Below are 144,179 nucleotides of genomic sequence, written 5' to 3' on the forward strand. Positions count from 1 at the left end.
GGAGAGGAAGGGGGGAGGAGCAGAAGTGCTCTCTCCCTTTGGGGGGTGGGGGGTATCAGCACAACACAGCTTTATATGGCTGTGATCCAGAGCGGTCAGTTAGCTCCTGTCCCATCCTGAATCGAAGCAGATTGTATAGCTTACAGACCGGCCAGGACTTGGCACTGTCACTGCCATCAACGTTAAAAGAACCAAAGTTTTGTTCTTACAAATGGTACATCTTCACAGTTGAAACTAATATTTGCTCTTGTGTTGGGGGGGGGGGGTTGAGACATGGAAATCATTGCATTCTGTGTCTTATAAGAATTGACTATGGTCCAAAACTTTGTTGGATTTATGCTTGGCTTTAGGGTTGTATTAATTAGAAACAGGCCACTAACCACCCAAAATGAAGGCCCAACAAAGAGTAGTATAAAACACCCAATTCCTTAGCAAAAATAGCAGCATCATTGCCTGGTCTCATGAGAAACTTTATCCCTTCTCTGCTTCAATGTTGTATATGTGATACTTTTCGCCTTCCTTACAAGCTGCTCACTTGGCTTCCATTCATGACAAGAAACTGTGGAAAACAAATTAATTTTTGAAGATAAAATTGCAACCAACGTGTTTCGGATTCCAGTAAAATCCGAGTACACACTGGTGGATGAACAAGCCTCCTTGGTGTCTTTTCCAAGCTGATTTCGTAATTTTGTTTGTACTTTTTGCACCATGTTGAACATAGTTTCACAGTAGGCATTGCTATGTGGAATGAGCAGGATGCATTTTGAAAGCTTGCAGAGAAGGGGGTATTTTTTAAATCCTGATGAAGTCCAAGTCAGTGTATCAATATTCTGCCAGAAAGAATCGATTCCATCAACAGCTGTGTCTTCATCAATTCCGATTTCTGCGTTTTGAGCTATTTGGTACAATTCATATTCGAATTGCAATGTATCGATGTCTTCAGAAGAAATTATGCCTGGAAACTTCTCAAGCAGAACAGCTAGTTCTCCAAATCCAACAACTGATCTTTTTTTTTTTGATGAAGATATCTGGCAACTTTTAGAACTTGGTTATCCAGAGGGAATTTCAGATGCATATATTTGAGTGCAGCACAGTACAAAGATCTCACATCTGAAAAAAATGTGTTAATGTGAATTTGGCTCAGGTCATCCTAATGTGCTCGTAGAGCTTGTCTGGTAGAAAAACCAATGAAAAGGCTTCTATTATCTCTTTGGATTGATTCATTGGAGAAGTCGATCTCCAGCAACTCACCTTCACTCTTGTTTGCCAAAATGTCCAATCTTACAAGTTTAACAAGAAAGTGCTTGTACAACTTTATAATTTCTTCATGCAAAACATGAATTTTCGGTTCCTTGGATTGCAGAAGTATGTTAAAGCTATCAACGTCATTTAACATGGATAAAATAGAGGTAGATCATTGTGATTCTGTCTTCAAACTTTGCAACCAAACGTTTTTCTCTTTCATTTCCTTTCTTCCTACCTTGCCCGTTATCTTGAAAATATGTTAGAAAGTAGCCTTTTAATGCATTCCCAGTTTGAAAGAATTCTTTCCACACATTTCATTTGGCTAAGCCAACGGGTTGAGCTGTGCTTTAGAACTTAACTGACGTCAGTACCACAGAAGACCATACAGTCTTGCAAATCCTGTTTTCAGCCACAAGCTTTCTCAAAATAATAAGTGTCGATTACAAGTTCTTCCACATTCACTGACAAAACCTTGACAGACCGTTGACTTAGTAAATGTGCAAGATGACATGGACAACCCACATCAAATACTAAAGGTTGTTGTGATTTTACTCCGTCAAGCACGCTGTTATGCCTTCCTATCATGACACTTGCATTGTCACTGCTGTACGCTACACATTTTTTCCAATTAAGGCCTTTCTCATTAACCACTTCATTGATGACGTTGAATATGTTTCCACCTGTTGCCTTGTTACAGGGAAACATATCCAGCAATGATGTAACAACATTCATGGAGTTCTTTTCATGATGTGCGACAAAAATTGGGAGCATTTTATCCTCTGTCACTACTTCCGTCAGTAGCAATAGCAAAGCAGCCATCTTCTGTATTCAACAATGCATCAACAATTTTATTTGCTTCTGGTGCTAAAACACCATTACACAGATGTGTGGTCTTGGTTTTGACCGCATGCAAATCTAGCCGTGACCTCTCCTGGGAACATTTTTTTGAAGAGCTTAGTTCCATGGTCACTTGTTAGAAAGGAAATGTGCTCAATTAAGAAGGTAGTCCACAGCAATTCAGCTCGTTTGACTTGATCATCTAGTGTGGCGTTTCCTGATGTACTGGCCCATGTGGTTATTCTTCCATTAACCGTCAATGAGTCCTCTAGTGCAGCCTTTTCTGTATGGATCCGAGACTTGCTATGGATTTTGATGTCATGTGCTCCACCATGGCCAATATTAATATCCTTGCAACAAAGAGTGCAAAAGGCATACTCCACGCCAAGATAACTCTTTCTTATAAAGGCATATTTTGTCAGCCATTCAGCATTAAAGCTGCATGACCTTTTTTTTTTTGGTTGCTTTTAATTGTACTAAAGTCTGAGAACCTTTGCGATATCCTCCTCAGCAGGTGCACTCTCAATGAGCTCCTCCTCTGATTTCCTGTTCAAGTAATATGAATTCTTGTTCAGGCAATCCGATTTCTTGTTCAGACAATATCTGAATGTCAAGAGACAGTTCAGAAGAAGCTAAAGACCCCTTTCACACTGTGCCGCCCTAGGCATCAGCTGTAAAGCGGCGCTATTTTAAGTGAATTGAGCTGCTTTTTCAGGGCGCTCTGCAGGCGCTATTTTTAACACTATAGCGCCTGCAAAGTGCCTCAATGTGAAAGGGGTCCAAGTCACTGTTCTTTTCACTCTCCTGTATGGCTACATGTAGAATGCCACACAGATGCAATATCCAAACATTCAAAGAACTTGCTGAGTGCAGTATAGAATATCTAACAATTTCCCTAAAAATTTTACAGACTAAAGAACCTTAAGCTATCATAGTGGTTGACCACTACACATTGAGTGTTATAACATTTGATAAATGTTTTAATTTTAGGACAACAAAAAGTTTAAAAACAACAAACACTTTGGTCCACTAATGGTCAAACATGAAAAACTACAACCCAATATCCTGAAAACTTGGTATGTTATGTGCACATAAAGCAGAATGCAATGATTTCCAAATCTAAAACTTTTCAGCTGAGAAAAATCTTAGACCCCTTTCACACTGGGGCGCTTTGCAGGCACTATAACACTAAAAATAGCGCCTGCAAAGCGCCCTGAAAGAGCGCCTGTCTCTCCAATGTGAAAGCCCCGAGGGCTTTCACACTGGAGCGGGGTGCTGACAGGATGCAAAAAATAAATAAATAAATAAAAATAGCTGGTTTGCTATTGCTTCCGATGGAGGTAGTGACACAGAATAAACTCTTCCCAATTCTTTTCACGCATCATGAATATTGTTACATCATTGCAGGTTATGTTCCCCTGTAACAAGGCAACTGCCAAAAATATATTCAACGCTATCAATAAATCGATTGAGAAAGGCCTTAATTGGGAAAAAAAAGTGTAGCGGACAGCAATGACAGTTCAGGTGCCATAATAGGAAGGCATAATAGTATCATTAGCAGTGAAATTGCAACAACCTTTAGTATTTGTCTGTGTCATCTTGCACATTCACTTTGTTAAGCTTGTAAGATTGGACATTTTAGCAAACAAAAAAGTGAAAGTGAGCTGCTGGAGATTGCTTCATTGGAGAAGTCAATCTAAAGAGATAATAGAAGTCTTTTCATTGGTTTTCCTGCATATAAAATTGTTGCTGATGCATTGTCGGATACAGAAGATGGCTGGTTTGCTATTGCTACTGACGGAAGTAGCGACACCGGATTAACTCTTCCCAATTTTTGTCATGCATCATGAAAAAGAACTCCAGTAATAGTTACATGATTGCTGGATACATTCCCTTGTAACAAGGCAACTTTGAAAAATATATTCAATGCGATCAATGAAGTGATTGAGAACGTGACAGTGCAGGTGTCATGATAGGAAGGCATAATAGTTTGCTTAGCAGAGTGAAATTGCAACAACCTTTAGTATTTGATGTGGGTTGTCATCTTGTACATTGCCAAAATGTCCAATCTTGCAAGCTTGAACAGAAAGTCAAACAAGAGTGAAAGTGAGCTCCTGGAGATTGAATTATCCAATGAAGTAATCTAAAGCGATAATTGAAGTATTTTCAATGGTTTTACAGCCAGGGCACATGAGGCTGACCTGAGCCAGATCACCAAAAGCCTTCACAGATCATTGACTAAAACTGGCCATACATTATACAATTTTCTGTTTCTATTTCATTTAGATTTACCTTCAATTATGTAGTGCAAAGGCCTGGCTGTTGGCATACAAATTGAAAGTGTTTAGCTTTGACCTCATATTATATGGTTTTGGTAAAACTAAAGATGAATTGTATAAGAAAATTGTATAATGTATAACCAGTTTTAGTGCAAAATGACACAGGTAACCAAATACTAAAGGTTGTTGAGGTAAGAAAAATTGCAAAAATTTTTTTATAAACATCTACCATACATATCACAAGATTAAGAATCTGGATACATCTCAGTTTGCGAGGGACAAGGCCAAAACCCAGTTTTAGAAGCCTGAGGTCTTTGTGCCATCCTACAGAGGCGGCTCTACAGAGGATTTGTGCTGGCATGTGGGTAGAAGGGGATTAAATAGATGCATTCCAAGGGGACTGGAGAAGGATGGGGAATAACCATAGTATAATTTGAGCAAATGGGGAGCAAGGAGAGAGAGAGAGAGAGAGAGAGAGAGAGAGAGAGAGAGAGAGAGAGAGAAAGAAAGGAGGGAGAGGAAAAGAAGAACGGTATGATTCATCTTACCTCTCCTGCACACATTTCCTCTTAGGCCGAACACTGTCAGGGAATGCGTGCGTAGCAGACACACTAGAGGAAGGGGGAGGAGCAGAAGCGCTCTCTCCCTTTGGGGGGTGGGGGTGGGGTATCAGCACAACACAGCTTTATCTGGCTGTGATCCAGAGCGGTCAGTTAGCTCCTGTCCCATCCCGAATCGAAGCAGATTGTATAGCTTATAGACCGGACAGGACTTGGCACTGTCGCTGCCATCAACGTTAAAAGAACCAAAGTTTTGTTCTTACAAATGGTACATTTTCACAGTTGAAACTAATATTTGCTCTTGTGTTGGGGGGAGGGGGAGGTTGAGATATGGAAATCATTGCATTCTGTGTCTTATAAGAATTGACTATGGTCCAAAACTTTGTTGGATTTATGCTTGGCTTTAGGGTTGTATTAATTAGAAACAGGCCACTAACCACCCAAAATGAAGGCCCAACAAAGAGTAGTATAAAACACCCAATTCCTTAGCAAAAATAGCAGCATCATTGCCTGGTCTCATGAGAAACTTTATCCCTTCTCTGCTTCAATGTTGTATATGTGATACTTTTCGCCTTCCTTACAAGCTGCTCACTTGGCTTCCATTCATGACAAGAAACTGTGGAAAACAAATTAATTTTTGAAGATAAAATTGCAACCAACGTGTTTCGGATTCCAGTAAAATCCGAGTACACACTGGTGGATGAAAAAGCCTCCTTGGTGTCTTTTCCAAGCTGATTTCGTAATTCTGTTTGTACTTTTTGCACCATGTTGAACATAGTTTCACAATAGGCATTGCTATGTGGAATGAGCAGGATGCATTTTGAAAGCTTACAGAGAAGGGGGTATTTTTTAAATCCTGATGAAGTCCAAGTCAGTGTATCAATATCCTGCCAGAAAGAATCGATTCTATCAACAGCTGTGTCTTCATCAATTCCGATTTCTGCGTTTTGAGCTATTTGGTACAATTCATATTCAAATTGCAATGTATCGATTTCTTCAGAAGAAATTATGCCTGGAAACTTCTCAAGCAGATCAGCTAGTTCTCCAAATCCAACAACTGATCTGTTTTTTTGATGAAGATATCTGGCAACTTTTAGAACTTGGTTATCCAGAGGGAATTTCAGATGCATATATTTGAGTGCAGCACAGTACAAAGATCTCACATCTGAAAAAAATGTGTTAATGTGAATTTGGCTCAGGTCATCCTAATGTGCTCGTAGAGCTTGTCTGGTAGAAAAACCAATGAAAAGGCTTCTATTATCTCTTTGGATTGATTCCCTGGAGAAGTCGATCTCCAGCAGCTCACCTTCACTCTTGTTTGCCAAAATGTCCAATCTTACAAGTTTAACAAGAAAGTGCTTGTACAACTTTATAGTTTCTTCATGCAAAACATGAATTTTCGGTTCCTTGGATTGCAGAAGTATATTAAAGCTGTCAACACCATTTAATACCGCATGGCTAAAATAGAGGTAGATCATTGTGATTCGGTTTTCAAGCTTTGCAACCAAACGTTTTTCTCTTTCATTTCCTTTCTTCCTTCCTTGCCCATTATCATCTTGAAACGATGTTAGAAAGTAGCCTTTTAATGCATCTCATTTAGAAAGAATTCTTTCCACACATTTCATTTGGCTAAGCCAACGGGTTGAGCTGTGCTTTAGAACTTTCCTGACGTCAGTACCACAGAAGACCATAAAGTCTCGCAAATCTTGTTTTTGGCCACAAGCTTTCTCAAAGTGATAATAAGTGTCAATAATAAGTTCTTCCACATTCACAGACAAAACCTTGACAGATCATTGACTTAGTAAATGTGCAAGATGACATGGACAACCCACATCAAATACTAAAGGTTGTTGTGATTTTACTCTGCTAAGAATCGCTGTTATGCCTTCCTATTATGACACTTGCATTGTCACTGCTGTACACTACACATTTTTTACAATTAAGGCCTTTCTCATTTACTACTTCATTGATAGCGTTGAATATGTTTCCACCTGTTGCCTTGTTACAGGGAAACATATCCAGCATTGATGTAACAACATTCATGGAGTTCTTTTCATGATGCGTGACAAGAATTGGGAGCATTTTATCCTCTGTCACTACTTCCGTCAGTAGCAATAGCAAAGCAGCCATCTTCTGTATTCGACAATGCATCAGCAACAATTTTATTTGCTTCTGGTGCTAAAACACCATTACACAGATGTGTGGTCTTAGTTCAACCGCATGCAAATCTAACCGTGACCTCTCCTGGGAACATTTTTTTGAACAGCTTAGTTCCATGGTCACTTGTTAGAAAGGAAATGTTGTGCTCAATTAAGAAGGCAGTCCACAGCAATTCAGCTCATTTAACTTGATCATATAGTGTGGCGTTTCCTGATGTACTGGCCCATGTGGTTATTCTGCCATTAACCGTCAATGAGTCCTCTAGTGCAGCCTTTTCTGTATGGATCCGAGACTTGCTATGGATTTTGATGTCATGTTCTCCACCATGGCCAATATTAATATCCTTGCAACAAAGAGTAAAAAAGGCATACTCCACGCCAAGATAACTCTTTCTTATAAAGGCATATTTTGTCAGCCATTCAGCATTAAAGCTGCATGACCTTTTTTTTTGGTTGCTTTTAATTGTGCTAAAGTCTGAGAACCTTTGTGTTATCTTCCGCAGCCGGTGCACTCTCAATGAGCTCCTCCTCTATGATTTCCTGTTCAAGTAATACGATTTCCTGTTCAGGCAATACAATTACTTGTTCAGGCAATACAATTTCTTGTTCAGGCAATACAATTTCTTGTTCAGGCAATACAATTTCTTGTTCAGGCAATACAATTTCTTGTTCAGGCAATACAATTTCTTGTTCAGGCAATACAATTTCTTGTTCAGGCAATACCTGAATGTCAAGAGACAGTTCAGAAGTAGATTCTTGCAAATTAGGACGACTCTCCTTTGTTGTCACCATTTGTGGAGCTAGTTGATCCCGTTGTTACAAAACACTTCCATTGTCACCCTCACTATTTTCTGAACTTATTGTTATGTGCACATCGACTAAGTTACTGACACAAAATGATCCATCACAGGATTGTGCTTCGTCATGGCAATCAGAATCATTGCTTTCAGAATCCATACAATACACTGCAATGGATTGTATAGGTTCTGGTTCTACTGCAGTGTGACCGGTATTTATTTTTTCAAAAAAAAAGATGCATTACTGTGCTATTTTGAGCAATAGAAGTAGATTTTTTTTAAAAACTGACATGTTTTACATTGAAATGAGTCCTTCATCCTGTTCAGATACATCAGCATACAGGTTTTTTTTTGAAGAAATTGTATAGGTTTTTTTTGGTCCAACTAATTTTCAGATTCTCAGTATCGTACTGTATTTAAAGGACGATATAAAGCTATTAGATTTACCACAGTGGACTGTGGTAGAGAAAAAAAAATAAGTTCTTAAAAAAAAAAAAAGATATATTGTTATAGCCTTGTGCCATTTTAATATATATTAGTGCCCTTATGATGGTCTTCACAATATACACTCACTGGCCACACTATTAGTACACAAATTGCTAAATCAGCCAATCACATTACGGCAACTCAATGCAGTTAGGCATCTAGATGTGGTGAAGACAACTTGAAGTTCAAACTGAGCATCAAAATGGGGAAGAAAGGGGATTTAAGTGACTTAACAGATGGCATGGTTTTTGGTGCCACATGGGCTGGTCTGATTATGGCATAAACTGCTGATCTGAGATTCACGCACAACCATCTCTCGGGTTTACAGAGAATGCTGGGAAAAGAAAATATCCAGTGAGCGTCAGTTGTGTGGAGGAAAATGCCTTGTTGATGTCAGAGGAGAATGGGCAGACTGGTTACAGATGATAGAAAGGCAACAGTAACTCAAATACTTGTTACATCCAAGGTATGCACACAAACACCACATCGAACCTTGAAGCATATGGGCTACAGCAGAAGACCACACCAGGTACCACTCCCGACAGCTAAGTACAGCAAAGGCTACAATTCCCAAAGGCTCAACAAAATGTGACAACAGATTAAAATAACTGCCTGTTATGACGAGTCTCAATTTCATCAGAATTTGGCATAAATATGAAAGCATGGATACTAGTGGCGGCTGTGCTCCAAATTTTTGGGGGGAGTGCAAACTGAAAAAAAAAAAAAAAAAAATCAATTGCAGCCACTGTGCCCATCAAACGCAGCCACTGTGCTCATCCACCGCAGCCACTGTGCATTCACCGCCCGGCACTTACCTCTTCTCAGTGGGGCATCGGGTCACGGCGGCTGTGTCCTCCATGCAACTCGATCTCTTCTCCCGCCCTCTGCTATGATTGGACGCCTGATAGGCGGCGTCCAATCACAGCGCCTGTTGTTTCAGCCAATCAGGTGACAGGTAACACAGACCCAAGCACCCGGCTGAGAGGCGGTTTCCTAACACACAGCTGAGTGAACAGCGAATGCTGTTCATTGTTTTGGACGCCTATGGCTCTAATCAAGTGCTTCCAAAAAACACCCCCGCCGCTATAATTCAGGTGCCCAGCAAGGGGCCGGACACCTGAGGGATGGCAGTGACAACCATAGATAGATTAATGCGATGCATGAATCTATCTATCTATGGTGAGAGAGGGACGGCAGGAGAGGGGGCGGCGCCCGTGCGCCCTTTATGGACGCACCACCACTGATGGATACATCCCGCTTTGCTTCAATGTTTCAGGCTGGTGGTGTAATGGTGTGGGGGATATTTTCTTGGCACACTTTGGGCACCTTGGTACTAATTAAGCATTGTTTAAATGCCACAGCTTTCCTGAGTATTGTTGCTGACCATGTCCATCCCTTTATGACTACAGTGTACCCATCTTCTGATGGCTCCTTCCAGCAGGATAAAATCTGTATGAAATGTTTCCATCACCATGTTGAAATTATGGCAGCAAGAATTAAGGCAGTTCTGAAGGCAAAATGGGGTCCAACCCGATACTACCAAGGTGTACCTAATAAAGTGACCAGTGAGGGTATATGTGATCAACCTGTCACGGTAAGGCAATGGTAGACAAGACTTGCAAAGTAAAGAGATACCTAAACATGAAAGCCATCAAAGAAATACGGGGTGCACGTGAAGTGCCCTATTTTTGTCTAAAATAACTAGCAAGTCCCCATACAAAAGGATTTTTACAGGAATTTAAAGGGGTTGTTAAGTCTCAAGGTTTTTCACCATAATATATTCTATGCATTATGTTGAAGTTTTTTTGTTGTGCAGCAGCGCCCAGAGACCCCCGAGACCTTGAGGACGAGCACAGCAGCTAGGGTCCTCATTGCATAGATAGCAGCAGGAGCCATTGGCTCCCACTGCTGTCAAGCAAATCCAGTGACACAGGATGCAGGGCCCAGTCCTGCTGTCTGTCAATGGACACAGGACCCGGAAGCGCGCCCACACAAGTTCCCCCAGGGAACGCAGGGCTCAATAGGGCATTCAATGCAAAGGAGGAGCTAGGAGCGCCGCCAGAGAACCCCAGGAGTGGAGGTTCAGGGCCGCTCTCTGCAAAACCCTTGCGCAGAGGTGACAACTAGAGACTTTTTTAAAAAATAAAATACAGAACCACCTTTACTATCACTTTAAAGCAGAGTTCCAGGCTTTTTGTTTATTAAAAGTCAGCAGCTACAAAAAGTTTAGCTGCTGACTTTTAATAAACAGACACTTACCTGCCCCGCGGTCCAACGATGCGACCGCCCGGAACTTCGCTCTCTCCCCCTCCTCTCCGCCGGCACCGTCATAGCTACTGTGGGCAGCTGAGCGTGACAGTTTTCGGCTTCACGGCCGGGCACGCACTGCGCATTCGCAAGTCGCGCTGCGCGTTCCCAGTTGACAGGCAATCTTCTGAGATCTGTCACGTGTCCCAGATTGCCCAAAGGGAGGGGTCGCCTAGGGGGAAGAGGATGAGTTGCCTAGGCGGCCTGTGGGCAGGAGGAAGTGGGACAGGAAGTCCTACTCAAAAGTACCCCCCCCCCCAAAAAAAAAATATGACATGCCAAATGTGGCATGTAAGGGGGCGATGACAGCTAAGAGACAGCATGTAAATGACAGCTAAGAGGTCCAGTTTTAAACATCCTTCAGTTGAAAGTCGGGTGGTCCAAGACAACCTTCTTCAGGTCCTAACACACTGTATGAATATACACTAGTAGTGAACTTAACCTTAGATACTATAATTTAGGGTGATGTAACCATTGGCCTGGACCCCTGCTATTTTGACAACCAGACCTCTTGGCTGTGTCGTGTCAATTACATTACACAAGTAAAGTTGACTGTGGAAGCCCGTGTTGCCCTGCCTGCTATATAGCTTTGAGAAACTTCACAGGAGCATGCCTGATGTGTGCCCAAGGGGCCACACATAAGGCACCTTCTGGGAGGACGTCTATAGACACCCTCCCAGAACAAGAGAACCATGATCTAGCTGGCTTTCGGCTACATTGTGGTAATAAAGTTGTTGCACTACATCAGAGCAACTACGACTCAACCAGGATGACATCTAGACCCCTTTCACACTGAGGCGTTTTTCCAGGCACTTTTGGGCTAAAAATAGCGCCTGTAAAACAGCTCCCCTGCAGTCTCAGTGTGAAAACCGAGGCGGTGCGCTGGCAGGACATTAAAAAAACTCCTGCAAGCAGCATTTTTGGAGCGGTGTGTACCCCGCTCCTGCCCACTGAAATGAATCGGCAGTGGCGTGTTGTGGGCGGTTTTAACCCTTTTGGCTGCTAGCAGGGGTTAAAAGCACCATGCTAGCGGCCGAATACCTCTGCAAAAACGACGGTAAAGTGTTGAAAATAGCGGCGCTTAAATGCCGACACCTCGGTGTGAAAGCAGCCTTAATGCATGTTGAAAAACAAGGGCATAACAAGTAGTTGACCACATATCTGCTTAAATGTTTTAATCGGCTCTCAAGTGCCAACGGCGCGCCATTGCCAGTAAGGGAAACCAGCAGTGAAGCCTTTCAGCTTCACAGCCGGTTCTGCTTTAACAATTTCAAAGTAAAAAAATACACACAGCAGAGTTATAAAATGAGGGTCAGAGACTGCATTGTACATAAAAGGATCTAGAACCACATACCTTCTTTTGGGCAAACAGAAGCTCACAGCACAGTAGTTCTCTACGCAGGGCACCGTCAAATCTTTTGGATCGTACGAGGCTTGGAACCTGAGGGTAAAGCAAGGATAAAAATGAGGCATTAAACATCCACAAGATTGATAGAACAATGTGAGAGAGGGAGACTGCTAGCACTGCACATGGGGGGGTATTTCCTACAACCACATACTAGGGTTGCACCGATACTCATTTTTTAAGGCTGAGTACAAGTACCGATTCCAATTTTTAATTTTTTTTTAACACTGTACCTTTAACGTTTGAGGTGGGAAGGGGAGGCAGGTTATTGTTTAGGATGGAGAAGCGGGGAGGTGGGTTATTGTTCAGAGTGAAGAGCAGGGCCGTAACTAGAAATAGCAGGGCCCCATATCAAAATGTTGTATGGGGCCCCCCTGCGTACAGCCCCCCCCCACAGCTGCCCTAGTGTCAATGCAGCGTGACCTGTGCCACATACAGCGTGACCTGTGCCCAATGCAGCATGACCTGTGCCCCATACAGCGTGACCTGTGCCCAATACAGTGTGATCTGTGCCCCATACAGCGTGACCTGTGCCCCATACAGCCCCTCCTATGCAGAGGAAGAGGCAAGCCACCCGGATCAGCAGAGAGTGGGATTGCCCGCTGTAATAGCTTTCATTTGAATTTCCCGTCTTCCCGGGGCTCATTGTCAAATAGCCCCACCTCTTGGCCCGACGCCTTTGATGAAGTCACATGTCCCGCATTGGATCGGTGTTCTGTCTATCAAAGGCACCAGGCCAAAAGGTGGAGCTATGTGATGTGAGCCCCGGGAACACTGGAAGTTCTAATGAAAGCTCTTACATCGGGCAATTCAGCTCTCTGCTGATACGGATAGCTCGCCTCTTCCTTTCCGCTCTCTTCCCCTGGCTGGGAGACTGTGCCGGCGGGGCTCTTATCCTCACTGGGCCCCACTCGGCTGCGGGCCCCATAGCACCCGCATGGGTGGCTATGGTGGTAGTTACGCCAATGGTGAAGAGGTGTTATTGTTGGTATATACAGGAAGGGAGGGGAATGGGGGTATTTGGGAACCCTAGAGCTGCCAATCACTGGACTACAACATCCAGCAGAGCTGCCCTCCCCCCCTCAGTGGCAGCTGGTTACATTTTAGAATGGGGGGCCTCCAGACCCTGCCCTTTTGATCCCTCCCACTTCTCATAAGCCCAACCCCTTATAGAATCCACCCACTCTGTCTTCTGTTTTCCACCCATAGTGTCAGGAGTATACAGCTCAGCATCACAGGACAGAGTATACAGCTCAGCCTCACAGATCAGGGCATATACAGCTCATCCTCACATTTCAGGGCATATAGCATCAGTGAATATAGCATCAGCTCAGCCTCACAGATTGGCACTGACCGCTCACGGCACCCATCGCTTGCGGCACTTACCACCGGGCTGTGGTGTCCTGACTGTCTCCTGCAAAGCAGCAGCAGCGGTGTCCTTCCTCAAGTCCAGCGCGCGTCTCCTCTGCTCGTGCCTCCACTTCCTAAGACCCCTTTCACACTGGGGCTGTGGGGATGTCGGCGATAAAGCGCCGCTATTTTTAACGGCGATTTACCGTCATGTTAGCGGAGCTATTCGCTGCTACTGCTTTTAACCCCTGTTAGCGACCGAAAAAGGGTTAATTGATTTCAATGGACAGGGGCGCTTTAGGAGCAGTGTATTCACCGCTCCTACAGTGCCTCAAAGATGCAGCTAGCAGGACTTTTACCGTTCTGCTAGCGCACCGCTTCAGTGTGAAAGCAGCAGCTTTTTCAGAGCGCTTTGCAGGCGCTTTTTTTAGCACTATAGCGCCTGCAAAGCGCCTCAGTGTGAAAGGGGTCCAAGCGCTCGGCATACAATATGATCGCCTGGCGCTTTGGTCAATCAGGAAACAGGTCTAACATTCCTCCCCGTTCTGATTGGTGGGGAGGAATGTTAGTGTGAAAATAGCTAAAATTCATTTGCCATCATGACACAATTGGGTGGGATCGGGGAACACTCTCTGCCCCCCAAGCCCACCCTATTTAGAGCCTCTGGCTCCATTTAGGTGCTAAAAGAAAAAAAAAAGAACACCCCCGCCATAGGAATCCATGCGTCTGGCATCCTGAAAGGGTAAATCCCCACTGACAGCTAAAATGTAATCGTTTTAATGATGTTCCAGACCCGCTCCTTAACCGATAATTGCCTGCAATCTTTTGTATACATTTCATCTAACAGCGGGGGAATCCTGCTGACGGATGAAAGAACCAAACCTGAAGGTATCAGCACATTTGCATGAGTACTGTTACTGGTACAAATGCTTAAAGTGGTTGTAAACCCTTTACAAACACTTTATGCTACAGGTAAGCCTATAATAAGGCTTACCCGTAGCTACCCAGGATATCTCCTAAACCTGATTGGTTTAGGAGATATCCCCTGTATCTGCATGTGCTGATGTCATCGGCACATGTGCACTGGGGCAAACAAGCATGCGTGGGAGTGACTAGGACGGCTGCGGGGGCTTCGATCTGAGGTATGCTACGCATACTAGCTCATTATGCCCTTGTCTTGCAGGGTTTTTTTTCTCGTTTTTTATTAGGGTTTATAACCACTTTAATATTGGCACCGATACCAGTATCGGTGCATCCATACCACATACCATAATTTGGCCAAAAAATAAATAAATAATCCCCCCCCCCCCAAAAAAAAAATTTAAATAAAAAAGAAACAGGCCCCACCTCAGCCATGTGTCCCCATACTGTCCACCTACTGCTGCTTCCCGTCAACCACCCCCCCAAATAGGGGAAAAAAAAACAAACAAAAAAAAGGAGAGGGTCCACCTTCAGCCATCCAACCCCATAAAGGCCACCCACTGCTGCTTCCTATTACCGCCCCCCACCCCCTAATTTTTAATTTATTTTTTTAAATACACAAAAATCTAGGGGGTGTGGGGCGGTAATAGGAAGCGGCAGTGGGTGGCCTTTATGGGGTAGGATGGATGAAGGTGGACCCTCTCTTTTTTTTCACATTTTGGGGGGTGGGTGTGATAGGAAGCGACAGTGAGCACGGCCTTGATGGGGGGGGGGGGTAGATGGGAAGTGGTGATGGGTGACCCTGTTAACTTTTTATTTTTTAAAGCGATGGGCCAGCTGAGAAAATGTAAAAAAAAAATAAAAAATGAGGGGGTGGGGGGCGGTAATAGGAAGCAGCAGTGGGGATGGATGGCTGAAGGTGGACCCCCTTCTTTTCTCCCCCCCCCATTTTGGGGGGTGGGTGTGATAGGAAGCGACAGTGAGCACGGCCTTGATTTTTTTTGGGGGGGGGGGGATAGGAAGTGGTGGTGGGTGACCCCCTTATGGGGACATATAGCTGATGGTGGCCCGGTTCGATTTTTGTGTATTTAAAAAATTAACCGGGCCACCATCAGCTATTTGTCCTCAAGGCCGTGCTCACTGTCGCTTCCTATCACACCCACCCAAAATGGAAAAAAAAAAAGGAAAAAGAAAAAGGAGGGGGTCCCCCTTCAGCCATCCATCCCCATAAAGGCCACCCACTGCTGCTTCCTATTACCGCGCCCCACCCCCCTAATTTTTATTTTGTTTTTTTAAATACACAACAATCTAGGGGGTGGGGGGCAGTAATAGGAAGCGGCAGTGGGTGGCCTTTATGGGGATGGATGGCTGAAGGGGGGACCCCCTCCTTTTCTCCCCCCCCATTTTGGGGGCGGGTGTGATAGGAAGCGACAGTGAGCACGGCCTTGATGGGGGGGTAGATTGGAAGTGGCGGTGGGTGACCCTGTTAATTTTTTAAATACACAAAAATCTAACCGGGCCACCATCAGCTATTTGTCCTCATAAGGGGGTCACCCATCGCCACTTCCTATCCCCCCCCCAAAAAAAAAACCCCATCAAGGCCGTGCTCACTGTCGCTTCCTATCACACCCACCCAAAATGTGAAAAAAAAGAAGAAAAAGGAGGGGGTCCACCTTCAGCCATCCAACCCCATAAAGGCCACCCACTGCAGCTTCCTATTACCGCCCCCCACCCCCTAAATTTTTGTGTATATAAAAAAATAAAAATTAGGGGGTGGGGGGCGGTAATAGGAAGCGGCAGTAGGTGGCCTTTAAGGGGTTGGATGGCTGAGGGTGGACCCTTCCTTTTCTTTTTCCATTTTGGGGGGGTGTGATAGAAAGCGACAGTGAGCACAGCGTTGATGGGGGGGGGGGGATGGGAAGTGGCGGTGGGTGACCCTGTTAATTTTTTAAATACACAAAAATCTAACTGCCCCCCCCCCAATCCAATAGAAGACAAGGAGGACAAAATGAGGCAAGGGGGGATGCTCCGCAGTGTTGTAGGGGGAGGATACGAGGCTGCTGTGATATATTAATTAACGCTTTATTGCCTAAAAATTTGCGATGCTCGGGACAAGCGGAAAAATTCGGGACAAATAGCGGGAAACAATAGGATCAGGACAAGGCTCCAAAATTTGTGAATGTCCCGGGAAATTCGGGACCATTGGCAACTATGTAAATATACATTTTCACTCACTCATCTGGTCCTGATTCCTTTAAGTGCAACCAACTAATCTGATCACCCCTGCAGGATGCCTGCATGTGGTATCCGTGACAAAAGGTTAGTGTTAGGATTACAGGGAGAGTTATGCCGCGTACACACGGTCGGACTTTCCGGCATACTTGGTCCGGCGGACCAGAGTGTGCCGGACAATCCGCCCGTGTGTGGGCGGCGGCGGACTTTTCCGGCGGACTTCTTCCCAAAAGCCCGCCGGACCTAGATTTGAAACAAGTTTTAAATCTTTCCGTCGGACACAGTTTCGGGCGGAAAGTCCGCTCGTGTGTGTGCTGGTCCGACGGAAAGCCCGCTCGTGTGTATGCTGGTCCGACGGACCAGATAGGACGCGAGGGCAGGGTATTGCATCTCGCGCTCGCTGCAATAGGAAAAACAAATCTTCCTATTGCGGCGAGCGCGGTGCATACCAGGCCCTTAGGTCTGGTATGGATTATAAAGGGAACCCCGCTACGCCGAAAAAACGGCGTGGGGTCCCCCTAAAATCTATACCAGACCCCGATCCGAGCACGCAGCCTGGCCGGTCAGGAAAGGGGGTGGGGACGAGCGAGCGCCCCCCCCCCCTCCTGAACCGTACCAGACCGCATGCCCTCAACATGGGGGGTGAGTGCTTTGGGGGAGGGGGGCGCCCTGCGGGCCCCCCCACCCCAAAGCACCTTGTCCCCATGTTGATGAGGACAAGGGCCTCTTCCCGACAACCCTGGCCGTTGGTTGTCGGGGTCTGCGGGCGGGGGGGCTTATCGGAATCTGGGAGCCCCTTTTAATAAGGGGGCCCCCAGATCCCGGCCCCCCACCCTATGTGAATGAGTAAGGGGTACATGGTACCCCTACCCATTCACCTAGGGAAAAAGTGTAAGTAATAAAACACACTACACAGGTTTTTAAAATATTTTATTACACAGCTCCGGGGGTGGGGATCTTCCTCCGGCTTCGGGGGTCATCTTCCGGCTTCAGGGGTCCCTCCGCTTCATCTTCTCCCGGCGTCCGGTTGGTTCTTCTCCGCTCTCTTCTCCCGGTGTTCCAGTTCTTCGGCCGGCTCCTCTGCTGCCTTCAGGTAGCTCTCTTGCCAGCAGAGGTCCGGACTTCTTGTCTTCTAGGCTTCTGGGCTTCTTGTCTTCTTGTCTTCTTGTCTTCTTGTCTTCTCTTCCCCAGATGTTGACACGAAGCTCTCTCCTGCTGGACTGCTCTCCGAGGGCTGCGTTGTGACTTATATAGGCGGAGACCCCGCCCCCTTTTGATGTCACAGTCCCTGGGCATGCTGGGACTGTGACGTTTTAGGGGGCGTGGTCACTGGGTGATGTTGGCCACGCCCCCTAAAACGTCACAGTCCCAGCATGCCCAGGGACTGTGACATCAAAAGGGGGCGGGGTCTCCGCCTATATAAGTCACAACGCAGCCCTCGGAGAGCAGTCCAGCAGGAGAGAGCGTCGTGTCAACATCTGGGGAAGAGAAGACAAGAAGACAAGAAGCCCAGAAGTCCGGACCTCTGCTGGCAAGAGAGCTACCTGAAGGCAGCAGAGGAGCCGGCCGAAGAACTGGAACACCGGGAGAAGAGAGCGGAGAAGAACCAACCGGATGCCGGGAGAAGATGAAGCGGAGGGACCCCCGAAGCCGGAAGAAGACCCCCGAAGCCGGAGGAAGATCCCCACCCCCGGAGCTGTGTAATAAAATATTTTAAAAACCTGTGTAGTGTGTTTTATTACTTACACTTTTTCCCTAGGTGAATGGGTAGGGGTACCATGTACCCCTTACTCATTCACATAGGGTGGGGGGCCGGGATCTGGGGGCCCCCTTATTAAAAGGGGCTCCCAGATTCCGATAAGCCCCCCGCCCGCAGACCCCGACAACCAACGGCCAGGGTTGTCGGGAAGAGGCCCTTGTCCTCATCAACATGGGGACAAGGTGCTTTGGGGTGGGGGGGCCCGCAGGGCGCCCCCCTCCCCCAAAGCACCCACCCCCCATGTTGAGGGCATGCGGTCTGGTACGGTTCAGGAGGGGGGGGGGCGCTCGCTCGTCCCCACCCCCTTTCCTGACCGGCCAGGCTGCGTGCTCGGATCGGGGTCTGGTATGGATTTTAGGGGGACCCCACGCCGTTTTTTCGGCGTAGCGGGGTTCCCTTTATAATCCGTACCAGACCTAAGGGCCTGGTATGCCCCGCAACGGGGCTCGCAAGGTGTCAATCTCGCCGATAAAAGCGGCAAGATTGACATCCTTTGCTAGTCCCGTCGCACCTGAGTCACGTTCAAAATGAACGGACTTGTCCGTGTGTGGGCAAGTCCGTTCATTCTGAAAGTCCGCCGGAACTCCGGCGAAAGTCCGTCGGAAAGACGGGCGGACTTAGCCCGCCGGAAAGTCCCGGCGTGTGTGGGCAAGTCCGTCCGTTTTAAAGTCCGGCGCACCTGGCGGACAAAGTCCGTCGGAAAGTGTGCCGGACCAAGTAGGATAGAAAGTCCGACCGTGTGTACGCGGCATTAGTGTTAGGATTACAGGGAGAGTTAGTGTTAGGATTACAGGGAGAGTTAGTGTTGGGATTACAGGGGGGGGTTAGTGTTAGTGCTATAGGGATAGTAATGCCCCGTACACACGATAGGATTTTCCGACAACAAATGTTGGATGTGAGCTTGTTGTTGGAAATTCCGACCGTGTGTAGGCTCCATAGAACATTTGTTGTCGGAGTTTGAGAGCAGGTTCTCAAATTTTCCGACAACAAAACTTGTTGTCAGAAATTCTGAGCGTGTGTACACAATTCCGACGCACAAAGTTCCACGCATGCTCGGAATCAAGCAGAAGAGCCGCACTGGCTATTGAACTTCATTTTTCCCGGCTCGTCGTACATGTTGTACATCACCGCATTCTCGACGTTCGGAATTTCCAACAACATTTGTGCCACCGTGTGTATGCAAGACAAGTTTGAGCCAACATCCGTCGGAAATAAATCCAGGATTTTGTTGTCGGAAAATCCTATCGTGTGTACAGGGCAAAACAGTTACAGGGAGGGTTAGTGTTGGGATTACAGGGAAAGTTATTGTAGGGATTACAGAGGGGTTAGTGCTACAGGGACAGTTAGTGTTGGGGTTACAGGAAGGGTTAAGTGTTGGGGTTACAGAAGGGTCAGTGTTTTCCTAATTTGTTAAATGTCAAAGTTATTAGAAGGTTTATTGTGAGGGTTATAGGGATAACTAGTGTTATGGTACAGGGAGAGTTATGCCGCGTACACACGATTGGACATTCCGACAACAAAACCGTGGATTTATTTCCGACGGATGTTGGCTCAAACTTGTCCTGCATACACACGGTGGCACAAATGTTGTCGGAAATTCCGATCGCCAAGAAAGCGGTGACATACAACATGTATGACGAGCCGAGAAAAATGAAGTTCAATAGCCAGTGCGACTCTTCTGCTTGATTCAGAGCATGCGTGGAATTTTGTGCGTCGGAATTGTGTACACACGATCGGATTTTCCGACAACGGATTTTGTTGTCGAAAAATTCAAGATCCAGCTCTCAAATTTTTGTTGTCGGAAATTCCGACAGCAAATCTCCGATGGAGCCTACACACGGTCGGAATTTCCGACAACAAGCTCACATCAAACATTTGTTGTCGGAAATTCATCTCGTGTGTACGCGGCTTTAGGGTAAAGATTGCATGGAAAGTTAGTGTTAGGGCTATAGAGAGGATTAGTGTAAAGGTTGTGTGGAAGGTTAGTGTTGGGGTCATAGGGAGGGCTAGTGTGAGGGTTAGTGTAGTATTAGGGCTAGTTCACATCATGCCCGCACAGGAATATGCTGTATGTTCCTGTGTGATTCACACCGCATGCAAAACGCACTTTGTTTGCGATCTGCAGTGGGTATCAATAAAAAGTTAACGACACCCCAAAAGCAGGTCGCAAACACAGTACGTTTGCCCACACCGGATCGCATGGTACTTTGGTACCATGCACGACTTTTGGTGCAGTGTGGTGTGATTTTAACCTATTCAAAATGAATGGGCTGAAATCGCACTGCACAGAACTGCATGTGAATTGCACAGGAATGCACAGCATGTTCTTGTGTGATTCATGTGCAGGCCTGGTGTGAACTGACCCTTAAGGTTACAGGAAGGGTTATTGTGAGGGTTATAAGAAAGACTAGTGTTATGCCCCGTACACACGGTCGGACATTGATCGGACATTTCGACAACAAAATCCATGGATTTTTTCCGATGGATGTTGGCTCAAACTTGTCTTGCATACACACGGTCACACAAAGTTGTTGGAAAATCCGATCATTCTGAACGCGGTGACGTAAAACACGTACGTCGGGACTATAAACGGGGCAGTAGCCAATAGCTTTCATTTCTTAATTTATTCTGAGCATGCGTGGCACTTTGTACGTCGGATTTGTGTACACACGATGGAAATTTCCGACAACGGATTTTGTTGTCTGAAAATTTTATAGCCTGCTCTCAAACTTTGTGTGTCGGAAATTTCTATGGAAAATGTGTGATGGATCCCACACACGGTCGGAATTTCTGACAACAAGGTCCTATCACACATTTTCCATTGGAAAATCCTATTGTGTGTACAGGGCATTAGTGTTACATGGAGGGTTAGTGTTAGGGTTGTATGTGCAGTTAGGTTTGCAGAAAGGGTTAGTGTTGGGTTACAGAGAGGGTTAGAGTGTGAAGATTACAGTACTTGGCATTAGAGTTACAGGGAAGCTTAATTTTAGGGTTAAAGGGAGGGTTGGTGTAAGGCTTACAGGTATGATTAGTGATAGTGTTATGGGGAGAGTAGGTTAGTGTTACAGTGAGGGGTGACATGCATGTTACAGGAAAGGTTAGTCCAAAGGATACGCAGCATTAAAGGGTTATCGTAAGGTTACAGGGAAGGTTAGTGTTGGAGTTGGTATTAGGGTTACAGGGAAGATTAGTGTGAGGGTTACTTAGTGTTAGGGTTGTAGGGAGGATTAGTGTGACATTGAGTTTTGGAGTGACAAATAGGTTTAGTGGGAGGGCTACAGGGAAGGCAAGTGCTGTTTTTTTTTTGCTGTATGTGACCAATTGGGAAGTGAGAGGAAATTCCTCCATAGTGAGGAAATCCCGGGTAGTCACCAGAACCCCTGTCCCCATTGGAAGATTTACCTTCTACTTCTGTTCTGGTACTGACACAAAATGTGGGATTTTATTTCACTTTCACTCTCGGAGATAACGGTAAACAATAGAGAGAATGAATCTCCCTAAATGGGACACCGGCAGCAATAAAAACAGGTGTTCCAATCCATCTCCCCTTTTGGCCTTTATTAAACCTAAAGTCACCAGAGTTTGCACCTTGGGGCCTTTTTTATAGTTAGTACAGAGATGTGGGTGGCACAGTGGTGTAGTGGATAGCACTTTTGCCTAGCAGTAAGAAGGGTCTCTGGTTCGAATCCCAACCACGACACTACCTGCCTGGAGTTTGCATGTTCTCCCTGTGCCTGTGTGGGTTTCCTCCCACACTCCAAATACATGCTGGTAGGTTAATTGGATCCTGTCTAAATTGTCCCTAGTATGTATGAATGTGAGTTAGGGACCCTAGATTGTAAGCTCCTTAAAGGTAGGGGATGATGTGAATGTACAATGAATATGTACAGCGCTGCGTAAATTGATGGCGCTATATAAGTACCTGAAATAAATAAATAGATGTGGCTAGTGAGGCCCCAGTAAGGAATGTAGTTGAAAATAATATATTTGGCGTGTATAAGGCATAATCTATTTGTGAAACTTTTTAGGCTGTTTGCCTGCCAGTTAAGATCACAACATAGAGTAGGAGTGCAGCCTGTTTTTGTAGGAGATATCAGGCCCTGACAGTTCTGTTTAGACATCGCTAGAGGCAGAGGTGGCTCTAGACTTTGTGAGGCCTTAGGCAAAACTTAGATATGAGGCCCCACTCACGCCACAAAGATGCAGGAGACGGTCAGAGACTTTGCGGACAATGATACAGGAGACGCACAGAGACTATGCAGACAATGATACAGGAGACGGTCAGAGACTGTGTGCAGACAATGATACAGGAGACGGTCAGAGACTGTGTGCAGACAATGATACAGGAGACGGTCAGAGACTGTACAGAATATGATACAGGAGACGGTCAGAGACTGTACAGAATATGATACAGGAGACGGTCAGAGACTGTGCAGAAAATGATACAGGAGACAGTCAGAGACTGTGCAGAAAATGATACAGGAGACGGTCAGAGACTGTGCAGACAGTGATACAGGAGACGGTCAGAGACTGTGCAGACAATGATACAGGAGACGGTCAGAGACTGTGCAGACAGTGATACAGGAGACGGTCAGAGACTGTGCAGACAATGATACAGGAGACACACAGAGACTGTGCAGACAATGATACAGGAGACGGTCAGAGACTGTGCAGACAGTGATACAGGAGACGGTCAGAGACTGTGCAGACAATGATACAGGAGACACACAGAGACTGTGCAGACAGTGATACAGGAAACGGTCAGAGACTGTGTGCAGACAGTGATACAGGAGACGGTCAGAGACTGTGCAGACAGTGATACAGGAGAAGGTCAGAGACTGTGCAGACAATGATACAGGAGACGGTCAGAGACTGTGCAGAGAGTGATACAGGAGACGGTCAGAGACTGTACAGAAAATGATACAGGAACCGGTCAGAGACTGTGCAGACAGTGAAACAGGAGACGGTCAGAGACTGTGCAGACAATGATATAGGAGAAGGTCAGAGACTGTGCAGACAGTGATACAGGAGACAGTCAGAGACTGTGCAGACAGTGATACAGGAGACGGTCAGAGACTGTGCAGACAGTGATACAGGAGATGGTCAGAGACTGTGCAGACAGTGATACAGGAAACGGTCAGAGACTGTACAAAAAATGATACAGGAGACGGTCAGAGACTGTGCAGAAAATGATACAGGAGACGGTCAGAGACTGTGCAGAAAATGATACAGGAGCCGGTCAGAGACTGTGCGGACAATGATACAGGAGACGGTCAGAGACTGTGCGGACAATGATACAGGAGACAGTCAGAGACTGTGTGTGGACAATGATACAGGAGAACATTTTATTATGGTAATGCCAAGCAAACTCTTGCCTGGCTAACACGGTATCAAACTTTGGAGCAACAGACAGGGTGCTGACAGACAATCACGCCAAAAAGATGCAGGAGACGGTCAGAAACTGTGCAGACAATGATACAGGAGGCGGTCAGAGACCGTGCGGACAATGATACAGGAGGCGTTCAGAGACCGTGCGGACAATGATACAGGAGGCGGTCAGAGACTGTGTGCGGACAATGATACAGGAGGCGGTCAGAGACTGTGCGGACAATGATACATGGGGCAGTCAGAGACTGTGCGGACAATGATACAGGAGGCGGTCAGAGACTGTGCGGACAATGATACAGGAGACGATCAGAGACTGTGTGTGGACAATGATACAGGAGATCATTTTATTATGGTAATGACAAGCAAACTCTTGCCTGGCTAACACGGTATCAAACTTTGGAGCAACAGACAGGGTGCTGACAGACAATCACGCCAAAAAGATGCAGGAGACGGTCAGAAACTGTGCAGACAATGATACAGGAGGCGGTCAGAGACCGTGCGGACAATGATACAGGAGGCGGTCAGAGACCATGCGGACAATGATACAGGAGGCGGTCAGAGACCATGCGGACAATGATACAGGAGGCGGTCAGAGACCGTGCGGACAATGATACAGGAGGCGGTCAGAGACTGTGTGCGGACAATGATACAGGAGGCGGTCAGAGACTGTGCGGACAATGATACAGGGGGCAGTCAGAGACTGTGCGGACAATGATACAGGAGGCGGTCAGAGACTGTGCGGACAATGATACAGGGGGGCGGTCAGAGACTGTGCGGACAATGATACAGAGGGTGGTCAGAGACTGTGCAGACAATGATACAGGAGGCGGTCAGAGACTGTGCGGACAATGATACAGGGGGCGGTCAGAGACTGTGCGGACAATGATACAGGAGGCGGTCAGAGACTGTGCGGACAATGATACAGGGAGTGGTCAGAGACTGTGCAGACAATGATACAGGAGGCGGTCAGAGACTGTGCGGACAATGATACAGGAGACGGCCAGAGACTGTGTGGAGACAATGATACAGGAGACGGACAGAGACTGTGTGGGGACAATGATACAGGTGATGGTCAGAGACTGCGCAACCAAGATAACAACAGAATGAGCATCATGGATAACTTATCAGTGTAATGCTTCTTCATTATCAGCAGGTTTAGGGAGAAGGTAAATAACACTGCTGTATTACTTAACTGTAATAGAGAAGGTGGTGCACCATTCTGGCTGTACAGTCTGGCAGAGGAATATGAATCACAAAAATCGCAGCACAGAATTATAAATCTTTTGGTAGATGAAACATATCACATATGTGTGTGAATAGCTGTTTGCCTGGCGTACATTTTGAAAGCAAAACTGCAGCAAGATATAAGATAAAAAAAGCCCATTAAAAATAAAATAAGTCCTCCAGTTTGAACGACAGCCAGCCTCATTCAACGGCCTTCCTCGAAGCCCACACTGGAATGTACATGCCCTCAGCCTGTCATTCAACAAGTAAGGAGAAGCAGCACAATGATGATCCCATCCAGTGGCGGCTGGTGCTCAAAATTTTTGGGGAGGCGCAAACAAACTGAAAAATTCAGGAAAAAACCATCAATTGCAGCCCCAGTGTGCCCATCAACCTCAGCCACTGTGCCCATCAAACGCAGCCACTGTGCCCATCAAACTCAGCCACTGTGCCCATCAAACGCAGCCACTGTGCCCAATCAAATGCAGCCTCACCATGCCCAATCAAATGCAGCCTCACTGTGCCCATCAAATGCAGCCTCACTGTGCCCATCAAATGCTGCCACTGTGCCCCATGATGAAACCATAGACAGACAGGGTACAGACAGCAGTGAGATGTACCTACCTGCTCCTCGCGTCGGTCCCCTACTAAAGGCAGCAAGAGAAGCACGTGATGTTCTCTCTGAGTGCCCTGCAGTGCAATCTGGGGGTTGTAGTCTCTGCAGAGCACAGGAACCAGAGGACCAAGTTGAAGTCTGTGCTGTGGAGAACTACAACTCCCGCCATGCATTGGGGCCACCGACTGTGGGGGAAAGGCTAGGAGAACGGCGCCGCGGCGGTGGAGCCTGCTATTGGACACAGCAGCAGCCGAGATGACGTGTGTTCTTCTCCCTTGTCCGCAGACCCGGTGGCTCAGCTCAGACAGGTGGCCGCGGCGTCAGTCTGTGTGCAGCGCCAGCCGCCCGCTCACTCCTCCGGCTTGCTTGGGCACACTAACCGATATTTCCTTCCACTCCTGAGGCAAATTAGGCGAGCGCGAGGCCCTTCTGGGGGCGAGGCCTAAGGCGACTGCCTAATTTGCCTAATTAAAGAGCTGCCTCTGGCTAGAGGCCTAATGGTGACCTCCAGAGTCAGGGAAAGCTGACATTCTTCTTTGTAGGGTGGGTTACTAGGCATAGTGGATGTAATGTAAGAGAGAATGATTAGGCACCAGTCACTTTTTGGGAACAGAAAGCAAATGTAGGTGTGGCGCTGCTCGAGTATAGTACAATTATAGTGATAGGTCACCCTTCTGTACCTTGTGTGATGGCCTGACTTGAATGTAGGGACTAAATATTTTAAGTTGTATGTACTGTTTTGCAGGGGTTTAGGTGTGGTGTGTGTGAATCTAGAACATAAGGTTTGGTGCTAAAATAACCTGTAAACAATCACACTTATTCAAAACATGGTATGTGAACAAATGAGTAAACTTGAATAAATAAATATACCTTCCCACAAGAGAAAATATTAACAGCGCTTTAGAGTGGATTACCAACCATAAGTGTGATTAATACTAGTCAACATATAACATTAAACTCAAAAAGTCATAGTTCACAGAATCTGTGTGACATGTAAGCAGGCTAGTACGGCAAGTCTTTAGGATAATAAATCATGCATGCAACAGATCGGGTTCGGGTTACGATCCAGTCTTTGATTCCTCCCCAGTGCACCATTTGTCTGACTCTACACCTTCACCGGGTCACCTCATGCAAAACCCCTTTGTGTATATGCTCACCAGAGGTTAAGATTAGATGTGCCTGTGATATCTCTCCCAGGGATAATCTGCTTTGCTCCCGCTAATCGTGGTCAATACTGCGGTGGAAATCAGGTGTGCCTGTGGTATCTCCCCTCAGGGATGATCTGCTCTGCTCCCGCTGATGGAGGTCAGTTCTCCTTGTTCATTATGTTGGTGAATGTGTCATACAAGGAAACAGAGGGAATGCTTGCCATAGTGTTATATCCTTTATTGAGAAAACAATCTCCCTGCTACAAATTACGCTTACCAAATAGTAAAAGTTTAAAAGCACTTAGGATAAAAGCAGCCTGTCCATGAGACAGCGTCAGCTCACCGCTGGTTACATTATGCGGATGCAAAACAGAATCGCATTAGGTACAGTAATACATATGTATTAAAAAATATATATTAAAAAAAGAGCCATAGATAATAAAAAGAAAAAATATTAATTAAAAAGATAAAAAATTTAAATATCACTTCTACTCTGGGGAACACATAGAGGATGCCTTTAATCATTCATACGCAGGGTTATGCATATGGTGAAATATGAAAGAACCTGTAGAGCCTGTTGCCTTTAGTAATTACTTATAAAGCAATTCAAATCCAATTCTATATTTAGTCCATTAGGACTGAGTGTGTTAGCCAGGAATATCCACTGAGATTCACGTTTGGAAATCTCTCTTACCATATTGGCACCTCTCCATCTGGGGTGAAGTTTGTCTATGCCCCAGAATTTGAGGCCAATGGGATTTCTAACATGTTTTTCCCTGAAATGTAAGGATACGCTGTGTTCTTTGTATCCTATCGTAATATTATAAATGTGCTCTGATATCCTTTTGCCCAGTTTTCTTTTTGTGCGTCCGATATACATGAGACCACACGGACATTCCAGGGCATACACTACGTGAGTGGACATACATGAGATAAATTCTTTGATTTGGAATTCTTTACCATTCGCTGTTGACACAAAGCTTATCAGGCCTCTTAAATGAGTTGCTACTTGCTGGCAGGATTTACATTTTCTGCAGGCATAGAACCCTGATCGGTCCCAAAACATTTTAGTTCTGGTTGGAGGGTCAAGCACTTTTTTCACCACTTGGTCTCCAAACGAGGGGGTTTTTCTATATATAAATGTAGGGTTTTCTGGTAACACTTTACTTAGTACCTTATCCATACATAGTATGTTCCAGTGGTTCTTAATAATTGCCTTGATTTCTCAATACTGTTTGTGAAAGCCACTTATAAAGCCCCATTCATGTTTGGAGTCCTGTCTCCTTACTTTAGGGACCAAGCAGGAGTCCTGTGAATTACGGCCCACCTCTGTAATCAGTTTGTCTAAAGGCTGGGTCTTGTAGCCTTTTTCTATAAACCGTTGTTTAATATGTTCTGCTTGGGTGAAGTAATCAGCATCTGAGGTACAATTTCGACGTATCCGCATAAACTGGCCCTTAGGTATATTCCTTAACCACTGCGGATGGTGTCTACTCTGTACCGGAATATAGCTATTGCAGTCTGTACTTTTGAAATATGCTTTAGTATGAAGTTGGTTCTCTCCTTTCATTATCCTAACATCCAGGTAATGTATCTGCTCACGGCTCCAATTAAATTCCAATTTAATGTTGTTGGTATTATTATTGAGCCATTGGGAGTATTTGACTAATGACGATTCTGTGCCCTGCCATATGATGAACAGGTCATCTATATAACGTTAGTAGAACACTAATTCTTTCCTCCTATTTAGATACACCCATTTGTCCTCCCATTCGCTCTATTATGTACTTGGGGTTTAAAGTTTTATTGGGTCTAACTTTGTCCAGATCTTTCAAGACTAGTTGTTTGAAGACCTCTACCTGATGGTTAGCTGTTTGTGGAGGGTTAAACAGCTATCTATTTTTGAGTCCGCTGTCCACTCGCTGCTGCTTTCTTTGTTCTTAAATTATAATTATTGGACAGAAAGTGTTTCTTTATATTAAGTTTTCTGACATACTTGTGTATGTCAATGTAAATATTAAATTTATTCATGGGTTTTGTAGATGTGCTTTTTAACCCCGCATTCAAAATATTGGTTTCTTTTTGTGTTAATTTCACTTTAGATAAATTGTAAATTCCACTTAATCCTGATCCCTTCATCTTTTTATGCTGGACTCTCCGTCCTGCTCGGCAACCTCTTCATAATTGTTCCTCATGCCTCTGACTGGGCTGTGTTGTTGTTCCCATTCTGGGGGGGTTCCACCATTCCTGTGGATTGTTGTAATAATATGCTGTCTCGAGCGGTTTCTCCAGGGGCGATTGCCCCGACTGCACCCCCTGGGGTGACCTCTCATGCCTCTCCCTAAAAAAGGAGTTTGACGCGAAGATTGTATGTGATATTCATTATCTCTTTGGTTTAGATGACTCAGCATTTTATATCTATTCTGAGTGTTAATATTGTATTCTTGTCGTGTATTGTCGGATATGTGTTTAGATCCCCTTTGACCATGATTTCTGCCCCTTCCTGGTTGTTTATTACCTCTCCCTCTTATATTGTGGGGAGTCTGTAGGGGTCGTCCATCTCTATTGGGTTGGGGAGTCTGTGGGGGTCGTCTATCTTTATTGAGTTGTGTGGTCTGTATTGGTGTATCTGCCAAACCTGCACTTGATGTTTCAGGTTTGTGTTGGTGGTTAGTAAGTGTCGGTGCACTAATCAGTGGTTGATGGAAAGTACTCGTATTGTCCGCATTTTGCCATAAATAGATAGAGTTCCTTTTAAAGTCATTAGTGTCCCTTCTGAACTTTTTTAATTTCTTTTTTTGGGTTTCCCTGTCTATTTTTTCCAACTTCCTTTTAATTTCGTTATCGAAATTAATTAGTTGTTGTGTACCTTTAATAGGGTCTAGTTTGCCCTGTAGGTCAGAAATCTTTTTTTCCAATAATGCCATCTTTTTTCTTTTGCGTTTTAACACCAATTGCTGCAGTTTGATGCCCACTCCATTGAAGAAGTCTAGCCATTCATTGTTGACTCGGTGTCATCGAGTTCGTCTTGTGGGTTGACCTCCCACCTCAAGCTGCGCAGAATAAGTTTTTCTTTTAAATAGTGTTCAAAAGTTTGTACATCCCACTATGTGCGTATCTGCTTTTCGAATGCATTGGCTAAAGAATTTAAGATGACACTAAAATCCTCCTTCACTTCCCATACTTCTTCGGATGAGAAAAGTATCTAAATTAACTTGGCGATTATTGATAAAATGAATCACATCCATGATCGTTATGGGTATTAAAGCAGTAAGTATGAAAAACAAAAAATCAGAGAAAAAGAGGGAATCCCTGATCCCAGCGCTCTAAATGGATATATGACACTTTAGTTATTAATATATTTTTTCACTTTTAGCTTAGACGCATAGGTGTGTGATATAAAACTGCGGTTTCCATTCGTATATTTAACCAATTCTATTCAGAAGAACACCTAAGGGAAGTAATCTACACCATTTTATAATTATCTGGCAAATAACCACCAGAGGGTGTAGTACAATTGAAAGCAAATACTAATTGGACTCTTAAGGTTATATCATATATCGGGCCTCATACTTTTATTAAGTTTACTCATTTATGAAAAACAAAAAATCTGAGAAAAAGAGGGAATCCCTGATCCCAGCGCTCTAAATAGATATATGATCGATTTTTTTACACTTACTAGCTGCTATTATAAAAAACGTAATGTAATGAATAAGTAAATATACCTGCCCACAAGAGAAAATATTAACAGCGCTTTAGAGTGGATTACCAACCATAGGTGTGATTAATACTAGTCAACATATAACATTAAACTCAAAAAGTCATAGTCCACAGAATCTGTGTGACATGTAAGCAGGCTAGTACGGCAAGTCTTTAGGATAATAAATCATGCATGCAACAGATGGGTTACGATCCAGTCTTTGATTCCTCCCCAGTGCACCATTTGTCTGACTCTACACCTTCACCGGGTCACCTCATGCAAAACCCCTTTGTGTATATGCTCACCAGAGGTTAAGATTAGATGTGCCTGTGATATCTCTCCCAGGGATAATCTGCTTTGCTCCCGCTAATCGTGGTCAATACTGCGGTGGAAGTCAGGTGTGCCTGTGGTATCTCTCCTCAGGGATGATCTGCTCTGCTCCCGCTGATGGAGGTCAGTTCTCCTTGTTCATTATGTTGGTGAATGTGTCATACAAGGAAACAGAGGGAATGCTTGCCATAGTGTTATATCCTTTATTGAGAAAACAATCTCCCTGCTACAAATTACGCTTACCAAATAGTAAAAGTTTAAAAGCACTTAGGATAAAAGCAGCCTGTCCATGAGACAGCGTCAACTCACCGCTGGTCGGAAGAATGAACGTCCCGCCCACCTGGATGAGTCCCGGGATGACGTAGTCTGGGTCTGGCTGCTAGGTCGCGTGGTCACGCCCTGACGCGTCATTACGTCTTCAGAGGGCGTGGCCACGCAACAAGACCATTCCGCTTAAGTAGCTGAAGAAGGCGGGACCACATGACACCGTCATCACAGGCATCACCGTATCCCTACCCCCTCCTCTGTCGATAGTGCAGAGCTGGCGCACAGCATCCCATCCATTCGCTATGGTTCTCTCTATGTCAGCGCTGCAGTTATAGGCTGATACCATACATTACTACATGCATAAAATACTATACATTTAATGTTTTTTCTAAAAATTATGTTGTTACATTCAAGGTTGTCTCCAGCTTAAAATAGGATAACAACCTATTATTAATGTAATGCTGTCATTCCGCATATATGTTGTATCTATATTAAACTCAAGAAAAACTTAAAATAATCTTACCATAAAAAAATTATCGATCAAAATAGATCGTTCCTTGGATCTCACTGCCAAGCATATTCATTTTTTGAGGGGCAAAATTAGTATCTGCATAGTGGTTCAGGCTGATTGCAGTTACTGATGCTACTATAGCATGCCTCCTCATTATTGCTGTGATTGTGAGTGTGTTGGAGAGGTGCCAATATGGTAAGAGAGATTTCCAAACGTGAATCTCAGTGGATATTCCTGGCTAACACACTCAGTCCTAATGGACTAAATATAGAATTGGATTTGAATTCCTTTATAAGTAATTACTAAAGGAAACAGGCTCTACAGGTTCTTTCATATTTCACCATATGCATAACCCTGCGTATGAATGATTAAAGGCATCCTCTATGTGTTCCCCAGAGTAGAAGTGATATTTTAATTTTTTATCTTTTTAATTAATATTTTTTTCTTTTTATTATCTATGGCTCTTTTTTTAATATGTATTTTTTAATACATATGTATTACTGTACTTAATGCGATTCTGTTTTGCATCCGCATAATGTAACTAGTTTTTTAACTATGTTTATCTGGAGTTTGTGGGCGATACACTCCAGTTAAAAAGAAAAAAACACAATCACAGCAATAATGAGGAGGCATGCTATAGTAGCATCAGTAACTACAATCAGCCTGAACCACTATGCAGATACTAATTTTGCCTCTCAAAAAAATGAATATGCTTGGCAGTGAGATCCAAGGAACGATCTATTTTGATCAATAATTTTTTTTATGGTAAGGTTATTTTAAGTTTTTCTTGAGTTTAATATAGATACAACATATATGCGGAATGACAGCATTACATTAATAATGGGTTGTTATCCTATTTTAAGCTGGAGACAACCTTGAATGTAACAACGTAATTTTTAGAAAAAACATTAAATGTATAGTATTTTATGCATGTAGCAATGTATGGTATCAGCCTATAACTGCAGTGCTGACATAGAGAGAACCATAGCGAATGGATGGGATGCTGAGCGCTAGCTCTGCACTATCCACAGAGGAGGGGGTGGGGATACGGTGATGCCTGTGATGACGGTGTCATGCGGTCCCGCCTTCTTGAGCACTTAAGCGGAATGGTCGTGTTGCGTGGCCACGCCCTCTGAAGACGTAATGACGAAACGCGTCAGTGCGTGACCACGCGACCTAGCAGCCAGACCCAGACTACGTCATCCCGGGACTCATCCAGGTGGGCGGGACGTTCATTCTTCCGACCAGCGGTGAGTTGACGCTGTCTCATGGACAGGTTGCTTTTATCCTAAGTGCTTTTAAACTTTTACTATTTGGTAAGCGTAATTTGTAGCAGGGAGATTGTTTTCTCAATAAAGGATATAACACTATGGCAAGCATTCCCTCTGTTTCCTTGTATGACACATTCACCAACATAATGAACAAGGAGAACTGACCTCCATCAGCGGGAGCAGAGCAGATCATCCCTGAGGGGAGATACCACAGGCACACCTGACTTCCACCGCAGAATTGACCACGATTAGCGGGAGCAAAGCAGATTATCCCTGGGAGAGATATCACAGGCACATCTAATCTTAACCTCTGGTGAGCATATACACAAAGGGGTTTTGCATGAGGTGACCCGGTGAAGGTGTAGAGTCAGACAAATGGTGCACTGGGGAGGAATCAAAGACTGGATCGAAACCCATCTGTTGCATGCATGATTTATTATCCTAAAGACTTGCCGTACTAGCCTGCTTACATGTCACACAGATTCTGTGGACTGACTTTTTGAGTTGAATGTTATATGTTGACTAGTGTTAATCAAACTTATGGTTGGTAATCCACTCTAAAGCGCTGTTAATATTTTCTCTTGTGGACAGGTATATTTACTTATTCATTACATTACGTTTTTTATAATAAAAGCTAGTAAGTGTAAAAAAATCGATCATATATCCATTTAGAGAGCTGGGATCAGGGATTCCCTCTTTTTCTCTGATTTTTTGTTTTTCATAAATGAGTAAACTTAATAAAAGTATGAGGCCCGATATGTGATATAACCTTAAGCATCCAATTAGTATTTGCTTTCAATTGTACTACACCCTCTGGTGGTTGTTTGCCAGATAATTATAAAATGGTGTAGATTACTTCTCTTGTTCTTCTGAATAGAATTGGTTAAATATACGAATGGAAACTGCAGTTTTATATCACATACCTATGCGCCTAAGCTAAAAGTGAAAAAATATATTAATACTTAAAGTGCTTTGTGCTAAATTAAACAATAAGTGGAAAGTTGTTATTTTAGTGACATTCAATGGAAATCACAATCCTATATATGTCCTACGAACGTCTTGCGTCACCTCCAATGAGACGATCACAAGTCGATTGCTACGGACCTTATCATTTAATGCTCTTAAGCTCCCCCCATGCTCTCCGGTTCCCCCATGCTCCCTGGCTCCCCCCCATGCTCTTCACCCCACTGTGCTATCCAGTTACCCCCTCACTGCTCTCCAGCTCCCCCCAGTGCTCTCCGCCCCCATCCCCCTGTGCTCCTCTGCCCCCCAAGTACTCTCTGACCCCCTGTGCTCTCCACTCTCCCCTGTGTTCTCTGCCCCCATGCTCTATGCCCCCCATTCTCTCTGTCCCCTCCAGTCTCTCTGCCCCGGCCAGTGTTCTCTTCCCCCCAAGTGTTCTCCAGCTCCCCCCTGTGCTCCCCCCCCAGTGCTCTGGGCCCCCCTGTGCTCTCTCCACCCTGCTGCTCTCTGCCTCACTCTCATGCTCTTCTCTGCCCCTGTGCTCTTTCCCAGCCCCTTCACCCCCCCCCCCCCCCCCGCAGCTCTGCTAGGTTCCCCTCTCCTTTCTCCCGCCGGCTGCTGCAATGGGGTCTGTCGGGATGGAGAACGGGAAAGGGACCAGTATCATGGGCTGCTCAGTCTAAAATGCTTGTCCAAGTCCGGGCCTGGCGCGGAAGGTGAGCAGCTACGGCGGCAAGCCCTGAAGGGAGAAGAGCACTGAAGACTTCCCAGAACTGGAGGACAGGCTGCCTTGGGCCAGAAAACGAGGACTGGTGGAAGTTGCAGGTGGCTAAGGACCACTCAATCTCACAGCAAACAGATTCTCTGGAAGGAGAAGAATACTGTCCCCACCCGGAATGAGAACAGACCCTGCCTGCTGCTGGCCATCACATTATCCTGCTGGCATGGAAGGTATCGTACCAAGCATCACACACACCTTACAACAGACAAGACTGCAGACTGGGACATGGGGCACAGGAGGGGCTGCAGAGATCCCTAGGGCTAGGGATCTCTGTCTCTCACCCCCTCTCTCTCACATGCCCTCTCACCCCCCTCTCTTTCTCACCTCCCCCTCTCTCTGACCCCCCCTCTCTCTCTCTCTCTCTCTCTCACCCCCTCTATCTATGTCATCCTCTTCTAACTAACCCCATGTCTCTCTCTCTCTCACCACCCCCTTCTCTTACCCCCCTCTCCTTTTCTCTCTCACCTCCTCTCTCTCCCCTTTCTCTCCCCCTCCTCCTTTCTCTCCCTTCCCCTTTCTCTTCCCCTCTCTCTCCCTCCCTTTCTCTCCCTACCCCTTTCTCTATCCCTCCCTCCTCCTTCTCTCCCTCCCCCCCTCTCTTTCATCTCCCTCTCTGTCTCTGTCACCCTCCTTTCTCTCTCTCACCACCCCCATTCTCTCCCCCTCACCCCACTTTCTCCTCTCCCCTCCCCCTTTCTCTCCTCTCCCCTTTCTCCTTTCTCTCCTCTCCCCTTTCTCCTTTCCCTCCCTCCCTCCTCCTCTCTCCCCCATTCTCCATTCCTCCTCTCTCTTCCTCCTCCTCTCTCTCCCTCCCTCTCGCTCTCCCTCCCACCTCTCTCCCCCTCTGTCTCTCTCTCCCTCCACCTTTCCCTCTCCTCCCCCTCTCTGTCTCCCTCTCACTCTATCACTTCCCCTATATCTCTATCCCTCCCTCTCCCTCTCTCTCCCCCTCTTTCCCTCCCCCTCCCTCTCTCCCCCTCCCCCTCAATCCTTCCCTCCCTCCCCCTCTCTCTCCCTTCTCTCTCTCTGTTCTGTGCTTGGATCCCCCCACTTTCCTTCCTCTGTGGATGTGGAATGAGTCAGTGACACCCCCTCCCCATCTCCCAAAGCACAGGGGAAATTGCTAGAGGAGTTGTCACCCTGCTGGGTCCCAGATGTTGTGTTGGCTGCATATGTCTGATGGGTGAGGAGGGTGTCCTGGAAGTGGTACTGATCACCTATGTGCTAGATCCATGCATCTTTTTGCAGCCATTTTTACTTTCTTGAATTTTTTTTACCCATTATCGGCGTGAGTGGGGCCCCATGTCTAAGTTTTGCCTAAGGCCTCACAAAGCCTAGAGCTGCCTTTGGGAGTAGTTGTCCCTTACTGGTGATGGTGTCCCCTTTATCTCTGACCTCTGGTTCTCACTTGTCTCTGGTAACAGGAGAGGTCGTCCCATGTGGCAACTGGTTCTCCTTCACCTCTGGCAATACTCGGTTCACTGAACCTCTGCAATGATCAGGCTCCCCTCGGGCTGAGCCTCTACACACGTGGCTAGGCCTCAGGCTTAGGCCTAACCTTCAGCTGCTGCTTCACACACCTCCCTCAGGCCTCAGCCTGGGACTTAAAGAACACTGAGCACCTGACTCATTCCCCTTAAATAGACTCTCCCAGCATGCTTAGCCACAAATATGATTGGCTGAGAAATTATGTCTATTCACAACCTGAACTCACTGTGGTCTTGTCATTCTAATGCCAAAGGCACCAGTGCCAGCTATTGACAGAAGAGAGAAATGCACCAGGTTCAGGCTTAGGCAGAAAATCAGTGGATTTACTACTATCAATTAGCCAGGTTAATGACCACCTAGCATAAATAAATTTGTTAGCAACCCTGCCTAAACACCAGGGTGCTACAACAGTATTTTCCCCATATCTAGAAAGTGACATTAAACAATATCCTTATTCTTCAAAACAATTAATTCACATTGACTAATAGCATTTTAATCTATTTTCATGATTTGTATCTTACTGTGTTTTTCTGACAACTTGTAATATCCTCTTTGAAATCCTGAATCACTCCTTTTCCCCCCCTCACTTCATGTTGTTTGGAACAAGCAGTGCACCCCTCCTCCTCCTCAAAACCACCCCCTGCCGATGTCATTCAGGTGCCCTGCGCCCGAAAAAGGTCCAGGAGTCTGAATAGGGGGTGCACTGCATGAATCTATCTATTGGTGCTAGAGGGGTGGCAGGAGAGAGGGGGCGGTGCCCGCAATTGTCAGACCTCTGATCAGCCCCTCTTCAGACCTCAGATCAGCCCCTTATTAGACCTCAGATAAGCCCCTCTTCAGATCTTAGATCGGACCCCTTTAAAAACTTTTTTTTCAGACCCCCCCATTTAGCCCCTCTTCAGATTCCTGATCAGACCCTCTTCAGACCGCAGATCTGATCACTTTAAATTACTTTTTAGACCTCCGATCAACCCCTCTTCACTATTCACTGAAATAGTGGCAGCTTAGTTCTGTATGCAGTAACATGTGCTCACTTACTGCTTTCCTGGATATGGTAACTCCCGGGGCTGCTGTCTCTCCTCCTCGGCCTATGTGAACAAGTGTTTGGGAGGAGTGGAGGAGGCAGCCACACCCCTTGCTCCGCCCACCATCTCGAGCTGCCTCGGGATCTATTGAAGATCCCCGATGGACAGTCTATTGTGATTAAATGAAAGGGGAGTATTACAGGCAGAGGCAGCCTCCCCCGCACCGCTGATGCTCCTGCTGACCCGATTGGCTTGAAAGCAGTACGTTTACAAAGTTTACAAAGCTGCAAGGGGACAGGGAAAGTGCAGGGGCCCCCAATGCAGCTGGGGCCCCTGGGCAGTGCCCAGGGGTGCCCGCTCATTAAGGCGGTCCTGCTTGAGTGTAAACAGCCCAGGGTAACAGGTCTCTGTAATTTTCTAGACATGAGCTGCCGTGTTATTACCCCAGCACAAGAGCAATTGGAGGACAATCTCCTGCAGAATGGGGGAGACCAGTACCCTGTACTAAGAGACCGGCTAAAGGAAAATGGGATCACCCAGGGTAACACACCTAGAGAACAGTTTCTGGATGACAAACAGCGACCTGTAGTTTATAGCAAGAAATGGGTAAGTACACATGGCTGCCTCCACCTGCTCATAAAAGGCTATTTATTTTCTGTACATACTGTATATACCCGAGTATAAGCCGAGACTTTCAGCCCTTTTTTTTAGGCTGAAAGTGCCCCCCTCGGCTTATACTCGAGTTACCGCCATCTGCCTACCTGATCAGCATGTAATGCAGACAGACGCGGCCAGCGTGTCATAAAAACATATGGCGGCCATTCCGCTGTTCAAAAGCCACACCTCCTCCTTATCTGTGATAGGCAGAACACTCAATTTCCCAGCAGTCAGTGTTGAGCCTATCACGGACATCCTCTCATCCTCGTCCGTGGTATGAGAATGAGCGGTTTTGAACACTGGAATGGCCGCCATATGTTTTGTATGACACGCTGATTGGTGGATGCAGAACGGCACACTGAGGATGCAGATCGACAGACGGAGGCTGCAGATCGGCACAGGAGGCATGCACAGGACACAGGTAGGCTGCAATGGACACAGGGAGGTATACACAGGACACAGTGAGATAGGCAGATCTGCACAGGTAGGCATGCACAGGACACAGCGAGGTATGCAATAGACACAATGAGGTATGCACAGGACACAGTGAGGTATGCAATAGACACAGGGAGGCATGCAGCTGCAGATGGGCATTGTTGATCCTCTTTTCCACTTACAGTAGTCGCTGCATTTCTCACCCTCGGCTTATACTCAGGTCAGTAAGTTTTCCCATTTTTTTGTGGTAAATTAGGGGCCTCGGCTTATATTCGGATCGACCTATACTCGAGTATATACGGTACATACATACAATGTTCTAAATTCCAAAAATACAAATATCCAATTGATTCACTCACATGATCTCAGTATCATCAATCGCATTCTACAGTTATGGTCAGACTCAGCTCCACGTTCCTCCGTGCTGCTGTTCACTAACAGCCTGCACACTGACAAGAGTATTATCGGCTCCTATTCCTATAGGAATAGCACAGAGGAACGTGGAGCTGAGTCTGACCATAACTGTAGAATGCGATTGATGATACTGAGATCATGTGAGTGAATCAATTGGAGCTTTCACTGTAGATATTATTGGATGATTTGTGCGCAATGGTTTCTTCCCCATTCTTATATTACAATTTGCAACAAGGTTGAAACAATGTATTTATTTGCTGAAAGTGTTGTGTCAGCACTATAAGGTAGAAGGACATCAATAGGATAATACAAGCGCATCACATTCATTTATTTATTTCTATTTGCAAGTGGGGTTCACTGATTGATTGCAGCTGAATTATCTTATTATTTATTTATTTATTTATTCTCACATAATTTCACATCAGCGCTTTAGTATCTATACCACTGGGTATAGATGGCTGTGCCATCTTCATGAAAAAAAACAAAAAGAAACAAATAAGCGCAATAAAATCTCACAAATGAAAAGCAGCTGAACACCAAGGGTCAAATTCTCAAATCCCTAAGGTAAAATCATAAAACAGGCATGGGCGTGGCCGGGATGGTGGACTGAGCAGACGTGCCTACTGAGCTCTGCTGGAGAGGAATCCGTTTTATAGATCTGTTTTGGGGTAAAATCGCACTTTACTGGCCTGAAAGCTTCTGCATGCCTTCTAAAACACCTGGAGGCCCGAAACGGGGCAAAAGGCTGACGTTTCCCCCCGGTATTGAGGCTGTGGAGTCCCCGTCTCCGGATCAGTGGCGTACACCAGCACGCCCTAACAATATGGTGACGCAAACTAACCACGAGGTGGCCGCTCCACCAGGAATACCCGAGGTAATGGCAGCTATCACTATGTGCCAGACAGTGCTTACATCCAAGATAGAGGCTGTGCAACTAGACGTGAGGCTGCTGAGGCAAGACCTGGATAAGATCCGATCTAGGATAACTGTAGTGGACCATGAGGCCTCCATCAGGGCACTCCAAACGAAGGTTAAGGCTTTGGAATATCGGGCAGAAGATGCCGAAAATCAGAGCTGGAGGAATAACCTTCGTATTGTCGGGCTCCCAGAGGGAATCGAGGGGCGCAATACCGCTGCCTTTATGGAGGACCTGCTGCGATCGGTTCTTCCTGCGGTGCATCTATCACCATACTTTATGGTGGAGAGGACTCACCGAGTACCGCCGAGGCCAGGACCAGAGGGAGCACCCCCTTGTACATTAATCCTACGATTGCTAAATTTCCGGGATAGAGACGAGCTCCTGAGAGCAGCCCGAGTGGCAGGCGACATCCCTTACCGCAACACGAAGCTCATGATGTTCCCTGATTACATGCTGGAGACACAGAGGCAGCGCCGGTCATTCGACTCTGTGAAAGCAGGGGATTCGTTATAGTATCCTGTACAGTATCCTGTTCCCTGCCAAGCTACGTGTAGTCGATGGAGAGACAGTGAGGATCTTCACCAGCCCTAAAGAAGCCGGCGCATGGCTGGAGACATTGCCTCCGTAAAGTTCTTCTGGCTTTTGCCCTAGGCCTTTTTTCCTGTTTTCCTTTTGTTTGGGGCCGCTGAGGCAGCGGTCTGGGCTTTACACTGTGGACGTAAGGACCCTGTCAAGTATAGCCTAAACACAGATTTAGGTCGATGAGAGCATTTGGATACAGTTGGGCATAAGATTACCCTTATGCTAACTGTGTCCCATCCTGTACTGTGCCCTGGGATGAAGTCTCAATGCAACTGATTTGGTGCGAACACCTTGTTATAACCTAACTGCCTATTCTGAATACCTATATAAGTTCTCCTTTTCTTCACTTAGCTCTCCAGCAACTCAAACCAGTAGGAAATTCTCTACCCTTTTTTCTTTTTTCTTTTTGGATGGAAAGTACAAACTGTGGAATGTCCTAATCGGGTCCACGCTTCCCGATCCAATTTGCTGGAACTCGTTCTGAATTATTCTGGGGTCATGTGCCCCTCGATGTTTGAGGGTGCACGGAGTGGGGGGAGGGTTGTTGGATGTCTGTTGCCATCTGCAAGTTGGTTGGTTTATTAGTTCTAAGTTACATGATATTCATGGTTGGTCTATGTATTCCTTTTTATGTTGTGTGCAACAAGTGGCTGTCCGGGGGTGTGCAGTCGCCACGCCCCAACAGTTTGGCGGGCTCTAGGGAGCAGTGGATGGTTGGGGGCTGCACACCTACGGATGAGCCCAGTATATCTCGGCATTATGACATCCTTCGCTTATGGCTGTGTAGGAAATATGGCTAATTTCACAGTGCTGTCTTGGAATGTCAGAGGCCTTAACTCTGCAATAAAACGGTCCCTGGTGCTTAAATACATACAGCAACATAACCCCAAAATATGCATTTTACAAGAAACTCACTTGATAGGTGCCAGGATCCTGGGGTTAAAGAGAGCCTGGGTCTGTGCCTATTATCATGCTTCATATTCCAACTATGCCAGAGGTGTAAGTGTTCTGGTGCATAGATCCCTGTCTTTCGAACTGGTGGCAGTTAAAACTGATCCCGGGGGCAGATATGTTCTTGTACATGCACTAATAGCTGGTATTCCGTATGTAATTGTAGGAATATACCTGCCTCCTCCTGCTGATACTACATTGCTTCATACCCTGATGCAAACTGTTATACAATATGATGTCAGTAAGGTTCTGCTTGTAGGGGATTTTAATTTGGTCATGTCCAATGAGTTGGACAGGCTTCAGCCTTCTCCCTCTACCAACACCGGTCTGTCACAATGGGTGTCCTCCTTTAATCTGACGGATCTCTGGCGCCATTTCCATCCCTCGGGTGCCCAGTTCACCTGCCTATCGACTACCTATCGAACGCTGTCTTGCATAGATATGGCTTTTGCCTCGTCTGACATGCTGCGGGAGATAGTCTCCACTGAGATTCTCTCCCGCGGTATCTCGGATCATGCCCCATTGATGGTCACGGTTCAGGCGGTTCCACCTGGGGGCCCGAGGCTGTGGAGACTATCCAAATACTGGATTATGGACACAGAGATCCAAGAGGAGATGCCTGAGGCATTATGCAATTTTTGGCTGAGTAATGTAGACTCTTCTGGGCCACTAATAACATGGGATACATTTAAGGCATGGTTAAGAGGCGAATATATTAGGAAAATTGCACATAGAAAAAGGGTATCGGTGCAGTCTCTTAGGCAATTAGAGGATCAGGCCCGGGAAAAGGAACAAATATATGTTAACACCCCGAACTCAGATAACTACATCTCCTGGCAATACACCATTAGGGAATTGTCGCTACTGAGAATTGATCTCACTAAGAAATCCATGTTGGCTAGTGCCCAGAGGGTGTTCGAGTACGGAGACAAAAATGGCAGACTGTTAGCCTGGTTGGCCAAAGGGCAATATGCAACGACTCATGTAGGAAGGCTACGGGACACTGATGGTACACTCTTGACTACCCCTGAGACAATCAGTAACAGATTTTTACAATTTTACCAAGAGCTGTATTCTTCTAGGGTAAAACCTGTCTGACTATTTGGACCTCATACCATTACCCACGCTTGAACCAGAGCAAAGCAAAGCTCTGGACGAGGACATAACACTGGAGGAGATTCAGACGGCCATGGGTTGCATGCAGGCAGGGAAAGCCCCTGGTCCGGATGGTATACCCATAGAGTTTTACCCACTGCATCAGGATCTGTTGGCCCCCAGATTGGCCTCTCTCCTCTTGCAGTTCTATACTCTTGGATCCCTTCCGGACTCCATGTCTGAGGCGGTGGTGGTGTTGGTGCCCAAACCCGGTAAGCACCCTGAAGAATGTGCCTCGTATAGGCCCATATCTCTGATAAACGCAGATGCTAAGCTTCTGGCTAAAATTCTGGCTCTCAGATTGGCCATGGTGATTGAAACCCTGGTTCATCAGGATCAGACGGGGTTCATGCCGGGGACGCAGGCTTTTTCTCAATCTGGATACGGCCCACGACAATGGAGGTACTAGAGTCATAGCTTCCCTAGACACGGAGAAAGTTTTGACTCCGTGGAATGGGGATAGATGTGGGAGACACTGAAGCATTTTGAGTTCGGCCCTAGATTTCCTCATTGGTTAGGTTTACTTTATAAATCCCACAGGGCTAGGATACATAAAAATAACACCCTTTCCGACTATTTTCTCCTCCGGAGGGGCACGAGGCAGGGGTGCCCGCTGTTACCCAGCTTATTTGCTCTGGCTCTTGAACCGTTAGCTATCCTGATACGGGAATCGCGTGGTGTACGGAGACTCAGAGTTGGCCCTCTGGAGGAGAAAATCTCTTTATATGCGGATGACGCATTGCTGTACTTGCATGACGCCGAAACCTCATTGCAAACAGCTCTGGAGATCTTAGATCAGTTCGGGAGGTTTTCGGGGGTTAAAATTAACTGGTCCAAATAGGTCATTTTTCTGATAGATCCTCGGGCCCATGCAGCGCCCCCATTGACCCCGCTGCTATGGGTGGAGGAGTTTAAATATCTGGGGATTATAGTATCCAGGGACCTCCAGGCTTTTCGTCATCTCAATCTTCGGCCCATTGTTACAAGGCTAAAAGAGCATTGCTCTAAATGGAAGGACTTACCACTTAATCTGCTAGGATGCATTAATATATCGAAAATGCTATATTTGCCGAGATTTAATTATATATTTCGAAACTGCCCAGTGTGGCTCCCTGGTTCTTTTTTTAAGGAATTGGAGGTATGCATTGGATTGTTTCTATAGAAAGGATCCTCCCCCAGATTGGCTAGGTCGACCTTACAGCTCCCGGTGCATTGTGGGGGTCTCGCACTACCTAATCTATTGGTTTACTATTGGGCAGCAGTACTAGTCACCATGAGATGGTGGTTTGAGCAGTCCAGATCGAATGCAGCTGCATGTCTAGAAGCTGCTATTTTAGGCTCCCTCACAGAACTAGGGAATATAGTATACAGAGGCCCATCTGCATATCCCTCGCTTCCTGGCCCCACCAAAGCAACCCTCAAAGTGTGGGCAGTGGCCAGGAAACGATTCATACGTCCCCGCCAATACTCTCCCTTTTTTCCTTTATGGGGAAACCCTTCCCTCCCTCATTTCAGGACAACACCGGATCCGCAGGTATGGGCCCGATTTGGGATCAAGGTTCTTCAGGATGTTATCCATTCAGGGACACTGCTTTCCTTCCAGGCCTTAGTAGGGAAATATGGACTCCCGGGAGAATGCTATTTAGATATTACCAGTTGAGGCATGCAGCAAGGGCTCAATTCCCCTACAGACCCCATTGAAGCAATTCTGGCACAAGAGACTCTCAAAAAGACCCTTTCTACTCTATATCTTGCCCTATTAGAAATGGATTCACCTAAAATAAACACCCTCTGGGCTAAGTGGTATGCTGACATTCCCAGCCTGGACAGGGAAACATGGGAGGAATGCTTTCAGGACAGGGCTAAATTGATGATATCTTCTAGGGATAAGTTGCTGCAAACTAAGTTTACGCATCCTGTATACTACACGCCACAGAGACTGCACCGGATTTACCCTAATAGGTCACCGGACTGCCCCAGATGTCAATCCCCTGATAGCACATACATGCACATGTTCTGGACCTGTCCTCTTATTAAAAAGTTTTGAGCAGAGATTTTTGAATGTATCAATATCCGCTTGCAACTAATGTTACCGGCGTCGCCTGAACTGGGTTTATTAGGCACCCATGAGGATGATCAGAGACCTCGGTATACCAAAATACTCATCCATTGTTATTGTATTATGCCAAGAAAGAAGTCCTTAGAAAGTGGGCCTCACCGTCTCCCCCGAAGGTAGACTCATGGGACTCCACTGTTAACGCTGCAATACCCCTATATAAGATGACCTACACTAACAGAGGTTGCCCCCAGAAGTTCAATCAGATATGGTTACCCTGGATCGAACAATTCTAGTGCTTCCAGTGAGTACCGAGTAAGGCACCGCCCCAAAGTATTGGGATGATGGCATGGACTGGCGTGATCCCCCCCCAGCCAAGGGATACTGTTTTAATTTAACATCATAGAGCATGTACAACTGGAAAGGTATATGTAGTGATGAATATACTGTTCTGTACAGCTTACTCTTCCTACTCTGGATTCTGTTTTTTCTTTTATTAATTTGCTTTTCTGTATTTTACCCTGCTTGTTCCTGGATGGTACATGACTGTAACTTGTTATATGATGTCATCTCAATAAAGACCAACCTTGTTGTTAAAAAAAAAAAATCATAAAACAGGCAATGCAGCGTTTAATGAGTCCAATAAATACATAAAATTGAAGAAGCAATCCGTGCAGACTTCCGTGATAGTACTAGCAATGCAGGTGACTTAGTGGGAAAAAACCTCCACCAGAGTAGTAGATGGCCGCTGACCTCACCAAATAGACCCTTTGGTTATAGAGGGTCTCATACGCCTTCCCACTAGGGGTATATATTATGGAATCAGCACATATGTCCTAGACAGTTCCCTCTTGGGTAGATGTATAATTTCTGCACTTTTCACTCCAGAATCACATGTATCAAAATATAAAGACAATAGTGCTCTCTTGAAAAGTTACAGCACATTCCACAACATCCATGAAGCTACAGAAGAGGAACGGCAGAGGAGATCTTCAAAGAATACGCTGGAGCATTTCCTTGGCTCTCATATAATCATTTTCATTGTCCTCTGAAAGATCTGGATCATCAGCATATGCTTGGTTTTCGCTTTCCGGCCAGCCTGTGTCTCACGTCATCCAACCAACACTGCTCAGGACTAGGGGTGAGCTTTGTGTTCGAGTCGAACCCATGTTCAACTCGAACATCGTGTGTTCGGTCGTTCGCCGAATTACGAACGATATGGTCCGTTCGCGCCAAATTCGAGTGGTGCATCACGGCCCATAATTCACTGCGGCATCGCAGTGCATTGCTGGCTGATGATTGGCCAATCATGCACTATGACCCGCATGCTTGGCCAATCACAGCGCAGTCTGTACAGAGAGCCGTAATTGGCCAAAGCCAAGGAGGCTTTGGCCAATTATGGCCCAGGGGGTTTAATACACGCCCCACACTATATAAGGCTGCCTGCACGTTGGCCCTGTGTAGTGTGTTCCGGCGTTGAGACAGAGATAGATAGAGACAGAGAGACAGTGTAATTTGATTTAAATTAGATAGAGTAGGCACTGCCATGCAGTTCGTTGGCAAGCGTACCTAAAAGACCCACACCAAAGAACAAAGAGGACCTCTCCTTGCTCCTCATCAGCTGGGATCTCCAACCCCACTATACCTTCAGTCCTCTCTGAGACCTGCACTGAGAGGAATGAAGGTGTAGAATTAGGTGTGTCACAGCCAAGTACTTGCGGGCAATCTGCTATCGGTACACCGACGTCAGATTGTACCAGGCAAATTTCCCTGCTCCAGTTGTTGCACCGCAGAAAGAAGTTCGCTCCGAGCCATCCACATGCCCAGTGGTTGAATACCTTGCTTGGCAAAATTGCTAGCACTTTAACTGCTACCTTTTCAGTTTGTAGACTCTGCCCCCTTCCGTGAGTTTGTGGAATGTGCGGTTCCTCAGTGGCAGGTTCCCAAATGCCACTTTTTCTCACGGAAGGCGATTCCGGCTCTCTACCGGCATGTGGAAGGCAATGTCTTGGCCTCGCTGGACAGGGCGGTCAGCGGTAAGGTGCATATTACCGCTGACTCATGGTCCAGCAGGCATGGACAGGGACATTACCTAAGTTTCACGGCCCATTGGGTGACTCTGCTGGCAGCTGGGAAGGATGCAGGACAAGGTGCGGTAGTGTTGGAGGTTGTTCCGCCACCACGCCTTCAAAATGCCACTACTGGTGATTTTGACACACCTCTCTCCTCCACCCCCTCCTCTTCTTCTTCCTCCATGGCCTCTTCCTGTGCTTTGTCCTCGGAACCAGCGGTGCTCCGTAGGCGTTCAAGGGGCTATGCAAGTACCGAGGCCAAAAGATGCCATGCGGTGCTTGAGCTGATGTGCTTGGGGGACAGGAGCCACACTGGGGCAGAGATTCTGTCAGCTCTGCAGGGGCAGGTTCAGAGGTGGTTGATGCCATGCCAACTTAAGGCAGGAATGGTGGTTTGCGACAAAGGCACCAATCTCCTCTCCGCCCTCCGACAGGGACAAATGACCCATGTGCCCTGTTTGGCTCACGTCCTTAACTTGGTCGTACAGCGGTTCTTGGGCAGGTACCCGGGCTTACAGGATGTCCTGAGGCAGGCCAGGAAAGTCTGTGTGCATTTCCGCCGGTCATATAATGCCAGTGCTCGGCTGGCAGACCTCCAAAAGGAATTTAACCTGCCCAAAAAACGCCTAATCTGTGACATGCCCACCAGGTGGAACTCAACATCGGCCATGCTGCAGCGGCTGCACACGCAGCAGAGGGCCATCAATGAGTACCTGTGCGACTATGGCACCAGGACAGGGTCAGGGGAGCTTGTTTTTTTTCCCCACGCCAGTGGGCCATGATCAGGGATGCATGCACTGTCCTGTCATCATTTGAGGAGGCCACGAGGATGGTGAGCAGTGACAGTGCATGCATCAGTGACACTGTCCCCCTTGTCCACCTGTTGGAGCTCACGCTGCATGGAATAATGGACAGGGCACTTGAGGCTGAACAGAGGCAGGAAGAGGAGGACTTCCTTAGCTCTCAAGGCCCCCTTTATCCAGTGTTCCTGCGTGCCCACCGATCACACAGGAAGAGGACGAGGAGGAGGAGGATTGTGTCAGCATGGAGGTGCAGCCTGACACTCAGCATCAGCAGCAGCCTTTAAGGGATCATTTACAGTCCCAAGAAACCCATGGACTTGTACGTGGCTGGGGGGAGGTGGCTGTGGATCATGTCGTCCTTAGTGACCCAGAGGACTCTGGACCGAATGCCTCAGCAAACCTACGCTGCATGGCCTCCCTGATCCTGCAAAGCCTGCGGAAGGATTCTCGTATTCGTGTTATCAAGGAGAGGGATCAATACTGGCTGGCAACCCTCCTTGATCCACGTTACAAGGGTAAGGTTGCGGACCTTATCTTGCCGTCGCAGAGGGAGCATAGGATGAAACATCTTTGGGAGGCTTTGCAGAAAGGTCTGTGCAACGCGTTCCCAGAGACTGGGAGGTTACAAACTCCTGTTCCTGGACAACGTGTTGCTGAGGCTTCGGTCAGAGAAGGTGGCCGTCTGACCGATGCATTCAGACAGTTTTTTAGTCCGCAGCCCCAAGGTATGATCAGTTCCAGCAACCATCGCCAGCGTCTGTTCTACATGGTGCAGGAATACCTAGGGGCAAGATCTGACTTGGACACCTTTCCCACCGAAAATCCTCTGGGTTACTGGGTCTTGAGGATGGATCACTGGCCAGAGCTTGCACAGTACGCAATTGAGCTACTGGCCTGTCCTGCATCCAGCGTTCTTTCGGAACGCACATTCAGTGCTGCTGGAGGCTTTGTACCGATCACAGGGTGCTTCTGTCCACCGACTCGGTCGATCGACTGACCTTCATAAAAATGAATCAGTCTTGGATCACCATCAGCTACCAAGCACCTGATGCTGATGTAACCGAATAATTTTTTTTGAAATGTCAGATCCCTTCAAGACTGCCTATGCTGATGCTGAGTGACTATCCTGTTATGCTGAGTGATTATTCTCTTCCTCCTCAATGATCATGCTGATAGCTTATAATAACATTTTTGGTTCTGGGCGCCGCCACCAGTGGCTAAGGCCCAATTTTTCACCCCCTGTTCAACAGGGGCGTGTAATTACAATTTTTGATGCAATACTTTGCAGCAGGGCTCGTTCCTGCGCTCCAACTAGAGTATCTGTGAGGGGTTGCAGTGTTGTGGCACCAGCACCAGTGCCTAAGGCCCAATTTTTCTGCCCCTGTTTAACAGGGGCGTGTAATTACAATTTTTGATGCAATACTTTGCAGCAGGGCTCGTTGCTGCGCTCAACTAGAGTATCTGTGAGGGGTTGCAGTGTTGTGGCACCAGCACCAGTGCCTAAGGTCCAATTTTTCAGCCCCTGTTTAACAGGGGCGTGTAATTACAATTTTTGATGCAATACTTTGCAGCAGGGCTCGTTCCCGCGCTCCAACTAGAGTATCTGTGAGGGGTTGCAGTGTTGTGGCACCAGCACCAGTGCCTAAGGCCCAATTTTTCTGCCCCTGTTCAACAGGCACATGTAATTACAATTCTTGATCTAATATTTCACAGCAGGGGCAGTTCCAGTGCCCACAAAGAGTAACTGTGAGGACTTACAGTGTTGTGGCACCAGCACCACCACCATCACCAAAGGCCCAATTCTTCTGCCCCTGTTCAACAGGGGCAAGTAATTACAATTCTTGATCTAATATTTCACAGCAGGGCCCTGTGAGGGCTTACAGTGTTGTGGCCACAACAACACCTAAGACCCAAATTTCTGCTGAGTATATAGGGCAGGCCCCTACTTTCAAACATCCAACTTACAAACGACTCCTACTTGCAAACGGAAGGAGACAACAGGAAGTGAGATGAAATCTACCCCTAGGAAGGGAAATTCTCTCCTGTAAGAGTTAATATGGGAAAAATAGTAAATATAAATTATTCCTGCGCTACCATGTACAGACCGTAATGCTAGTAACGAAAAAGCAGCTTGCACCGCATAGGCAGAAAGATATAATCGGTAAGGGTGGTGCTGCGCTAATCCTAATGTACCCCACAATGTCTAAGTATGAATAAACAATGGCAATCAGTGGCTTATGCAAAAAAAGCTAATAACAGTGTAATGATGAGCCTACTGATCACGCGATGGCCGTAGTGCCTAAAGTGCTGTATGGACTTAAACGTGGATATGCGAGGGTAAAAGTTGGTGATGTGTAAAACAAAAGTGTCTAGTCACCCTAAAGACATGAATAAATAAATTACAACCAAAAATCAGTGGAGTCAAAAAAAGGTTCCCAAAGCATAAACAAAAATGGTGTATATTGAAAATACAAAGTTACACTGAATGTCCATGGAGATCTACAATTGCTGCAATAAAATATCTCATACCATCAGTGGGTGCTTAAAAATCCCAATATTCAAATTCATCAAGAAGTGACTAGTGTGGCAGCAAAAACCATATTATAATTCAAGAAAGTGACTTGTGCAATATAAAACAACTCCAGTATTGTTTCAAACGTGCCATAGAGTGAAGCAAAATAAATACACAATGATTATAAAAACAATAGGAAAATAAATTCAAAATGAACGTGCAGTATTACAATGAATGTCCATAGGGATCCATAATAGATGTGATGAAGTATTCAATGTCAACAATAAGTGCATAAACACAGATTAAAAGTTCCTAAAGGAAAGTGACTTGTGCAACGACAAAAGTGTTACAAAATCCAAAGGGTGATCTGTGCAATATCAAGCAACTCCAAATGCTTCTAAAACGTGCCAAACTGTGGGGAGATATGAGCTGGATTTTTTCACATAACAATTAGCTGAGGTAGAGATGTGAAGTGTATACAGGTGCTCTCCATGCAGATGCTCCTATACTGTAAGGTAATGGCCCCTTACCTCATTGACCTGAGGTTACAGCATGTGGTGCCTGACTGTTATATGCTGTAACCTCAGGTCAATGAGGTAAGGGGCCATTACCTTACATACTGCTGTTCAGAGTATATAGGGCCTGGTGGCCCCACTCCTTTCCTTTTTATAATTTGGGTGCGGGGTTCCCCTTAATATTCATACAAGACCCAAAGGGCCTGGTAATGGACTGGGGGGTACCAATGCCGTTTGCCTCACTGATTTTCATCCATATTGCCAGGACCCGACATTACATTAAAGCCGCAAGCAGTTTTAAATGACTTTTATTCCTTTAAAATGTCATTTTGTGCAGGGACTGTTCTAAACACGGGAAACACGCGTCACTTTACAGGCATACTATAGACACCCCCCAGGTACGATATTTAAAGGAATATTTCACTTTTTTTTTTTTTTACTTTAAGCATCATTAAAATCACTGCTCCTGAAAAAACTGCCTTTTTTAAAAGTTTTTTTTGCATTGATATATGTCCCCTGGGGCAGGACCCGGGGCCCAAACCCTTTTTAGGACAATACCATGCAAATTAGCCTTTAAAATCAAAATTGATTTCGAACGTTCGAGTCCCATAGACGTCAATGGGGTCCTAACGTTCATGCAAATTTTCGGTCCGTTCGCAGGTTCTGGTGCGAAGCGAACCGGGGGGTGTTCGGCTCAGGACAAAAAATCTCAATGCCCAGGGAAGCAGCTTCAAATATTTTTACTGCCCAAAACTCTGCTGCTCCTGAATGCACTGGTAGTCATTTTTTTTTCTCCCTGCCTCTAACAGCCTCTAAAAGCTCCTGCCATAAAACACTGCTAAAAGCCTGTGTGTGCATGGATAGGCAAACATAGAGAGGCAGGAAAAAAAAAAACAAAACGTCAGACGCCCCTAGAAGCAGCTGTAAAAACGTCCCGTGTGCATGAGGCCTAATGATTTTTTTTTAAATTTTGTTTTATTATTTTTTATTTTTTTTTAACTGTGACCAGGGCAGTACAGTGTTACCATAATAACACTGTAATACTTTTTTTTAAACACTATGATCGCTTATAACAGTGATGATTATGGTTATAAGCAACCATTCGTTGTCTCATTTATTGAGTGTATTGTTGTGATTAGCTGTGATTGGCCCTGTCTGTACCATGTGATCACTGTGACTAATCACAGCAAGCAACACAATAGTACATAATGAATGGCTATGAATGGGAGCAATCGATTGTGTACAATTGCCATGTGATCTCCTGTGCTTGGTCACCGGTACCGGCAGTGGTACTTTGTTGTGTACGTATCCCAAGACTAGCTACACATCACTCTGGCTTAGACTGGAATGGCAGTGGTGGCGGGACTAACAATTTAAAAATTGTAAACTAGAAAGAAAAGAAAAAAGAAGAAAAATAATTCTGCTTTGTGTGGGGAGGTAGAGAATATTAAGGTGAAACTTACTTTTGGGAGTTTAGTTCCGCTTTAACCACTTGCTGCCATATCACGTACCTGTACATCATTTGGCTTCAAGTGGTTTTACCAGGGTGATGTCTGCAGCTGCAGGCATCACCCCGGTACTGTTTTTTAGAGCAGGCGGTCAGCTTTCTTGTAATCACAACCGATGCGGCTCAGCAGCCGGCTGTTATTACAAGCATAGAAAAAAAGGATGCCCTAAGGCCAACGTAGCGCTTGAAAATATGTGAAAATGAATCTGAAATAAATGTGAAATGTGAATAAACAATATATAGCTGCTAGCACTTTAAAGTCTAATACAAAAACTTCAAACAGGTATGGTATACAAAGTAAATGCAGCTCTAGTAAAATTAGTGATCAACTAAACAGGTGATGTAAAAACGAAAACAAAATTGCACTGAAGTGAAAAGAAAACTAAGGCAGAGTCCCGTTGAGATTTACATGGGAATACGGGAATTACACATGAAGTAAACAGAAGTCCCTGGAGATGCTGCGGTTCTGTTTTTAACCAACAATGCGGTATCGCTTTTAAATGGCTTCTACTTTGTTATTGCAAATGTATTTGCTTTATTAAATCCGTTTTTATTCAGTATCACGCTATGGGAGGCTTTCTTTTTATGTTTTTTGAGTACCATTGGCACTAGCTACAGTTCCAGATCCAGAATTTTAAAGGTCCTGGGGAGACCTAACCATTCCCTGAGCTTGGTGAGATCACGGATTAGTGGTCACGGCGATCTGGTAAGCAGATTACTTTTTCACCTGGGTGTGGAGTTGGATGCACTTATATGAAGGATCTCTTCACATATTTATTCCACTGCTAACTATAACTCTTATATGGATGGGTGTTCATTGTTTGATACATGGACTTAAATCTCAATGGGACTATGCCTTAGTTTTCTTTTCACTTGGATTTTCTTCAATGTAATTTTGTTTTAGTTTTTACATCACCTGTTTAGTTGATCACTAATTTTACCAGCGCTGCATTTACTTTGTTATTACAAGCAGCAGGAGGGGACACGGACACCCCCCAACCCGCAGCTCGCCCGGGCTCTCCCATCCCACAGGAAGACCCGGACAAAGCCAGAATCAGCTTTCATCTGGTCTCAGCTGTATTAACCCGGAAGTGATGTCAAAACAACAGTTTCAGATTACTGGAGTCTTAAAGGCACCAGTTTTTAAAAAAGACGACAGTATTCCAAACCGCCGATCTTGGGGTCCGGCTGCAATGGGGATGGTGAGCCATCCCAGTCAGAGAATTCCCCAGAAGGAAGGGGGTGAGCTTAGGCAGAGGCGGGGGGGGGGGGACAGCCAATACTGCTGTCCCCAGTCTGCTGCATGGGTACTTTTTGGGGGGGGCAGTCCGGCCAATTCAGCAGGGAAGGAGAGGGATGGGCATGATACTATCATGTCCATATGGACCACAATCTCTGAGGAATGTTTCCAGCACCTTGTTGAATCTATGCTACGAAGAATTAAAGTGGTTGTATACTCTTTTTTTAAATTTTTACCTACAGGTAACCCTATAATAAGGCTTACCTGTAGGTAAAGTGAAACATCTCCTAAACCGCACACTTTGCATGCAGCCGCTGATGTCAGCGGCGCATGCACAGTGAAGGCCCGGCTGCAGGTCCGGCAGACACTGCCGGAACTTGCCGGGAAGAAGACTCCTGCGCGCATGTGCAGAAGGGACGTAATCGCGGCTCCGACGCTCAGCGGCCGGAGCCGCGATTACGTCCCTCCCGCACATGCGCGTAGGAGTCTTCTTCCCGGCAAGGTCCAGCAGCGTCTGCCAGACCTTCAGCCAGGCCTTCACAGCAAACCCGCAAGAAACACCCGTGGGAACATGTCAGCTCCCTCGGCGTGGACCGGGTTCAGATGCAGAGGCCTCGGGGGATCACAGATCCGAGTAAGGAGCTGATCCTGGCCCCTTACCACATGACAGCTGATCACGTGATGTAAACAGAGGATCGGTAATCGTTTTTTTTTTTCTTTTCACGCTCACAGCGTGAGAAGAAAAAAGGACGATCGCCAGCTTCTGTTTGAAGGGACATCGGTCCCGAAGAGGAAGAGCCAGTGCTAGCAATCAGTGCCACAAATCAGTGCCCACAGTGCCCATAGTACATCAGTGCCACCTATCAATGCCCAGCAGTGGTGCCAATCAGTGCCTCATTAGTGCCACCTAGCAGTGCTGCCTATCAGTGTCACCTACCAGGGCTGATCAGTGCCCATCACTGCCACCCATCAGTGCCCATCACTGCCACCCATCAGTGCCAGCTATCAGTGCCACCTATTAGTGCCCTTCAGTGCCACCTATCAATGCCCATCAGTGCCACCCATCAGTGCCCACCAATGCCACCTATCAGTGCCCACCAGTGCCGCCCGTTAGTGCCCATCAGTGCCACCTTATCAGCGGCCATCAGTGCAGCCTTATCAGTGCCCATCAGTGCAGCCTATCGGTGCCCATCAGTGTAGCCTCATCAGCGTACATCAATGAAGGAGAAAAATTACCTGTTTGCAAAATTTATTAACAAAATATAAAACGGTTTTGTATTTTTTTTTCTGATCAGTCTTTTTTAATTTTTTTGATAAAAAATGAAAAACCCAGAGGTAATCAAATACCACCAAGAAAGATATAATACCTCTTAGGGGATTTTTAAGGCAATAAATTTAGAGTTATGTTTAAAATAAAATCAATTTTATTTAATATTATTCAACGTTAAAAAATATATATATAAATTTTACACAAAAATCATTTAAATCAATAAACATAGAACATAAATTGAAGTTCAAGACATGAAGTAATTCTACATGTACATCCAATACAGTATGATAAAGAATTGCATGTAAAAAATTGTATGAGGAGGAAAGGGTATGTATCACACTACCCAGTGCGGTCACCCTGGATGGCCACCCTGGTATGGAGTAGTGGAATTTCCAACGCGTTTCAACATTTAAATCTTAACAGATAAAAGTCTTCTTCAGGGAAAGTACATCACAATCTAAGAAATCAAAAAAAATCAAAAAATAATGCTATTACAAATTGTACACATGTACACCATACATATCTCCTGCGATGGTTAAGTTTTCACGCGACTTACGTTCTCCCAAGGCAACCCGGGTTAAGCGCATTGCATACCAGGGGTCAGAGACTTCCCACACCAAAATAGCCTGGACTGTCCTAATACTCCACAAGACGGCTGGATATAATCAATGATCCCAACATTCGGCGTCCTTAGCCTCAAAAAATTGATGGCTGTCTGTAATGGGGCAAATAGTAAAAATGAGTGGTATCTTAAAAACAACTGTGGGCTAGCCCCACAGTAAGTACCATATGAGAAGAAGTACCCCTTAAAGATAGGTTCAACACAAAAAATATATACACCCCACTGCCGGGGGGGTCCCATTCCTTATAGGTATGGAGTGAAGAACACTTACTTTTAAGTGGATTGCGGATCGCTTAGCCAGGAACACAATGATTTTTGTGTAAAATTTATATATATATTTTTTATCGTTGAATAATATTAAATAAAATTGATTTTATTTTAAACATAACTCTAAATTCATTGCCTTAAAAATCCCCTAAGAGGTATTATATCTTTCTACATATATACATGGGATGATGGCAATGACACACCAATACCACCAAGGTCATATTTACCCAAACCAAATACCACCAAAAGAAAACTCTATTTGTGGGAAAAAAATGCTAAAAATGTCATTTGGGTATAGTGTTGTATGACCGCACAATTGTCGTTCAAAGAGCGACAGCGCTAAAAGCTAAAAATCGGTCTGGGCAGGATGGGGGTTTAGGTGCCCAGTAAGCAAGTGGTTAAAAAAATAAATAAATTCTGTGCGGTAATATACAACCGCTTTAAGGCAGTTCTGAAGGCAAAAGGGGGTCCAACCCGGTACTAGCAAGGTGTACCTAATAAAGTGGCCGGTGAGTGTAAAATCACTGTAATGTCCGTGTGTGGCACTTATAGTAGTTCAGTGCTCTTTGTAGCTACGGGGAACATTTTTATGTAAGTGAACTATAGTAATAAACAATAGACTTGTGCACCACGGAAAAATTTGTTTAAATTCGGTTTGTTGTCATTCGTAAAATACATAATTTCGTTCTGTCATATTCGTTATGTTGCGTTAATACGTTTTCGGATAATTCGATATTATTCGTAGAATGTCGATATTCGTTATACTGAATCTCGAATCATGTCGAATTCATTCGTTATATGCGCTATAATTTCGTTTGTATTCGTTGAAATTCGATATTTATGTATGTATATATATTCGTGATAATGATTCGTAGTTTGGAAAGTTGTTTGTTTATTGAATCTATTAACACACACAATGACAATATCTCTTCTCCTCTGCTCAAATACAATACATCACCCTTCTCACTCAGTTCTCAGGAATGCACTTTGCCAGTAATCCAACCTCCGGCACAAAATTAATCAGCTGATTGGACTGTAAGATTTCCTTTGAGTTGACCTTTTGTTTTATTAGACCTTTAATGAATTACTGAATCGTGTCGAATTCATTCGTTATGTCCGCTATAATTTCTTTTGTATTTGTTGAAATTCATTATTTTTTTATTCGGATGCATCCGAATGTCCGAAAGCTGCAAAATTCAGCTGAATTTCGATTTGTTACAAAACGAGTTGCACAAGCTGTTCTAGGAGGACCTTTGTGCTGTTCTGTAAGGAGACACTGGGGGTGCTCCAGGACAGACAGACTGACAGCTTTCCCTTTAGCACTGAATTGTAACTGCCTACTTACACATATTTGAATGGAATGAGGAAGAGGACACACCTTAAAGGACAAACTGCTAGGAGGACACGGACCCCAGCCTGGGAACCCCAGCAACGCCAGGACTATGAATACCACCATAATAGGACTATGGAATGTATTTCTATTAGCTGCTCTCTTCCTAAAGGATGGCTGTAAATCCTCGTACAAATCTAGCCGAGACAACAATCCAGGAAATGCCTATTCACAAATCTACAACCGACGCCTCCCTTCACTGCAACAATGTTTCTAAATAATATATATTTTTTTTTTGCACCTTGAATTTTACAATCTGCTGGAGGGTCTCTGTGACAGATGCTACAAATCCATGAAACGACATGGCACAGGAGGGTGTCACTTTTTCTCAAAATTGTTGACAGAGCAATTCCAACTTCAACCTCTGATCTTGAACCACACAGGACACAGACGCGGTGATTTTCTTTATTAAACTGCGGTGTAAAATCAGCCATTGGACCTTTTCATGACGGATGTGTGGACATTGGCTGAAATATGAAAATGGTTAATAAGCTCCTGACACCATCTACAGATCTGGAATATTCACATTGTCTTATTTTTACAAAGAGGGATCACCCCCAGGAATACAGGTTGGTGCCATTGACATATTATGTGATACATAGGGGATGATTTACTAAAACTGGAGAGTGCTAAATCAGTAGACAATCAGCTTCTAACTTCAGCTTGTTCAATTTAGCTTTGACAATAAAACCTGGAAGCTGATTGGTTTCTAGGCAGAGCTGCACTAGATTTTGCACTCTCCAGTTTTAGTAAATCAACCCCCATTGTATCTGTCAGATTGCCCACCCCCCACCCCCCACTTCCTCCTATGTATAGTTATTAGTAAATAGAGTGAGGGAACGCTGGAAACTGAACAGGCAGAACAGCGCCACCTAAGGTGGGAACAACGATTGCTGACCATTCTGCGTTCCAAGGACAAAACCAGCTATTGCCATCTCATACATGAGATGGCTATAACACAATATGCTGAAATTAAAGTAATACTAAACCCACAACAGTAACATCAGTCTGTATATGCAGTAAAGCATGCTTGTTATACTCACTTTTGAACCTAAGGGGTTAATCCTGTATAAAAAGTATTTTTGATCCTGTCTTCTCTGATTCTTCCCCTTCTTTCACAGTCCCCAATCTATCTGCTGATAGAACAGAGCCTTGGGGACAAGCTGCACATGCTCAGTTTGGTGTGTATTGGTAGAGAATTTTTTTTTCTAGGGAGCGTACATGTGAGAGTGCAGGGCCAATCAGCACTGTCCAGACAGAGGGTCAGGGGTCCTGCAGTGTCACAGAACAGTCAACGGAGAATGAAAACTCCTCCTACACGCTATAACCAGACACTGATAGAAGTCACAAGACTGCTATATACTGCTGATGAGAACAGATTTTTAGCAGTTTATATAACATTTCCATGTTCTGTGTACTGTGGGAGACCAGATATAGTGAATGCAGGCTCCTGGGTTTAGTAACACTTTATTTTTTGAATCACTATAAAGGCGTAATAATATTCTGCAGCAATACTTTGTTTGATCTAGTGAGGGACATGTTTAAAATCATGGAAGACTGCTCTGATATACTCTAGTTTACTTGTGCAAGGAGATATATGTATGCAATGACAGAGGTATGACAATGGTGGGAGGAGCTGAGAACAGTTCAGTCCTTCTTAACCCTGTCATTATCCTAAGACATGGTCAGACCACAGTTCAGAGAGCTCTTCAGAGAGATCACCTGCAGCAGATCACAAGGTCCTCCTCTGGTCTGATCCTCCATCCCGCTGGTTGTAGCCATATTGGTGCACTTGCAACAACACAGTTGAGTACTAGCCGTGATTTTTACATTCGGCTAAAGCCTTATGAGTCAGTTCTGATTGGACCCAGAAGAAGGGAATAGTCCTCTGAACACTATTAGTGGAAATACAAAAATTATCACGGCTAGCGCCCACCTAAAGCTAGAACTGGCAGTTTTGGGAATGTGCGGGTCTACTATGAGTGGGCGAAAGTGACAGCTGAAATAGAGGCTTGATCCTGGAGTTTGGATTTACTCCAAAGATTGCCGATATTCAGCTATAGTTCTGCTTTTAAACAAAGTCACAAAGCCAAGAATTCCAAGTGGGCGTACAGCCTAAGAGAGACGGAGAGAGGAGAAGAGAGCAGAGCACATGGCGAAATCAGCTGTACTCACCGGGCAAGTAACGTTACCCCAAAGGGGCACAGGGGAGATGGTGAGTACAGGGCACAGTCATATCGTCATCCAACAACTTTTTTAGAAAGTCTCACCCTGACCGGCTTTTCTTCCATGCTGTCTTTTCCTTCCTTTTTATATATGTTGTGTACGGGAGAGGGGCTAGAAGGGAAGGAGGTTTGATAACTGACTATTATACCACCAAGGTGTTTTAAAATGTCCTCCATCATGCTGGAGGCAGAGGGGGCATCATGCTGGAGGCAGAGGGGGCATCATGCTGGAGGCAGAGGGGGCATCATGCTAGGGGGCAGAGGGGGCATTATACTGGGACAGGGGGGGGCATCATGCTGGAGGCAGAGGGGGCATCATGCTAGGGGACAGAGGGGGCATTATACTTGGACGGGGGGCATCATGCTGGAGGCAGAGGGGGCATCATGCTGGGGGACAGAGGGGGCATCATGCTGGGGGACAGAGGGGGCATCATGCTGGGGGATAAAGGGAACATCACAATGGAGGACAGAGGGGGCATCATGGTGTGGGAAGGGGACATCAGCACTCACTGTGTGGGGCGTGGATGGGAGGGTGCAGGTGAAAGGATGTGTGTCAGGAACAGGTATCTGAAAATAATTATTTTTGCCGCATGCTGTTGGAAGACTTGCTGGGTGTGGTAGTGCATCAGTGCCTGATAAGGAATCCAATAAATTGGTAGTTAGTGCAGATGGGCTGAATCCTTTATATCTAGGACATGAACAAAAACTGTCTATTTCGGCTGCATTCACCCCTTGAGTGATGTGACTCATTGCACGTTGTGTTGCGCATTTTAGCGTGTTTCTGGTGCTATTTTCATGCAACAGCACTTTAATGGACTGCCTATGGCGCAACAAATGCACCAAAGAAGCTCAAGTACCTATTTTTGGCACTGAGCCAAGTGTGTTTGGCAACGCACAGTTATGGGACACACGCGACAAAACACACGTTTGGGGTACCATTAAGGAATATTAAAGAAATAAATTATTCCCGCAGTACCTGTGGCTACAGGGATGAGATTACTTGTTGCAGCAAACACCTGATTGGTCAACCCTAACCAGGGCCGCTGATAGGGGGAGACCACCAGCCCTGGTGTACGTCAGATAACATAGCGGGGCCCACACAGGGAGGGGGATTAGACGACAATTGTGTGTCTTTTCCTCCAGTAGATGAAAGCTGCTCTCCTCCCCTTTCCCTGCTGCCAGCTTTTATCCTCTAAGAAAGAGACAGTCGTCCTTAACTAATCCCCCTCCCTGTGTGGGCCCCCTCCTCTCCTCTCAGCACTGGTTTTTAAGGTTTTTTCTGCTCCTGAGTTTATCTCTCTAACTTAGACTCCATGCACACTGATTTAAAATTCACTGCTTCTACAGGAGTTTTGTGTTCTGTCTAGGGTGCCCACATGTCCCGGATTGCCCGGGACGTTCCCGCAATTAGCAGGTCTGTCCCGGGTCCCGGGCACCTTCATTCCGGGACAATACAGTGTCCCGGAATGAAATTGACAGAGCGAGCAAATCCCGCTGGCGCTCGCTCTGCCTCCAGCTCCATCTGCCTCCGCCCGAACACAACCGAGCCCGCCCGAGCTGAGGGGAGCTGAGACCGCACCCCCCCTTCCGAACATAGCCGAGCCCGTCCGAGCCGAGGGGAGCTGAGATCGTCCCCCGCCCCCTGCCCGAGCACAGCCGAGCCCGCCCGAGCCGAGAGGAGCTGAGACCACTCCTCCCTGCTCGAACACAGCCGAGCCCGCCCGAGCTGAGGGGAACTGAGACCGTCCCCCTGCCCGAACACAGCCGAGTCCGCCCGAGCCGAGGGGAACTGAGACCGTCCCCCTGCCCGAACACAGCCGAGTCCGCCCGAGCCGAGGGGAACTGAGACCGTCCCCCTGCCCGAACACAGCCGAGTCCGCCCGAGCCGAGGGGAACTGAGACCGTCCCCCTGCCCGAACACAGCCGAGTCCGCCCGAGCCGAGGGGAACTGAGACCGTCCCCCTGCCCGAACACAGCCGAGTCCGCCCGAGCCGAGGGGAACTGAGACCGTCCCCCTGCCCGAACACAGCCGAGCCCGCCCGTCACCTGTCTGTAGAAGCAGCTCAATGTTATCCTATGTGTCCATGCACATTAGGATGTTTACAGGCGTATTTTGAGCTCAGCCTTTAGAGGCAGGAAAAAAAATACCTTCTGGTTTGCGTCTCTGATTGGAGATTACTGGCAGAAAAAAAACGTAAAACTCTCCTAAACTCGTCTAAACTTTGTACAAAAAAATGCTCTAAATGAGTATTTTTTTCTGCTAGGTGAATTGGAGTTTTTTTTTTAAGCCCAGTGTGTATAGAGCCTAACTTTGTTTCTCTCCCTCTGATCCCTGTATATTTTTTTCATCTTGCCTTCATTTTTATTTATTAACTTGGTTTTATCTTTTAGATTTGGCAGGAATTCTTTGAGTTATGTTGTATTTGTGTCTGCTAATAGTTTTGTTGTATTTTTAGTGAAATATAGCTTTAATATTTTCTTGGGGGGGGGTCCTGTCAGGTAGTCTGTACGGGGCCCGCGATTTCTATCAGCAGCCCTGATCATAACCAACAAAATAAATGGGATGAAAATCAATAAATGGTGTTGCGTTCTAGGTGATAACGAAAATAACAATAACGAGTAGGAAGTGTTGTAGGAACCAAAGTAAGTATAGAATGTGGACACATGAAATCCAGTCCTAAATTCTAATCAAACAATAATATAAACAACCACTAAAGATGGATACATTCTAATATATAAAGTGCAAGTGATAAAAGTGACATATAATCTTCAGAATGAATAATAATAAGATGCTAGTAGTAGAAAATGTCCAAATATAAAACTCTCCAAATATAAAACTCTTCAAATGAATATTAAAGTGCTCCAATCAGAAATAATGGCCATATTGGCGAGTGACCTGAAGCTGCGAATTGCCGCTCCAACTGACACTCTGTGCAAGGAATATAAACGGTGACATGGTGATTCGTTTTTTCAGTGCAATTACACCTTTGAGATAGAAATAAATAAACCTTGCGCCAAAAATGATTGTGAATTGTTAAATATAAGCTGCTATCCCCCAAACTAGATGTGAATTCTAGTGCAAATGAAAAATGTATGTGGTGGGGGGTGCTAGGCCTGAATTTATAATTTGCTATGTTGCATGGTAAATATCATGCCCAAAAAAAAAAATGTTAATATATATAAAATATCAATGTGCCATACAAAAATGCTAATTACATCTATAAAAAATAACTATAGACAAATAGTGCATATACCAAAGGAATTACAACCATGCAATCCCTGCATGTGTTAAAAAATAATGTACTTGTGGAAATACATAAGAAAATCCCTGGGCTTATGAAGCACAAATCACTTTTTTTATTGTTTAAGCACCAGTCACTTTATGATTTTAGCATAACTAGCAAGTTTTTTGCACTTAGATAGTTGAAAATGAAATGGTATGTGATGTAGAATTGCGATATCTATAACCCATATTTAGCACAAGGCACTTTAATTATAAGCATTCACATAGGTGTAACTAGTAAATAGTTTTTCACTTTCAGTTTTGGCTTATGCGACATCCATTTGTAATTTTTATTTGCATATTTAATCATTCTTACCCACAATCAACATCTAGAGGGGTAACCCACACCATTTTCTCTAACCCAATAACACACACACACCAGAGGGTGTAGCACAATTGAAAAGCAAGTATAAATTAGCCTTTTAAGGCTATATCACATGCCACTTTAAATTTAAATTTTTAAATGTTTTTTATTTTGTTTATGATATGTTCTCTATAAAGAAGTCACTTTCTAAGCACTATTTTGTATATTAGGTTTATCCCCCTAGAAATTTGCAAGATAACACATTTAGCCAGCAGATTCCAATTAAGTCATCACACAAGGCAACTATAAAAATCGCATCACATCAGAGCAGCGCCATACCTACACCCCTTACCTTTATTTATATATGATATTTACCATGCAACATAGCAAATTATAAATTCAGGCCTAGCGCCCCCCACCACATACATTTTTCAATTACACCTTTGTGTGAAGTAGCCTCTTACCTTACCACTGTAAGGTAACAGCATAAGAAATTACAATAACAATCAATAAAATCCATGAAAAGTTTTTGGAGTCCCGCGCTTATGGAAAAAAACAAGGAGAAGAACTGCTGCCTCTACCTAAGCGGAATGTATACGGTAAGGCTCCATTCACACTAGCGCGTTTTTTGATGCATTTTGCAGAAATGCAGGGGAATTTTTTAACATGGGTTCCTATGGAACATGTTCACATCAATGCCTTTTTGTTTCTCTGCAAAATGCAGCGTTTTGCATGTAATAGAATTCAATGGACAAGCATCAAAAACGCATGTGCACTGTTTTTGCAGCGTTTTTGCCGTTTTTTTTTTTTTTTAATTTTTTTTAAATTTTTTTTTTTTTAGACTGTAAAAAAAAAAAAAAAACGCAAATCGCGGCAAAAACGCTGCTCAAAAACGTGGCAAGCATGAAAAAAAAAACCTCCAAAAACGCTGAAAAGCAACATGCATAGGTGTGAATCGAGCCTAAATGTGTGAAGGAAGGAGGGTAGACGTGGCGCTGTTCTGGGGTATAGTGCCACATACCCCTAATGTAGCTTGCAAGAAATGTATCTCAGATATAAAACCAAAAACAAGTCAGATTATATATCGAACAAATTAATAACAATCTTGCGAGCTACCTAATATAAATAGAAAAAAATGATGCACTGTAATGGGTTAATACTCGTGCACTTTGTTAGGGCAATAGTTTTAATTACTATGTATTTGTATATTTAGGGTCTCACTAGATTTTATAGTAGAGTTGTAATGTATTTTATATTAAATGAATGATGTTTATTTCTGGGATGTGATCGTATGTTCCTTCCGTAACACCGCCCTGTGATCAAGCGTCATTATTTTGATGGGGCTCATCTTCGGCAGATATATGCTTCATGTTGTTGATTCACAGCAGGATGGAGTAATAGTTGGCTTGATGTTGCCACCAGTTAGGTCATAGCGCATTTAGTTGAGGGATTAAGTATATGGACAATGTAATGTCCTTGAACTACAAGAAAATGGCCGACGGCCAAGTATTTAACAGATAATGTCATCGTCCAAGCAGCATCCCCCTGAGGAAGATATGTAATTTCCCTTGTATCGAAATGTGTAGGGGAGGGGACAGGATGGTGCAGGAGTCAGCTGGTCTGTCTCATGGAGTACAAGCATATGACCTCAGCTTAATCCAAGCATTTTTAAGGCACGATATAGGGCGGTGCACTGACGCACCAAATCCATGTGAGTACCCTGTAGTAGGGCTTTGTTTGCATAATAAAACTTTGTTTAAATGATATCACACTATGGAGTTTCTTTTTGCTGTTTATGTGTGAGGAGGCATCGTCATTGAGTAATTTGGGACCTTTTAGCTAACCTGGAATCCTTTAAGGTGATTCATAAGCGTGATTTGACCAAACTTAATTGTGAGGTCACACGCTCTGAGGTGAGCGGCTAATACCTAAGGGAGCACCTGAGTGAGATCACTGCAACCAATTTTTTGATCATGGTCACCAATCAAGTCACATTTATATTTTATATTTTGTATATTTAATAAGGACTTTATATCAATTTTTTGTACTGATCCTTATGTGATCAGGGTGTCACTGAATCAGATGCACTTGAGCACTTTACGGTTCACATTTGTGTCACTATATATATGCTAGGGCTAGGAGATTTTCTAAAAAAAAAAAAAAAATATGCGATTTTCTTAAAAAGAACTTGATTCACGATTCAAATAGATTTTTTTTTTTGGACACTGCGCCGGTCCTGAGGAGCTGCGGGCAGGAGTTTTTAGGCGAGGCCGCGACGTCCGACCTCACGGACTAGGCCAAAGCCACGGACTAGGCCAAAGCCACGGACTAGGCCAAAGCTGCGGCCTCGCCTAAAAACTCCTGCCCGCAGCTCCTCAGGACCGGCGCGGTGAAAAAAAAACATTTTTAAATCGATTTGCTTAAATTTTGAATCGATTTGACCTCTCAACTCGATTCAAGATTTACATCGATTTTTTCCCCAGCCCTAATATATGCATATTATTTTTTTTATAAGGAAGCATGTGTTTATTCACAATTTGTGATGTGAGATTTTGTATGGTGACACAAGTCACTTATATACCACTATAGGAATTATTTGTATATTATTTCATACTGTTATGTTGGCATTTTAAACCTACTGCTGTCACAGCAGATTAATAGAGAGATAGCGCAGCACAGAATTTTTATTATTATAAGTCAAATTATATAGTGTGAACCAAATGTGCAAATGACCTGTGTCCTAGTGCAGCAATCTAATAAGCTTCTATTTAAATAGCCTCAGTGTAGCTCATAAGGCCAAAATGCAAAAATAATAATGAAAAAAAAAAATGACATAAATATGTGAACCACAGTGCATATGCTAATATAAAAACACATATGAAAACATGTTATTAACCACTTACCTAACCCATATAGCAAAATGACGGCGGCAAAGTGGTTTCAATACCCTGACTGGGTGTCATATGACGTCGCCAGGATATCAAGCCGCTGCGCACCCCCGGGGGCACGCATCGCAGCAATTGTTTTTGCGGGGTGTCAGTCTGACACCGCAACTCCGATCTAGGTAAAGAGTATCTGACGGAGACTCTTTACCACGTGATCAGCCGTGTCCAATCACGGCTGATCACAGTGTAAACAGAAAGAGCCATTGATCTGCTTTTCCTCACTCCCGTCTGTCAGACACGAGTAGAGGAGAGCCAATCATCTGCTCCTCTGACAGGGGGGGTTTGTGCTGATTGATTATCAGCGCAGCCTCCCCCGAGATTGCCCACATTGGACCACCAGGGACGCCACTAGGACCACCAGGAATGTCGCCACCAGGTATGCCACCCTAGACCACCGGGGATGCCAATCAGTGCCCACAATGGATGCCAAACAGTGCCCACAATGGGCATCACTGATTGGCAGGCATTATTGTTTGGCACTGATTGGCATCCATCCGTACCATCAATTAGTGTACATCAGTGCCCATCCGTGCCGCCTTTTAGTGCCCATCAATGCTACCTATCAGTGCTGCATATTGGTGCCCATCAGTGCAGCCCCATCAGTGAAGGAGAAAACTTACTTATTTACAAAGTTTTGTAACAGAAATTTGTTTAGCAGAAAATAAAAATCCCAGAGGTGATCAAATACCACCAAAAGAAAGCTCTATTTGTGGGAACAAAATGATGAAAATATAGTTTGGGTACAGTGTTGCATGACCGGGCAATTGTCATTCAAAGTGCGATAACGCTGAAAGCTGAAAACTGGTCTGGGCAGGAAGGTGTATAAATGCCCAGTATTGAAGTGGTTAAGGTGACTAGTGCCCTATACATGCATTCTAGGGTGGTGCTCCCATGCATCAAATGACAGTTTGAGATGATATTATGTGCAAAATGCGTCCATAAACCGTTATAAATACAAAAACAAAGCAAAAATAAAAATGCAAAAATAAAGCGACAGGTGCTCTTCATAAACTGTGCTCGGCATGGGCGTCCGCAGGAGGGGGCAAGGGGGTCAAGTCCCCCCCCCTCCTAATCAGCAAGGTGTCCTTCTGTTATCAGTGAACTACTTGTGGATGAGGATCTGTCAACATAGACTTTGTATCTCCTTACAGTTACACTGTCATCTGGGTTGGAATTCAAGCTGAACCTTCTGTTATCATGTAAAGAGACTTAACACTTTACTTCCCTGCATGCTTTTGCTTGGCTACTCTTAGGGCTCCTTCACATGTGTGGAAGTGACTATTGCTCTCCTGAAAAGATCCATGCTTGCATAGGCGTGTGCAGCCTATTGCATTAGGGTGTGCATCACAAAGCTCAAACGCATGCGTGTGTATATATACACTCGCGCGCTTTTATAAATACCTATAAATGTTAAAAAAACATTTAAAAATGTATGAAAGCATGTTTTAATTAAACACTTATCAATGTAAACAAAAGAAACTTGAATTTTTTAAATTTATTAAAACATTTAATTGTTCACACTAGCGGTTGAGGTGCAGTAAAACCCCACTGTTGATCCGTGCTTTTAGCGCCCCTCAATCACTACCATCTTTTAGCTTTAGAGGCAGCGGCTGGGCATGTTCACATGCTGCAGCTGCAATTGACTCCCTGTTGCTTTCAGCAGGTGTAGCACCCACTGACCATGGCCCATTCAAGTGAAAGGTGGCATTCTGCAAGCGGCCTGCAACTGCGTGCAAAATGGAGTTTAAGGGGTTAAAGCAGGTTGTGTGGAGGCGATACAACGCCTCCTCACCACCTCTCAAATTCTCTCTGCATGTGCGGGATTGACATCATTGGGGGTCCAGCCACTCATACAGCCCGCGAACCTGGAAGGAAGACCGGGGAAGATGTACGCCCTGTCAGAGGGCTTCGTTGTAAGGTGAATATTTCAAAATGTGCCTGTATGTGATATACTAGCACATTATGGAATTACCTTACAGGGGTTGGTACATGTGCACGGGTTATTTTTATTCAGATCGCTAGCTGACAGGTTCTTGCATCTACACAAGCGACATGGATTCAGGAATCCCCCTGCTGGGACATCGTATTCTGACAATGGGGATTCTCCACCATCAGAATACACTAATTAGTGCTGCAGCTGATTGGCTGCAAGCTGCTGATTGAACAGGGTTTCCAGTAGTCCTGTCCAAGAGAAGCTGATCTAATGATTGGCTTCTGTCTTAGGCCTGATTCCCACCTATGCACTTTTAGTGCTTTTTGCATTTTGCAGATTTGCACTACAGAACGTGTTCCATAGGAAACCATGTTAAATGGACTGTAGTGCAAATCTGCAAAATGCAAAAAGCACTAAAAATGCCTAGGTGTGAATCCAGCCTCACAGGGAGGGCTACACATAGATTGAAATATATCCAGTCCTTGGTGAACTGGACAAATCTCAATCTGTGTGTACCCAACTTTACCTTATTCCTTGCTTCACTCCCTCCACTGCTGTGATTGCCCCCCCTAGCTTCTGTGTAAGTTACTGGCTGTGGTCACACTCCAGCATCTCCATCATACCATACAGGGTTAATGTCCCTCTAGTATGTGATGATGTCACGGCTTTGAGTGAAGAAAGAGAGCCTGGAATCAGGTAAGTGAAGAAGGATATCCCCCCTCCCCACACGCAAAGATGGACTTTTTTTTTTTTTTTAACAGAAAAGTTTTATTAATGAATGAAGCATATATAGAATCCATTTGAAAAACAGTGAGGTGTGCGATACATCAAATCAGCAGGTATACAGACAGTCATATGCACATCGCTGGTCAAAACAAAAAGAAACATGACATAGCATAGGAGTTAAATGTCGTACACCAAGTTATTGTCTATAGGGCATTAAGCAAAGGGTTAATATAATCTGTAAACAAATATAAAGGATGGACTTTTTTTACTTTCCTGAAGTTGGGATGTATTATGGAATTCCATTCCTTGATGGTAATGCTCAGATGTTTTGCTAGGTTGGGAATAACTGGGACTTCTGAGGTGCTACATAGATGTATTTAACATACACATTATATCTTATTAAAAAAGAATGATTTTAATAAGATATATTGTGTACGTTGAATACATCTATGTAGAAGTCACAGTAATTCCTAACCTGTCATTTTTCTTTCAGTAAACCTTCCCCGCAAGGTTCAGGACAGGTTTACAGCACAGTGTAAAAGATAGAGAACTCGGGACTCACATGTAGGGAAGATGCAGGCTGCCATAATTCCTCAGTCTGCCCTTGGAAGAGCTGTGCTGTGTGCTGGGCAGGAAGCAGTGCTCCGGGGAGAGCTGTGCTGTGTGTTGGGCAGGAAGCAGTGCTCCGGGGAGAGCTGTGCTGTGTGCTGGGCAGGAAGCAGTGCTCCGGGGAGAGCTGTGCTGTGTGCTGGGCAGGAAGCAGTGCTGCAGGGAGAGCTGTGCTGTGTGCTGGGCAGGAAGCAGTGCTGCGGGGAGAGCTGTGCTGTGTGTTGGGCAGGAAGCAGTGCTCCGGGGTGAGCTGTGCTGTGTGCTGGGCAGGAAGCAGTGCTGCGGGGTGAGCTGTGCTGTGTGCTGGGCAGGAAGCAGTGCTGCGGGGAGAGCTGTGCTGTGTGCTGGGCAGGAAGCAGTGCTGCGGGGAGAGCTGTGCTGTGTGTTGGGCAGGAAGCAGTGCTGCGGGGAGAGCTGTGCTGTGTGCTGGGCAGGAAGCAGTGCTGCGGGGAGAGCTGTGCTGTGTGCTGGGCAGGAAGCAGTGCTGCGGGGAGAGCTGTGCTGTGTGCTGGGCAGGAAGCAGTGCTGCGGGGAGAGCTGTGCTGTGTGCTGGGCAGGAAGCAGTGCTGCGGGGAGAGCTGTGCTGTGTGTTGGGCAGGAAGCAGTGCTCCGGGGTGAGCTGTGCTGTGTGCTGGGCAGGAAGCAGTGCTGCGGGGTGAGCTGTGCTGTGTGCTGGGCAGGAAGCAGTGCTGCGGGGAGAGCTGTGCTGTGTGCTGGGCAGGAAGCAGTGCTGCGGGGTGAGCTGTGCTGTGTGTTGGGCAGGAAGCAGTGCTGCGGGGTGAGCTGTGCTGTGTGCTGGGCAGGAAGCAGTGCTGCGGGGTGAGCTGTGCTGTGTGTTGGGCAGGAAGCAGTGCTGCGGGGTGAGCTGTGCTGTGTGCTGGGCAGGAAGCAGTGCTGCGGGGAGAGCTGTGCTGTGTGCTGGGCAGGAAGCAGTGCTGCGGGTAGAGCTGTGCTGTGTGTTGGGCAGGAAGCAGTGCTCCGGGGAGAGCTGTGCTGTGTGCTGGGCAGGAAGCAGTGCTGCGGGGAGAGCTGTGCTGTGTGCTGGGCAGGAAGCAGTGCTGCGGGGAGAGCTGTGCTGTGTGTTGGGCAGGAAGCAGTGCTCCGGGGTGAGCTGTGCTGTGTGCTGGGCAGGAAGCAGTGCTGCGGGGTGAGCTGTGCTGTGTGCTGGGCAGGAAGCAGTGCTGCGGGGAGAGCTGTGCTGTGTGCTGGGCAGGAAGCAGTGCTGCGGGGTGAGCTGTGCTGTGTGTTGGGCAGGAAGCAGTGCTGCGGGGTGAGCTGTGCTGTGTGCTGGGCAGGAAGCAGTGCTGCGGGGTGAGCTGTGCTGTGTGTTGGGCAGGAAGCAGTGCTGCGGGGTGAGCTGTGCTGTGTGCTGGGCAGGAAGCAGTGCTGCGGGGAGAGCTGTGCTGTGTGCTGGGCAGGAAGCAGTGCTGCGGGGTGAGCTGTGCTGTGTGCTGGGCAGGAAGCAGTGCTGCAGGGAGAGCTGTGCTGTGTGCTGGGCAGGAAGCAGTGCTGCGGGGTGAGCTGTGCTGTGTGTTGGGCAGGAAGCAGTGCTCCGGGGAGAGCTGTGCTGTGTGTTGGGCAGGAAGCAGTGCTCCGGGGTGAGCTGTGCTGTGTGCTGGGCAGGAAGCAGTGCTCCGGGGTGAGCTGTGCTGTGTGCTGGGCAGGAAGCAGTGCTGCGGGGAGAGCTGTGCTGTGTGCTGGGCAGGAAGCAGTGCTGCGGGGAGAGCTGTGCTGTGTGCTGGGCAGGAAGCAGTGCTGCGGGGAGAGCTGTGCTGTGTGTTGGGCAGGAAGCAGTGCTCCGGGGTGAGCTGTGCTGTGTGCTGGGCAGGAAGCAGTGACCATCAGTGAAGGAGAAAAACTACCTTTTTGCAAAATTTAATAATAGAAGCTAAGCAAAACTTCTTTTTTTTTTTTAAATTGTCAGTCTTTTTTGTTTGTTTAGTAAAAAATAAAAACCCCAGCGGTGATTAAATACCACCAAGATAAAGCTCTATCTGTGTGAAAAAAAAGCTGTTATTTGGGTACAGTGTAGTATGACCGCGCAATTGTCATTCAAAGTGCGACAGCGCTGAAAGCTGAAAATTGGCCTGGTCAGGACGGGGGTGAAAGTGCCCTGTAGGCAAGTGGTTAAGCACAGCAACATAGCATAAAGATGTTATCCTGCCCATAAAGCTGTTGTTGTGCCCATAAAGATGCTATTGTGCCCATATAGAATTTAAGATCTCCACTGGCTTAAGCCAATGCTGCACCATGCAGGTGTAGTTCTTTTTTGTAATTGATCGATTGACTAATTGTATGTTTATTTATAACTTCACTTGCTGTGGCCGTAGAATGTTTTGCATGGTCTTGTATGTGGCTCAGATCACCACAGCAAAACCAGGTACATTCTCCCTCCTCAAAGTGCCAAATTTTGCAGTGGAAGGGGGAGGGTTATCATACTTTATGTAATAATGACTAAACCCCTCCCCTTCATGAAATGATCAAAAAGTGGTGGAGAATGGGTGACTTTAAAATGCCCCCCCCCCCAAAAAAGTTCTGCGAACGCCCATGGTGCTCGGTGCATATAGGTGCCCTATAGGTAATGCACTCACCGAAACCCTTCATCCCAACGTAGGGGTATTGCGCTTTCACAGTACCTGCCAGCAAACAAAAGGTTTTCTCCTGTATCAGCCGATTGTTTCCGTGTTTGCGGTATAAGATATGCGATATGAGGGTCTCCTTTAACTATCCACAGCTCCCACATGCAGAAAAAGAGACATCTCCATAGTGTATTACCGTTTAAAAAGTAGGAAGCCGGGACGGTTTGCGTTCCAGGGCTCGAAGCCAGAAGTGATGCAAAGATGCTGGTCGCTCCGCCCTACGCATTTCATCACTGGGACGTCATCTGGAGCGGTATCCAGGCTCCTGCAGTAGATAACTGGGCAATACATTAAAAAAGGGGCTCCAGATCTAGTAACAATGTATAAAAGGAGAAGAAGAAAGGGGGCCCAGATCGTGATGTTAAAACTTGAATATATTTATTAAAATAACAGCCAATTTAGTACCCACATTAAAAAATTAAAACAAACACAGCACCATGAGTGGCAAGCTCGCAATCTGATGTCACTTCTGGTGCCTATATGTTCCAACGCGTAGCGTCACGGTCACATGACTTCATCAGGATCCTTTATACATCGTTATTGGATCTGGAGCCCCTTTTTTCATGTATTGCTGAGTTGCACAGAGGAGAAACCTCCAGTTTCCATGTGACTGCGGCCTTAAAGAACTGGACTGTTACTTTTGAACATTTTTTTTTTTTAATCCACAGGTTTCTTATTTGTTATACACTGTTATACATTGTATACAACAGAAAGTTACTAGTAACCAATTAGCTACAACTTACTGTATGTTTCTGCTGAGTGATCCAAATATTGAGCCCAAGGGATTAACCAAGTTCATTGGCGATCTACATGTTCCTTTAAGAGGAGAGTGCTTTACACATTGTAGAAAACCAAAAGCTACTTTTTTCTGTAAAAACTACAATTTTTTGTTGTTGTTGAGTGATTTACATTCTGATTCCAGGGATTAAAGTAGTATTAAACCCAAAACCAAAAATGTAATATATTGCAGTTTACCAATCATTAGATGTGGTGGCTGCATTAGTTTTCTTTTTTTTTAGGCTTTCCTCCCCTCTGTCTTCACCTGGTGATCTGGCCAGTAACACACCTCTTGTATTAGAGTGCCCCCCCCCCTTTGGATTTTCATCCAGAGCACAGGGGGCACCTTTGGGCAGCAGCATAGTCAGTCTGGGGGGAGGGAAGTATTAGATTTAATAGAAGAATAATATATAGAAGCCAAACTCCAAAGTTTAGAGATCCTGTCCTTCCTTAACCTTTTACTTTTTGTAAATACCTAGTTGATCCTGGCATTTACATATACATTATATTTTCAAAAGTATTGGGATGCCTGCCTTTACACGCACATGAACTTTAATGGCATCCCATAGAACACCTTTGGGATGAATTAGAGGGGAGACTGCGAACGGGGCCTTCTCATCCAACATCAGTGCCTGACCTCACAAATGTGTATCTGGAAGAATGCTCAAACATTTCCATAGACACACTCCTAAACCTTGTGGACAGCCTTCACAGAAGAGTTGAAGCTGTTATAGCTGCAAAGGATGGGTCAACTCAATATTGTACCCTAAGGACTAAGACTGGGGTGCCATTAAAGTTCATGTGCGTGTAAAGGCAGGCGTCCCAATACTTTTGACAATATAGAGCAACTCCTTATTGGTATTGTCAGTGCAGTAGAAGCGGATTTACGGGCTGCTCCATTTCCACTCGCATTCTGTGTGCTCCACTGTTAGGCTAGGTTCACACCTAAGCAGGTTGCAGTTGATGCCTTTTGCTGGTGCATTTAGCAGTGTGGTTTGCGTTTTTGTCACACATGTTTTTGATGCTTTTTACAATTGTGGGATGTGTAAGAATGCATTCACACCTGAGCGTTTCAAAGTTGCGCGGTTTTACCCATTTTTGCCGCGATTTTGTTCAGGCCACCAATGCAAAAGGCAGAAAAACGCCTGTAATCTGCCCCAAAGAATCTCATGTTATTTTTTGAGCTTAGGGCGTTTTTTAGGCGTTTAGCTTCAGGTGACAAAACGCTCAGATGTAAACCGGTGCCATTGAAACGAATGGGATTTTGCTTGTTGGGCATTTTTCCGGCGTTTTTTTTCAGGCGTTTTACGAGTGTTTTATGCGCTGAAAACGCTCAGGTGTGAATGCAGTCTTAATGTTGCTGGGTTAGGTGTCTGTTGTCATGCAGGAAACACACCAAAATTAATGTACATGCATTTTCATGCATTTTTGATGCGTTTCCTTCAAATTTATGGAACCAAAAACGCCCTTTCCAAAAAACGCACCAGTTGAAAATGCAGAGATGTGAACATGACCCATATTAAACCATGGTAAATGGACTGTAGTGCATTTCTGCAAATCTGAAAATGGACTAGAAAAAGCATAAGTGTGAACCTAGCCTTAAGCTCACCATACATTATCCACTTGTCGACCGCCCTATGCCACATTTACTACTGCAGGACAGCAGCGCTGCGCAGGATCACGTATATATACATGATCCTGCACATCCGGGTATCGGGAGTGAGTACACGCTGCCGGCGGCTTGCTCCCACTGTGATTTTACACAGCAGGAGCTGATCAGCGGGTCCCGCAGACCCAACGTCCGCCGGCAGCTGCTGATCGTTTGGTACACAGGCAGAACAGTGATCTGCCTATGTAAACAAGGCAGATTGCCATTCTGTCAGTACAGAAGGCACGGATCCTGTGTTCCTGTAAAGCAGGAACACCGATCCATGCCTTTCACTAGTAAAAGCACCTCCCCCACTACACTTAAACATGAGCTAGGCACACATTTAACACTTTGATCGCCCCTGATGTTAACCCCTTCCCACCCAGTGTCATTAGTACAGTGACAGTCTATATTTTTAGCACTGATCACTGTATTCGTGTCACTGGTTCCCAAAAAAGTGTCAGTTAGGTGTCCGATTTGTACGCCGCAATATCGCAGTCCCGCTATATGTCGCTGATAGTCGCCATTATTAGTAAAAAACAGATAAATAAATAAATAAATAAATAAATAAAAACTCCATAAATCTATCCCATAGTTTGTAGGCACTATAACTTTTGCTCAAACCAATCATACACTTATTGGGATTTTTTTCTACCAAAAATAAGTAGCAGAATACATATTAGCCTAAATTGATGAAGAAATTTTGATTTTTTACATTTTTTTTATTGGATATGTTTTAGAGCAGAAAGTAAAAATTATCGTTTTTTTTTTTTTTTTTTGGTTTTTTTCAAAATTGTTGCCGTTTTTTTGTTTGTAGCGCAAAAAATTAAAAACCGCAGAGGTGATCAAATACCACCAAAATAAAGCTCTATTTGTGGGGAAAAAAAGGACGACATTTTATTTGGGTACAACGTCGCACGACTGCGCAAATGTTAGTTAAAGTAACGCAGTGCCGTGTCGCAAAAAAATGGCCTGGTCATGGAGGGGGGGTAAATCTTCTGGAGGTGAAGTGGTTATATAATTCTCTTTCAATTTCCTTTAGGTTTAATTTTTAACTATACAGTGCAAGGGCGTGTCTGATTACATACAAACTGAAAGTATGCTGCAATTTTCCCATGTTGTTTTTGTTTTAGTGCCTTGTGCATACCTGCACTAATTGCATGCGGCTGGTCATACAACTTTTTCCTTGTAAAAAGTATTTTATTAAGTACAATAAAGTCAAGTACATTAAAATGAATACTGTATATTGTACAATTCAGAATTATTATATAATATTCATAAGTGGTTACAGATATAGAGTTGATCATGAAGTAAGGAATTGTGATAAGTTAAAGCAATTACCGTAATTAACTATTATGTGTTAAACAAATAAATAGTTATCTTTGTAACCTGTCACTTTTTCACTGCCAACTGCACCCCTTCCTGAAAAAAAATCACCTGACATTATAATTGCATCATTGTGGGCTGGTTCAGCACAGCAAGGAATGAGTAAGACAGAAGACCTGCTGCAGTGTGCTGAGAGGATGACGCAGAGGCTTCTGGCTTGTTCTCTGCCAAACTGATCGCACAGCAAGGTGCAGAGCAAAGGAATAAATGTCCTGTGACCTTCACTTACAGTGTCTTGAAATTTTCCAGTTTATCACGTTACAACCAAAAACGTAAATGTATTTTATTGGGTTTGTATGCGATAGACCGACACAAAGTGGCACATAATTGTGAAGTGGATAAATGGTTTTCCAGATTTCTTACAAATAAATATGTGAAAAGTGTGGCGTGCATTTATATTCAGCTCGCTTTACTCGGATACCCCATAACTAAAATCTAGTGGAAGCAATTGCCTTCAGAAGTCACCTAATTAGTAAATGGAGTCCACCTGTGTGTAATGTAATCTCAGTATAAATACAGCTGTTCTGTGAAGCCCTCAGAGGTTTGTTAGAGAACCTTAGTGAACTAACAGCATCGTGAAGGCCAAGGAACATACTAGACAGGAGACAGGTCAGGGATAAAGTTGTGGAGAAGTTTAAAGCAGGGTTAGGTTATAAAAAAAAATATCCCAAGCTTTGAACAACTCACGGAGCACTGCTCAATCCATCATCCGAAAATGGAAAGAGTATGGTACAACTGCAGACCTACCAAGACATGGCCGTCCACCTAAACTGACAGGCCGGGGCAAGGAGAACATTCATCAGAGAAGCAGCCAAGATACCCATGATAACTCTGGAGGAGCTGCAGAGATCCACAGCTCAGGTGGGAGAATCTGTCCACAGGACAACTATTTGTTGTGCACTCCACACTGGCCTTTATGGAAGATGCAAGAAGAAAGACATTGTTGAAAGAAAGCCATAAGAAGTCTAGTTTGCAGTTTGAGAGAAACCATGTGGGGGACACAGCAAACATGTGGAATATATATATATATATATATATATATATATATATATATATATATATATATATATATATATATATATATATATATATAATTTTGGGGGGGTTCTAAGTAATTTTGTAGCAAAAAATATTATTTAACTCGTAAACACCAAGTTTGAAAAATAGGCCTGGTCCTTAGATAAAGTTCACCTAAAAAAAAAAAAAAAAGAAAAAAGAAATGTACATCTTTTTGCAGGTAAAAAAAAAAAATGGATTTATTTTTTAATTTTTTTATCTGGAGCCTGCAGAGCATTTCAACCGTGATCAGAAGATCGTGGTGCAATGTCTAGCTCCTGCAGACTGTCAGTACTTCCCATATAACATTGTATGTTCACTACTACTATAAATAAGGTGTTTGGAAGTAGTTTATCCTGATATTCAGCATACAGTAGCTCTCTCTCCTATGTTAACTGATAATAGATGTAAAATGGCGGCTATGAGTTTAATGACACTAACCCAATACTCTACTCCAGTTAGTACTCATGACTCAGAAAAGTCCCTTCTATTGCTCTCAGCCTCCTCCCAATCCCCAAATTCCTTCTTTCTGCTGCTGTTATCTAACTTCCTGTTAGAGGGTGACCACGTTCCTTCTCTGTGGTCCTACAGAATACAGCAATATGGCCACCCTTTCTAGCTCACTCCTGAGATGGACTAAGGCTGGGTTCACACTGGTCCGACAAACATTGGGAGCTCATGTCGCATGACGTGTGAAATTTAATGTTTCCCTATGGGAGCCGTCCTAACTGGTCCGACACAAGTCGTTTCGACTTTAGAAATGCTCCCTGTACTACTTTGGTCCGACTTTGATCCTACTTCAGCCTATTGACTATCATTGAAGTCGGATCAAAGTCGGATTGCCGTCTTGCATGATCCGACTTCGGCACGCGACTTGTTCTCAGATGTTCTTGAGGGGGAACTCCGCGCCAAATTTTAAATAAAAAACCGGCATGGGTTCCCCCTCCAAGAGCATACCAGGCCCTTGTATCTTCTTCCAGCTCTATTGCCAGCGAGGGGCCCGGTCTGCTGCCGCTGTCTTGTCGCCGCTGTCTCGCCGCTTCTTCTCTTCATCTCTCTTTAGGGGGGTGATGACCACGCCCCCTAAAACGTCACAGTCCCAGCATGCCCAGGGACTGTGACGGCATAAGGGGGCGGGGTCACCGCCTATATAAGTCAGAGCAGAGCGCACAGAGAGCATTCCAGCCGGGGAGAGCATCGTGTCAACATCGGAAGAAGAGATGAAGAGAAGAAGCGGCGAGACAGCGGCGACAAGACAGCGGCAGCAGACCGGGCCCCTCGCTGGCAATAGAGCTGGAAGAAGATAGCGGCGGGGCCCGGGAGAAGAGGCGGAACACCGGGAGAAGTCGGAAGAAGATACCGGAGCTGCCCGATAAATTAATTTTGAAACCTGTGTACTGTGGTTTTTTTTTTTATTGACACTTCCCTAGGTGAATGGGTAGGGGTACCATGTACCCCATACTCATTCACATAGGGTGGGGGGCCGGGATCTGGGGGCCCCCTTATTAAAGGGGGCTCCTGGATTCCGATAAGCCCTCCGCCCGCAGACCCCGACAACCAACGGCCAGGGTTGTCGGGAAGAGGCCCTTGTCCTCATCAACATGGGGACAAGGTGCTTTGGGGTGGGAGGCCGCAGCGCGCCCCCTCCCCCAAAGCACCAACCCCCCATGTTGAGGGCATGCGGCCTGGTACGGTTCAGGAGGGGGGGGCGCTCGCTCATCCCCACCCCCATTCCTGTCCGGCCGGGCTGCGTGCTCGGATAAGGGTCTGGTATGGATTGGGGGGACCCCCACGCCGTTTTTATCGGCGTAGGGGGTTTCCCTCAAGGTCCATACCAGACCCAAGGGCCTGGTATGCTCTTGGAGGGGGAACCCATGCCGGTTTTTTATTTAAAATTTGGCGCGGAGTTCCCCCTAAAGATTCATACCAAACACAGTGCCGGGCATTGGCGGGGATCCAAGTCGGATCCCCGTTCATTGAAAGTCGGACACATGCCGGCTTCATGTCGCAGGGCAAAGTCGGATCCAAAGTAGGACGGCTGTCGTGTCGCACCAGTGTGAACCCAGCCTAAGGACTAAGGAATGTGTAATGTACATAGAGCAGTGCACATGACTGCAATTAACATGCACTGCTCATACCAAACAAATGGAAGAGAGGGGGGAAAGGAGAGACTTGTGATCTCATGTACAAGGATGTGACAAGGAGGAAGATCCTGCCTCTCTACCCCTCCTCCCTTCCTCTGGCGGAATAGGGCAATAGGTTTTTTTTTCTTTTGTTTAATTGTTTTTTTTCATTTTTTTATTGAAAGCCCTCCCGCCTCCCCATGGACGTTACTCGCCTTAGGCGAATGACCCACACACTGCCCATGGTGCCTCTCAGGATACGTACGTCACATATCCCAGGAGGCCTTCATTGAAGAGCAGGAGGAGGGGGTGGGTCTATCGGCACATCATCGAGAGGCCCGCCCACTGATTCCGGAAGAGCCGGCGGGCCTCTCGATGACGTCAGATAGAACATGGCGGCGCAGGACGGAACTGTGGCCGAGCAGGAGATGATCTCAGCGGGTCAACACTGGATACACTGGATGGGTAAGTATCTGAAATGTGCAGATATCACCATCAGGTAAAAGGGAGGGGGGGGGAGAAAATTGGGAGGTCAGCCAGAGTTCCTCTTTAACCCCCCTGGCGGTTTTCCCGAGTGTGGCTCGGGGTTAAAATTCAGTCCCATTAGCGGTAACCCCGAGCCACACTCGGAATCGCATTGCAGGATCCTGGGGCGGCGTTACTTACCTTGCCCCCGGGATCCTGCGATGTCCCCCGCAGTGTCCGTGGGCTCCGTCCTCTGCCCGAAGCCTCTCCGTGCCAGGCTCCGTTCCCTGCGAGCGTCGCGATGCATGGGGACGGAGCCTGGCGGCAAATTCAAAAAACTGTAAAAAGCATAACACATACAGTACTGTAATCTTACAGATTACGGTACTGTATGAAATTATTTCACATCCCTTTTGTCCCCAGTGCTTTGTCCTATGCCCTGCATGCAGTTTTATATTATATATACTGTTCTTTCTGGCTGGAAACTGGAGATTGTCCATAGCAACCAAAAAGTGTCCCTTTACGTCAAAAATGGTTTTAGACCAGCTAGAAAACAGCGATAGTAAATTAGAACACTTGCAGAATTGAGCGATAGTGAATCGTGGGGAAATTTATTTTATTATTATTTTATTTTTATTTTTTTAATTATTTATTTTTATTTATTATATTATAATTTATGTTTTTGTGTTTCAAACTTCATCATACCCGGGATATCTACTAGACTCTTGTTTGAACAGATTTAAGTGTGTTATTGTTAAGAATTACAGACCTACTATATAAAACGCCAAATTTCCATGCAAAATAATTGTACCGCTTTCAGCACCTAAAATCCGAAATAATCATACCGCCAGGGAGGTTAAGTAGTGGATGAGTATGATATATTTTTTGGAGAATAAGGATATTGTTTAATGACACTTTAAAGAATATATGTATAAACCCAACCTTTCATATTCCTGATATGTGCCTGCTGTACCATATACTTGTATGAGAAAGTCTCCTGTTCTCTTTGTATTGCTTCCTTTGTGTGTAATCCCTGGTGTTCCTATCAGTTCCTCTGATTTCCTATTAAAAACTGACCACACTAGGCAGGAGAACACAGCATGGTCAGTTCTCTAGCTATGTTGGGAACTCAACCTGCTCTCCTACGATGATCAGACTTGTGTTGACAAATCCCCCCCACAGCCATTCACTGGGAAGACTAGTGTGATGCTGTTTCTCCTCCCCGGCTATCTCTGCAACTGAGAACAGAGGTTATGTGATCACTTATAAAAAAAGGGGGGAAAAAAAGGTGTTTATAAAGTTTTGTATATCTATACACAGATGTTTTGCCTCTATTTTAAACTGAATGGGTTGTTTTACAAGGTGAGGGTTTACATAAACTATAAGTCTGTAAAAGAGGAAAGTGATTTCTATCACATGTTTAATTTATCTCCCTGTGATTTCTGCTCCTGTGCAGACTGCGGCATGCCAAACAAACCAAGAGGCTTCTGTGTACACACAGCAAGCATTAATACATATTACATTGTGCACCCCAGTATTGTCATATATACCGTATATACACAAGCCTTAATACTGAGCTTATATGTCTCTTTTGTCTTAGTTGGTACAAGTGATCAGTGATCCACAGACGAGCGCCCCATGTACATCGCCAAATGTGTACCATAGTCCTGACCAGGAAAACATTGCCCAAGAAACCCAGGTACGAGTGCATATGAAATGTAATATGAGCATATAATCAGTGCCCATCAGTGTCCCCTCATCAGTGCAGCTTCATCAGTGCCCATCAGTGCAGCCTCATCAGTGCCCCTCTGCGCAGCCTCATCAGTGCCCCTCCGTGTAGCCTCATCAGTGCCCATCAGTGCAGTCTCATCAGTGCCCATCAGTGCAGCCTCATCAGTGCCCAACCAGTACAGCCTCATCAGTGCTCATCAGTGTAGCCTCATCAGTGCAGCCTCATCAGTGCCCAACCAGTACAGCCTCATCAGTGCCCATCAGTGTAGCCTCATCAGTGCCCATCAGTGCAGAAGAAAAATTACATAAATTTTATACCAGAAACTAAGAAAACTTTTTTTTTCAAAACTTTTGGACTTTTTTTTCATTTATTTTGAATTTATTTAAATAAAAAGCCCAGTGGTGATTAAATACTACCAAAAGAAAGCTCTATCTGTCTCAAAAAAATGATAAAAATTTAATATGGGGGAAGTGTAGCATGACCGTGCAATTGTCATTCAAAGTGCAACAGCGCTGAAATTTGGCCTGGACAGGAAGGGGGTGAAAGTGCCTTAAACCTCACCGCACCGGAAAATTACAGCAGCGAGGGTGTGGGGAAGGGGCAGAGGTCAGGGATGGAGGAGAATTTCTACTGAGCCCCCGCATGACAAGTCGTATCCTATTATCAGCAGTGTTCAAATTGATGCGACGCCGACTTTGTGGTGCCACATCGATTTGAATAAGTAGTTCCTGCACTGCTTTTGGCGATTTCGGGTTCCGCTTTGAATAGACATCTCTGCATGAAGCTGCACAGATGTCTTTCAAGCTGCACCCTGAAGTTGCAATGACATGCGGCTTTGAAATCGTGCGACTTCAGATGAAATCGCACAATTTCAAAGCCGCAGTCAATGTGAATGTGGGTGTGAAAGAGAAGAGACATCAGCACAAGAGACAAATCATACTGACTAAGTTCCGTTCACTAGTGCTGATTTTTCTGTTTCTAATTTTATCTACCCTTGGATTTTAACCCTTTCGCTGCCACCGACATACATGCAATACATGTATTGCAATATGTGTGCACTAAAAATCCTTGTTTTTTTATTGAAAAGTTTGCTAGAATGGGTATATAGCAGTGTGCAGAGGGTTCATCAGGGAATTCTAGTGTTCTCTTGTGGTCACGTTCCCCTTTAGCCACTTCAGCCCCGGATGATTTGGCTGCTCAATGACCAGGCCATTTTTTTGCGATACGGCACTGCGTCGCTTTAACTGACAGTTTCGCGGTCGTGCGACATTGTACCCAAACAAAATTGACGTCCTTTTTTTCCCCACAAATAAAGCTTTCTTTTGGTGGTATTTGATGATCTCTGCCGTTTTTATTTTTTGTGCTATAAACAAAAAAAGAGCAACAATTTTGAAAAATAACACAATATTTTGTACTTTTTGCTATAATAAATACCCCTAATTTTTTTTAAAAAAAGCCAATTTTTTTCCTCAGTTTAGGCCGGTATGTATTCTTCTACACATTTTTGGTAATAAAAATCCCAATAAGCGTATATTGATCGGTTTGCGCAAAAGTTATAACGTCTACAAAATAGGGGATAGATTTATGATATTTTTATTATTTTTAATTTATTTTTTTTTACTAGTAATGGCGGCGATCTGCAATTTTTATCGGGACTGCGACATTATGGCGGACACATCGGACACTTTTGACACATTTTTGGGATGATTGACAATTATACAGCGATCAGTGCTAAAAAAATGCACTGTGTATATGTCACTGGCAGGGAAGGGTTTAACACTAGGGGGCGATCAAGGGATTAACTGTGTTCCCTGTGTGTGTTCTAACTGTATGGGGATGGGACTGACTATAGGAGATGACAGATCATGGTTCCTAGCTATTAGGAACTCACGATCTGCCTCTCCTCTCCTCACAGAACAGGGATTTGTTGGTTTACACATACACGTCCCTGTTCTGGCTCTCGTGCCTGGCGGTCTACGCGACCGCCAGGCACAAGCATCGCGCGCGCCTACTATCCAGCTTAAAGGAGCCCATGTACAGTTACGACAGCTCGTGGGTTCGTGCCGACCTGCCGCAGTATAATGACAGAGGCTGGTCGGCAAGTATTTAGGCACTAATGTATTATATACATTTACAAGCTTTTGGGATTTGAGCACAGGTATAATGTATTTCTATTAAAGAGAACCTGTCAACAAAAAAAATGACTTTTTTTTCAATTGCATAGGGAATGAACAGTCCCCTATGTGATGGAAAAAACTGTTTGAAAAAATAAAAATTCAAAAGCTGTAAAAAGTAAAATTACACCCACGTACAGGGTTTCACGTGCTTTGTGAGTCACACATTCCATCCATTCCCAGCTCAGGTTAAATGTCACAGATAACAGCCGGCGGTAGAGGTAGGGTTATGTTATTGTGGAAAAGACATTGCATAATTCTCTTCTGTAATAAAGAGCAGTGGACTTGTACGTTTTTTAAATGTTGTCTTTAGTTTCGCTTTAAATTTCTTTAAAGGCCCATTCACGCTTGTGCATTGTGGCAACTCACATTGCTACAACGCATGGCAATATACTAGCTCTATGTGCGCAGTGATTCAATGCCATTCAATGAATGGACTGCTATACATACTGTATATATCTGTATGCTTTTTTTTTTTTCCAGATGTTGCAAAATGGAAATTCTGGGCAGAATGGAAAAAAGGAACAACCACGGGGGATGGATTATAAGAAGAGGACTAACCTTCTGAGAAAAATTGTAAGAATTTCCCATTGGACGCAGCCGATCACATAGGACACAGTGAAATTATGAATGGCACTCCAATGCATTGTATAGTAGATCCTGACACACTGCAGTACACCACAATGCCTATACCATGCATTATTGTGCACTGCATTTTCAAAATAAAAAGGTTATTTTTTCATTCATTGTGGTGCATTGGAAGCCCATTCATAATATATGAGTTGCCATAATGCAACGCAAGTTAACATGAGGCATAACTAGACATGTGCAGTTCGATTCGTTCCAAATGAATATTCGGACAAATTTTTTGTTATTCGGATATATCTGAATACCCGAATTACAATATAAACAAATTTTTACCAAATTCTCAGAATAACGAAATTGGTCCGAATTTCAGAAATTCGGACTGAAATTCGAATCTAATTTTACATCGAATTCCAGTCGAATTCTAACTGCAAACATATTGCTGAAATCAAAGACTGTGTGTGTTATTAGAGTACCATTTCGAAATAATGCTGTTTTAGTTAAGCCAAAAAGGTGATTTAAAGTGGATGTAAACCCGATTCATGAAATTTGAGCTGGGCACATATATCTGTATTGTTTTCTTATCTCTCTTCAAAGCACTAAGTCCTGTAGCTCTGTCCTGCTCCATTCTTCTGTTATCAGCCTGATAACTTTTGACAAGCTCTCCGAGATGGGAGATAGAATTGTGTGTTGGGGAGGTTGCTATAAATAGAAAAGCATACTGCTAAACTATTCACAGGCAAGCTCTGCATGTGTGGGGAGGGTGGTGTGTACCTTTCCTCCAATCAGCTGTCTCACAGTGTCTAGCAATAATCCACTCCTACAGGGGAACCAGGAAGGAGAAAATTCTAACAGGACACTCACTTTCTAAATAGTATATAAAAGTGAAGACAGCAGATATACAAGTAAAACTTATGTAGGGAGATTTGTTTCATCTCTGTGTATCATCTGAGGCTGTTCTCTTCACTGGGTATATGGAGGGTTTACATCTACTTTAACCACTTAAGGACCAGCCTCGTTTTGGATTTTAGGTGTTTACATGTTTAAAACAGTTTTTTTTGCTAGAAAATTACTTAGAACCCTCAAACATTATATATGTTTTTTTTTCGAACACCCTAGAGAATAAAATGGCGGTCGTTGCAATACTTTTTTTTTTTGCACCGTATTTGCTTAGCGGTCTTATAAGCGCACTTTTTTTGGAAAAAAATTCACTTTTTTTAATAAAAAAATAAGACAACAGTAAAGTTAGCCCAATTTTTTTTTTTATACTGTGAAATATAATGTTACGCCAAGTAAATTGATACCCAACATGTCACGCTTCAAAATTGCGCCCACTCGTGGAATAGCGTCAAACTTTTACCCTCAAAAATCTCCATAGGCAACGTTTAAAAAATTCTACAGGTTGCATGTTTTGCGTTACAGAGGAGCTAGAATTATTGCTCTCGCTCTACCGGTCACGGCGATACCTCACGTGTGGTTTGACCACCGTTTTCATATGCGCGCGCTATTCGCCTATGCGCTCGCTTCTGGGCGCGAGCTCGTCGAGACGGGGGGTTTTTTACATTTTTTTTAAATTTTTATTATTTATTTTACATTATTTTATTTATTTTTTTTACACTGTTTAAAAAAAAAATGTTACTTTTATTCCTATTACAAGGAATGTAAACATCCCTTGTAATAGAAAAAGTATGACAGGACCTCTTAAATATGAGATCTGGGGTCAAAAAGACCTCAGATCTCATATTTACACTAAAATGCAATAAAAAAAAAAAAAGTAATTTAAAAAAATGATATTGAAAAAAATATGCCTTTTTAAGAGGCGTGGACGGAAGTAACGTTTTGACGTCGCTTCCGCCCAGCAGTGTCATGGAGACGAGTGGGCGCCGTCTTAGCCTCATTCGTCTCCAGACATAGCACTGACAGTACGTGATCGCCTCCGCCGCTACCGACGGCTCCGGTAAGCGGCAGAGGGCACCGGATCGCAGCGGGAGGGCCCTCTCCTGCCACTGATAAAAGTGATCTTGCGGTGAATCCCCTGAAGGGACCACTTTTATCAGAAAGCCAACCGCCGCACGAAAACGGGGATACCGGGGTTATGGCAGATAGCTGCTGCCATAACAACGGTATCCGCCGCCAAAGTTTGGACGTACATCGTCGTGCGGCGGTCGGCAAGTGGTTAAAGAGTCATTAGGGGTTATTACCGAAAGGCAAATCCACTTTGCACTGCAAATGCACTTGGAAGTGCAGTCGCTCTAAATCTAAGGGGTAGATATGAAATAAGTGGAAGCTCTGCTTATTTTATCATCCAATCATGTGCAAGCTAAAATGCTGTTTTTTTATTTTCATTGCATGTCCCTCTCGGATCTACAGCAACTGCACTTCCAAGTGCACTTGTAGTGCAAAGTGGAGTTGCCTTTAGTAAATAACCCCAATTGCAATCATTTGATGACAATTTTTCTGTTTGTTCACTTTGCCACATTTGAATTGAAAAAGAAAAAAAAAATCTAAAGTTTTCGATTCAAACGATTAAAAAAAAAAAATCGGTACATTCGAAGAAAATTTGAAAAATTCCAAATAAGAATTCCGAATCCCGAATGCCAATTGAACGAATCAACCGAATTTAACGAAACTAAATAACTAGATTAACAAATCAAAAGAAAACAAATTTTTTGTCATGTACATGTCTAGGCATAACATGCGTTAGTGCATGTGCATTAACACACCAGAGCGGGACACTTCTGATTTTTGGAAATTTAAATTGTGTTAGCAGCTTATAAATTTCAATGGGCTGCCTTACCTATGTGCGTTAATGTACCACAAAGAAGTAAATAGGCCCACATTGATCTTAATTGCTCCTTACTACCGTAGCACGTACTGACACATACTGACACACTGTGTATGTGCATTGTAGTACATTGCCATGTATTATTAGTTGCCCCCCAAGGCAAATACACAGTAGAAAAATACACATCTGCTATAGCACATCTCAGTGCACAAATGTTAAGGCTATAATGGGGGCCCTTTATACAAAAAAAAATAGTTGTGCAAATGTCTCAAGCATTCGCACAGCCATTTACAAATAATGCCTGTAATTTGCCTATTTGAATATCTCCTATGTCAGTGCCATCTATAGCCCATAATGTGGTATTTTCCTGATTGAGGTATTTCAGGAAAACTCCACATTATGGCCACTAGATGGAGCTGACAATCCTAAGGAACAATTATATTGGGCAAATTATGAAGATTATTTTCGATGGCTGTGCGAATGCTTGAAACATTTGCACAGCAAATTTTTGATAAATAGACCACTAAGGGTTGTGGAAAACTGTGTATTGCAGTTAGCTACATTGTTAAAATATCGAATATTAGGGCCTATTCAAAAAAATCTAGATAAGTCATTCTCATCTGGGGTTTCTCCAGAGGTTGCTAAGGATACAACGAGCTGTGGCTGATTGACACTCCATTTGATGTGCCTGCACAGTTATGTGATCAATGCCACTTGGCGGAGCCTGCAGCATGACCCCAATGATCTATTTAGTGATCTGTAAGGGTAGATTCTTTCCACCAACCTCGACTGTAAGGGACAATCTTCCCACTGACCACCAATGTAAGGGGGACATTCCTCCAACTGAACACCAATATAAGGTGGACATTCTTTCCCCCGACCACCAATTCTTCCCACTGACTACCAATGTAAGGAGCATTCTTCCCTTCTTCCTTCTTCCCACTAACCACCAATGTAAAGGAGACATTCCTTCTACTGAACACCAATTTAGGGGGGCATTCTTCCCACTGACTACCAGTGTAAAGGACATTCTTCCCACTGACCACCAATGTAAGGGCATTCTTCCAACTAACTACAATTGTAATTGGGACATTCTTCCCACAGACTACAAGTTTAAGGGGGACATTTTTTCTACTGTCCACCAATGCAGAAAGCATTCTTCCTAATGACCACCAATGTAAGGGGAACATTCTTCCCTCTGACCACCAGTGTAATTGGGACATTCTTCCCCCTTACTGCCAATCTAAGGGGGACATTCTTCCCACTGACAACCAGTGTAAAGGGGATATTCTTCCTATTGATCTCCAATGTAAGATACATTCTTCCCACTGACAACCAGTGTAAAGGGGATATTCTTCCTACTGATCTCCAATGTAAGAGACATTATTCCCACTGATAACCAGTGTAAAGGGGACATTCTTCCCACTGACCACCAAGGTAAGAGACATTCTTCCCACTGACAACCAGTGTAAAGGGGCATTCTTACCACTGAATACCAATCTAATGAGGACATTCTTTCTACTGACCACCAATATAAGGGGCATTCTTCTATCCAATGACCGCCAATGTAATTGGGACATTTTTCCCACTGACCGCCGACATAAGGGACATTCTTCCCACTGACTACCAATCTAATGGGAACATTCTTCCCAATGACTACCAATGTAATAGGGACATTCTTACCACTGAATACCAATCTAATGAGGACATTCTTCCCACTGACCACCAATGTAAGGGGCAATTTTCTATCCAATGACCACCAATGTAATTGGGATATTCTTCCCACTGACTGCCAATGTAAAGGGGACCTTCTTCCCACTAACCACCAAGGTAAGGAGCATTGAGCCTCATTCACATGGGCACCCACTGAGTACCCAGTAAACCTGCAAACCTGGCTTTGCCGGTGAGTACATACAGTCGCTGCATCTGCATGCACTTACATAGGCTCCCTGCACACACCAGGTGCATAAACAAAAGCCTCACTCAAGCTTTATGAGCCTCTGTGAATGAGGCCTTATTCCCCCTGACCCCCCCTCAATGAGACCCAAAGATTATTTTAAGTGTTCCTTTGGGGTAAAACGTTTAAGAAATGGCTGATCTAGATATATGACCCTTCTGATAAATCAATACTTATATGGTTGGAGAAAATTGTTCTATAAATACTAATTTTGAGGTACTTTAGATTAGGAGATTGTTAAAGCAGGTACACTATGCTCACTATACCACTTATAGCACCACTCAAGGTACTCTGGTAGATCCAGTATCTCACAGGAATATAGAATGATGCAGGCTGTCCTTTGCTTAATGTCACGATCAGCGGGTAAGATCACCTGGGACGGTAACGCAAGATCTAGCGACCAATGCAACAACTAATCAGGTGGACCCGAGTACAGGTCCTCGCAGGGTGTGGGAGCATTGTGACTGCACGCAATCAAGGGTGTGCCAGAGTTGCGCGGGTCTAAGGAGCCACTCGGCCTTTACCAGAGCCACTGGAGGTGTGGATGTTGTGCTGTGTGGCAGCCCCCAGGTTGCGGTTCTTTAGCACACCCATGCGAGCACAGTGCAACCAAATAGCACACTGGAAGGACAAGGGGAACACACTGAGACTATACAGAGGGAGACACACACAGCAAGAGGGACTGGGGAATCCATGGGCAGAAACCAAAGGGAATATACTGCACAGCCAGAGGGAAACACAGAGAACAAAGACAAGATCAAACAACACACAGAATAAGGGAACACAGTGTACACAGTGTACACAGAACTGTGACACCTAATCCAGGAAGCAGAGAAGTATGAGGGGATGAGAGGTGCCACACATCACTAGCTCAACAGGTGAAAAGAGATATGAATGGCCTCACCTTGGAGTTCCTCCTGAGCCCCCATCTCTGCATTTAACCTCGCCCATCGGGGGGGCTTCACCTTTTGATCTAGTGGTGTGTGGCATCTCTCATCCCCTCATTGTTGAATAGGGATGAGCTGAACACCCCACGGTTCGGTTTGCACCAGAACATGCGAACGGACCGAAAGTTTGCCCGAACTTTAGAACCCCATTAAAGTCTACGGGACTCGAACGTTCGAAATCAAAAGTGCTAATTTTAAAGGCTAATCTGCATGGTATTGTCCTAAAAAGGGTTTGGGGACCCGGGTCCTGCCCCAGGGGACATGTATCAATGCAAAAAAAAGTTTCAAAAACGTCCGTTTTTTCGGGAGCAGTGATTTTAATGATGCTTAAAGTGAAAAAAAAAAGTGAAATATTCCTTTTAAATATCGTACCTGGGGGGTGTCTATAGTATGCCTGTAAAGTGGCGCGTTTTTCCCGTGCTTAGAACAGTCCATGCACAAAATGACATTTTTAAAGGAATAAAAGTCATTTAAAACTGCTTGCGGTTTTAATGTAATGTCAAGTCCCGGCAATATGGATGAAAATCAGTGAGACAAACGGCATGGGTACCCCCCAGTCCATTACCAGGCCCTTTGGGTCTTGTATGGATATTAAGGGGAACCCTGCACCCAAATTAAAATAAGGAAAGGTGTGGGGCCCCCAGGCCCTATATACTCTGAACAGCAGTATACAGGCGGTGCAAACAAGACAGGGACTGTAGGTTTGTTGTTAAGTAGAATCTGTTTGTAATTTTGAACTGGTACATTTTTAAAGTGTAGCTCCAGCCAAAAAATCTATTTTTAAGCTTTATGGAAAACATAGCGAAGGGTTATCACGCCTGTGACATTTGTTTTGCTGTCTGTGCTCCTCTTCAGAAGATTTCACCTCACTTTTTGTCCCAATGACATGTTTTTTGAAAACTTGGGTTTTTTAGTGAAACAAGGTTTGGTGATAAACCATCAGTGGAGAGGAGAAACGTTTTTCCCATATTAATTTCATCTCACTTCTTGTTGTCTCCTTCCGTTTGCAAGTAGGAGTCGTTTGTAAGTTGGATGTTTGAAAGTAGGGGCCTGCCCTATCTACTCTGCAGAAATTGGGGCCTTAGGTGTTATGCCCCGTACACACGGTCGGATTTTCCGATGGAAAATGTCCGATCGGAGCATGTTGTCGGAAATTCCGACCGTGTGTGGGCTCCATCGGACATTTTCCATCGGATATTCCGACACACAAAGTTTGAGAGCAGGATATAATATTTTCCGACAACAAAATCCGTTGTCGGAAATTCCGATCGTGTGTACACAAATCCGACGGACAAAGTGCCACGCATGCTCAGAATAAATAAAGAGATGAAAGCTATTGGCCACTGCCCCGTTTATAGTCCCGACGTACGTGTTTTACGTCACCGCGTTCAGAACTATCGGATTTTCCGACAACTTTGTGTGACCGTGTGTATGCAAGACAAGTTTGAGCCAACATTCGTCGGAAAAAATCCTAGGATTTTGTTGTCGGAATGTCCGAACAAAGTCCGACCGTGTGTACGGGGCATTAGAATGATCATAGCGGCTGTTCCACTGCTTGATCGTTCTTATGGGAGGCGAGAGGGGACGCCCCCCCCTTCCCGCCACCCTCTGGTGCTTCTACCGACTCACCGCTACGATCAAAGCCAAGATCGTTTTTTTGGGTTTTTTTTTTTATTTCAGGCTTCCCAGCCTAGAGGTGAGATGTGGGGTCTTATTGACCCCCATATCTCACTGTAAAGAGGACCTGTTATGCATATTCCTATTACAAGGATGTTTACATTCATTGTAATAGAAATAAAAGTGGGGGGGAAAAAGTGTCAAACTAAAACAAAGTAAAATAAACAATAAAAAAATAAATAAAAATTTTTTAAAGCGCCCATGTCCGTGTGCTCGCATGCAGAAGCGAACACATACGTAAGTCCCGCCCACATATGAAAACGGTGTTCAAACCACACATGTGAGGTATCACTGCGAACGATGGAGCGAGAGCAATAATTTTGGCCCTAGACCTCCTCTGTAACTCAAAACATGTAACCAGTAAAAAATTTTAAAGCGTCACCTATGGAGATTTTTTAAGTAGCTACGTTTGGCACCATTCCACGAGAGTGTGCAATTTTGAAGGGTGACATGTTAGGTATCTATTTACTCGGCGTAACTTCATCTTTCACATTATGCAAAAACATTGGGCTAACTTTACTGTTTTGTTTTTTTTAAAGCACAAAACAGTTTTTTTTCCCAAAAAAAGCGTTCGAAAAATTGCTGCGCAAATACCGTGCAAGATAAAAAGTTGCAACAACTGCCATTGTATTCTCTAGGGTTTTTGCTAAAAAAAAAATTATATATATATATATATATATATATATATATATATATATATAATGTTTTGGGGTTCTATGTAATTTTCTAGCAAATAAATTATTATTTTTACATGTAGGAGAGAAATATAAGAATTGGCCTGGGTGCTCCAGAATGCCTGAAGGTGCTCCCCTGCATGTTGGGCCTCTGTATGTGGCCACGCTGTGTAAAAGTCTCATACATGTGGTATCGCCATACTCAGGAGTAATAGCAGAATGTGTTTTGCGGTGTAATTTGTTGTATGCATATGCTGTGTGTGAGAAGTAACCTTCTAATATGACAATTTTGTGAAAAAAAAAAAAGAAAAAAAAAAAATCTTGATTTTGCAAAGAATTGTGGGAAAAGATGACAATTTAAAAAAAACTCACCATGCATCTTTCTAAATACCTTGGAATGTCTTCTTTCCAAAAAGGGGTAATTTGGGGGGTATTTGTACTTTTCTGGCTTGTTAGGGTCTCAAGAATATAGATAGGTCGTCAGTAATTCAGGTGTGATCAATTTTCAGATATTGGCACCATAGCTTTTGGACTCTCTAACATTCACAAAGACCAAATAATTTATACCAAGTTGTACTTATTTTTACCAAAGATATGTAGCAGTATAAATTTTGGCCAAAATTTACGAAGAAAAATTACTAATTTGATAAATTTTATAACAGAAACAAAGAAAAATTCATTTTTTTACCAAATTTTCAGTCTTTTTTCTTTTATTGCGCAAAAAATAAAAAACCCAACGGTGATTAAATACCACCAAAAGAAAGCTCTATTTGTGTGAAAAAAAAGACAAAAATTTCATATGGGTAAAGTGTTGTATGACTGAGTAATTGTCATTCAAAGTGTGAGAGCACCGAAAGCTGAAAATTGGTCTGGTTAGAAAGGGGGTTTAAGTGCCCAGTGGTCAAGTGGTTAAGGAGGGTTGCCAGCCAGTATTGATCCCTCTCCTTGATACCACGAATACGGGGATCTTCCACAGGCTTTGCAGGATCAGAGAGGCCATGCAGCATAGGTTTGCTGAGGCATTCGGTCCGGAGTCCTCTGGGTCACTAAGGATGACATGATCCGCAGCCACCTCCTCCCAGCCACGTACAAGTCCATGGGTTTCTTGGGACTGTAAATGATCCCTTGAAGACTGCTGCTGATGCTGAGTTCCAGGCTCCACCTCCATGCTGACACAATCCTCCTCCTTCTTGTCCCCTTCCTGTGTGATCAGCGGGCACGCAGGAACACTGTCTGGATAAAGGGGGCCTTGAGAGCTAAGGAAGTCCTCCTCTTCCTGCATCTGTTCTGCCTCAAGTGCCCTGTCCATTATTCCATGCAGCGTGTGCTTCAACAGGTGGACAAGAGGAACAGTGTCACTGATGCATGCATTGTCACGGCTCACCATCCTCGTGGCCTCCTCAAATGGTGACAGGACAGTGCATGCATCCCTGATCATGGCCCACTGGCATGGGGAAGAAAAACAAGCTCCCCTGACCCTGGGTTGGAGATCCCAGCTGATGAGGAGCAAGGGGAGGTACTCTTTGTTCTTTAGTGTGGGTCTTTTAGGTACGCGTGCCAACGAACTGCATGGCAGGTCGACATATGTCTGGTCAAGCATGTGGTGCCCAAGCGGGTGATGTTTTGGCCACGTGAGATACGCTTGAGACATATGTTGCAAATAGCAGCGGTGCGATCTGATGCACGCGTCTCAAAAAAGGCCCACACCAAAGAACTTATGGAATAACGCGCAGAGACAGCAGCGCCCTGCACATGCGCAGCTCTGCGGTGTGATGCAGTCGGTGTGCTGCCCTTAAGCATCCTGCTTTGTTGGTGATGTGTCTCCTCCTCCTCCTCCTCTTCCTCTCCCCTATCAGGCACCCACGTGGAGTCAGTGACCTCATCATCCCCTCCCTCCTCATCACTGGATCAAACCTGGCAGTATGCTGCAGCTGGGGGAACATGACTGCCAGATTGCTGTCCTTCTTGGGCACCCCCTCTCTCTGGGCTCACGTTACTGCCTTCCTCTAGCTGGGTACCATCATCGGAGCCTTCAAAACGCTGGGCATCCTCCTGGAGCATGTACCCAACACTGTGGTCAAACAGTTCGGGGGACTCCTCAGGAGGACATGGTGGGGCTAGGGAAGGAGTGACTGATGCCATTGAGCCGAGGGAGGAGGCCGCGTTGGCAGCTGCTTTGCCAGACAAAGTACCCTGAGCCTGGGTGAGAGAGGATGAGGACGGCTTGGTCATCCACTCTAAGTCTTCTGCATGCTGCGGCTCAACACGGCCAGCTGCCGAAAAAAAGGACAAGCGTGTCCCACGGCCACGTGCTGATGAGGATGCACCATCTCCACGACCAGCACTGTTGCCTCTAGACACAGAGCCTGCTTGCCCTCTTTTATTGGCTTGTGACTGTCTGCCTCTCCTTGTTGGCCTTCCAGACATACTAATGGCCTGCATTGAGATGTAGCTGCACAAAGCTGGGATGTGTGTATATATATATATATATATATATATATATATATATTGATACTGCAGCTAGCAGAATCAACTGTCTGCCTGTAGTATTAGTATGAGAACACCAGCAAATGTCTTTAGGTAGCTTTAGGTGCACACGGTGCAGAGGACACAGTACACTAACTGTAAATACTGTAGCTGCCTGCCTGTGGTATTATTAGGATCAGAACAACAGCAATTGTCTTCAGGTAGCTTTAGGTGCATACTGTGCAGAGGATGCAGTACACCAACTGTAAATACTGCAGCTGCCTGCCTGTGGTACTAATAGGATCAGAAGAACACCACCAATTTTCTTCAGGTAACTTTAGGTGCACACTGTGCAGAGGACACGGTACACTAACTGTAAATACTGTAGCTGCCTGCGGTACTAATAGGATCAGAAGAACACCACCAATTTTCTTCAGGTAGCTTTAGGTGGACACTGTGCAGAGGATGCACTACACTAACTGTAAATACTGTAGCTAATAGGACTAATAGGATATCAGAAGAACACCATCAATTTTCTTCAGGTAGCTGTAAATACTGTAAAAACGCCTGCCTGTAGGAAGAGAATAACAGGAACGGATTTAGCTAAACTGAATACTGTGTGTGTGTGTGTGTGTGTGTGTGTGTGTGTGTGTGTGTGTGTGTGTATATATATATATATATATATATATATATATATATATATATATATATACACATACACTGTAAGTGCAGCTAACAGACACGCCTGCCTACTCTGTCTAACTTAAATCAAATGACACTGTCTCTCTCTCAACGCCGGAACACACTACACAGGGCCGACGTGCAGGCGGCCTTATATAGTGTGGGGCGTGTACTAAACCCCCTGAGCCATAATTGGATTTGGCCAATTACGGCTCTGTGTACAGACGGCGCTTTGATTGGCCAAGCATGCGGGTCATAGTGCATGCTTGGCCAATCATCAGCCAGCAATGCACTGCGATGCCGCAGTGAATTATGGGCCATGACGCGCCACTCGAATTTGGCTCGAACGGCCCATATCGTTCGCAATTCAACAAACAGTCGAACATGCGATGTTTGAGTCGAACATGGGTTTGACTCGAGCTCAAAGATCATCCCTATTGTTGAAGCAGGTGCCATATACCTGTGCATATTATATGCAGGACGAACTACGTTATAGTAACATTCCAGTAACTACTGTTGGATAAAATATCATTAACCAATCACAGCTCAGGAACTGGAGTGTAGGTACTTGAGAGTAAACCCAGAGAGATAGTATCAGCATTATTACTGGAATATTGCTGTTATAAATACAGTAAATGTCTATTCACAGAACATATTGCTGCAATTTTCCCCAGAGTCCTCCTTAAATAGCTCAATATACATTTCTATGGATGATCTAGGTATACACAGACATTTACTGTAACAAAAATAATATTCTCTTTTCTGTTTTTTTTTTTTTTTTTTTTCAGTTTTGCTATCAACATTTCAGAAAAAACAAGAAAATCTGTCTATCGGTGACTGTAGTAGTAGTAGTTTTAGTGGTGATAGTGGTTGTGCCCATCATCGTAACATCCTATAAAAAAGGTAATTCAATTTATGAATGTTACTACCATTGCAGTGATGTCTATTCTTCTGCATTCTTGACCATTACCTGTTTACAATCCCACACTCCTATCTATGTGGGTGACATTGACATGGCCGAGAGACAGCTTATGAGTGATTGGATTAGTGATTATCACTCCAGACTGCTATTCGGGTGGGTTCTAGACTGGAGCACTCAGAATCTGGTGCAGCTGTGCATGGTAGCCAATCGGCTTCAGACTTCAGCTTGTTCAATTAAGTTTTGACAATACAACCTGAAAACGGAAAATTGTATACTCACCTTTCCGTAATTTTCCTTTCCTGTCGTATCTTCATGGCAGCATACACTTTGGGTTGTGACTCCGCCCCCACAACCTGATAGGACTACATAGCTATAAGTTGTAGAGATGGCCCCTGCCCAGTATTCTCCGTATATATATATCTCACCTTAGACGGGTGGGAGATTGTATGCTGCCATGAAGATACGACAGGAAAGGAAAATTACGGAAAGGTGAGTATACAATTTTCCGTTTTCCTGTCGCATCATGGCAGCATACACTTTGGGGAGTAACTCGCAAAGACTGGGTGGGAATTCAAACTAAGTTCATTAATCAAATAATAGAGGAATTGGCCTGGATAACGGATCTTCCGAAATCCACCGTGGATAAGCAGGCGGAATCCACCTTGTAATGAGACATGAAGGTGTTCCTGGAGGACCAGGTAGCCGCTCTGCAAATCGTCTCCGCCGAGACTCTACAATATGCCGCCCAGGAGGTTGCCACTGCCCTGGTGGAGTGTGCCCTTAAGCCCTCAGGTACTTGATGGTTACTCAGTGAGTAAGATCTCTTGATGGTCTTTACTAGCCATGAAGCAATGGTGCGTGAGGATGCCGCTTGACCTCTCCTGAAACCATGTGGGATAATTAGGAGGTTTTCCGACTTTCTGATGGATTTTGTTGCTGAGAGGTATTCTATAACGGTACCCTTAACATCTAGTGGATGAGGGTCTCCCTGATCCGTGCTGAGTGCTGGAAGATTAATCTCCTGGTTAAAATGGAAGGATGAGGACACCTTGGGGATGAATCGATCCGAAGGCCTTAGGACTAGCCTGTCTGGAAGAACAACCAAGTATGGTTCGCTAACCATTAGAGCTTGCATTTCTGACACTCGCTTCGCCGATGTTATGGCTATTAAAAATGAAACCTTCAGCGTTAGATCCCAGAGGGATATGCTCTGCATTGGAAAAAAGGGTTCCTTGGATAATGACTCTAGAACAATTGAGAGATCCCAGACCGGGAATGACGGTTTTCTGGGGGGCCTCAGCTTTAGACAGGCCCTCTGAAACTGAACCACCAGAGGCTCTTGCGCCCATTTAACTCCTGTCAAGGCGGACAGGGCCGATACCTGGACCTTCAGGGTGCTTGACCTAAGGCCTTTCTCTAGGCCTGATTGAAGGAACTCCAAGATGTGAGACACCGACGGGGAGGACGAGTCCCAACCTTGCTGGTGGGAGAAGGAGACAAATTTTTCCCAAACTCTTCTGTACGTGATGTTGGTAGTAGGCTTTCTGGCCTGGAGTAAGGTATCCACCACCTTCTGGGAACAGCCCTGCTCTAGGTACCTAGCCCTTTCAGTCTCCAGGCCATCAAGTGTAGCTTCCCCGGGTTCGGGTGAAGAAGATGTCCCTGGGAGAGTAGGTCTGTCGTCAATGGGAGAGGCAGAGGCTCTGCCGTGTTCAGCTGCATGAGGGTAGTAAACCATGGCCTCCTCGGCCAGAAAGGGATCACTGCTACCACCAATGCTGTTGACTTCTTGAGCCTCAGGAGGAATCTCGCTATGAGAGGCGTCGGGGGGAAAATGTACCCCAGGTGAAAGTTCCAGGGGTATTGGAGGCAGTCCGTCCCCTCTGCCGAAGGAAACGGTGTCCTTGATAGGAATCTCTGACACTTTGTGTTCTCCGGAGTTGCTGCTAGGTCTATCTCTGGAGGACCCCAGGTTCGGGATATGAGAGCATAGGCTTGTGGACTCAGAGACCATTCGTTGTTGGAGTGGAAATTTCTGCTTAGTGAGTCGGCTAAGGTGTTCTGGACTCCCGGGACATAAACCGCCCTTAGGTCCAGTAGATTCAGCTGCGCCCATTCCAGAACAGGACGGACCTCCTGTAACATGGACCTGCTTCTGGTGCCCCCCTGCCTGTTGATGTAGGCAACGGCCACCTTGTTGTCCATCCTCAGGAGGACGTGCTTCCTCCTCAAGTGAGAACTGAAGGCCAGGAGAGCCTGGAACGCTGCTCTCATCTCCAGAACGTTCGACACTGTATCCTGTGCCCTGAAAGGCCAACGACCCTGAGCCGCAAGGTCCTGATAGTGGGCTCCCCATCCCTGTAGACTGGCATCTGAGGTCACGGTTTCTTGATAGGGAGTGACTATATGCCTGCATCTTCTCAAGTTGTGAGGACGTACCCACCACATCAACGATTGCTTTACCTCCTGAGAGATGAGGATTGGTTGGGACATTGATGTGCCCTTCCACTGACGTAGGAAGGAGATCTGAAGAGGCCTCGAATTCCATTGCGCCCATTGGACCATTGGAATGGTGGAAGCTAGGGAGCCCAGGATACTGAGACAGGTCCTGGCCGGGAGCATTGTAGCGGAGATTGCCCTTTTCACCTTTTGAATTAGAGGAGGGATTTTTTCCCCCGGAAGTTCCACCGTATTCTCCCTTGTGTCCAATTCGGCCCCCAGAAAGACCATTCTCTGTGTGGGATGGATGTTGCTCTTCTTCCAATTTATCAGCCACCCTAGGGACTGTAGTGTGGAGACCAGGATTTCCCTGTGAAGGACAAGAGAGTCCTGGCTGTCTGAGAGAAGTAGGATGTCGTCCAGGTAATGGTGGACCCTCAGCCCGTTTTCTCTCAGGTGGGCTATTACAGGTAATAGGACTTTTGTAAACGTCCTGGGTGCGGTAGAGATCCCGAACGGAAGGCTTCGGAATTGGAAGTGCTGATGATTTAGGGTAAACCGGAGAAATTTTTGGAACTCGGAATGGATAGGGATATGCAAATACGCGTCCTGGAGGTCGATTGACAGCATCCAATCTCCCAAGTTTATTGCTTGGAGGATTGATTGAAGGCTTTCCATCTTGAATGTTTCTAACCGTATCGACCGGTTGAGGTTTTTTAGGTCCAAGACTGGACGAAGGTCCCCTGATTTCTTTTTCACTAAGAAAAGTGGGGAGTAGAACCCTTTGCCTCTTTGGGATGGCGGAACCTCCACTATTGCTTGTTTCTGGAGCAACTCTTGGATATACTGGACTAGGGATAGTCTTTTCTCTTGAGAAGGAGGAAGTCTGGTTGAGCAGAATTGGTCTCTTGGAGGACGACCTCTGAATGCCCACCTGTGACCGAAATGAATGGTGGACACCGTCCATGGGTCTTTTATCATTCCCGCCCAGACCAACTTGAACTTTGTGAGTCTGGCCCCCACTACCGCTGGTTGGGCGGGCGAACCTTCAAAAGGACTTCTGGTCATTGGAGGCAGGGGTCTTGGGTTTCTGGAACTTAAGGAAGGACGTCTGGGGGTTCTTCCAGCTCCTTCTGTATTCCTTCCCGGGTCTATAGGATTTCGCATCCCTATATCTTTCCGGAAGGTTACGTTTAAAGGGAGGTGGCTTTTGTTGTTTCGGCCTTCTGTCCGATGGTATGAGACCCGACTTCCCGCCTGTTACTTTAGAGATTGCGGTATCCAGCTTTGCTCCAAAGAGGTTCACCCCATCATACGGAATCCTGCACCAGTTTGACTTCGAGGCGGGGTCAGCCGACCAAGGTTTAAGCCATAGCGCCCTTCTGGCCATTACAGAGGCTAACATAGACCTTGAGGTGGATCTGATAGTATCTACGGAAGCCTCCGCCACGAAATCTCCCGCAAGGCTAAGTTCTTGTAAGGCCTTAGTGATCTGTTCTTGATCTGCGCCCTCAGTGACGAGCCTCGCTGTAGCTGAGGACCAGCTGGAGATAGCTTTCCCAACCGCCGCTAATGCCACCGCTGGCCTGCAGGCGCCTCCTGCGAACAGGTAAGCTCTCTTAAGGTCTGTATCCACCTTCCTGTCAAGCACGTCTCTGAACGTTACTGCATCTTCAATGGGGAGCGTCACGTGCCTGGCTAGACGCATCAAAGATGCATCCACTACTGGAGGAGAAAGTAAAGGAGATACTTTGGGTTCCTTGAGAGGGTACAGTTTGGTAAGTCTGTTGGACAGACTGAACTTCTTTTCCGGATTCTGCCACTCCTCCTTAATGAGCTCCTCTAGCTCGTCGATGAATGGGAAAGCCTCCGGAACCTTCTTGAGGTTTGGGAAATATTTTCTCTGTTTAGGCTGTGTCTGCTCAAGCTCCTCCCAGTTAATCGCTTCCTTAACCGATCTGATGAACGGTTCTATGAGCGCAAAATCAAAGCCAGCTGAAGCTTCCGGCTCTTCATCATCCGACGGTAGTTCTTGCTCTCTTGATGCACTGGGAATGGTGGGTGAGGTGCTATAGGCCGTAAACTCCACATCAGGAGTTGAGACCTGGGGAGTAGAGACTCCAGTGGGTTCTATGGAATCCGGCTCTTTCTCCCTGGTGGCTTCATCTATGCACTTGCGGCAGGCTAGTTTGTCTGGGAGGGCCGTGGCCCCACATACCCAGCAAGCGTTCCCGGCTGGGCGGGAAGGGTGCGTAGAGGATTGGTGTCCTCGTGCAGGGGATCTTCTGCGGTAGGAACGGCTATGCCTTGAGTGGGATCGACTCCGTCTGCGACTCCCCTTGCGGCCTGAGCGGCTTCTTCCGCGTGAGCGGCTGCGTCTATGGCCGGAGCGGCTTCTCCTGTGCGAAGATTCTCTTCGTCCTGATTTAGATGATCTTGCGGACCTGACAGGGCTGACCAATTAGGTAGCATTAGTACGGTCCTGCTCTCTTTTTCAATCTTCTCTACTTACCGCTGGAATCCCCCCCCCTTACCTATTAGGCTGGTGGTGATCTGCTGGGGCAGCGGCCTCCATAGGAGAGGAAGGTGAATACCTGAGAAAGGTATAGGAAGGTAAGAACATGCAACCAGGTCCCACAAAACAGTGCATAAGTATTAGACACTTACCCAGAGAGAGAGGGAGCTTTAGGAATGCAGAAGTTCAAAACACAGCAGTCAGAAGTCTTCCAGGAAGCAAGGAGAGCTCAGAAATGACAAACAGGGCTTTTAAATTTGCCGCCATGGCCGCCGAGGTCACGACCCGCTCGCGCATGCGCAGTAGCGGCGTGAGGCGCCCGGCGCCATCTTGGAAACTGGCAAAATCGAAAGGACGCCCTGACGGCGCGCACCGCGCATGCGCGGAAGCGCCGAGACGCCCGGGAAGCCTGTAGGGAGGCACAGAGGGACCACAGAGCCCAGCAAACAGGGAGAAAAACACAAAGTGAAAAAAGGAGGCATGGCGACCGCTGCACAACAACTAAGCCTGTTTAAGGCTTATACTAGACCGCAACATACCCCCGAGATCACCAGAGCGGGGCTCCTTCCATCTAGCTCGTTTAGAGGCTGTACAGGTAAGGACTTCCACCCAGGAGAGGCTAGAACCTGGCTGGGGCGAATTCGGTAAGGGGGTGCTTCTGATATGTTCAGTCCTTCAGGTGAGGAAAAATAAGAGAATACTGGGCAGGGGCCATCTCTACAACTTATAGCTATGTAGTCCTATCAGGTTGTGGGGGCGGAGTCACAACCCAAAGTGTATGCTGCCATGATGCGACAGGAAAGCTGGTTTCTGTGCACAGCTACACCAGATTTTGGACTCTCTAGTTTTAGTAAATAGTCATCTATGTATGACCCAGGAGAATCCAGTCTATTCCTCACTGTTACCTCCCCTCTCCATTCACGTAAGCTGATTATTGTTAATGAAGTGCTAAAGAGGAAAACCATTTTATTAAAAAAAAAACACTTGCAAAGTTACTGGCATTAGCATTAGGCGTAGAGCTGAACTTAACCATGCAATAAACCCACTGAAACAATATTTTTACATTGTATGTATAAGTAAAGCCAGCAAACAGTGTTTGCAGGCTTCTTTCACACAGGAGACGCTCTCAACACATAGCAGACTCATTGCTTATATCAGTCCTCAGAAAACGTTGAACATTTTAAAGCAGGTTAGAAAAAAATTAAAAGCAAAACATGTAATATTTTTTTTCTTAACCATATCTATTCCTCACTGCAACCTCTCCTCTCCATTCACATAAGCATATTATTGTTGATGATGAAGTGATAAAGAGGGAAAAAAAATATTCAAAAAAGCTTGCAAAGTTACTGGCATTAGCATTAGCCTTTGAGCTGCACTTAATGTCTGTAATAAAACCAACTGAAACAATATTTTTACATTGTATGTATGAGTAAAGCCTGCAAACAGTATTTGCAGGCTTCTTGCACAAAAGAGACACTCCCGTCACATAGTAAACTCATTGCTTATATCAGTCCTCAGAAAAAGATTTTAAAGCAGTTTGGAAAAAAAATTAAAGCAAAAAAATAATAATGCTTGCATGCTGCATTCAAATAGACCTTTGTTACTGCATTAATAAATTCCTGCCATGTCACAATGTTGTCATTTTTTGGAAAAGTGCCATCTTTTACCAGTAAAAAGCTGTGCTTGAGCTCCAGTCCAGTGACTGGGCTGCTTTACTAAAACTGGAGAGTGCAGAATCTGGTGCAGCTCTGCATAGAAACCAATCAGCTTCCAGGTTTTTTTGTCAATGTTTAATTGAATTTAATTGAATTTAACGTACGTAGTGCAGAGTTCAGGGGTGCGCTACGTACAGAGTGCAGAATCTAGGGGTGCGCTACATACAGAGTGCAGAATTCAGGGGTGCTCTACATGCAGAGTTCAGGGGTGTATACGTACAGAGTGCAGAGTTCAGGGGTGCACTACGTACAGAGTTCAGGGGTGCGCTACATACAGAGTGCAGAGTTCAGGGGTGTGCTATGTACAGAGTGCAGAGTTCAGGGGTGCACTATGTATAGAGTTCAGGGGTGCACTACGTGCAGAGTTCAGGGGTGTGCTATGTACAGAGTTCAGGGGTGTGATACGTACAGAGAGCAGAGTTCAGGGATGCGCTATATACAGAGTGCAGGGTTCAGGGTTGCACTATATACAGGGTGCAGGGTTCTGAGGTGCGCTACATACAGAGTGCAGAGTTCAGGCATGCACTGCATACAGAGTTCAGGGGTGCACTATGTACAGAGTGCAGAGTTCAGGGGTGCGCTACATACAGATCAGAGTTCAGGGGTGCTCTACGTATAGAGTTCAAGGGTGTGCTACGTACAGAGTGCAGAATTCAGGGGTGCGCTACGTACAGAGTGCAGAGTTCAGGGGTGTGCTACAGAGTGCAGAGTTCAGGGGTGTGCTATGTACACTTTCACTTTCACTTTCACTTTTATCCCTCCCCCAGGGTGCGAGAGCCACATGAAATAGTCTGGAGGGCCAGATTCGGCCAACGGGCCTTGTGTTTGATGCATGTGAAATAAAAAGTGAATCTTGCCAGTGGGGTCACAGACAGCAATAAAAACCTGACAGAGGGTCTAACCTTTCCCTATTCTCTACTGAACTAAGTTACTAGAGTTACACTTTAACTTGTAAGCTTATGTTGGCCAATGTTACAGGTATCTTCAGGGTAGGGAGAGGTGGGGTTGGAATGTACCCTCTGTAAACATCTCTCTGGGTTTACTCTCAGGAAATGTTTCCAAAAATATTCTGTGTTGCTAACCAATAAAACAGCATAAGGACCCGTTCACACTATGGAGTGGTGGCAAAACATGTGTTACTTCATGCTTTACTATAACTAGTGGTAAATGCACATTACAAATGTTGGAGCAATAGGGTGCTATTCATTGTACACCATTTCTTACAGCACACCAAAATGCACATCAGCATGTTGCCACATATTGTGCTGCGTTGCAACCAGTGCTGGGACAAGGTCATCCAGCGCCCAAGGCAAAGATGCCAAACTACTCAGCCTTGTAACAGAATGAAGGCACCCCCATCCCTACAGTAAACCATTGTGCCCAGGGCAGCTTACCCTCCCGCCCACCGCTTGTCCTGGTGCTGGCTGGGAAGCATGTCCATTGGCAAATCAGAAAAATATGTCAGCGCATTTCACCATCCCATGTAATGTGCATGGCCCTGTCTTGGGGTAAAGTGCGTTATAATACACTACAAGCTACCAGAATACCATAGTGTGAATGGGCCCCAAGATATCACGGCTATAAATAACACTTTATTTTCTTCATTAGACAAAGGTGGAGCCGCAGCAGATGGAGAAGAGGAGCTGGATTCCAAGGTAAGTCCGATTCTATGTTATATTTTTCTGTTGATTTTTTTTATTATTCTCAATGTGGCAGTGTTATAGAAAAACTGAAAATGCAATAATGTATACCCAATATAGGGGTTCTTACAACAATGAGGTACGTTTAAGTGTTTATCAATTAGAAACATGTGTTACAGTGGGTACAAACACCAAAAAGAAAGAGCAGGAATATGACTATTCAGATAGGGTGGACTCTAATTGGAGCCCATGGTGGCTGCATAACGCGGAGTGGACTTGAAGGCCATCCAGCATGCCCATATCTTGGTGAAAGATGATTGGGTATTACGAAGTACGGAGGTGAGGTCTTCCATAGTAAATGTATGATCAACTGCCTGTAACCAGGACTTAATAGTAGGAATCTGTGACTTTCCGGAGAGTGCAGGGATTAGGGACTTGGCAGCGTTCAATAGATGGAGAGTAATGGAGCGTGTAACGACACCCCGAGTATGAAAGGGGTTAAAGTCGTTTAAGACATTCCATACCCAAACACAAAGGCAGCTACCGAACACTTCCATCAGCCGAACAAGGAACCCATACAAATAATTCTCCCCCCAAATACGAGACAAGATGCTCTGTCTTCAGGGTCAAGCAGGAATCAACTCATTTATTATCACACATAGACAATGACAATAGACACACAGGTCAGGTGTGTTCAAACTTCTCATCACTACACAGTCTTATCAGCAGGGGGCTGCTGGAGGAATCCCCCCCTCTCTCCATAGAGATACACATCCTGTGATCCAAGACAGACACAATAGAACATTGGAATACAGCCTCACCCCAAACCAGCACAGCAAACAGTACACAACAGCACGAGACAACACACCATATATACACACAACATTGTGAAGCAGTCACTATCTATAATATGGCACATACGGGATTTCCAGAGTTTTGTGTTTTGGAGGGACATGGACTTGAATCCAAAGTAATATTACTTCCAGGGTCCCCAGGCATACAGGTCACAACAAGCACCGTTCCCACAAATGCCAGGGCCCATAATCGGTCGGCAAGAGGCTGACATTCAGTCCCCTCCAAAAGCCTCTGTCCCAGCTAGGTCTGTCACAGAGCGTTTGTATGATTTAGGAGAATCTTGGGAGCAATGAAAGAGCACAGTACAGGGGTCGTCAGGAAGTGGAACTCCAGCTATTTGTGAGTTCTAACATCTGACCAAAATGGCCGCAGGAGTGGGCAAGTCTACCAGATATGAGCATGGGTGGCCTCCATATTGCAGCCTTGCCAGCATGTAGGGCGGTATTCAGGGTACTTTTGGGTGTAAACGTGATGGAGAATAATGCCATCTTGCTAGCATTTTGAAGTTAATTTCAGTCACCTTGGAAGATAAAGATGATATGTGGGCTAACTGAAGAATGTTGTCGTGTTGGACATTTGAGAGTGTACACTGCAGGTCATGCTCCCAAGTTGTCAGGTAGAGGGGATACTCAGAGTGTTCCAAGGATTGAAGAGCTACGTAAAAATTTGAGATACTTTTTAGAAGGGGCTTTGTCTGCAGCAAAGATGTGTTCAATAGGAGTGAGATCTTTGAACGATCTAAGAGGCTTTGGTAATGTGCGAATAAACTGAGACAGTTGTAAGTGTCACCACTTATCCAGATCTGTGATTGATGTAGTTTTAAGTTGGCATAGTGGTCTGAGTTGGAGGAGGAGCTGTGGAGTATTATCCCAAGTTGAAAAACCTGTGTTCAAGCCGACCTGGAGGGAAATATAGGTGGCCCAGATGGGTAGCATGGGTGAGATAAAATCTCCTCGAAGTTTCCACATGAGAGTCCCAGATATGAAGAGATGAGTAGGTAAGAGGTGATGAGGAGGAGGACAAGTCTCTGAACTTTTTTTGGATCCAAGGCAATTAGTGCAGTGGGGAGCGAGAAAGATCCTGTTGCAATTGGATCCATATTTTGCTGGAGCAGTGGAAGGACCAATCTGCAATCCTGTTTAGCACAACTGCTTGGTAATAGCACTTGAAGTCCGGGAGGGAAATGCCATGTTCTGTTGCTTTAATAAGAAGTCTACACAGGTCTATTGTGTGCACCTGTGTATAGCTAAAGTAGAATTTCAGACTAAACCCAACTAATCTTAAAAATGCTCCCTACCCCTAACACCTATGCTGATTAACCTGTGTAAAAAAAAAAAAAAAAAAAGATGTTCTGTGTATATCTTTTGTTTGTCTTTATATACTTGTAGGCTGGTGCAGTTAGCTACTATGCCACCAAGTGGCTCTTTACCAAATTAATGTCTGGTTACAGCAAATAGTCATCAGGTGCTAGGCCTCTTTTAGGTAGAGCCCTCCTGCTGTGACGTCATGGGTGAATCAGTGCCCTGTTAAAAGACAGGTTGGGAGGAGCCTGAGAAGCACTTGGGGCATGGGAACTGAACAACCCACACCTATGTGGCTGTATCCAGCATGATTATGCCCTGGACAGGGAAGGAGGCCAGTAGGAGTAGACCTGCACTCAGGCAGTGTCGGCTGTAGTCTTTCTGTCTCTTATGGAGGTGGGGGCTAGGGCAGATTACAAAAGGCCTTTTAGGCCTACCCAAGAGTTCCCTAAGTGAGGGTGCTTCCCTGGAGGTTTGCCAGGAGAGGTGTACCTATGGAGGAGGTGACTACAGAGTGCACAGTTCTGTGAGTACTAATGACTCTGGACAGAGGAGAGACTATAAGGGAGATGGCTGCTGAGGCGCTTCATATGCTTTCACATGTGACTACTGTGGACCATCCAGCAAATGTGATTGACTGCAATGGAAGTCTTGGTGCATATCTAATTACTGAATAGAATTTCTATATGTTGCCTAAAATATGGTGCCTAACATTCTTTCATCTCACCCATGTGTAGGTGTTGCGATCTGAATTTCCAGGAATCGGCATGACCTCAGTACCAACCACAACTAGTAAGTCTCTGCTTTATATACACACTCGATAGTGGCTAATTAAAACTGGGTACTAAAGTAGAGTTACTTTAAGGGGTCTATTTATTTAAAAAATCTCTATCTTTCACAAATAATCCCTGTATTCTGTTTAATATGTTTATTTTCTATGATTGTCAGTGCCATCTAGTGACCATAATGCGGGATTTTCCTGACTGAGGCATTTCAGGAAAATATGGCATTATTGCCACTGGATGGTGCTTGCTGTCATAGGAAATAAACCATTAGACACATTACAGGAATTCTTTGACAGCTGTGCGAATGCTGAGATATTCACACACCAATTTTTTTATAAACTGACCCCTTAGTGCCCTGTACAAAAGCCTGATACTGTATGTAGAACCCAGCTGAAAACAGATTTAAAGAGATATTGTCACTGTCTCTTTTTTTTTTTTTTTTTTTTTTTTTACATTTATTATTATATAGTACACATTCTTATTTTTTTGTCCTAAACATATTAAAAGCATAAATGAAAAAACAATCTCATTATGAATAAGAATTGGACACAGTTATCCTCTAAATAATTGTCTCACCTTTGCACACATCACACCATTTCTTGTACTGTAGGTTATGGGGACGGTGACCATGCCGGCTGCGCTCTGGTGTTCATTAATGAGGAGTCAAAAGTCTTCAATGACAGTAAGGTATACTGCGAAACGCACAATAGAAGACTCCTCCAAGAAAAGGATCTTAAGGTAAGACATTCCATACTGGCACGCTGCAACTCCTTATTAAACCGAGGGCTGAAAGTGACAGGATAGACATTATAAATGGATAAGCAGTTTTAACAAATGTACCAGGCGATCCGATTCCAGTGCGGACCAAAAAAAGGGGTCCTGCGCCATTTTGGTGCAAATTCGATGCGATTTCAGCCATACAGTTTGTATGGCTGAATTTGCATTGCACAGACATTGCATGTAATGTGCACAGCAATGCGGTGCAAATCACAAATGCAATATCTATGATTACACCAGTGTGAACCCAACCTGAATCACACAAATATAGATATACCTTTTAATACTTATAGATTGCCTCCTCTAGACCACAGCCAATGAATCTATCTACTTACATCACAAGCCCAGTATTTAAATGTAATACCTTGGAAAAACACAAACATAGTTCTTTATTAGGGATGGGTGAACGGTTTGGCCCAAGCATAAGTTCTGGCCAAACTTTGGTTGTTCGGACGTTCGGCGAACAACGAACATTATGCGGTGTTCACGGCAAATTCGAAAGCCGCAGAACCCCATTAAAGTCTATGGGACACTAACATGAAAAACCAAAAGTGTGAATTTTAAAGGCTTATATGCAAGTTATTGCCATAAAAAGTGTTTGGGGACCCGGGTCCTGTCCCAGGGGACATGTATCAATGCAAAAAAAGTTTTAAAAACTGCCCTTTTTTCGGGAGCAGTGATTTTAATAATGCTTAAAGTGAAATTATATGGTTTTCAATGCCATAGTTTACACCAGTGCTTGCAGTTCCAGAAAAAAAAAGTAGAACATGCTGCATTTTTCCTGTACTGGAACGCTGTAAAACACATCAAAAATGCACTGGAACACACATGTTTTAGGTTTAAGAAAAAAGAGGGGAGAAATGCACTGGAACGCATCAAAAACGCATCAAAAATGCGCATGCAGAAAAGCATCTGGAACGCATCCGGACTGCGTTTCTATGGTGTGAACTGGCCCTTAAAGCTAAAACGTATGAGAACATTTCAGAAAGAGAAAAAATTGTGCTCTGCTATATCTTTGATGTCACCAAATGAAATGAATTCATTGTCATTAATATATTTTAATGTTTTTCCAGACTGTTGGCCATTGTATTCCAAAGGGGGAAGATTTCTGGGCCAAAAAGGGCAACGACAGGTAATTTATAATACCGTTCTAACAAATAAAACACACGTTTCTATAAGGCATGTGGATTTTCTAAAAGGTAAACCCACCCAATACTGATATTTCCGTGTTCGGTGGATCTTGGGGAGTTAAACCCCCTGACAGCCTCCTTTATCTGTCAGGGACTCGATTAGCAATATCCCTGCACTGAGTTCCCAGATCTGCACACCTGTTGTGCCCATTATGGCAGGTTATTTCCTGCACCAACTTCCTGGGTCTTCATACCTGCTGTTGCCATTATAGGTGGTTCCCACCAGTGCTATGTTGAGTCCCCTGGTGTACACACCTACTGGGCCCATTATGAAGGGTTTGCACCAACTCTGTGCTGAGTTTCTATGTCTGCATACCTACTATGTCCATTATGAGGGGTTCCCACCATCTCTGTGCTGAGTTACTGGGTCTGCATACCTGCTGAGCCCATTATGAGGGGTTCCCACATCCCTGTGCTGAGTTTTTGGGTCTGTACACCTGCTGTGCCCATTATAAGGGGTTCCCACATCCCTGTGCTGAGTTCCCAGGTCTGTACACCTGCCGCTCCCAGATCCTGAGGGAAGGAGGCAGGGGAAGGACTGACCTACTGGTGAGCACCAAGGGGAGAGGAGGTTGATAGTTAACCAGTTCCTGACTGCCCCATAGCAGTTATACTGCTAGAGGGTGGTGCACAATCACATATACATACATGATTCTGCACTTCTGCCTAGGGGGCGCACGCGCCACCAGCGGGCCGCTTCTGCTGTGATCACTCACAGCAGAAACGAATCTGCAGGTGCTGGCCAACGGATGTCGGGCAGAAAAACAGAACAGAGGTCTGCTTATGTAAACAAGGCAGAGCTCCATTCTGACAGGGGATGACAGTGATGAATTTTGTTTCCCTTCAAAGCAGGGAATGAAATCCATCACTTCCTTTAGTAAAAGCAGCACATATAGTAAACACAAAAACACCAGTTTGGCACAAAGTTAACCCTTTGATTGTCCTAGATGTTTAATCCCTTCCCAGCCAGTGTCATTAGTACAGTGACAGCGCATATTTTTAGCATAAGTCACTGAGCGCTGCCATTACTAGTATAAAAAAATCCAGTAGTAAGTTTGCGCAAACCAATCAATATACGCTTATTGAGATTTGTTTATCAAAAACATGTAGAATACATATTGGCCTAAATTTATTATGAAATTAGATTTTTTTTAATGTTTTCCGTGGATATGTTTTATAGCAGAAAGTAAAAAATACTGTTTTTTTTTTTCTTTCAAAATTGTTAAACCTTTTTTTATAGTGCAAAAAATAAAAACCCAGTGTTGATCAAATGCCACAAAAAAAAGATCTATTTGTGGAACAAAATTATATAATTCTTTTTATTTATCGTTGCACGACCGTGCAATTGTCAGATAAAGTAACACTGTATCACAAAAAATGGCCTGGTCATAAAGGGGGTAAATCTTCTGGAGGTCAAGTGGTTAAAGAAGCTGGCATGTGCCGACTCCTTAATAATCAGCGATTCACTGGTTGTTAAGGACGCTGTTCCTTAACAACCAGCAAAACGCACCTACAACGTACCCGGGTGTGTTTTTGGTGCATTTTTGTTGCGATTCCCATAGACTTCAATGGGAAGGTGCATCTTCTATGCACTTTTTAAACCGCAGCACAGCGATGTGAAAAGTCTGACTGGCTTTAAAGGCAAATCATTTTTAATGCGATTTTGGAAAGCTCCAGCTAAGCAAAAGCAATGGCCCTTAAAGGCTAAGTTCACTTTTTTTTTCTTAAATTCCAGCTCCCCTATGCACCAATATAGCATTCATGTACTTTTTTTGCAAAAATATCAAAGCTTTCCATAAAATCTACAGACACGTACCTTACTGTCCTACATCCATGATTCCAGACATATCCATTGCTTCCGTCTTACTTCCTTACAGACTGTAGGTCATGACACAGGAAGGAGTTGACCAGCTGACCTCATTAGCACACTCCCTGCATCATCCACCCACCCGTTTCCCAGCTGCACGTTTTTAAATGAAATGCAATCAATTAGTGATCACCCTTCTCACTAAATACACAGATTGCATAGTGTATGGCCATCTTTATACAAGTACATAGGAGGGAGTGGACAGAAACACTCAGCTGTGAAGCCCCATTTACATCTCTGCACAGCTGGAACTCGCATTCCCTCATGTGTGTGTTTTTTTTTTTTTTTTTGCGAGGTGGGGAGGCGTTTTGGAGCATTTTCACTCATCACACATAGGGCAGCCCATCCACCTGAAACAATCGCCCCAAAGAAGCTTCAGAACTTTTTTTTTAGAGTGGAGCTTGGTGCGTTTTTCACTGCGATTTTTGATGCGGCGCATTTCTGAAATGCAAGGAAATGCACAGATGTGAATGGAACCTCGTTGTTCTTGTGTTATCGCACCAATTTCAGTTTCAGGCCCCATTCACATCTAGCATAGTGGAAGCGCACATTTTGTGTCTCGTTTTTCCTGTGACACGCATAGGGCAGCCTGCTGATTTAAATGGGCTCTGCTATATGTGGCTTATGGGATATTTTGGCGTTTTGTGGGTTGTGTTTTTTTTACTGTGCATTTTGCCATTCGTTTTTTCACATGGCAAAATGTGTGTTTGCTTCTGTGTTTGGTGTGTTAACATTTAATGGCACTGAAAGCGCAACTAGTAATTTTAGGTGTAAAAAAGGTGGCCATACACTATACAATCTGATTGTACAATTCTGTCATCAATTATGTAGTGCAAGGGCCTGCCTGATTGGATATAGAGTGATTGGCTAGATAGGTGTTTCCTCCTATTATAAAAATTTGGTAAATCTAAAGGAGACATTTTGGCATGTGAAAATACGAGTGGCAAATGCTGCAAAATGCACAGTAAAAAACATGCAGCCCACAAAACGTCAACCAGTGGCAGTGCGTCCATAGAGGGTGCAGGAGCGCCGCTCCCCCTCTCTCCTGCACCCATCAATCTCCAATAGATAGATTCATGCAATGCATGAATCTATCTATTGTCGCCGCTGCCGCCCCCTATTCAGGTGTCCGGCCCCTTGTCGGACGCCGGGCATCTGAATTACAGCTGCGGGGGTGTTTTTGGAAGCGCCTGATTAGAGCCGTCGGCTCTAATAGGCGTCCAAATTGGTAAACAGTGGGAGCACTGCTGTGCGTTCGCTGCTTACGTAGTGCTGTGTTAGGGAATCAAATAAATCACTTCCCTAACACTGACCCACCTCTCAGCCAATCAGGTGCACCGGGTCTGGTTACCTGTCACCTGATTGGCTGAAGCGACAGGCGCTGTGATTGGACGCCAGGCATCCAATCATAGCAGAAGAGCATGAGAGAAGACATCGAGGACTCGGAGGGAGCGTGGAGGACAGCGCTGACCCGAGACAGGTAAGTGCCAGGAGGGGGAGGGGGCACACTGGCGGCAACTGATGGGGCAAACTGGCGGCAATTAATGGGGCACACTGGCAGCAACTTATGGTTACAGTAGCTGCGTTTGATGGCACAGTGGCGGCAATTTATGGGTGCAGTGGCAGCGTTTAATAGGCACAGTGGCTGCGTTTGATGGGCACAGTGGCTGCGTTTGATAGCAAGAACAATGAGGCTCCATTCACATCTGTGCGTTTCCTTGCATTTCAGAAATACACTGCACCAAAAATCGCAGTAAAAAACGCTCCACTCTAAAAGAAAGTTCTGAAGCTTCTTTGGGGCGATTGCTGCGTGTTGGGCAGCCCATTCAGGTGGATGGGCCGCCTTTTGTGTAAAGAGTAAAAATGCTCAAACGCCTCCCCCTCGCTAAAAAAAATACAAAAAAACGCATGTGGGAATGTGAGTTCCCGCTATGCAGAGATGTGAACGGGGGCTTGGCAGCTGAGTGTTTTTGTCCACTCCCTCCTATGTACTTGTATAAAGCTGGCCATACACTATGCAATCTGATTGTATATTGTGTATTTAGTGAGAAGGGTAATCACTGATTGATTGCATTTCATTGAAAAAACATGCACCTGGGAATGGGAGGTTGGATGATGCAGGGTGTGTGCTAATGAGATCAGCTGGTCAACTACTTCCTGTGTCATGACCTACAGTCTGTAAGGAAGTAAGACAGAAGCAATAGATACGTTTTGAATCATGGATGGAGGACAGTAAGGTACGTATCTGTAGATTTTATGGAAAGCTTTGATATTTTTGCAAAAAAAGTATATAAATGCTATATTGGTACATAGGGGGGGCTGGAATTTAGAAAAAAAAGGTGAACTTACCCTTTAAACGTGTATGCAGTTCTTTTTTTACAGGGGGAACTAGTTCCACCACCTCTGGCTCAGACTCTCTGCTCCCTGCCCACCACTATCACTTGTAAATACAAAAGTCTGGTTTCTGTGTTTACAAGTGACAGCTCTGCACTCTGTGTAATGCAATCCTGGTATTTAATTACCTTTAAGACCCTCCCACTATTTGATGTGATTTGGAGGGTGTGTAGGGGAGCAGTTTTGGGGGGTTGTTGTTGAGTTCCAGCACCTATTGTTTGAGGGAAAAAAAGCCCTGCGTGTATGAATGTGAATATTTTTTTTTTTTTTAGAGGAAAGGGAATAAAGGGAATAAGAGTACCCCGAAGGAGACTTCATTTATTTATCATTTTTGACTTTAGGAACACTCTCCTCCTTTCTGCTCCTCAGAGGACGTCCTTTCCTCTCCTCTGCTCCTCCTCTTTTGTTACATGTCTAAACGGTTCCAATATCCCAGGCGGAACCTATGAAAGTGCAGTATGTAAACAAAGCACAATACACAATTTGGCAGAAAGTGTTGATATTTTTATTGTTGAAACATAAATAGTGATATTGAAGAAATTAGGAGCTATGCTGGGGTGGAAATGAAGAATGCACTGCATGTCATTATAATCATTATGTTCACTATCGTTCTGTTCATTGGTTTCCTGTAATAAAGACCGGTTACTGCTGTTCTCTCTCCACATGCAGGGTGACTGGTCTGGTCTCCGCCCCTTCCTGTGGTTCTCTGCAGGCAGCCTGAAGTGGGTGGAGCCTGTCAGGCCCCTCCCACTGCTCTGCTCTCTGAACAGGCTATATACAGCACGGTGATGTCATTTCTACTTTTACAATATATCTAGGCTTGTAGAGTCATGTGGTGCACACAAAAAGCTTTTGTGGCAATTGAAGAATTTATGTCATTAAATGACAGTTTTTGTTCCCAGAGTTCAGCTTTAACAGGTCTCTTTTTGTATCTTTGGCTTCATACAGTGCTCCTGACCTTTGTCACATCTATAACACTGAACACAACTTTGTTAAGATGGACTGTACTACTGGAAGAAGATGTATATGTGTGAAGGATCCGAACACCACTAAAAAAAATGAAGAGACATGAATTTATTTCTGTTTTTTAACTTATTTTGTAAAATATCTTTGTAAATAAAAACTTAATATAACTGTAAGACTCTGCTGTTTTGTTTGTCCTGTGTTGGATATTCTTGTATTTAAAACAAATTCCTCAAGTTTAAAGTAGAACTAAACTCTAGTAATCATTATTGATTATTTTTAATCCTTATGCAGCTAGCATTAGTAAATAGATAGGAAGGTATATTATATTGACTTGTTTTAACCTCTTTTTTTTTTTTATGCATTTCTTTTTTTTTTTTTTTTTTTAAATAAATCTTTTTATTAAATTTCTTAATTACAGACAAAACAGACAAAACACAACAAAACATCATACACATTGAACCAAAGATATAATGGTACGATTTCCAAAACCCAATATAGCAATAATTAATCCAAAGGGGAAGGAAAAAGGAAGAAGAGACAAAAAAAAACAAAAACAAACTAAAAAAAAATTCTTGAATTACTTCCTGGTTTCTGGCCTAGGCCAAAATGATGTCGTACATCCCAGGAGTTGTTGTAAAATAATGTTGCAAGTCCTTTTCCATTCTGGTGAATTGGTAGCCCATTCATTTGAATAGGCTGCCTTAATGCAGAGTAGGTAATGTGCAACATAACAACGACAATGGCAAAGTAAGTGTAATGTGTTAATTACATTTAGGCCTGGGTCACACCTATGCATTTTTTAGTGCGTTTTCACTTTTGCAGAAACACACTACAGCCCATTTAACATGGTTTCCTATGGATGTAGTTCACATCTGTGCATTTTATGGAAAGGGCCAGGGACTTTTTTTTTCTGGTTTTTGGTTCCATAGACTTCACTGGTTTAAAGATGTGTATTGAAAAAAAACGCAAAATGCACCTGCAATATACAAACTGCAACCTGCACAAGTGTGAATCAGGCCTAATATCTGCGTTGTCCTTTCTGAGATACCTCTTTCCAAAAACTATGCCCAGATTCAACAGCACTTTTTGCTCAATTCTTACTGTCCATTCCCTCTCTACTTCTGGTCCGTGGTATTGTATGAACAGAATTTCTTGCAACAGTGGAGCCGGTATGAGGATTCTTCATTTACAGTGACTAAATCCAGCACTTTTACCCATGACCATAAATTATTAATATTCCATAGGCTAAATTGCACTGTATAACATACAAAAAAGCATATAGAGTACAGTGGAACCTCAGATTGCGAGTAACGCGGTTAACGAGCGTTTCGCAATAAGAGCACTGTATTTTTAAAAATCGTAACTCGGTTTGTGAGTGTTGTCTCGCAAAACGAGCACGATTCAGGCCAAAGCGGTGTGCAGTAGGAAGTCTTTCCGAGGTTTGCCGAGGTCCACTGAAGTGTCTTTGGGACTTTTTGTCCATTTCCGAGGCTCTCCGTCGCCCCCGCCGCCTCTGGCCGCATGCGGTATTGCATCCCATTGAAGTCAATGCGGAACAAATTATTTTCGTTTCCATTGACTTCAAAGGGAAAACTCGCTTTGATATGCGAGTACTTTGGATTACGAGCATACTCCTGGAACGGATTATGCTCGTAATCCGAGGTTCCACTGTACATGGTTTAGGACTATGTATTGTACAACTTAGTGTATGCAGTGCAGGGGTCAGGATTGAGTTCCGTACAGCATATACAGGTGCATCTCATAAAATTAGAATAGAATTTTATATAGATGTGTTACACGCAGAGCGATATATTTCAAGCATTTCTTTCTTTTAATTTTGTTGATTATGTCTTACAGCTAGTGAAAACCCAAGATTTAGTATCTGAGAATATTAATAAGACCAATAAAAAAAAGGATTTTTAATACAGAAATGTTGGCTTACTGAAAAGTACAGTATAGTATGCACTCAATACTTGGTCAGGGCTCCTTTTATATGAATTACTGCATCAGTGCGGTGTGGAATGGAGGCGATCCGCCTGTGGCACTGCTGAGGTGGTATGGAATGCCAGGTTGCTTTGATAGCCACCTTTAGCTCGTCTGCATTGTTGGGTCTGGTGTCTCTCATCTTCCTCTTGACAATGCCTCGCTGTGGTTCTAAGGTGAGGTGCTGGATGAATCAGGGCTCAGGTGGGGCAACTGGTTATGGTGTGCAGGTGGCATTGTGGGGAGGTTAGGGGAGCTTTGTGAGGTGGGTTTGTCCCAGCTCCCGTTGGAGGATTGCATCCCAGGGTTGGGGGAGGAGTAGTGGGGAAACTTTGACTTTTGTGATGCTGAGACCAAGAGAAGGACTACTCTGTGCAATATCATTGCACAGAGCAGGTAAGCATACCATCTTATTTATTTTCATTGAAAAAAATAATCTTTAGTATTACTTTAACCGCTTCCCGACCGCCTCACGCAGATATACTGCGGCAGTAGGGCACATACGGGCAGATTAGCTTGCCCACCGGGAGCTCCGTGATCGTGGGTCCGTGATTGTCTCACGGTGAGGAAGAACAGGGAGATTCCAATGTAAACAAGCAATCTCCCCGTTCTGCCTAGTGACACTGTCACTGATCTCTGCTCCCTGTGATCGGGAGCGGCGATCAGTGTAGTGTCACACACAGCTCCTCCCCCCCCACAGTTAGAAACACTCCCTAGGACACACTTAACCCCTACAGCGCCACCTAGTGGTTAACCCCTTCACTGCCAGTGACATTTTTACAGTAATCAATGCAATTTTATAGCACTGATCACTGTATTAATGCCAATGGTCCCAAAAATGTGTCAAAATTGTCCGATGTGTCCACCATAATGTCGCAGTTGTGATAAAAATCGCTGATGGCCACCATTATTAGTAAAAAAAAAAAATTATCAGTAAAAATGCCATAAAACTATCCCCTATTTTGTAGACGCTATAACTTTTGTGCAAATCAATCAATACACTCTTATTGCGATTTTTTTTTTTTTACCAAAAATATGTAGAAGAATACGTATCGGCCTAAACTGAGGAATAAAAATGTTTTTTTAAATATTTTTTGGGGATATTTATGTCAAAAAGTAAAAAATAATGCGTTTTTTTTTTCTAAATTGTCGCTATTTTTTTGTTTATAGCGCAAAAAATAAAAACCGCAGAGGTGATCAAATACCACCAAAAGAAAGCTCTATTTGTGGGAAAAAAAAGAAACTCAATTTTGTTTGGGAGCCACGTCGCATGACCGCGCAATTGTCAGTTAAAGCGACACAGTGCCGAATCGCAAAAAGTGCTCTGGTCAGGAAAGGGGTAAATTCTTCCCAGGGCTGAAGTGGTTAAGAGTGTGTATATACTTTATAGTACCAACATGGGGCAAACAGACATAGCCGAAAATGAAATGACCAAAGTCAAATGATAAACATCCACAATGGGGACATATACAAAGTTTAGATGGGTGAAGGAAAAAGAATAGTGGTTGGTATGTCCTTAGTAGATAAGGCACCTCATCCCAGTAGTAGAGTACAAAGGGAAGCAGGAGGAATGGGGATTATTGCGGTGTCAAAAATACTTCAATACAACATAGTTAAAAATGATTGAGTTTATTACAATTGATTAAAAAGAGATTCGTATGAAACACATAATTTGAGGGAGCATAATACAGTGTCTGTTCAACAGAAATTGGATGGAGATAGGTTACAACAGCAGGTCGAAATGTCCCTACTAGTTTCGCCAAAACATTGGCTTCTTCAGGGGAGTAGGACCTGATATAGAGCAGTTGTTACTCCTGGAAGCCCGACGGGGCAGGATGGATACAGTCCACAGTCAAGGGGATAGCCACCTTACACTGCCAATAGTATGGCTGTAGGGGGCTTGATGAGAAAGCCTGATAAAAACAAAATATACAGATGTGGTGTCATATATCCGGGACGCTGTAGAGACAGTTAGTATGTGATTAGACCATATAGGGCGAATATGCTGGTGGATTGATAACAATAGTAGCCTTCAAACTGGAATCAAGTAGAAGCAATGCAAAACTGTTGCAAACTTAGGCAGGAGACAAAGATAAGTAGAAGGGATATTCACACAACTGTGGTGCATGAGCCTGGAAGGAAACAGTCCAGCAAAACAGCGTCCCGAAGTGTCAGCCTCTGGGTGGACAGCACCAGCAAGTATGCACCTAAACCTTCGGAGTTTATTCCGATAGCAAAACCGGTCACGTGTACAGGGCATTACAGGTTTTCTTCTAAGATTGCCCTTTTTTTTGGCTCCATCCATCTTCCCATCAACTCTGACCAGCTTCCCTGTCCTTGCTGAAGAAAAGCATCCCCACAACATGATGCTGCCACCACGCCTATGAGCAGGACCAGAACATCGGTACCTATCTGTCCCCGCAGAGGGCTATATCTGCAGGCCTGTATGACCTCGCTATATAGGAGGTCCAACACGTTCGGTAAGAGTACATCTATAACTACTTTCTCGGAACTATTGGTGGCTTGGAAGTGTCCCTTCACCTTTCATCTTTTCATCTTGATGTGATGCACCAAAGGAACGGGTTTTCTTTCCTGCGATTTTCTTTTTGCGATTCTGATCCCCATGAACTGAGGAATGCACTTTTCATGTGATCTGGATTTCAATTGGAAACCTATAATTTATTTGTATTTTTGGTTGAACTTTTTCACACTATTTTTTATATTTTCCTTCACGGAGATATGCTATACATGCAATAATTGTATAATCACGCTGCACTGTTGTTTGTCATATTATATACACTGTGGCTTTTGGTATTGCTCTGAAGAGTTTTTACTTGTAAAATAAACTTTAAACTCAATATATATGGAAGCTTTTCATCGTCTATTCCGATCGTGTGTATGCCTCATCGGACTTTTTTTTTTGAAAATTCTGACGGACCTAGAAATGGAACATGTTCTAAATATTTCCGACGGAACCTATTGGCTACTGGCTATTGCACTTCCTTTTTCTAGTCCCATCGTACGCGTTGTACGTCACCGTGTTCTGGATGGTCGGACTTTGGTGTGACCGTGTGTAGGCAAGACCGCTTGAGCGGAATTCCGTCGGAGTTCCGTCGGAGAAACCTTTGGCGTTTATTCCGACAGCAAAACCGGTCGCGTGTACAGGGCATTACAGGTTTTCTTCTAAGATTGCCCTTTTTTTTGGCTCCATCCATCTTCCCATCAACTCTGACCAGCTTCCCTGTCCCTGCTGAAGAAAAGCATCCCCACAACATGATGCTGCCACCACCATGCTTCACTGTGAGTGTTCAGGGTGATGTGCAGTGTTAGTTTTCCGTCACACATAGCGTTTTGCTTTCAGACCAAAATTGAACCTCAATTTTGGTCTCACCTTACCATAGCACCTTCTTCCAGATGTTTGCTGTGTCCCCCACATGGTTTCTCGGAAACTGCAAACAGGACTTCTTATGGCTTTATTTCAATAATGGCTTTCTTCTTGCCACTCCTCCATAAAGGCCAGATTTGTGGAGTGAACGACTAATAGTTGTCCTGTGGACAGATTGTCCCACCTGAGCTGTGGATCTCTGCAGCTCCTCCAGAGTTACCATGGACCTCTTGGCTGCTTCTCTGATTAATGCTCTCCCTGCCCGGCCTGTCAGTTTAGGGGGACAGCCGTGTCTTGGTAGGTTTGCAGGTGTGCCACACTCTTTCCATTTTCGGATGATGGATTGAACAGTGCTGCGTGAGACGTGAGATGTGAGATGTTCAAAGCTTGGGATATTTTTTATACCCTAACCCTGCTTTAATCTTCTCCACAACTTTATCCCTGACCTGCCTGGTGTGTTCCTTTGCCTTCATGATGCTATTTGTTCACTAAGGCTCTCTAACAAACCCCTAAGGGCTTCACAGAACAGCTGTATCTATACTAAGATTAAGTTACACACAGGTGGACTCTAACCACTTCCCACCAGGCCACTGCACATAAACGCCCGGGTGGGCGCTTCCTCCTTCTGAGTGGACGTTCAGGAACCTCCCTTAGAAGGAGCGGGATCGTGCGGCTGCATGCCCGTGCAGCAGCGCGACCCCGATGCGCTCGTGTCACCCGGACACAGCGCATCTCAGATCGGCAGGAGGGCTCAGCTATTGGCCCTCCTGATCACATGATGGCTGTGTCAAATCACAGCCATCATGTGATGTAAATAGTCGCCTAGCAACCGGCTCTTCTCTCCTCACACGAAAGTTGTCAGTGAGGAGAGGGAGAGCGGATCGTTGCAGCAGGCCGGTGATCAGTGAGTATGAGCTGTTTTTTACAGCTATTTTGATCACTGGCCCAGTGTCCCCACAACAGTGTCACCACACAGTGTCACCCCACACATGTCCCCACATAGTAAAAACATGATATGTCCCAGTAAAATCATCTGTCCCAATGATCATCTGCACACATATGTCCGTGATCATCTGCGCACATCTGTACATGATTATCTGCGCACATCTGTCCATTATCACACCAACCAATTATTATACACTAAATAGGATTTTTTTTACCAAAGACATGTAGCAGAATACATTTTAGCCTGCATTTTGACAATATTTGATTTTATTGGATTTCTTTTAAAACAGAAAGTAGAAAGTTATGCAAAAAATAATCTCTACACTGTTATGGGCTAAAGGCAAATCCAGATGTAAGCGTGATACCTTACGAAGACACAGAAAAGCAGGAGGAATGGGAGTGCCAGATCTACATGCTTATTACATAGCTACATTATTAGATCAGCTCAGGTTGTGGTTTATTCAACCAAATTCCAAATCATGGTGTTCTTTGGAACAAGACGTCATAAAGTTAGGAAGCCTACAGTTACTTCTAATAGCCAGTGCCATATCTCCTACGATTAAAATTGGTTTAGATCATCCTACAGTATTAGCCTCCATATTAGCATGGAAGAGTTTTCTACAACATGACAACCATTCAGCCAAACAGAGGAGAATCCCAATAACAGTGGGAACGTTTAGATTCATTAACCCTAACATAGCAACTCCCAGATGGGAGATGAGGGGGATTACAGATATCTCAACCAATCCTTAGGAGGGGCAAATTCATCCCGTATGGGGAAATATCTTCCAGATTTGCCATGCTAAAAGGCGAATTCCTAACCTATGCTCAACTAAAATCCACAATATCACCCAACCAGGCCTCAGCAATAGAGATTTCTCAGGAAGCTTGGCAAAACTGGACGTCTCCCAACCCAAAACGGAAGGGCATTTCCCTTTTCTATAATTGCCTCCATGATAAACTTACTTTTAATATATCCAACCCACTACTCAAATGGGTGAATGAACTTAACGCTACCATCATGGAATGTCAGTGAAAAAAGGCAATAATTAACAACATGTCCACCTCCAAATGCACTACTTATTGGGAATTGGTGCAGAAGATCCACCTCAGATGGTACCACACGCCATACATGCTGGCCAAATTCAAATCAGCACAATCTAACCAATGCTGGTGAGGCTGTGGCCTGGTGGGGACACTGTACCACGTGCTGTGTTTTTTTACCTAGCATACTCTGTTTCTGTTTTTTCTCATATCCAAATAAAAACTATTTGAAATAAAACAGAAAGTAGAAAATATTGTATTTTTCAAAATTTTTGCTCTTTTTTTTTGCTTATATCGCAAAATATATAAAAAAAAAAAACAAGTGGCAAATAAATAACACCAAAAGAAAGCTCTATTTGTGTGAACAAAATGATAAAAATTTAATTTGGGTACAGTGTAACATGACCGCGCAATGCGAGAGCGCGGAAAGCTGAAAATTGGTCTGGGAAGGAAGGGGGTCTAAGTGCCCAGTATTGTAGTGGTTAGGTGACTTCTGAAGGCAATTGGTCCCACTAGATTTTAGTTAGGGGTATCAGATTAAAGGGGGCTGAATACAAATGCACATCATACTTTTCAGATATTTATTTGTAAAAAAGTTTGAAAACCATTTATCATTTTTCTTCCACTACACAATTATGTGCCACTTTGTGTTGGTCTACACAGAAAAAAAAACAAAATAATACATTAACGTTTTTAGTTGTAACATGACAAAATAGGAATCCCCTTTATTTGCGGGGATTTCCCCTCACTTCCTGTTTTGGCTATGGGACAGGAAGTGAAGGTAAATCTCCCCAACAGGACACACATGGTCATTAAAGGTTAATAGCATCCCAAGCGTGGGAAGTTGGCGCTCATTTGCCTTATAATTTGTCATGCTGCAAACGCAAAAAAGAGCGTTAAGAAAATCTTCCACACTCCACACCAAGAAAAGTATAGGAGTTTGTTTGGGGCGTTTGTCGCGCATAGGGCAGCCCATTTGCGTAATATGCATTAACGCATGAAAAACTTGCAAAAAATTTTTTTGAAAAGAACGTTAGTTCCTGCTACTCGCAGATGTAAATAGGGATTGATGCTAATCCTAATTACATATTAGTAGTAATAAGTTTAAAGAGCATAAGAAGTGTACAGAGTAACCAATTCAAAAATGTATCCAAACCCAGTCCAAACTGTGTATCAATGAAATGAAGACAAATTTCCAAAAGAAACTGGCAAAAGTCTTCTTAGTTTACTTGTGCTGATCTCCAGAATAAGGTGCTCTTGGACAAATTTATACAAATCACTTAACACCGCTGAATGGACATATATTCACCGATTGAATCGACCCAACTCTCTTAAGCAAGTCAGTCAAATCTGACAGTCAGACCGCAGCTCCCTGGCTGCTGCCTCCTCTTAGTGTGTCCCCTGTCAGCTCCAGGTGGCTGACAGCCAATAAAAGACAAAGTGCCAAATAGTGTAATCTCGTAAAAGATAACACACATTTAATAGTGCAATCTCATAAAAGATAACGCACATTTAATAGTGTAATCTCCTAAAAGATAACACACATTTAATAATCATTAATCATAAAAGCAAAATAAGGGATGATCATCTGTCAATCAAGTAGCAGTATATACATATGCTAGGAACAAAGTCTTCTACACAGGCAGCCACACTGTGTGTATTCTCTGCTGCTGGCAAGCAAAAACTCACCATGTAGCTCAGCTCCTTATGCATTTCGTCATCACCATGACTCCTTCCCCCTGAAGAAGTACAGGCACAACTTGAGTGCACTATTAAATGTGAGCTCAATTTTTTTAAAGTGGTTGTTAACCCACTTTCACCACTTCATATAATCCTCTCTGTGTCCTAATGACAGGAGTTGTGTTTTATAAAAATAATGCCTCCTTTACCGTATTTCAGAGCAGTTCCCCGGGATCACATGACCGGCCGGCTCTCTCCTCTGCCCGTCTAACAGATGCAGCCAAAGGGGCCGAGATTCCCCCACTGACGTCAGTCGGGACGAGAGGAGGAGAGAGAGCCGGCCGGTCACATGATCGCGGGGAGCCGCGATCACAAGCAGGCTTTTTTTTTTATAAAATACAGCGACAGGACCTCCTGTTATTAGGACACAAAGAGGATTATATAGGACAAGAAAAGTTATATGAGCAGCAGGAGGGGAGGGGGGAGAGAGCACAGAGGAGGAAAGGAGAGCTGCGGATGATGGAGGCACGTGTCAGGGCTCAGCAGCCATGATACACCGTGGTCAGTTTTCAGGGGGGAGGGCAGAATCAGACAGGATCAGATAGGTATTTTAGGTGTTACAGGGGGCCAAAGCACTGTATAACATGCTTTAAGGGAATAGGATCTTTTTTTTTCTTTGGGTTAATTAATAATGTGCTAGCATGCGATGCATACTAGCACATTATGCTATTATGGCGCTCACAAATTAGAATATACGTGCAGGGATGTAAATATAAATGGGTGTAAATTATGATGAACAAAGTCCAAAAGAAGTGACCAAAAGTGTTTGAATCCATGGTGAAGAAAAACCACAAATGCTGTAAAGCTTTTCAGGTGCAGGAAACCACAAATGCTCCAAAGCTTTTCAGGTGCAAATCAACACCCCCATATGTGTCCCCACTCACCAGATCACAATCACCCCCAGCTTTGCAGTCTGGGGGTCGCGTCAGGCTTAGTAATGTTCAGGAGTGGTGATATACACGTCAGATCAAGAGGATTCTTAGTGAAGGTTCTCAGCAGAATGACTAGGCACCCAAAAAGATATGAAAAAAGGAACTGATAGTAAAAGTACCCTTTTAAAAGGATTTATTCCACAAAAGAAAGGGTACTTACAAAATTTTAGGTTAAAACAGGCATGTAAAATGGGGTTGTGGATGTGTCAGAACGCCGCTCACGGAGTGCATTCCACAGACCAGGAAGTGCGTTCCACGGGGCCGAAAATGACGTTAGTGCCGCCAGAAATGCGTCAATGCATTTCGCCCTCCCACAGGTAGTCATCAAAGAGCTGATTACCGGCCAACTGAACCGTCTTAAAATAGAGTAAAGATGGGAACCTCCCCCAAGGCAAATCCAATCAGCATTAGCATGGCAGCCATGTTATTGATGGGGTAAGGAGGTCGCTTCCAGGGGCAGAGCACAACCGCTGGGAGAGACCAAAAAATATCGGTAGTTTGTTAGCACCCATTTATATTTACATCCTTGCACGTATATTTTAATTTGTGAGCGCCATATTTCCATATTTTTTACTTTTTCTCAAGTGATTAGCACTTTGTGTGTGGCAGCTGCTTTTGTTTTTTTTGTTTCACTGTTTTTTCACCATTAGTGCGAGTATATATTTTAGTATATATTTTTCACATTATTCTATTGCCTTGCAGAGGATTTTTTTTTCCTTTTAATGCTGCGTTTTAGTACCACTTTAACCTATTGATGCTGAACGCGTTCAAATATTGTGATCGGGAGTTTTCTGACCATGTGACAGCTAATCACTGTTGTCACATAGCCATAAGCCCTGCCTCCCGGCATTCTAAAGCCCTTAAAGGGACGGCAGGAGCTGGCGCAAAGGGGTTAAGGAAGACATAAACAGAGATTGTGGTTCACTTGGATATTTTTTGTTTGATTGATTTAAGGAAATGCTATAAGTAGCGCTACACTGTTTATTTAATTTAAATTGGTTGTAGAGGCTGAAGGTTTTTTACCTGTGCCAGCGGATGCCCCCCTCACCCCCATTACACTTACCTTAGCCTGATCCTGATCCAGTGATGTGCACGAGAGCAGCAGCTTTCACCACTCTCTCCCTTCTCAATGGGCAGATTGATAGCAGCAGGAGCAGCCAAGCCACCTGTCAACAACAGATGCTGAAGTGCGTGCCTACATAGAAAGCAGCTTGCTATGGGACACTTGCTGAAGAGGAGGAGCTGGGAGAGCCAGCGGGGGGACCCAAGAAGAGGAGGACCGGGGCTGCACTGTAAAAAGCATTAAACAGTGCGGGTAAGTATAACATATTTATTATTTTAATACAAAAAAAAATCTAAGGTTTAATATCACTTTACCCACTTAAAGACCCGGCTTATTCTGGCATTTTTTGTTTACAAGTAAAAATCAGCATTGTTTGCTAGATAACTACTTATAGCAAAGAAACTAGAGAATAAAATGGTGGTCGTTGACATTTTTTATGTCACATGGTATTTGCGCAGAGGTTTTCCGCACATGCCCGTAAATTACATCACTGGCTCCACCCATGTGTTACATCACTGGTCACGTGACTTCATCAGGGTATCACGTGACCAGTGTAGACTAGAAGTGTGGTGGGAAAGTGCCGCGATGCGCTGGCAGGACGGTAAAAAAAGTCCTGCTAGCAGCATCTTCGGAGCGGTGAAGGAGCGGAGTGTATACCGCTCCTTCACCGCTCCTGCCCATTGAAATCAATGGGACGGAGCGGCTATACCGCCGGCAAAGCGCCTCTACAGAGGCGCTTTGCGGTGGTTTTTAACCATTTCTCGGCTGCTAGCGGGGGGTAAAACCGCCCCGCTAGCGGCCGCATACCGACGGTAAAGCGCCGCTTACAATAGCGGTGCTTTACCGCTGCCCGCCCCAGTGTAAAAGGACCCTAACTGACTATGCTGAGTTGCTCACACTTCAGCCCCCTTATCATACCATACAGGGTTAATGTTCCTGTATGGTATGTGATGAGGCTGAGGTTTTGGTGGAGGAAGAGGTCTCTGCAGCTGGCTGGAGCATGGAAACAGGTAGGTGAAAGAGTCTATTCTCCCCCCCCCGCACACACACACACACATACACACTGCAAGATTGGACTTTATAATTTCCTGAAGATGGGCTGTATTATTTATATATATATATATATATATATATATATATATATATATATATATATATACACACACACATGATTTTGTGAAATGCATCTGGGTGTAGTACCTGAAAAGTCCCATTATATTGCTAACATATTGAGGAATTTTGCTTTCACCAGACCTGTCCTGCTGAGGTACAGTGCAAGTTTACAGCACACCTTTGTATGGAGGCAGAACAATGGTGGTGACACACAGGAGAAGAATGCATTCTGTCACCTGTTATTCCGGTGTGTTGTCTTGCCTGCTCTGTGCTTCCCAAGGAGGGGGGAGGGAGGCTCAGGTGCTGACAGGAACACAAGTTCACTCCTCTCTTCTCCATAGACCCGAGGGATGTCTTATCTGAGCACTGGTGATATCCGGGCTCCTGGGGTGACGCTCTCCTCCTCCCTCAGTCAGCCCTGTGCAGTCACAGACTTTTTTTTATTCTAAACTGTTCAGATTGCCCGGGCCCCCCTGCTGGCCGGGCCCGGTACAACAGGGCCAGTTGTATTGGCTTATCAACGGCCCTGCAAACAACCAGTGACAACAAACTAACCAACATATACAGCAAAAGGGATACCAGAATCGTAGTCTTAGCCAGGCCATAAAAAGAAGATCAGCAGATGGGGGGCCAAGAGTAAGACAGACAGGGACAAGGTGGAAAGGGATCAGGCTGCAGAGCAAGGATCCAGGGGTACAGGAACAGACAGGAACAGGTACAAATAGGTTCAGGATACAGGGATCAGGGATCAGGTTCAGAATCAGGTTCAGGGTTACAGGTTAACAGGATACAGGTCAGGGCTCAAGGACAATACCAAGGCAAGGATGTGTGAGCCTTGCCGGATATTTATACCATTTCCCACAATCAGGCTCAGGTGTTGCCTGACTGCGGGAGGTGATATCGTCTCCATACTGCCAGGATCCACCCACTGGTGGACGCCAGTACTGCAGCCCAAAGATCATATAACACCAGCAGGGGAAAGCTCTCCTGACAGTTCCAAACTGCTAGGGGACACCTGCTGGTGGACCTCAGTACTGCATGCCAAATGACAGATAGTATTACCAGTGGATGGAACCTTTCCTGACAGTACCCCCCCTCAAAGGAGCGACCTTCGGATGCTCCAACTAGCCACTGCTGGGGAAAGTCCATGGCGTCAAGCCGGGCAGTGGGCAGCGGGCAGCGTCACATCAGGCTGGGCATGAGGAAAGTCCATGGCTTTAAACCTTTGATGGGTAGAGGCACCTCGGACTGGGCAGCGGGCAGCGACACATTAAACTTGACAGTAGGTACGTTAAACTGTGTAGCAGGCACAGGAAGCTCAAGCTGAATAGCAGGCACATCGAGCTGGGCAGCAGGCACATCAAGCAGGGCGGCAGGCACATCGAGCTGGGCAGCAGGCACATCAAGCAGGGCGGCAGGCACATCGAGCTAGGCGGCAGGCACATCGAACCGGGCGGCAAGCACATCGAGCTGGGCAACAGACACAGGCACGTCAAGCTGGGCAGCAGGCACGGGCAAATCAGGCTGGGAAGCAGACAGGGGCACATCAGGCTGGGCAGCAGACAGGGGCACATCAGGCTGGGCAGCAGACAGGGGCACATCAGGCTGGGCAGCAGAGAGGGACACATCAGGCTGGGTAGCAGACTTCGGGTTGTCTGGCAGGGCAGCAGGCTCCACAGGCTAGAAAACGGGCGTCGCAACATTAGACTGGGAAACGGGCACCGGAACTTCAGACCGGGAAAGGGGCATCGCAACCTCAGGCCGGAACACGGGCTCCGGCACTTCGGGCCGGAACACTGGCTCCGGCACTTCGGGCCGCAATACTGGCTCCGGCACTTCGGGCCGGAACACTGGCTGCGGCACTTCGGGCCGGAACACTGGCACTTCGGGCTGGAACACTGGCACCGGAACTTCAAGCTGGAACAGATTGGCGGGTGTGGAGGCAGGTTGGGTTAATGGCAGGATCGTTTTGGTTAGAAAAAAAATTTGTTTTTTCTTTGGCTTAGCCGCTGAAGCCCTGTAGGTGACTGCAGGACTGTAGGTAAGGGGTGCAGCAGACTGGAAAGAAGGATTGGGATATGGCAGAGAAGAGGTAACAGTAGCTGGGGGAAGTTCTTGTGGGTTTGTAGGCAGCTGAGAAGAGGCAGGTGGGTTGAAGGCAGGATAGGTGCAGGGAGCAGAAACTGGATATGAGTATTTCATAGTTGCCAACATTGAAAAAAAAATATGTGGGACACTTTTTTTTGCTGTAGGCGGAGCCAATCAATAATTAGGAGGCGGGGCATTCGTTTGTAGGCGTGGCCTAGTAAAAAATAATAGTTGCGGCGCGCGAAGCGCGTCGCGGCGAAAAATGGGCGTGGCTTACGCGGAAAGTGGGCGTGGCTTACGCGGAAAGTGGGCGTGGCTCAAGAGGGTATGGTTAGAGTCTGAGATGAATGGGGGAGGGAAAGGGGGAGAGGGAAAGGGGGAGAGGGAAAGGGGGAGAGGGAAAGGGGGAGAGGGAAAGGGGGAGAGGGAAAGGGGGAGAGGGGAATGACGGGACAGCAGCCCCAGGTCCTACACAACAATAGAAATATGTGTATTCTAGAAAGTTTAACAATCAGCAGATAAAGATACTCCAAACACCTGGTGTTAACGCTTCAATCATCCCGGCACCATGGTTGTTATGGTGTCAGGATGATTGAAGCGCATTATTTCTATTATTACATTGTAATATAACATTAAATCATTCAACTCACCATAATGCAGAATCAGTGGGATCCCTGAGCGTGTCACTAGCCACGTCGCCTGCCACCAGCAGAGTCTGTCCTTGCATCAGGTGCCCCCGCCAGAGTCTGTCCTTGCATCAGGTGCCCCCGCCAGTGCAGCCCCCCCTCAGTGCAGCCCCCCCTCAGTGAAGCCCCCCCTCAGTTAATGCAGCCCCCCCCTCAGTTAATGCAGCCCCCCCCTCAGTGCAGCCCCCCTTCAGTTAGTGCAGCCCACCCTCAGTGCAGCCCCACTCAGTTAGTGCAGCCTCCCCCCCTTAGTGCAGCCCCCCCAGTTAGTGCAGCCTCCCCTCAGTGCAGCCCCCCCAGTTAGTACAGCCTCCCCCCTCAGTGCAGCCCCCCCCTCAGTTAGTGCAGCCCCCCTCAGTGCAGCCTCCCCTCAGTGCAGCCCCCCCTCAGTTAGTGCAGCCCCCCCTCAGTTATTGCAGCCCCCCCTCAGTTAGTGCAGCCCCACTCACTGCAGCCCTCCCTCAGTTAGTGCAGCCCCCCTCACTGCAGCCCCCCCCCTCAGTTAGTGCAGCCCCCCCTCAGTTATTGCAGCCCCCCCTCAGTTAGTGCAGCCTCCCCCCCTCAATGCAGCCCGGCCCCCGCTCAGTGGAGGAGCGGCCGGTGTTCTGCCGAGAAAGTTCCCCTCGGCAATGGCGGACCCCCTGTACTGCGCAGGCGCAGCGCTTGCGCAGTACGGGGCTGGGGAACTTTCAGGAAGACACGGCGCCGGTGTTCTGCCATATAGTGTCCTCGTATCAAATAGTGTCCGCCTCGTACTGCGCAGGCGCAGCGCCTGCGCAGTACGGAGGAGCAGGAGATGGCGAAAATGCCCGAAGTTGATCAGCTGACCATCAGCTGTACACGGCGCTCGGGCACCTGTTAGCGATGGCAGTGTAAGAGGGCCCCTCGCGGGCTCGCTTCGCTCGCCACGCTTCGGGCACGGCCTCGCTGCGCTCGGCAAATATTTATTCTAACTCTATGTCCACTTGGATAGTAGGGAATGATCCTGGACATAGGGTAAGAATAAATGCGCAGGCGCCGTGTACAGCTGACGATCAGCTGTTGAACTTCGGAGACTTTCGGCGTCTCTTTTGTCCTCCGTACTGCGCCTGCGCAGTACAGGGAGGACACTATATGATAGGGGACTGAATTCGATAAGACACCTGTCTTATCGAATTCAGTCCCCTATCATATAGTGTCCTCCCTGTACTGCGCAGGCGCAGTACGGAGGACAAAAGAGACGCCGAAAGTCTCCGAAGTTCAACAGCTGATCGTCAGCTGTACACGGCGCCTGCGCATTTATTCTTACCCTATGTCCAGGATCATTCCCTACTATCCAAGTGGACATAGAGTTAGAATAAATATTTGCCGAGCGCAGCGAGGCCGTGCCCGAAGCGTGGCGAGCGAAGCGAGCCCGCGAGGGGCCCTCTTACACTGCCATCGCTAACAGGTGCCCGAGCGCCGTGTACAGCTGATGGTCAGCTGATCAACTTCGGGCATTTTCGGCATCTCCTGCTCCTCCGTACTGCGCAGGCGCTGCGCCTGCGCAGTACGAGGCGGACACTATTTGATACGAGGACACTATATGGCAGAACACCGGCGCCGTGTCTTCTGCTCGCTTCAGTGGAGAGGGGAGGGGCCGTGCAGCCAAAGAAGCCGCTTCATTGGCTGCACGGATCGAGCCCCCTTCCCCTCTCCACTAGAGGCAGCTAGAGCGGCAGCGCCGGCCGCCATTTTGCTGGAGCCCGCTGCTCCAAAAAAAAAAAAAAAAAAAAAAAAAAAAAAAACCAACATTCCCGATTTTCCTTATGGAAAATCCCGATTCAGGACACTCTCCAATCGGGACGAGGGTCCCAAAATCGGGATTGTCCCGGGAAAATCGGGACTGTTGGCAACTATGGTATTTGGTTGGGAGCAGCGTATACTGGGCTGCTACTGAGGTTGTCATGGGTGAGGGGGAAACATACATTTGGGTAGGCAGGTGTCTGATAGCAGAGGTGGTTTGTTTGGCTGGGGCTGATTGCATCATATCAGACCAGGCTGAGAGTATTGGTTGTACAAACTGCAGTTTTAAATCTCCCTGTTTAACAAAGGACTGAGCAGACACAACACACTCTGTTATTACCTGTTGGGAACAGGCTGAGTAGTGCTCACAAAAATACGTGGGATCATCTTCCAGAAGCCACACCAGGGATACAACCTGATTAATACTGAAAGGGGGAGAGAAATCATCATGGCCCTTTGGAATACAGGGCAGGGCCAGCTCTGTACAAATTTTGACCAAAGGCTGCACCTCCCCAAACAGTATATAACCCCGATCGACCAGGGAGTGAGCCAAATGCATATTCTCATGCAGATGGTCACTAGACCATCCTTTCAAAGCCTGGCAGCAATATTCACTATTCTCTGATGCCAGCAGAGAAAAATAAACAACCTTATCGGCATTCATGTTAGCAAAACACACTGAAAAAAATGGTTCCCATGTACAGCCACTTCTGGTCAGAGATGGCCTTGGTATTCTGTCATAAATCAGATGTGACCAGAACTGTGTGACTGCGACAGAGTGAACCAAACGTAAGTAGGTGAAAGAAGTAAGTAATTTTATTAAGATAAATGCATACAAATGTAACACACCACCAATACCAAACAGTGTGAGAAAACCAAACAACCAAACAGTGACAACAAACTAACCAGCATATACAGCAAAAGGGGATACCAGAATTGTAGTCTTATCCAGGCCAGGGTCATAAACAGGAGATCAGCAGATGGGGTGCAAGGAGTAAAACAGACAGGGACAAGGTAGAAGGGATCAAACTGCAGGGAAAGGATCCAGGGATACAGGAACAGACAGGAACAGGTACAAATAGGGTCAGGATACAGGGATCAGGGATCAGGTTCAGGATCAGGGTTGCAGGTTAACAGGATACAGGTCAGGGCTCAAGGACAATACCAAGGCAAGGATGTGTGAGCCTTGCCGGGTATTTATACCATTTTCTACAATAAGGCTCAGGTGATGCCTGACTGCAGGAGATGATATCGTCTCCATACTGCCAGGATCCACCCACTGGTGGACGCTAGTACTGCGGCCCAAAGATCACATAACACCAGCAGGGGAAAGCTCTCCTGACAGTTCCAAACTGCTAGGAGACACCTGCTGGTGGACCTCAGTACTGCACGTCAAATGACAGATAGTATTACCAGCGGATGGAACCTTACCTGACACCTCCACTGTGGTACACTCACCGACCTTTCTCTGCCCCGAGTCCTTGATGGAGAACTTAACCGGACAGTACGTTCCAACAGCTTTACTTGCCCCTCTGCTCCAGGAGTTCCTCATCAATGACCGTATAATGACGAGGACTTCACTAATGACCGTGTAAAAGTGAAGTTCCCTCACAGTTCTCCCCGGGCCTCCTCCTGCGATCAGCGCACCCCCCCACCCCCCCAGATGGGGGTGCCCTCCTCCTGCTGTCTAGTACTCTATTCTCCATTTCACCCGGCTGACAACTCCTCCTCAGTGGCCTGTTACCTCAGCTTATATAGGAGGCCCGCCCCCTGCCAATACCAGTTGGGGATTCCCGGTGAGACGGGTAAGTCTTAAAAACACTGGCGAGTGGCGGGTGTGACCCCTCCCACTGCTTCTAAAAGCAATCCAGGAGCTAATCAGCTGCGTGGATTGCTTTTAGGAAAACACTGACTCAGTAAATGTAGTAATGATTTTTTTGCGATAAAAATGTAGCAACTTACATGACAGTCTGCAGTAAACAGTTAGGCATAGGAAGTGGATACTCAGAAGCAAGAAGCAAAGACACATAGAGCTGGATGGTGAAAGCTTTTTGCAGCAGAAAAACGTGTGTGCAGGAAACAAACGCTCCTAAACCCTCAGGCTTCATGTACACGGGACGTTTTTACAATTTCTCCTGAACGATTTAACTTGACAGATAGTAACCAACGTTTAGAACGTCCCTTTTGCCGCATATACATGCCGTGTTAAGCAGCGTTTTGCTGCGTTTGCGTTTAGAAGTGTTTTAAAAAAAATTTAAAAAAAAAGGCCAAAAACGAAAAACGTCTATAAACGAAACGCTGCTAAACGTGGGATACCACATTTAGCCACGTTTAGAAGCGTTTGGCGTCTGAAACTTCGGCGTCTGAACAAATTTTTTTGCCTTAAAAGAAAAAGCCTATAAAAAACGCAACTGCCTAAAAACGACAGTAAACCAACCTGTGTACATGCACACATAAGATAACATTGGATGAGTCCAGGGGCAGTTGAAAAAAGTGTCCAACTGCCTCTGAACGTCCGTTTAGCAGCAGCAGTATACATGGGGCCTAAGTGTAGTCCAGAAGATGCTGGGAAGACACCATCAGCAACAAAACCGAGGGTTATTGTGGAGGCCGATTGACTGATTGGGCTGTTTTAGGCCATCGGCTGGCTCCATATCCCGGAGGCGATCCGCCATCTTGCGGCCTACGCAGCCCTCGCAATCCCCGGCCTCGGGTGCCGATATCAACGGACGGAGGACCGCAACAATCCATACAGCAAAATTATCCGGCTGCAGGAGGGGAAGCTCTCCAGGGGAGACAGACGGGGACATAGGCAGCACCTCGGAGGCCCTCGGCTGGTGCCACACTCCGGAGGGGATCTGCCATCTTGAGGCCTACGGCGCCTCCGTGATCCCCGGCCTCGGGTACCGCGATCAGAGAGAAGAGGGCCGCCGCACATCATACAGCACCATCACCCGGAGGTAAGCTGCAGCGGGAGCCGGGGGGGACAAGCAGAGGCACAGGATACCCTACAGTGCAGCTAAGCTGCCTCCTCATACAGGCCGCTGGCCGCCATCTTGCGGCCTTTAACAAATGCACCAATCCCTGTTGTAGTCCACAGAGGGGAAGCCATCGCCCGGCCTGGGACTTATGCAGTGCATACACCCACAGACCGCTAGAGGAGTTACAGTAGAGGCCTACATCCTAACTGTGACCTAAAGGACAGTCCACAACATATAAAGTAAGGTACTGGACTTTGGGGGTCTTCTATAGCTGCAGCTTTAACAGTCTGAACCTGTGCAGTGTGCTGGCCCACATCATAGTTTATCCCATCCAGCAGTGGAGGGCACCTGGGCATGAGAAGAGGCAGATCTGGCTCCGCAAAGACAGGTGGGCATACTCCTAAAGCTTCCTCACAGCGGAAGTCACAGGCCCCGGCGGGTGTGACCAGCTACACGAACATGGCGTCTCAGACCGTCCCTGCGGATCCGGGTTTGGAGGAAGACCGCTTCCAAGCTCTCATGCTGGCTATTTCTGGCTGCCAGAACACCCTAACGGCCAAAATTGACATCCTGCAAATGGAATTTGGGCTCATGCGCAGAGATATGGACAAGATGCGGGACCGCATGACTGAAGCAGAGCGACGTATTGGTGACTCGGAGGATGCAGTTCGAGACAACCGGGCCTCTATCCATACTCTACAAGCCAAGGTAAAGATCCTTGAATCGCGGGCTGAGGACAGTGAGACCCGTAGTCGCAGGAACAATTTGCGGCTGGTGGGCCTCCCGGAGGGCGCTGAAGGTCGGGATCCCACGGTTTTCACAGAGACTTTGCTACGCACCCTACTCCCTCAAGCCCCATTCTCCCCGCATTTCGTGGTGGAACGAGTGCACAGGATGCCTCCTGTGCGAGGCCCACCTGGGGCCCCACCGCGTACCTTCATCTTTCGTTTGCTGAACTTCCGTGACAGAGACTTGGCTCTCTGAGAGGCCCGGAAGATCCCGGAGCTTCGCTTCGAAAACACCAAGATCATGATGTTCCCAGACTACTCTGTCGACACCCAGCGGCTCCGCAGAACCTTTGACCATGTCAAGGCACAGCTACGCCTGAAAGGGCTAAAGTATAACATGCTGTTCCCGGCTAGCCTTAGAGTGATTGATGGAGAATCCTCTCGATACTTCACCTCGCCAGAGGAGGCTTCCCGCTGGTTGGACACCCTGCCCCAAGATCGAAGGGGGCAGGAGTAGCCTGTACAGAAATGCTTGTGTATGCCTCCAAAGTTGCGGCCTAGTGCCTTAGAAGTAACTTCATGGCTACAATATGCCTATCACCTTCAGCATATACCTAGATGACGATTTTTGTTCATATTGTTGCTCACACAGCTTTATTGCAGCCCTCTCCCCCCCCCCCCCATGTTATTGGTTCTGATTCACTAAAATGTGCCTGTTGGGGATGGAGGGGCTGGGGTGGTGGATGGCTCCCTTGCTGTTTCTCCCGTTTCATCACCATGGAGCTCTATGTGGAGACTTTATCCTCAACCACCTTCCAGTAAGTGGGCACTATGGCAGCACAGATGCACCATATTTTGTTGCCTGAAGGAAGGGGAGACCGATGGAGGAGAACATTATTCCCCAGGGCCTCATGGGCAGGTCTGTGGGGGTTTTGTGATACAGGTTTATTTAAAAGTGTGTGCCCCTAGCTGCGGCTAGGTGTTTTTTTTTTTCAAAATTTTTTATTATCTAGTTTACTTTTCTAATTTACAAGTTATATGGATTCCTATAATGCTTCTTTTATCCTCAGGACACGGTCCGATATCTCTGGACTGCACCGAACTTTGACCGCCCCTGTGTTGTTTGGTGCCGTTCTGGGGGTTGTCTCTCCGTCTTGTGGGAGACTTTCCTAGAACTTAATGGGTTCTGTTTGGGGTCTAGGCACGCCGAGTTCCGCAGCGGTTGTGCGGGGTGGGAGGGGCTTGGGTTTTTGTTTTTTCTTGTTTTATAGTGTTATTTTTTACTATGTAAGACAGATGTGTGACAATGTAAGTTATCCAGGGGTGCTATGGATTTGGGCCCTGCCACTGCTCTGCCCGGATCCATGGCAGACCCATAGGTACAGTGTATTGATGAGGATGACGGCCTCCCAGGGTCCAGCTGACCGTAACTCAATCCTTACATATCTATATTCTCCCATGCTATGGCCCCCCTGAGAATTCTTTCCTGGAATGTCCGGGGACTGGGCGATAAAATAAAGCGATCCCTAGTGTTTGATTATATTAAGAAATACAACCCCCACATCTGCATCTTGCAAGAAACACATCTAGTGGGGAGTAAGATAATGAGTCTTAAACGTCCCTGGGTGGGGCGGCACTTTCATGCCACCCACTCTGGCTACTCACGTGGAGTCAGTATATTGACTCATAAGTCCCTTCAATTTGAGTTGCTGGATGTTAAGCTGGACCCTGGGAGTAGATATATACTAATTCATGCAATTATTGATACGGTTGAGATGGTAGTGGTGGGCATTTACTTACCACCCCCAGCTGACATGTCCCTAATCCATGACCTTATCCCCCTCCTAGCTCAATATCCCACAGATAATGTCCTTATGGCAGGAGATTTTAATATAGCACCGGATCCGTCCCGGGATAGACTCACACCCGACCCAGCCACTGACTCTTCCCTATCTAGATGGGCGGATATATTTGGTTTTGAGGATGTGTGGAGATGGAAATACCCTAATGAATGCTCATACACGTGCTGCTCCCTTTCACACAATACGCTATCTCGCATTGATCTCATCTATGCCAGTGGCAGCCTTTTTCCTAAGATTAGAGAGGTCAAGATCCTCCCCAGAGGAATATCGGATCATTCACCGATGTTCTGTGTTATACAAGCGGCGACAACCCCTGCTGACAGAATCTGGCGTCTGTCTAGATTTTGGATAAACCACCCGACTATAAAGTTTGAGATGGCCACCTTGATTAGACAATACTGGTTGATAAATGCTGGCTCAACTTCGCCGGGTAATGACTGGGATGCATTCAAGGCCTATATCAGAGGATGTTATATGTCTTCTATTGCTACGGAACGTAAAAATAACCTGCTTACACTTAAGGAGGCGGAGACAAAGGCTCAGACTCTCGAATCTGACTTTGCCCTCACGGCTAACCCCATCACAGGACAGGACATGAAAGCAGGGAGGTTCTGCTTCTTAGGGTGGCCAAAGTTAATAAAAAACAATTAGTTCAGTCACAAAAAATATTTGAACAGGGGGAGAAGACGGGGAGACTGTTAGCTTGGCTTGCTAAAGAACAATCCACGACCCCCACTATAGCGAGAACTGAGGCGACTGACGGAACAATAAAGATAGACCCATTAGATATAAACACATGCTTTATGGAATTCTACTCCAATTTGTACTCATCAAGAGCAGGATACTCTGAAGAAGTGCTATCTGGGTTCTTGGATGAAGTGGAATTTCCTACTTTGACCCCAGAGGCAAGGCAGTCCCTGGATAGTCCAATCACACTAGAAGAGGTCCAAATAGCCTTGGGCTCTCTACAACCAGGTAAAACTCCAGGAGCGGATGGATTCCCTCCTGAGTTTTATCAGCAGTATGTTGAGGAAATGGCTCCAAGAATACACAACATGTTAGTTAAAACGTTAACGGAGGGAGTTCTCACCTCTTCTATGGCACAAGCGATTATAGTCGTAGTGCCCAAACCAGGGAAAGATCCCCAACTGTGTTCATCCTATAGGCCCATTTCCCTGTTGAACTCTGATGCAGAAATCTTAACAAAAATACTCGCCAGGCGTCTCAATGAGGTAATACTGACATTAGTGCACGAAGACCAATCGGGGTTCATGCCGGGCAAGAGCACAGACATTAACCTCCGGACATTGTATGCTGTCTTGGCCTCGGGGATTGGAGACGTTGACCAAGCGGTAGTGGCCTCCCTGGATGCAGAAAAAGCTTTCGATTCTGTGGAATGGAAATATCTGTGGGAGGTCCTCCGCAGATTTGGATTTGGTCCCTTCTTCATCTCCTGGGTTGAGGCAGTGTACAGATCCCCGACGGCCAGGGTACGAACTGGAGCGGTCCTCTCTCCATCTTTCCCCCTTCATAGGGGAACAAGGCAGGGATGCCTGTTATCCCCGGGGCTCTTTGCACTGGCGCTTGAGCCCATGGCTATCCTTATTAGATCCACCTCACAAATACAGGGTATTACTATAGGTCCACTACAGGAAAAGGTGTCGTTGTATGCGGATGACACCTTGTTATAGCTTAAAGACGACGGACAATCACTGACACAAGCGCTTCAGGTTATAGATAGGTGTGGGCGATTTTCAGGAATATGCATTAATTGGGGAAAATCAGTATTGTTCCCACTGCACTCTGGGGTTGCTCCTGTGCATTCGGACGCACAGCTTTGCCGGGTATCACAGTTCAGATACCTTGGCGTAGAGATACACAGAGACCTTCGCCAGTTTATTGGCCTGAATCTGACCCCGGTGATGTCTCGAGTGACCCACCAGTTTTCTTCCTGAAAATCCCTTCCCCTTAGTCCAGTAGGCCGTGTAAACTTAATTAAGATGTCCATCTTGCCCAAATTCACCTATTTGTTCAGACAAACTCCTGTACCCTTACCTCTTTCCTTCTTTGCCAAGTTGGACAGTTTGGTCATCTCCTTTATATGGAATGGAAAGGCCCCTAGAATTGCAAAAACAACACTACAACTGCCGATTACACTGGAAAGCTTGGCACTCCCGTGTTTCTTAAAATATTATTGGGCGGCAGTCCTGGTGACGCTAAAGTGGTGGCTCGCGGAGGAGCCCGCTAATCCGGCATCCGATGTGGAGGCCGCGTTGATTGGTTCCTACTCGGAACTACGGAACCTCATACATAGAGGGCCCCGCTCCAATCCCAAAATATCGGTGCCCATGAAAATGACCATTAAGGTGTGGGATACAGTGAAAGTGAAATTAGAGAAACAAAATACGTGGTCCCCTGTGACTCCTCTTTGGGGTAACCCGTGGTTGAGTCATTTTCAGTCGATCCCAGATCCCGTCATATGGGCTAGATATGGAATAGTTGCCCTTGGTGATACTGTATCGCAGGGACAACTGATAACGTTCGATGATCTGAAAAGTAGAAAAGGCCTCCCAAACCGGATGTTTTTTAGATATCTCCAAGTAAGACATGCATTTCGCTCCCAGTTTCAGAGCCCGATAACTCTGAGGATGTCGGATTTGGAAACTGAACTTCGTGCACCTGAAGGCACTAGACTACTCTTGTCTATTTATAACAAGCTGACCCTGTTGGACACGTCTAAAGTCTCACAACTGATGACAACCTGGCAGCGTGACATCCCTGACCTGACTGAAGATGACTGGGAGGAGGGGGTGCAGCAATACCTAACTCTGACCATCTCCTCTAGGGATAGATTTACCCAATTAAAATTTCTACACCGGGCTTATTACTCCCCATCACCCCTTGCAAAAATTTATACACATAGAACAGCCGCCTGTCCCAGGTGTGGCTCAGATGATGCAGACTTTTATCATATTGTGTGGACATGTCCAAGGATAGTGTTTTTTTTGGAAGACAGTCCTAGATGATATTAACTCGGTGGGCAAAGTCAGGGTCCCCTACAGCCCTCTCCCACTCCTGCTGGGCATATGTGACTCTCTTGAGGCCCCCAAAAGGAAAAAGTTATTTCTTTTTTACACCGCAATGTATGCCAGAAAGGCGATTCTCCTTAACTGGAATCAGCCTCAATCACCTACTAGACAACTATGGCTCTCTCTCATCAATGCAGCCCTGCCCCTGTATAAACTAACATATATGGGAAGGAACTGCCCGAAAAAGTTTGATAGGGTCTGGGCGGGTTGGGTGGAGGCCAAACACCTGACTATTCCATAGATAAAGTAAGTACTATAACCTACACTCTTGGCAGTCCAATCATCCCTGCTTTAAGTAACTCGTTCCCGGACAAGGCCTCCCCGATACAAGGTTAATATATAATTAAACTTGGAGGACCCCTGCTGGGCCTTCCTACCCGGGCCTTCCTCCCCCCCCACCCTCCCCCCCCCTCCACGGGGGCTTTTATAGCGACCTAGATTTGATGCTTTACAACTCTACTCTTGTCATTGATTGTGCAGTTGAACTATATTATCTGCAGTGTACTAATTGACTTGATATGATATGGATGATCATTGTACAATATCTGTCTTGAGCTAAAGTAACTTGCTTTGTATTCTGTTTGTTTGAGATAAATAAATAAACTTTATGTTAAAAAAAAAAGAAGATGCTGGGAAAGTGGTGAGTAACACATACATTTCAGGGCCCCACCACCTTGTCAATGTCATGTTAAAACAAGCCTGACTTTAAAGCCTGAGGGTAGATGAAAGACAAGGGAAATGACAGCTGCAATGATTGAAATGACTCTAAAGAAAATCCGACAGGTACAAGCTAACAAGGCTGCTAAAAAAGCTGATATAAAATTACAAATATTAATTATATTTACAGTATCTCACAAAAGTGAGTACACACCTCACATTTTTGTAAATATTTTTTTTATATCTTTTCATGTGACAACACTGAAGAAATGACACTGCCTTAACCCTCTTGGGCATGGAGTTCACCAGAGCTTCACAGGTTGCCACTGGAATCCTCTTCCACTTCTCCATGATAACATCACCGAGCTGGTGGATGTTAGAGACCTTGCGCTCCTCCACGTTCTGTTTCAGGATGCCCCACAGGTGTCCAATAGGGTTTAGGTCTGGAGACATGCTTGGCCAATCCATCATCTTTACCCTCAGCTTCTTTAGCAAGGCAGTGGTCGTCTTGGAGGTGTGTTTGGGGTCGTTGTCATGTTGGAATACTGCCCTGCAGCCCAGTCTCCAAAGGGAGAGAATCATGCTCTGCTTCAGTATGTCACAGTACATGTTGGCATTCATAGTTCCCTCAATGAACTGTAGCTCCCCAGTGCCGGCAGCACTCATGCAGCCCCAGACCATGACACTCCCACCACCATGCTTGACTGTAGGCAAGACACACTTGTCTTTGTAATCCTCACCTGGTTGCCGCCACACACGCTTGACACCATCTGAACCAAATAAGTTTATCTTGGTCTCATCAGACCACAGGACATGGTTCCAGTAATCCATGTCCTTAGTCTGCTTGTCTTCAGCAAACTGTTTGTGGGCTTTCTTGTGCATCATCTTTAGAAGAAGCTTCCTTCTGGGATGACAGCCATGCAGACCAATTTGATGCAGTGTGCGGTGTATGGTCTGAAAACTGACAGGCTGTCCCCCAACCCCTTCAACCTCTGCAGCAATGCTGGCAGCACTCATACGTCTATTTCCTAAAAACAACCCCTAGATATGACGCTGAGCCTGTGCACTCAACTTCTTTTGTCGACCATGGCGAGGCCTGTTCTGAGTGGAACCTGTCCTGTTAAACCGCTGTATGGTCTTGGCCACTGTGCTGCAGCTCAGTTTTAGGGTCTTGGCAATCTTCTTATAGCCTAGGCCATCTTTATGTAGAGCAACAATTCTTTTTTTCCAGATTTTTTTTTTTTCACTTTTATTCCTATTACAAGGAATGTAAACATCCCTTGTAACAGAAATAAGCATGACAGGGCCTCTTTATTGCAAGATCTGGGGTCAAAAAGACCTCAGATCTCTCATTTACACATAAGAAAAAAGTCATTTTGCCTTTAAGAGATGAAAAAAATCATCCTTTTAAGGCCGTAGGCGGAAGTGGCGTCGGACATCACTCTGTTCCTCCAAGGGCATAGAGCCGAGTGGGGGACATCTTTTTTCAGAGCCTCAGAGAGTTCTTTGCCACGAGGTGCCATGTTGAATTTCCAGTGACCAGTATGAGAGAGTGAGAGCGATAACACCAAATTTAACACACCTGCTCCCCATTCACACCTGAGACCTTGTAACCCTACAGAGTCACTTGACATGAGGGAGGGAAAAATGGCTAATTGGGCCCAATTTGGACATTTTCACTTAGGGGTGTACTCACTTTTGTTGCCAGCGGTTTAGACATTAATGGCTGTGTGTTGAATTATTTTGAGGGGACAGCACATTTTGGCTCGGTTCACACTGCTGCGCTGTGAATTTGTTCTGTTTTTTTGTCCTGTGTGAGGTGCGAATTTACTGCGAATTTCAGGAGTTGGACATAGCTGCGATTAATGTTCTAGCCAATGGAATCATAATGTAAAAAAAAAAAAGTGGTGTTAACTTCCTGTTTTTTTTGGTGAGTAGTGTGGTGGAATTCACACATATTTAAACCAACAATGCAATTTCAGAACGATTTAAATTGAAGTCTATGGAGACTAAATCGCAACGCTGGAAACTCGCACAAGACCCTTTTTTTTAATCGCATTCGTAGAAGAATCACAATGCATGTATGTAAATGACCGTCATTGAAAACAATGACTTTATGGATGACATGTGAATTTAGACGCATCACATTCATCATGAACTCGCATCAGTGTGAACCGGCACTTACACTGTTATACAAGCTGTACACTCACTACTTTACATTGCAGCAAAGTGTCATTTCTTCAGTGTTGTCACATGAAAAGATATAATAAAATATTTACAAAATTGTGAGGGGTGTACTCACTTTTGTGAGATACTGTATAAATGATAATTGTATATATACACACACATACATACCCAAAATTTTTGTTTGGGTACAAAATTGCATTACTGCGCAATTACCAGTTAAAGCAGCGAAGTGCCAAATTGTAAAAAATGCTCTGGTTATTAAGGGGGCAAATCCTTCCGGGGCTGAAGTGGTTAAAGGAACAACAAAAACGCTAATAAAATGCTAACACTCCTAAATGCTGCTAAAACATTACTAAAACTCCTATACAAAAATCTGGATGGTGAAAGCTCGGTCCGCCATGAATATAACTTTTTGCAGATGAAAATCGTATGTGTGGGAAGCAAAAACTCATAAACTCTAATGTCCCGTTTCCACCGAGCGGATTGGTTCGGATCGGATCTGTTTGGATGGCCTAGAATGGTCCGGCCTATTCAAGCGAGCGTTTCCACTGCAAGTCGGACCGACAGGGGCCATACGTGGGTTTAGAAAAAATGCCGTCATGGCGTCACACGTCCACCAATCAGTGGAATGTATCGTAGCTCTGCCCTAACTGAACCGTTCCATTTTCTATGGCCCCACATCTGAAGCAGGACCCTGAATGGAACGGTTCGGTTCGGTTGTATGGGCCGCTTTCATAATGGAAACACCCAAAATAGCATACTGTACCGAACCGAACCGATCCGATCAGTGGAAACGAGGCATTAGTGTACATCCAAAGATGATTTCAATGATTTGCATTCAAACAGCACAGGAAATAGCCTGTTTACACGTGTTTTTTTTTTTGTTTTTTGTCCTTTTCACACACAATGAACGCACATGCATTTTCACTGGCTGAAAGGTTACACAAATTCTTTATAAAATCAACCCCAATAGTGATTAGTAATTTCAAAACAACCTTCCTGCTGATTTCTAATCTTCTCTTGTGCCTACACCCAGGTGAGCAGCAACCCTCAGTAATAAGTAAATCTCACCAGAGCTGGTGGGACCTTTTGTTACAGAAGGTGAAGAGGGCATATTATATAATGAAATCACACCAAAGCTTCTGACATTCTGGGATTTCCACACTGCATGAGTCACAAACAAGCAAACGGTGACAGTGGCGTAGTGTAAAGCAGGGCTGTTTATTAAAGCCAAATACTGACACCAGCAACGGAGCTAAGCATTGTGCAACAATGGAAGAGAGACCTACAGTCTGCCAGACGTGTAAATTAGAAAATATCTTTATTTTATTCAATAAAAATTATTGATGCAGAAACACAAGTATTACAGTATCTCACAAAAGTGAGTACACCCCTCACATTTTTGTAAATATTTTATTCTATCTTTTCATGTGACAACACTGAAGAAATGACACTTTTCTACAATGTAAAGTAGAGAGTGTACAGCTTGTATAACAATGTAAATTTGCTGTCCCCTCAAAATAACTCAACACAGCCATTAAAGTGGTTGTAAAGGTAAAAGTTTTTTCACCTTAATGCATTCTATGCATTAAGGTGAAAAAACATCTGACAATGCTGCCCCCCCCAGCCCCCCGTTTTACTTATCTGACCCCTCGAAAGTCCCGCGCTCGCCCCCGACATCCTCTTCACCGCTCAGCCTGGCCGTTGATTGGTTACAGTGGATGGATTGAAAGCAGCGCAGCCATTGGCTCGCACTGCTGTCAATCACATCCAATGATGTGGTGCCCCGGGGGGCGGGGCCTTGTGATACAGTGAGTGGCTATGGCCACCGGCTGTATCACGGAAGCGTGCCCGCAAGCACTCAACACCATGCGAGGGAGCTCGCATGAAGGTGTTGAGTCCTTGCAGGGGGGAGCTGAGACAGCCACCGAGGGACCCCAGAAGACCAGGTTCGGAGCCACTCTGTGCAAAACGAGCTGCACAGTGGAGGTAAGTATAACATGTTTTTTATTTAAAAAAAAAAATATCTTTAGTGATCCTTTAATGTCTAAACCACTCGCAACAAAAGTGATTACACCTCTAAGCAAAAATGTCCAAATTGGGCCCAATTAGCCATTTTCCCTCCCCGGTGTCCTGTGACTCGTTAGTGTTACAAGGTCTCAGGTGTGAATGAGGAGCTAAATTTGGTGTTACCGCTCTCACTCTCTCATACTGGTCACTGGAAGTTCAACATGGCACCTCATGGCAAAGAACTCTCTGAGGATCTGAAAAAAAGATGGCCCCCACTCGGCTCTATGCCCTTGGAGGAACAGAGCGATGTCCGATGCCACTTCCACCTTCCGGCCTTAAAGGG

General features: G+C 45.2%; 1 protein-coding gene across 5 annotated transcripts; it reads left to right on the forward strand.

Moving 5' to 3' along the window:
* The first annotated feature begins 56,350 nt into the window (after positions 1-56,350).
* On the forward strand, positions 56,351-113,752 carry LOC141139149 (uncharacterized). 5 transcript variants are annotated; one of them, XR_012243724.1, is made up of 10 exons: positions 58,089-58,631; positions 80,136-80,234; positions 82,925-83,017; positions 95,002-95,116; positions 103,413-103,459; positions 106,338-106,392; positions 106,996-107,123; positions 108,236-108,294; positions 113,283-113,398; positions 113,562-113,752. XR_012243724.1 is itself a non-coding variant. In XM_073624998.1 (9 exons), exons 3-9 carry the CDS (start codon positions 82,925-82,927, stop codon positions 113,683-113,685), a joined length of 621 nt encoding a protein of 206 aa, XP_073481099.1. In that variant the 5' UTR covers positions 56,352-56,985; positions 80,136-80,234; the 3' UTR covers positions 113,686-113,752. The 5 variants fall into 5 exon arrangements, 4 of the variants coding, with proteins under 4 accessions (XP_073481100.1, XP_073481099.1, XP_073481098.1 ...); XM_073624998.1 differs by lacking the exons at positions 58,089-58,631; positions 113,283-113,398 and adding an exon at positions 56,352-56,985; XM_073624997.1 differs by having other exon boundaries at positions 113,283-113,752.
* Positions 113,753-144,179: the final 30,427 nt, after the last annotated feature.

The sequence above is a fragment of the Aquarana catesbeiana genome, linkage group LG04 (genome assembly GCF_042186555.1).
Source record: "Aquarana catesbeiana isolate 2022-GZ linkage group LG04, ASM4218655v1, whole genome shotgun sequence".
NCBI classification, from domain to species: Eukaryota; Metazoa; Chordata; class Amphibia; order Anura; family Ranidae; genus Aquarana; species Aquarana catesbeiana.

What these genes read in the sequence shown, in the direction of transcription:
- LOC141139149 (XM_073624996.1), top strand. Translation starts at nt 58,569, where the DNA reads ATGGCGAAATCAGCTGTACTCACCGGGCAAGTAACGTTACCCCAAAGG. An exon ending in AAGAGGAGCTGGATTCCAAG is followed by an intron (nt 103,460 to 106,337) that starts GTAAGTCCGATT and finishes ACCCATGTGTAG; the next exon opens with GTGTTGCGATCTGAATTTCC. An exon ending in CTCAGTACCAACCACAACTA is followed by an intron (nt 106,393 to 106,995) that starts GTAAGTCTCTGC and finishes CTTGTACTGTAG; the next exon opens with GTTATGGGGACGGTGACCAT.